The following is a 113,713-nucleotide window of genomic DNA, read 5'->3' as shown; positions in this document are numbered from 1 at the left end:
CCTCATCTGGTTGGCCTGGTTGTTGCGAGCTCAACGAGACCTTGATGCATTCAGACATTTGTGAGGAGCAGAATCACTGCTGCTGCCCCGTGATTGTGGCCTCAAATTGTGGCTCCCTGTGTGATTAAACGGATGATGACAAAGGCATTTCATTTTAGCTCAGTGGGTCAGATACAGTGGCTGGGGGATCAGAGTCCTATCTGTGATGAGCAGAGTTGATAACACCAGTGGGAGCCTCAGTCTTGTCGTAATGACAGATCCTCCTGTGACATGTTCACTGTCGCACAAAGAAAGGTACAAGTAAGCCAGAGAGAAAGAGATTGTAACAGTATCAGGGGCTTAATCTAAAGGGCTTAAAATCTCAAATTCACTGTGACATCTCAAACCATTTGCAGTCCAATCATTACACTTTTACTGACACGCAATGATGATCACAGCAGTTTTAATATTTAACTTTCTTACAATCAAAATGTACATAAAAATATAAAACAAACTAATCATGAACACAGCATTTACACGTTTCTATTATTCTATTCTCATATTAGTTACATTAAATCAATTTTTTTTTTTTACACAAATAGAAAACAATGAAATTAATATGAAATACGTATGTGTCACAAAATATATTTTTCTTTTACAAAGTGTCTTGGTTGATTTGTTCCGGCTGTGTTCCGGCTCTGTCAGAGTTTCAAACGCTCTGCTTGTTGAGCTGCGTGGTTGCTTCAGTCCTGAAACATGGTCCAGTCTAATCTCTGACGTGCACTAGAGGTCACATCAAACGTCAGCATCTGGAGCAGCTACAAGCGTGTTCTCCTGTTCACAAGATCACAATGATTAACAAAGCTTGAAGCAATGAGATATATTTTATTTCAAGCTGGTTTATGTCATATGCAGAATTTTAACACAAAATAAAAACCAGAATAAACAATGTGTGAGACTGACTAAAATCATGCTACATAATTTACAGAAAGGTCCATATACGCTGTGAATTGCCACTCACACTGCAGCTACGAAGTTGGCAAATTAAAGTAAAAACATACATAAATTTCAAGACTTCATGGCCCTCATGTGCAGAACTTCTACAGCTCTGCATGCCAAAATGAGATCCAGCCAGTCCTATTAAATGCAGAGCGACTGACAGTGTTTTGAGACACTTAATGCGGCCTGTTTATCCTTTTCTCCCCCCTGACACATTCAGTCTGAGCTTACTGTCATTCTGGACTCACCGTGTATGTGGGGTTTTTGAAAGACACAAAACTGTCATCCCCAATGGGTTCAAACTGCTGGAAAAAAAGGAGAAATTAAATGCTTCAATAACTGAGTATATGTACAGACACACACACACACACACACACACACACACACACACACACTCAAAGAGCTTACTGGCTTCACATCATCTTCTACAACACTAGTCTGACACTAAATCATGTCAGACCTTTACTTGCAATTTTTCAAACATTCAGAGCACGTAATTATTGTTTTTAGATATTGAGCTGTAATCACTGTAACATTTTGACACGTGTCTCCATGGCTACCTGTGCGCTCGAAGCAGCTGGCTGAGCAGCAGAGATGTCACCATCTTCTCTGTCTGAGCCGTATGCTGGGTTCTCAAAAGCCTCCTAAAATGGCCACAAGGTAGAAAAACAGCTTAAAGGGACATTAAACTTGTTGATGATCATCACACAACAAAACAAATAAATCGCTCTGTGGTTCGGTCAATAACACCTGAAGAGCTGCATGTGAGTCATTTTACATCTACTCTCAGATGACTAATGACAAAGACAATAAGATTCATTATGTAATAACGTTTTTCATTCTCTGCGTTGTCTTCAATGTGGTATGATATTTAGAATTAATCCATTCAGTGAACATGAAAAACATTTGGTGTCGCATTAAGTTGGTGATTAATGTGGCACTGACCTCGTTGGCAGTGGCAGGTTTGGTTACACTTCTTGTGGGCTCGTCCACTTGCAAAGGATTATTAATGTACACCTGAGGAAGGAAATACAGGATCACAAGACTGAGCTGATGAGAATATATCAAAACATAACAGTTCTATAGAAGCCAGGTGCTGCATTGGATAGATAGCATATAATCCAAATCTGTTAGCATGTAGCATGTCATATACACAGCAGAATCAAAGACTTCTGTTTACTGACCTTGTTTGGTCCATCAGGAGCAGAGGTGGCGGTCTCCATGCTTGTGGCAGCAGGTTGTTCTCCAGCTTCATATGCTGGGTTCTCAAAACTCTTTCCCTTCGCGTCCACCATGGACACAGATATAGAGGGAACCTGACATGAGACAACAAGTAGACAGAACAAGTCAATAACTATAATAGCTCTTTGTGAGTTAGTCATTGGCAGTCACTGACAGGTTGGACATTAAACATTGCTTCTGTCATGAATAGGGATGCCCCCCTGAAACCTGGTTCTGAACTGGAACCAGTTCTAAATTATTAAGAACCCGGGGTAAGAGTGCTGCCTCTCGCAATCATAACATCAAGATTTCAGATTTGTTTCCAGATAGATATTATTCAGTTTATATGGTGACTTTGCTGTTGAAAACGTTGCTGTTGCTCTAGAAACAATATTTTGTGATCTTTAAAATATAAACAAATTCTAATCCTGAATTTATTTTCTTTTTCTTTAGGAAAAGAACCAATAAGTGCATCGATAAAGTCCTAATGATACCCATCCCTCGTCACGAATGGCTGTTGTTTTGCTACTGACCGCTTCAGAGTTCAGCCTTGTTTCACTGCCCTCTGTTTTCAATGCATTTGGAGACGAACCGTTTCTGAAAACCATCAAGACACACATATGATTCACCTGTAACATACAACATACTAACATACCCTGACAGTCACAGAAAACCTATAATATCATAATTCCATTCTAGCTTCCATTACAGTAAAACAATCTCATTTGCTTTCATTTTTGTCTTGTTTTGTAGTAGATGATGTAGAGATGTCATTTAGGAAAATAAACATTTCTGACAGCAATAACCATCTATTGTATCTTTTCTCTTCTGGCTCCATCTCACCGGAAGCTTGGCAGGTTGGGCATGGACGGCATTGAGGGCATTGAGGGCATGGCTGGCATACTGGGCATGCTGGGCATGCTGGGCAAGTTGTTCCGTAGCCTCTCCAGCAGGTCGGACTTCTTCCTGGCAGCATAGACCAGGGCAACCAGCAGAGCCACAATCACTACTGTCACCCCGATCGCTATTCCAACTGAGATGGAGGGACGTGGACAGAGGAGGCAAAAAGCAGCTTATTAATAATAATAAGATAAAGGTTAATGGTTACAAGTGACTTTGAATCTTGTGATGTTAGAATTGTGGCTGAAAAATTAAATATACTTGAGGATGCAACCACGTCGTATATGTTTATCTGGCAGTATTCTCCATCCCACTCTGGAGGACATCTATGAAACAAACAGAGTAACATTTCAAAACACTGCACTCATTTACACCTCTTGGTAACTGAGTAATGTGTTTGTCTGTGCATCAGTAATTCCTGGTTGTAAAGACTAAAAACAATCTTACTTGCAGAGAGCCTTGTTGTCATCAAAGTAGCAGATGCCTCCATTTTGACACTGACATGGTGGAGGCATGGTAGGCGGCGGATCAAACCCTGAAATAATTTATATGACCAACAATCATAACATTGAAAGGAACTTTTACTGGCCCATGGCAGAACAATTTATATCATTGGGACGGAAATAGGGATGTAATATAATTTTAGGTATACTACAGATTTATGACTACAACTACAACTTTCTCTCTACACTTTCCCAGCTAAGAATAACCTCCCTCCTGAGCCAAACATACTAAATGACAAAACATCTATTTATTCATCTTTTTGCTCCATGTTACTTCCTACTCTGCATTTATTGAATCTACTGAATCTCTGCCCTCACTGACGTCTATAGTATCAGTGTGAATTTATTGTTGTGTTGCACGCCAAGATCATTCAAAAAGACAAGAGAACCTGATGTAAGTCGTATTAATATTGCTGTAATTAAGGTCAGAGATCATTTCTTTAATTCATTTTTCTTACCGGCATCACATTCAGTGTTACTGCCGGGGATGAAGCTGGTGCCCTCGGGGCAGGCGCATGTGTAACCTCCTGGCCGGAGCAAACACAGGTGGCTGCAGGTTCCCTTACACGGATTCTTCACTGCAGACACAAGGAAAGGTGTTCTGATTCTTCCATTTCAACAAGTTAGAGTGCACGATTCACATATTTTACTGTTTGAAGCTGTCAACTTAGACTGGAGATGTGTTTCTTTTGGTTTGATATCAATGCTGCAAGCAGGACTTTACTTTCTTTATCACACTGTGATGACTTTTCTGTTCATCATGGTTGACTTCCTACAGTTATTTCATTTTTGCAGATAACTGCTGACTCCAGACACATGAAAACCAGAATACTTTCTGTGCATCGAAGTACTAGATATCCATAATGTCGAATGGAGTACTAATGTCATATATTAGTCAACAATAAAATAGCAGTTAAAAGAGACAATTATTTATCTACAAATAAAAGATAAAGATAAAAATTGAAGATAAAATTATTCTATTATGGTGATATATGCCCATTATGCTATGTGCGTAATGCAGTACAGTATGTGTTAATGTGTTTGTGTGAATATGTACTGTGGATGAGAGTGCAGCTTACTGCCTATGGAGTTGTATCTCTGCTGCTGGTACACAGAGACCTGAGTCAGCCAGGGCCCGGCAGTCAGGAGCTTGGTCTTGGCTCCGCGGCCAAACTTGTCCTGCCGGAACACCTCGCCTTTCTCCTGAGTACTCCAATAAACGTGATCCTCGAACACACTGACGCTGAAGGGGTTTCTCACGTCTAGGAAAGGTGCAACAGAATGTGAACAATTTAACTGAGCCCCAATGATGGAAATGATGAAAACTAAGATCACATATGAACATATTTTCCTCTCGATAAAATATGTCCACAATAAATTAATTTACAGTCTCACATTTATCATCTCATCTCAGGCCTCTTTGACGACTGTTCCCTCCTAATCCTCACCTATGTACACGGCAGTTCTACGGTCCTCTCCTGAAGGCAGAACAGACTCTATGCGGCTTTCCTTGGAATCAGACCAGTAGATTCTGTCACCATTGGTGAAGTCGACTGACAGCCCAGTGGGCCAACCCAGGCCATCAGCCGCTAGGACCTTCCTCTCCTGACCGTCCAGCCAAGAACACTCGATCTTGGCTGCTTCCCCACGGTCTGCCCAGTACAACATCCTGCAGAAACATAGCAGAGGTTAGAGTTCTGGGCTCTCAGATGTGGTGGTTTAAAGTGCCCTCCTTTTTGGTTTTCCATGACAGCTACATTCTCTGTCATTCCTTTTATTTAATTTCCACGGGAGGAGAAAAATACAAAAAGGTCTGCCTTATATTACCAAGGGAAACACAATCCTACTAGCAAATGACGTCCAACATATTAAACCAGGTGTAAAAACTATATTAACTGCATTCCCTTATTTAATGCAATCTGTAAGATAGTTCCTTAAAGTCTGTCTCACCCCAGTCGTGGGTTGACGGCCACAGCAGACGGGTGGCCCAGCTCAGTCTTTACAAGGTGCTTCCTGTAGCGTCCATCCAACATGGCCACCTCTATCCTCTTCAACCTGGAGTCCGCCCAGTAAAGGTTCCTACAAGCAGAAGAATTACAAAACTATTCTCAAAATATGCTACAACACAGGCAAACTTTCTATCAAGAAGCTGTATATTTATTCCTGAAAGTTAGATTCTTCTCTCAAACAGAGCCCACTCAGTACAAGTGCTTTCCTGACTTCACTGATACATTTTACTGATTTGATTGTAGAGGTTTTTTGCATCACACTCATGTTGATAGAAAAAAAGGAGTTTCAGAAATGTCTGAGCATACTCACCTGCCCACCCAGTCCACAGCGATGCCGTCTGGTCTGGTGATGTATTTGATGCCGAGGTCAACAGCAGCACCGATGTTGTTACTGCCATCATCCACTGAAGGTATGTATGCTCTCTTAATGGCACCTGGTACAGAGTCCTTACCAGCTACAGTGAAGTACACCATACCTGACAGAACACCAGGACATCATCAAACAAGTTCCTCTGATATTACTGTATTTTGTGTGGAACCAGCTGTCTTCTGTCAGTCTTGCAGTATCTAGTATTAATCTGTGTGTGACCTACTGTATCCGGTGTTGTTATGGTCCCAGTCGTAGTCCAGAGCCATAATGTGCTCTTCTTCTTTGAGGAAGTCGTGGTAGGCCTCTGTCTGCAGGTTGAACCTCCGGATACGAATGTTCTCCGGTAGAAGCAGCAGGGGAGTCATACCTGAAGGAGACATTTACACACAATACTATGTGTTTTTGGCATTCTTATAACCACAGAGACTGATAACTGATGAGAAAACAGTATGTTCAGTCTTTCTGTTCAGAGACAGGAGAATGAAAAGAGGCACAATATCCAACCAGATTTACCATCAAATAAGAGAGATAAGTTTTATCTGACCCCCCTTCTTTCTCTTAAATATATCGAAGTGAAGTCAAAAAAATTAATTTCAGGAAGCAAGTCAACTTGATCTGTATTGTTTTACTAAGTAAAATCTGTGTATGTTGGTCTTAAAGAAGTTCTCACCTTGAGCCTCGCACATGTTGCCGTTGCCCACTTTCCGGTAGCCGGGGGCACACTCACAGTCGTAGCCGCCCTTGGTGTTCTTACAGACCTGAGGACAGGTGTCGTACACCTCACACTCATCGATGTCTGGAAGAGTGAGAAGACATTGTGAGAAAGGAGAGAGGAGTACACATCTGTTCATGTTTTCTGGAATGATATTTTATTAATGTTGATTTTGTTTCTTTGAGTGAGTATGAGTGAAAGGAAAGGAGGATTTCTCTCAGAGTTTGTGTGTGTGTGTGTGTGTGTGTACCCAGGCAGGTGTAGGTGCTGTCTGGGTCCACTCTGTATCCAGGTCTGCAGGAGCAGATGAAGCCAGTGCCGTTCAGGTTGGTGCACTCGTGCTGGCATAGCTTCTCTTCACAGTTGCGATCGTGGCCAAAATCTGGAGCCATACAACACAGAGCACGTTCTCTCACACATTTAAAACCACTTTTGTCTCTAATTTAAGACCTGCTTACTTTTGATAAAATCAAACAATGGCTTTGTAGTTCAGGTATTAATCCAGGTATTTGGTCACAATGATTCCCTGCACCTTTATGACTATATGTAACTATAATGAAGTTTTCCAATACTGAACCAAAACATCTTAAATCTCTGCTTAAAACTTTTGAAGACGCAGTTGTCTGTAACTTTGAAATATTAGGGGATAACTGTAAGTGCACATTTTTGTCATCAAAAAGGATTCAAAGTGTTGTTTTTCGAGCAATATTTGATATCTGACTTTAAACAGACATTAAAAGAAGATATTGACAGCAAGTGAATGAGTGTTTTGTTGTCATGCTACTCACTGCAGCCTAATTCGTCAGTGCGGTCCCCACAGTTGTCATTGTGGTCGCACACATACGGCAGGGCCACACAGAGTCCGTTGGTGCATTTAAACTCTTCCAGTGTGCAGGGGGGCAGCGTGGGCTCGTGGCCTGAGAAGGACACAGTCACCATGACTCATCAACACAAGTACGCAGGGAAAGTTGAGTGGGTATACAACCCGTCTGTGGAAAGATGTCCACCTCCGCTAGTCTAAAATTGAATTCAGAGCTTTCTCTACAGTGTCGCTCTTCACTCCCCAACTGTCTAAATACCACAAAAGATGAAACAAATGTGTGGAAATGAGTGGACTGCCCACACTGTAGATTAAAAAAACCCAAGCATTCCACATAGTCAAGAACTCAAATGTGTACTTAAACTGTAGCATGACTACATACTATTTCTCCTACATCACTCATTCGATTGAAGGCTTCTAGACAGCTTCCCCTCTGTTTGTCTTCACAGTCTCCTCCCTGACAACAAATGGATTTAGATGAGCTAGCCAATGTCCACCAACTATTTAATCCCCTCTCAAAATAATTTGCTCTGATTGATGTTTAAGCTGATTGTGTAACAATTCCATAAAACAGACTATTTCCTTATCCCTTGTATGTTTCAGGCTTTGTCTCCTGTGCAGACACACTGTCATTCTGGGATTTCCCATTTTACTGGCCTTACAGAGGAAAGGTTGAGGCATTACTGTTGTTCAGACTAATCCTTGGCGATCCCAGAAACTGATGATTAGTGGTACATTTGCTGAAGCTGAACTTATTAGAAATCTGGTTATGGTTATATTTAAAAAGAAGGGGAAAAAAAGCACAACATTTTTTTTATCTAAAAAAACAACTGTATTGCATTGTACACAAAACCTAATTTATTGTATGTAGAGGCAGATTGCATCTATACACAGTATGTTTATCTCTGCATGTGTGTGCATATTTGCATTTCTGCTTCTTTTCTACCTCTATACTTCACTTAAACGTCTCTTATTTGTGTTTGCAGTGTTAGCTAGTTTTGATGTCATAGTAACAATCTGACCTGTATATAAATATTTAGTTGTCCTGTAAATTGTGCTTATTTGTTTAGCTTGATATCTTTGTTTAGCTGTATGTCAGTATCTGTACATCTGTCCTCTGCACTGTCTTTAAGTTTATTGGTGTCATCTGCAACACCAGCTGTAACTTTCTGAAACATCTGAAGTCTTCTGAAACAGTAAAACAGTGCTTCAAAATGCTTTCAATAAATTTGACTTCTGTCACACTTCAGGAGGATTTAAGAGGAGTGAGGATTAGCACATAGCACCTGTTATACAATGTGTAAGGAGAAATGTTTCCTGATGAACTATCCTGATTGTGGTGATTGTGTGTGAGTCATACAGAGTTCTTCCTTCTCGTCACTGCCGTCTCCACAGTCGTCCTTCTGGTTGCACAGCAGGCCAGAGTAGATGCAGTAGCCGTTTGCACAGCGGAACCTGGACGGCATCTCACAGGTGATGTTCACTGCCCAAACACACACAAATCTCAGTTTCAACCTCTTTCAGTATAAATGATTAAAAACACACATCTACTTTTAATCATGTTAGCTTATCAAGTCTGTAACTGTCTTCTCAGTATTTCATAATCTGTTTGTATTCACCTGTCTGAGATGTATGAGACAAATCACTAAAATGAAAATCCTCTAAATATTTTCTCAATGCTTAGGTTCAATAGTTATGAATAGGGTTGTAATTGTAATGTGCTTTTGTTTGACTTTGCCATATACAATAAACAAAGTGTTTCTCACAGCATAAACTGAGCTGTTCGTCAGAGCGGTCCCCGCAGTCATCAACACCATCACACACCCAGCCCTGGCTCACGCACAGATGGTTCCCACACTGGAACTGGCTCTGAGGGCACCAACGGCCTCCTGGGTAACGAGTGGCTGTCGGCGTGGGGAAAATAGTTAATCACTGATGTCAACAGTTTTACTTTAACAAGATCTGTTGATTATCTCTTTTCATCATTTTGCAGCTCCGTCACTCTTCACTCTCCTTCAGGGACAAACAGTCACACCCAATAGCTGCCCAGTACAACCGCAGTCTGCTGTTAAACACTGAACAGGCTCCACTGGAGTAGTTAGAGAAACACTTTCGTCTGGTTTCTGGCACTCACAGGGTGCACAAAGCAACCATACCAACAGACGGGCTTTAAAAGTCCACAGTGTTTTTTGGGGACAGTAAAGAGATGGCAGGAAACGAAGGGGAGAAAAGAAATGGGAATGACATGCAACAACGGTCCCTTGCCAGACTTGAATTGGGAAGATTGCTGTTGATGGTGGACAGCTTAAACCGTAGACCACCAGAGCACCCCATAAGTCCACAGTCTAACTGCACCATATCTAGACCAAATGTTTGAATGACAAAACAAAAGCAGCTGTTTAAGATTTAATCCAAACTGTCAGTTGTAAACGTCCATAACATCTTGTAAAGCTACTCTGTGGTTCAATTATCATACTATAGTACACTGCGGTTGTGTGCATACACAGTTTTACAATTTTACAGGCAATTAAATTAAAAAAAAAAGTGGTTTAGATAACTGGGTTAAACTGTTTAAAACATGCTTCTAGTCTGCTTCTCTAACTGCTAGGGCTGTTTGTCCTCCTGTAGCGCACTTGAGCGTTTTAATACCTTTTAAGACTTTACACTTGAATAATTTAAAACTAGGGGCATGCAGATACCTTATATACGCACACTCACAAACAAAAACAAAATACAAGTGCATTAAAGTGCTGTAGGGGCCAGGCAGTTTGCCATTGGTTTTCATGTAGTTTACTTACGACAGCTGGTCTCATCTGAGAGGTCCTGACAATCAGGCCGGCCATCACACTGCAGAACAGCGGGGACACAGTGACCCGAGTCACATTGGAAAGAACCTGGACGACACGTCTGCAACTCTGAAAGAGAGCAAGGATGGTAACACGTGTGTGTTGTTTACGACAGACAATGTTTCAAGGTTGTGAGTTTGTGTGCAGCGCCTGCTCACCACAGTCCCTTTCATCTGAGTTGTCTCCACAGTCGTTGTCATGGTCACACACCCAGTTTCCAGGGATGCACTGTGCGCTGTCACATCGAAACTCACTTTCAGAGCAAGGCCTTGGCTCTATGGACCACAATCACAATAAGAGAGAGACACATATATTTAGTAGGAAAACAGAATGAGGTCTTGCTGCTCACACGCACCCAACACAAGTTCAAATTATACAAAGAGGCAGTTTTAAATCTTAAATTTAAATCTACAGTGTTTTTTTCAGTGAGTAAGAAGGAGTAAAATGGAACATTAAGGAATATTATAGCAATAAATGTTTTTTGCAACTTAAAGATTGAAAAGAAAAATTAAATGTTACTTGGTGGACACATGACTCTTCCTGGTTTGTGAAGGACTGAGCTGAAAAATAATGACATATATAATCATGACACTCACGGCAGTTCCTTTCATCCGAGCCGTCACCACAGTCGTTGGTGCCATCACACTGCCAGCGGATGGGGACACAGCGGTGGTTGTCACATCGGAAATCTCCCAGAGGATCACAGGTCACCTCCTCTGTTGGAGGTCAAAGTCAGAAATGGACAGATAAACAGACGATTCAACATGTGGTCAATGAGCAAAACAAAAGAGTTCACATATAACTTGCTGTGCATTCTGCAAAGCGGTATGTTCAGTGTGTATTTTCTGTTTTCTGTTTCCAACAATACGGTGCAGAGCTCCAGTAGAAAAATCTACATCCCTGTTCATCCTGAAGAAACTTTTTTAAGCATCATGAAAGACATATACAGTACTACACAGTATTTGATTGTCAAATTTGGTCCTCAGACCTGATTTTTCCCAACTAGTGCAGCCCTGCCTTCACATAATATCACATCTGCTGACACACAAGCACTGACCGCAGCCTTGCTCGTCGCTGTTGTCGATGCAGTCATTGGTGCCGTCACAGCGTGCCCACTGAGGAATACAGCGGTAGTTTGTTTTGCAGGAGAACTCAGTGTCCTCATCACACTTGTAGTCTGGACCCACTGGACAGAGAAAGAGAGACATGAGACATGGGGAAGAGGATGAAAGAGGAAAAGATACATCAGTCTGTGCCACTTAAATTTAGAAAAACCCAAACTCAGACTCTTCTTGGGACATAGCTGAGTCTACATGGATTATATATCATTGGAAAACATCAAATCATCAATTACAGCAGTGCCTTTCTTTTGTGTGCTCATCACAGACACACGTATAACGGAAATCAGGGGTGTCACAGGTTTAATTCCTTCCACAGCCACTGAACAAGACATCCCACCTGTCTCCTGCCTCAGCAGCGTTGATAAGATCATCAGTTTAAGTAGTGTAATGTATAATTTTCTTGTTTCTTCCGGACTTTGATTCACTCAAACTGTCATCTCATAATGACCCACTTACTACAGGTTTCATACGGCTCATCAGATCCATCCCCACAGTCGTCCTGGGCGTCACACACGTAGCTCAATGGCAGACAGCGCCCGTTGGCACACTGGAACTGTCCCGGTCGGCAGGTCCTCTGGGAACAAGTCTCTGCATCCTCGTCGCTGCCGTCTGAACAGTCACTTACTCCGTCACAGTGCCAGGACACAGGGATGCACTTCTTGTTTTTACACTGGAACTGGTTTTCCTGGCATCGGTGGTCACCTACAGGGACAAACTGCAGCTTGAATAATGTTTGAAAATGGTCCAAACTGAACCTGCCTGAAGTCTGAAGTGTGGGGGCTTCTCCTGAGGTTAAGCCTGGCCAAGGCCTAAAGTACTTTATGAGCCAAATCCAAACAAAATTGAAATAAAAAAAAAACTATCTGGCCAGACCTAAAAATAAACTTCAATTCTGCAACTTTAATTTTCTACACTGTCACAGTTAATTGAAGTAACTATTTAAATCGTCATACTGCAGAGAGCCGCATCCTCGTCTGAACTGTCAGGGCAGTCCGGGTGGCCGTCGCAGATGAAGCCGGGATAGGTACAGTTGCCATCTTGACACTGGAACTGGCCAGCAGGGCAATAACGGGGCGGGCAGGTCTGAGGTTCATCTGAGCCATCACCGCAATCCGACTGGCCGTCACACTTCCACCATATCGGAACACACCTAAAGACAAGAGTAAGCACAAACAGGTTTGGTTGTTGCACCATAAACTGCAATAAACAGCAGGAGAAAATTAGTAGCCTGCAAAATGATTGCATAGCTAGCTTTTGAAATATTGGAAATGTTTATCTGAAATGCCACGTATGTATTTTGTTTCTTTTTTAACAGTTTATCCATAGATTCACAGGCTTATATTGACAATTTCCCAATGTATGAAGCTTTGAAAAAAATCCCAACGGTTTATTTTAGACCTGGATAGAGTTTACTGTGAAAGAACAGTGAGACTGGCTGGATGACTGGACTTGTGAAGACTGTGAAATGGGAACCCAAGGGATTTTATATCTGACTGACTTCTCATTGTCCCCACAGCGGAACTGGGTGCTGGAGCAGTCAGCAACACACTGGATCTTGAAGCCCACAGCGAGGCCGATGAAGTGATCTGGACACTGGCAGGAGGCTTGCTGCCCACCAGGGCCAATCAGACACAAGTGACTGCAGGTCAGGTGATAGGAGGAGCAGGGGTTTTCACCTGGGAAATACGTTATTGGTCAATATTATAAGTCCATATTGAGACAATAAGAATATAAGAATCTACAGGTCAAATGTGCGTACTGCGAGGTTGCCTGTAGGGGTGGTAGACGTGAATGTCATAGGGACGATGTGTGTTGTTGCCCATGACTGTGCGCTGTTCGCCAGTGTACTTGTGGGCCTTCTCCACTGTGTGTGTGTTCCAGTCCGTCCAGTAGACCCAGTCCTCAAACAGGGAAACAGCAAAGACATGGGGAAGTGTACCAGCAATGGCCCGGTGTCGGTTCTGGCCGTCCATGTCTGCAAAGCTGAAGGTTGATACAGCGGAGGAGGGTTAATACACGTTGTAGGCATTTCACTGGTACTATTATACAGAAAAACTTTCAGAGCCCCATTGAGGAGTACTTGATGGCAACTCATGTCCGGATCTCTAAACTCACTCCAGAAAGTTAAGATGGGAATCAGCAAAGAAGATCTTGTTGGTGGTATAGTCTATGGTCAGAGCATTGGGCCACTCCAGCTTGGTTGTGATAATAGCACTGACATTTCTTCCGTCCATGCCGGCTCTGCCGATATATGCTGTGTCACCCCAGTCGGTCCAGTACAGCCATCTGGGGAAAAAAAGAGGACAGGAAGGAAGAAACCAGGAGGGATGGGAAAAATCCAAACAAAAGATTAAAGAATCAATTGTAATCTTCAGCAAGTAGCAAACAGCTAGTAATACCTAATATTGTATGTATGTATGTAATGTAATGTAATAATTTCTGGACAGATTTTATAACCTTTCCTATTCTGGACCAGTGTAGACAGCACAGGATTACATAGCCTATGTAAAAATCTATTATTAGGTATTTCCATTGCAGCTGCTACAAACTCTTACAGGGGAGAAATTATATTAAACATCAACTGTAAACATCTGATGAAGGGCTTCTGTGTGTGTGTGTGTGTGTGTGTGTGTGTGTGTGTGTGTCAGTACCCATATTTAGGGTTAACAGCCACAGCACGAGGTCGGCTGATAATATAAGTTGCATTTCCATCTGTGAACTCTCCTGACAGCAGCCTCTTCTGGTAGCGCCCATCCAGCTCCATCACATGAACGGAGCCGTAATAACCGTCCACCCAGTACAACTTCCTGCAGCAGACACAAAACGTTTTCACCGACATCCCTGCAGCCACGTTTTGGTAGGCCAGATTGATTCAATACTCACAATAATAAACATTAGATATTAGTTAAAGGAGCCAGGCTCTTCTGCAAATTCAAAATTGGGTTTCACGCAAAAAGTATCTATGTATTGGGCTGCTATTTGTTTAATAAACTATGAATTAATTAATTATTTACCAAAATTTACCAAATTTAACAAAGACAGCTTTAATAATTCTTCACACACCTGCCCACCCAGTCCAGTGCCAGGCCTTCAGCTCCTCTTACATCATCATCCGCCAGCATCTCCCTGTCAGTCCCATCAAAACGCATCCTCTCAATCTTTCCTGCCCCTGCGTCCAGCCAGTACAGCCTCTTCTCATAGTCGTCAAAATCTAACGCCATCACATTGGACAGCCCCTGCAGGACTATACTCAAATGGGACCCGTCAGTGGTCAAATTGCGGATATAGTAGCGATTACTGTACAACAGGTAGGGGGCGACACCACTGTTCTGACGACAGGTGCGTCCATCCGCTTCACGGATATACCCCGGTGCACATTTGCAGTGGTACGAGCCGACAGTGTTCTTGCAGATCTGGCTGCAGACGGCGGGTGTGCTGAAACACTCATTGAGGTCCTCGCAGGCTTTGCCACCTGGCATGAGTCGGTAGCCGGGGTGGCAGGAGCAGTAGTAACCGGTGAGGGTGTCGGTGCAGAGCTGGGCACACTTGTGGACTGAAGGGTTGCGGCACTCATTGACTCCTAAAGAGAACGAGGAAAGAAGACGGAGAAAAGACACGAAAACAAGGTGACATATGAGATCTTAATTCAAAAATATCCCACCTGATCATGTGAGAGAGATGCCGTTCTTCCACTAGACTCACATCAATATTGTCACATAATCTCATATTTCTGTATTTCTCACCGCAGCCTTTTTCGTCGCTGTTGTCTTGGCAGTCCTTCTGTCCGTTGCACACCTTATTGATGTCGATGCACTCGCCTGACTTGCACATGTACTGCTGTGGAGCACAGGTGGGCTGGGGCGTGATGCACAAGCTGTCCGCCTCATCTGAGCCATCCATACAGTCGCTCTCTCCGTCACAGGTGAAGGAGGCGGGGATGCAGGCTCCGTTACTACAGGTGAACTGGTTGCTGGTGCATGTGTCATAGGTGCAGCCTAACTCATCACTGCCATCCCCGCAGTCATTCACACGGTCACAGCTGGGGAGGAGAAGTAATTCATTAGACTCTATTCAGTGACAAGAGGATGAAGTTTCCAGACACACTTCCTACTCACTGGTAGGGGAGGATGATGCAAAGCCCGTTGGAACAGGCAAACTCATTCATGTGGCAGGTGCGGTTGGGGCAGTTCTGGAGCTCATCAGCTGCATTGGCGCAGTCTTTGTCCCCATCACACACAAAGCTTAACGGCACACAGCGCGGGTGGCCAGGATACCAGGTTGGACACGTGAACTGGTTGGAACTGCAGGTACGTTGGCCTGCAGGGGACAGAGAGAGGATGAGAAGGGTCTACCTGGGATGGATAAACTATATGAGGAGGTAGAATTCAGACATGGGATAGAGCTGAGAAAGCCTCTAGCCTCTAAAACATCACATAAAATAAACAGATTACCAGTATTACCCTCACTCGGTGTAATAAATAAATGTCTGAGTGCCATCTCACCACACTGCAGTTCAGGAGCCTCATCACTGCTGTCCCAGCAGTCATTGTTGCCATCACAGACCATTGACTGGGGGATGCAGTTTCCATTGGTACAAGTGAACTGGCTGGGACTGCATGTTCTTATCTGATCCTCTGCACAGGAAGAAAGAAAGAGAAATCATTTACCACTGGCAAAAACAGCAGCAAAAACCGTCCTTTAAAATGTGGCTATTATTATTATCTATACGGACACATTTTGGCTGTGATTTATAAGCAAAAATGAAAAAGACAAATTGTGGGTTACTGCCTAGAAAAGGTGTCATCCCAATGTAATAGCTTGACTCACCAAACTCATACCAGAAACATAAAAGTAACAAAGACATTGAATGTACTCTCTGAATCTAAGTTGCACCAAAATCCAAAATGTAGATGCAGAGAACTCACCACAGGAGGGAGGTTCATCCGTCCCATCATTGCAGTCTTGGATGGAGTCACACACCCAAGAGTCAGGGATACATTTTCCTCCATCACAGCGGAACTGGTCCGGAGAGCATGTACGACCCGCTGTAGCACAGTAACACAAATCCACAATTGCACAGACTCAGACATAAATGTATGTAGAGTTCTACTGAATCTACTCAGCAGGTAAAACATGAACTTTACCAGTATGTCTCCCTTCCTCTCTCTCTCTTTCTTATACAAATCCTGAGTGTTCAACTTACCGCAGAAGAGAGGATTCTCGTCGCTGTTGTCTCCACAGTTGTTATAGCCATCACAGAGGTTTTCAGGGTAGATGCAGATGTTGGTGCGGTCACACTTGACCTGGCCCGCAGGACACGTCCTGTCAGCTGGAGAGCGATGAGGAGGGCAAAGATCAAAACATCAACCACAGGATCAATGTCCCACCATAATCCATCCATAAGTCAATGAATCAATCCGTGATCAGCCTAATCATCACTCACGGCAGTTGATTTCATCAGAGGTGGCGTTGTCTCTGCAGTCATTGTGGCCGTCACAGACGAAGGCCGCGCTGATGCAGCGTCCGTTGGCGCATGTGAACTCTGTAGCAGGGTTACACGTGGGGAAGGGGCAACCTCGCTCGTCACTGTTGTCACCACAGTTGTCTGTGTAGTCACAAGTGTAGCTGAGCAGCACACAGCGGCCATTGTCACAGGTGAAGTCCATGGCTGAGCAGGTGTGGAAGGCTGGGCAGGAGGAACGACAGAGCACTGATTAATTTGCCATGATATCTATGTTTTAGGCTTTCTTTTTCAAATTACTATTTTACCAATGTTACAAACCACATGATATCTATGTTTTAGGCTTTCTTTTTCAAATTACTATTTTACCAATGTTACAAACCACAGCAGTCAATGTGTCTTTCCCAAGTTGGCATTGCGTAGCCCATTTTATAACTAATGGGTTAAAATGCCCAAAAAAATGTTTATGTACATTTTTAACATTTATAACATCTTTTGTGCTTGGTTTGCTTCTATCTGTCCACTCAAAATGGTAACCATCCACTGTTTAAAGTCAGATTGAACCTAATCTCTCACCACACACTCTCTCCAGCTCATCCGAGTTATCCTGGCAGTCGTTGTAGCCGTCACACTTCCAGCGCGCTGAGATGCAGTTACCATTGAGACAGGTGAACTGCTCCGGCTGACAGCGTTTCCCTGTGTCTTGGATACAGTCTTTGCCGTTGTTAGCCAGGTACCACTTCCCCTGATGAGGACACTGGCACTCTGGGCCCAATGGACCTGCAGGAGAGATTATGGGACGTGAAGGGATTTAAGACTGGAGAGGAACTGAAGACTGAACACAGAGATTATCTGTCTTTTTAATTAGTGGTACTGTGTGTCTCTTTGTGTTGTTCAGGATGTTCAGAACTTTTTCTACTTGCTCTAAAGTCTTAGTGAGGAACTTCAAGTTAACCACTCACATGAAAAAGAAAACACTTTATCCTTATTGTGTCTATCATGGTTAAAGCTTCAAGACATTCTTATGTAAGATTTTATTTTTAAGTATTGGATGAACCAAAAAGGATGAATTAAATGCACAAAATAACTGTCCCTTGAACATCAGCAAATTAGGTCATCTGTCTGTCAAGTTGTTTCACAATTTAGATTTCTGAGGCAAGGTCACCTGTATAATCACTGTCTTTTTCAGTTGGTTGCTGCGTAACTTGAATGGAGTATTAAAAGGCATTGAGTGCCTTGTTTAGTAGCTCTTACCGGGAACACAGACATTACTGCAGCCTCCGTTGAACTGCTGACAGGAGCTGGAGCAGCTCTCCTGCTTAGATGCGGCATAAACATGTATGTCGTTTGGCCGGTACTGCAGGTCCTGGACCAGCACTGCAAAGCCAGATCCGTCATCCTTCCCAGCCCTAAAGACGGCTCTCTCAGTCCAGTCGGTCCAGAAGATGTCCTGTTGAAAGACAGTCATGGCGTACGGGTACTGGACCCCCTGCACGATCACTTGTCGGTTCTCACCATTCAGAGTGGCCCGCTCAATCTTATCCCTATGAGAAGCAAGAGGGGAGGGAGTGGAGGAGTTGTCAAAAACATGTGAGCAGTATGGGATGTGCTGCAATACAGTATACACAAAACTGAACATACAACGAGGCATCAGCCCAGTAGAGCATCCTTTCCTCGTAATCCAGAGAAAGGCCATTGGGCGTTGTCAGACTGCTGTTGATGATGGCGATCTGGTAGTTTCCACCCAGTGTGGCCCTCTCAATCTTAGCTGGACTTCCCCAGTCAGTCCAGTACAGGTAACTTGGCAGAGAAAGCAGAGTGAGAAGGGAGGAGAGGAGCTCATGGATATACTTTGATGATTGACTACAGCAATCATTACATCTATGTCCAATCTGTAGACAATTGGAAGTAATATGTGCTTTTACCCATAGCAGGGGTCAACAATGATGCCTCTGGGGCGGTTTGCACGGGCAATGATTGAGCGGTTCAGCCCGTCCACGCCCATGGACTGGACATTGCGGCTATAGTAGTCAGTGAAGTAGAGACGCTTGTTGACCCAATCATACGCCAATCCCTCTGGGTCATCCAAATCTGAGCAGTGTAACAGAGAGGAGAGGATATTGAATAAAGAGAGACAAGAACAACGATAACATCTTGAGGGAAATGAGAAAATGAAACAGGGTGAGAGAGGAGAGTGAGAATAAAACAGGAAGATAAATATTACAATATTACCAAGGGAACACAGTTACAACTAATACTAAACTCACTTGTAGCTATAATGACAGGTGGACTGCTGATGGATGTCGTGGTAATGTAGCCAATTCTGCTCCGACCAATCCCCATATACTGGGTGAAGAAAATTCGCTTCTCCTTGAAGTCATAATCCAAAGCCACCAAGTTGTAGCCCAAGTTCACCGTGGGATAGGGGGTGCTGTGATCCGCAGGGTCTAACCTCAAGCTGTTCAGCGTGTAGTCTGTTGTGAAAACTAAAAACTCATCTAATCCGTAACCACATGTTACTCCATTATTAAGGAGTGACCCATGTGCACAGCCACATTTTGGTTTGTCTTGGCCTGGCATGGCGAAGCAGAGCTGCTGGCAGCGTCCGTTGTCTTCTTGACATGGGTTGAAGCCCACCTGGTTGGCAGACGTAGGCTGGACATGAGCATCAAAGACAGTGACATCCATCAGCCCGTCAAGACTGTCTCGAATTACCTGGTACCATTGAAATAAAATGTTGTGTTATTTAGTGGGATGTAGCACGTTACAAGCAGGATCACTAATTGTCCTCGACTGACTCTTACTGTTTCACAGTTTGTCTCCCTCATTACAAGATTTAACACCAAGGTGATAAAGAAACCAAAAGATGTTCAGTTTACTATCATAAATGACAAATCCTCACATCTGAGAAGATGGCAAAGAAGATTTGAGAAGATGGCATTATAAAATGAAAAGTTGCTGAAATGATTAATCGATTATCAAAATAGTTGCCAATTAATTTTCTACGGATCGACTAACTGTTTCAACTCTACCACCAACCCACCTAGCCTTCACCCATATCATTCCTTACCTATATAAAATGTGATACTTCCTATTATTAACTGCTATTCACAGTGTCATGAGATGACTTTTGTTGTGATTTGGCGCTATATAAATAAAATTGAATTGAATAAATTGAATTGAATTGCTATTGCAGCTGCTAAATTGTATTGCTACTGCTAAATGCTCTTCACTGCCCTCTGTCAGCCATCTGTTTTCTCTATCCCCAAAGGGAGGCTTTCCTTTTTGTCAGATTACTTTCTGATCGGAATGGAAAGCTGCTTTGAAATGAGCCATTATGCCAAGGTCAGATTAGATTGGGCAGATCAGAGGTGAAACAATTAATCAATTGATTAATCGATCGACAAAAAACTTCTCAGATGTGAGGATCATTGTAAACTGAATATCTATACATCTGTTGGTCAGACAAAACATTTTATAGACCAAATGATGAATCGATTAATTGAGAAAATAATCTGCAGATTTATCAATAATGAAAATAATGAATAGTTGCAGCCCTCGTGCAGATGCTGTAAAACTATGACAACACTGTTTCCGACTAACTAAACAATGTTTATGTGCATGCGGTTCTAACAACATAACCACATAAACTGACAAGAGTCACCGTAATATTTTAACCCACATATTTTGTTTCGCCAACAAATTATTTAGTTATTTCAATGGAAGATCATAAAACAGCATCATCATGAAAGCTAAAACTGTGTGTTAAATTTAACCCTCACCTCTGGCTGGTCAGAGTTGGCTGGGTCCTTACTGGCCTGGAAGAGCTTTCCAAGCTTTTTATCCACCCACAGCATGTAGTTTCCTAATATAGCCATTCCAGTTGGAGATGGATATCGGCTCCCATATCGGATAATCTGCCTCTGTGTGCCGTCTGTCGCCATTCGGGAGATCATATCAAGAACATCATCTGTCCAGTAGAGGAAATCATTGGTGTAATCAATGGTAAGGCCACGAGGTGACGCTAGGCTTTCTGATGCCAACACAGTGCGGTTGGTGCCATCCAGCAGGGCTCGCTCAATCTTGGGTGTTTGACCACCATCAGCCCAGAAGAGGTAGCGAAGCTTGGGGCTGACAGCCACATCACGGGGCTGGTCCTGGGAGGACTTGAGGAGAATCATTCGGTAGGTGGTGTTGATAGCAAGCACCTCCAGGAAGGTCTCACTCTCAAAGGCATTGGTGAAATATAAGTTACCTAAGAAAGTGAATGGAGAGTTGGAAAAGGCGAGAACGATAACATTACTGCAATGAGAGATACACAGCTATAGTGCTGGACAGGGTAACATAGGGGGTTAGTTCTGAATGAAATGAATACACTTTTTAATTTTTTGATCTTAATGTCTTTGCTCCCGGTAAAGATAATGAATGAATGGCTTCATACCTGCAACCCAGTCTACAGCGAGGCCCTGGATGCCTCCTTTTCCAACACCTGATCTGATGACGTTGCTGTAATACCCTCCATCTGTTTTGGCCCTGAAGATGCCCCTGTATGAGGTGGAGGTGCTGTTGTCAGTCCAGTATACAAAGCCAGATTCGATATGGAGGTCCAACTTGCCCTTAATGGAGTAGGAAGCTGCAAAGGATAAAAAATGCTATATGTAGCAACTGATCATTTGGTATTTATAGCCAACAAATTACAGAAAAAGCTGTACAATATGCACGAACAGGCTCGAACATCATAATTCAGTACAATGAAGCCAACTTACGTCCACCGACAGGTGCCATAGCCTCAGAGTGGTCCGAGCTATTTACGTGGAAGCCACGGATGTATTTGGGCGTGGAGACAATTGCGAAAGATTCATACTGTTCACAGCGGGAGCCATCTTGTGAGGGGTAAAAGCCTGTGGTGCAGGCGCAGGTCTTTTGATTGTCTGGTTTGGGCAGACAGATGTGGGGACAGCCCCCGTTGTTGGAGCTGCAGGCATTGATGGTCCCTGCTGAGTCTGAGGTGGGAGAACAACATTTTAAAAAAAAAAAGGAAAAAAAGGCTGCAATTTTTCTCCTCATGTGAAAAATGTTTAACAACTTCTTAGAACAAATATCTAGTAAGTAATTTTTTCTTTAATATTTCTTTTTCGTTTGCTTGAACAATACTTTTATCTTGCTCCCTGAGATCTTCAGAAGCTTGTCTTCTGTCTTCATCTTGTTCCAAGATCTACACTCAACTTTGGATTGACTTGCTTGAGGGCTAAGGGCAGCAAACTTTTTATGTTTTTTGGGGGGATTTTCAGCCTTATTTAGGTAACGATAGTGGAGAGATGACAGGAAGTGAGGCAGAACATTGAGTGGTCAGCGCCTTAATCCCTAAGCCATAGGGCTTTTAAATCACTTTTAAAAAACTTTTTACGATTTTAACTTCATTTTGTCTTATTGTAATGCATATTGTAACTGTGTTTTAGTAAACCTATATAAATAGAGGATATATTACCATTATCTGATCATCAGTATGCTGTACTCTGAATATTCAGGAAAAAAATGTGTGACTTGTTACTATGCAGTATTGTGCACAGTTGCAATTCATAGAGCATTCGAAGGTATTAATCCGTCTATTTACCACAACTTTATGAACTTGTTTTATCTTATAATTGATGAATAATACACACACAGGGAGGTGAAATCACAAGAGATAATTCTTCTCCCAATCTTCAAAAATGGCAGATTATTTACTTATTTTGATGAAAAAGAACTGTGAGGACTGTAATGGCAAGAGGCCTTATCAACACAAAAGGTGCTCAATCCTGCTGTGTGCTGTCCTTGGGGAGGACACTAAACTCCTACTTGCTCAGTGACTGGCAGTAATTACCTGCTGCATAATAGACAGTCTGGATGAAAACACCAAAGAGCCCAAGGACAGACACCTCTGAATTCAATTATAAAGCAGCGCATCCACGTACTGTCTCTGGCATGCACTTTGAGGGCTCGCAGGCCAGACATGCCGCTTCTCATCACCACCATATTGGCACCGGTGTCCTTGTCCACCCTCTCAATGACCTCATAGTCCAGGTCGGTGTAGTAGAGGTGGTTCTGGTAGATCGTCAGCCCCCATGGATGGGACAGGCCGCTCACCACCCTCACCCTGCTTACTCCATCCATGGTGCCACTCTCGATCTGGACAAACAAGGAAGGAGAGAAAAGAGGAAGAGGTTACTGATAGTATAAGGACCTTGATGAAGATGAAACAACAAGCAAAAGATTAGCGCATTAGAGGTGACATAACAAATAATTTTGAAAATTTGTTTGGTCTGAACACACCAGATTATGGGGGGGGGGGGGGGGGGGGGATTACTTGTTGTATAGTATGGCATTGATAAGTATTAAAAGGATAACACGTGTTTCAGTATGAAATTTACATAAAAGTTCAACTAAAGCAGGAAAAAAAACTCTCAAAAAAAACTTTCAACTCTGTTGAAACGTACAGCAACAGACTGCATTTTTGTTCTTAGTCTATGTGTTGAGCATGTGTACCGTACATACCACCCCTGAGCCCGACACACCCCAGTACAGTTTCCTGGTAGAGATGTCAGCTGCAATGAATCCTATGTTAGCCAAGTTGCCTGTGTAGAGGTTTGTGAGGTTTCCTCCGTCCATGTTGGCGCTGCCAACCTTTGGAGGAACTCCACTGTCTGACCCCTTGTCTGTCCAAAACAATGTCCTGCGAAGGGAAAGTGTAAATGTGAGAAACAACTGCAGATGGTCAGTCAAAAAGGAATCTGTCATCATGCTGTACGTATCAAAGGTTTAAGATTGAGCTGGTAAAGCTTGGTAAAACAACATTCAGAATATACATAGAGAAAGTGATTATTTTTACCTAGTGTGCAAAAATGCTAAGATGCAGGCATAAATGTCTGGTTTTGAGATATTTATATCACAAGAAACATGATTGAGATGGAAATGTTGCTGTTGGAGAAATAAATTATGTGATGGTCTTTCAAACAATTAGACCACTTTGTCTTTGTCAGCCTGCTATTGTCTGCTCAATGAATGCTGTCTAATTAATGAGCTCCTGGTCTATTGGTTCTGTCTTGTGTGCCAGCAAATACGTACGTATGAATTAACAAGTGTTGTTCTCGCCGTCAGAAACACATGGTACTACACAAGTATGGACGAGCATTTAAATGTGTTTGGCCATTTTACCCACAGAAACTGACACTTGATTTGCTCCTATCATTCTTTTTCTCCTGTCACTAAATCTAAGAAACAGATCCTTTACCCTCTGGCTGGATCCAGGACTATTCCAATGGGCTCTCCTGCTCCCTCTGGTTTACCAGTGGAGGTGATGAGGGTTTTCCTATAGTGCTGGTTTCCATCCACACGAATAACCTAAGTCAAGTGTACAATTATGTTTATTTACTTGCACAATGATGCAAAGTAAAAACAGAAAAACAAAACAGAAAAAATGTGGTTAGGATGAAAAACACTCATGGTAAAACCACAGAAGTCAGATTTGATGGTTTTACGTGTATAATCTAGTAATTTTGTCTAACCTTGTCATCTGAGGCAAGTTTTGGTAATGTTGGGCACTATTTCCCATTGTATTGTCAGTAATCAACACTCATCATATTTTTGTCTCAAAAGGTGCTTACCTCTATGGCTTTAACAGTGGGATTGGTGTAATACATCATTCGGCTTATCCAATCAAAAGCCAGACCAGACGGAGAGCCCATGAAAGCAGCTGGAGCAAACTCAGACCTGTTGGTGCCGCTGGTTTTCACTTGCCATATAGAACCCTGATATAAGAGCAAAATCAGAGACCATGCTCCAAAATGAGCCTTTTAAAAACTGTACATACTCAAGTAATGCATAAAAAGAGCCAAAAAACATAAGTGCAAATCGGTAATTAATCATACATTTTCATTGCATGCTTTGGAAATAATCAACTCAATCAAGGCATTCTGCAAAGCCTAACCTTTTCTTCTCTTCTACAGGGATACTATTCAAGTATAACATGGGATATGATTTACACAACCACCTATAATATCATATTTTAATCAAAAGCTGCATCACAGTAAATTCACTATATATCATAAATAAGGTTCAATTTAAGACCTCCACTCACAGTGCTCTGCACCCAATAGACAAGCTGCTCCTGGTCATCGAAGTCAATGTCCCGCCCCTGGCTGATGCCCGACACAGGGGGCATTGCATTGTTGGAAGGGTCAGCAGGGTCAAGAGGAATGCCAAAAATCACTGAATCTCTCACCACCATCAAGAAGGGAGCCTCATCTGGAACAGAATAGAAGTACACATGATGAGAGGAACAACAATACTCACACAAAGAGAATATACATTTTAGACGAAACACTACAAATCAATCAGAACTAGGAAATTAATATTCATCCATATGGTATATATACGTGGCAAGATTTCAACATGGTTTATCTTTATTGGTGCAGAGAGCAAAGTAAAAAACTTACCTTTGATACAGGTGCGTTTATCAGCAGCCAGCTTCCAGCCAGACTGACAGTGGCAGGTGTAGTACCTGGGTCTCAGGCCTGACAGCAGGCACAGCTGAGTGCACAGGTGTTCTCTGCATGGGTTGATGGCTAAATACAAAACCACAGTGTCAACTTCAATCAGACTTAATATGACACTTGACATACTAGTCCAACATGAAATCCAATTTGTCATACTAAAATGATCATTTGGCGCAGCCATTGTGGTGGAGTTTTTACATGCACTACATTTCTCAGAGTTTGTCGCGCTTGTTGTGTTATATTCATTATTTTTGGATTTCCTGTTGATTAAGTTTACTTTGGTACCAGTTCTATGACTCCTACTGCTGTTTATGCTAATTACCCCAGTTCTTTGGTTTGTTCCAAATTCTTGTTGCAGCTTCTGATTTTTGTTAGACAATTTGCATTCCTTTAAGACACTAACATGTGGTTAGCATAACTTTAGGAGCATGCACTCAAGAAAATACAGTACACAGTCTGCCCAAAACAGCTCTCGAAGGCTCAATTTTTACTCACTGCTCACAGATAAGACATGCTTTTATCTAGCTACTCTGCATCAACACACAACATTTTGATACACTTCATAAAACTACAAGTATGCAGGTAAGATTTGCTGTTTAAATGGAAGTTACCTGTGGGCTGTTTGATGGGATGGTCCATAACGATGCCCATGGGCTGGTAGACGTTATTCATCAAAATGGTTATGTTGCCACCATGGAACTTGTTCGTCCTCATGACCTTGCTGGTGTAGCGCTCAGACCAGTAGATGTTGTCCTCGAAGATGGTCATACCGTGTGGGTGCTGGAGAACCTGGTGTGAGGTGGACACGCACAGAGGTGATTATACTTTTTATACTTATATTCTAGCTCAGATGTCCATTTCAGTACCACGCTGATTTATGTTGATAGGTTTACACCCATTCATATGTGGGTACTCCCCCCTATCTTACCATGAGTCACTGCCAAAAGAAGGTAGTGTTATACTTCAATTTTCCCTCATTTGTGTCGCATTTTGATAAACAGTGATAATAATCTCTGACATGAAAAAGACTTTTGACACATCCTTAAAAATAACTGACTTGATTTTGAATCATCTTGTTGCATTGAAGTATGAAACTAAACTGTCTTTTCTCAAATAACTGAATAAAACTAAACCTACCATGTCACTTGCCATGACCTGATGGCGGTTATTGCCATCATAGTCACAGTAGTCAATATATTTGAGGTAGGCATCAGCAAAGTAGACCCTGCGCGTGGTGTAGTCCAGAGCCAGGCCGTTGGGCCAGTAGAGCTTAGTGCTGACAATGACTCGTCTCATAACTCCATCCATGTCAGCCCGCTCGATCCTTGGGTTCTGACCCCAGTCTGACCAGAACATCAGGTTGGTGCTGGGAGGAATGACCATGTGTTAAGGCGCTTTGATAAAATGTTTATTATGTCTTGTGCCTTGCAGTTTAGGGGCTCAAAGGTGTTGAAAGATCTTATAAAGAATTATGGCCCCAAAAATAAAATAAAAAAGACAATGATATAATATCAAATTAAAGAACATCAGTTTCTCTACTTACTAGTTACGAGGGTCTAAAACCAGTCCGCGGGGACTGGTAACATTCTTGGTGAGGAGGACTTTCCGAAAGCGACCATCCAGAGTGGAGACCTCAATGTTCTCCATGACGGAGTCGGTCCAATAAAGGTTTCGACCCACCCAGTCCACAGCTATACTCTCTGGTACCATCAGACCGGAGGAGAACACCTAGAACAACAGGGACACACTAAACTATACTGCACAGTTTGATTTAGTTGATGATGGTTTTTGTGTTCCTGGACAGCAGGTATGTTCACAGAAATGTTGTGATGTTGTGAATGTCTGTGCTATCATTTGTCTTACTTCCCGCCTGTCGGTGCCGTTCTGGTAGGCACTCCATATCTTCTTCTGCGAGGCATCAGCCCAGTACATTCTGGAAGTTATGCGATCAAAGTCTACAGTCACGATGCTTGAACCACTGATCACTGGACGCATCTGGGGTGGTCTCATGTTGATCCGGTTGGCGATGATCTGGCTGCGCTTGGCAACCAGAAGTACAGCTGCAAGTGGGTCTAAGGGCAAAAAGATATCTTGTTTCCTACATCTTATCTTAACTGTGTGTACCTTTGTGTATATGGGTCCATGATGAAGAATTTCACACGTAAATACCATTTACAAACTATACAATACAAACTGTGCAAATTAATAAATTTCTGCTTTGATTACATGTACTGTGTAACTTTGTTAGTATCTTACTATGTCATACTTTAAGTTCCTGTAAATGCTGCATTTAGGAGTTTTTCTGATCCAAGTAATTAATTGACAAACTTACAGACTTACATTAGTTCAGCATTGTTCAATTGCAGCTTTATTTGTTATGTAATGTTTGTTGCTTACCAGTAGCTTTGCAGGTGCGTCCATCGGGCTCTAGGAGGTAACCACCTGAACAGTAGCACCTGAAGCTTCCTCTCTCGTTGTAGCACTGCTGGCTGCAGAAACCTGCTATCAGACACTCGTTTATGTCCTCACAGGTCTTGGAGTCGTTGAGGAGCTGAAATCCTGGTGGACAGGTGCACTGAGCCCCAAATGGTCCTTGGATACATCCATTACTGCAGCCCCCGTTGTTCAGTGCACAGTCATCTTGGTCTTCATGAAATCAAATGACAGTGAGTTGGTATTGTTCATTTATTAGGCATCATGGTGTATTTGTTGTTGACTTTTGCTTTGATTTTGATTTCTGGTGTCCATTTTGTTTGTTTTTATTCTACATTAAATGATGCTACGTTTGAGTTAATGTCCTACAGTCTTTTATATTTTTTTTTTATATTTTAATAATATATATATATATTTTAAGTTTTTACGTTGTTGTATTACTTTTTGATTATTCATGTCACTCTTTAAATCATATACAACATAATTTCAATTTATTACATTTTTTAGGAATAAATTAAAACTCACTGCAGATAGGTGACTCATCTGCTCCATTGGGGCAATCCCGCTGGCCATTGCACACCTTGTCCAGGTCAATGCACACCTGGTCGGTGGGACACTGCCACTGTCCGGAGGGACACCTAAATGGAGGGGTGGGGCAGTTCTGTTCGTCACTCATGTCCCGGCAGTCGTTGTCGCCGTCACACAACCAGCCTCTCGGGATGCACAACTTGTTGGTACACTGGAAATAGTTGGGTCTGCAGGTTATAGGCGGGCAGGAGTTGTGTTCGTCAGATCCGTCCTCACAGTCTGGATGGCCGTCACACTCCCACTCGTCTGGTATGCAGAAACCGTCGGTCTGGCACTGGAACTCGTCATTGTGGCAGAGGCCTGGACCTTGAGTGGCTGGAGGAGCAACAAATATTTAAAAATGACTTCTAACAATGAAACTGCAGCTTTCTCTCAGAAACTACAGCAACTCACCAACAGAAAACTGAAACACCGAACATCAAGACAGAGGTGTAATGTGTATTAATTAGCATTTTCATTGATTCATGTCAATAATAATTTTCTACCTGATTGAAAAATATCAACAATAAAGCTGACAGAATTTCAAATGGCGCAAGCAGTCATTATTTATTATCTATAGTGTCAGTCAGCGGTGGTAGCTTACGACAGTCTCGTTCATCAGAATGGTCCCTGCAGTCAAACACTCCATCACACCGATACCTCGAACTGACACACTGGTCCCCACTGGCACAGGCAAACTCATAGGAAGAACAGGCAAACTCTTAAGGTGGAAAGGAGAAAAATAAGAGGGAAAAGATAAGTAAACAGAAAAATTTAATTTATCTCCATGCAACTGCAAAAAAGAACAAAAATGAATCTATATGGCTGAATGAGGAGGTGGTCTGTCTTTCATAAATAATCAACACAGCAAAGACTGATGTTATAGTGATTCCTACCACAGTCTTTCTCATCAGAGCCATCCAGGCAGTCCTGGTCTCCATCACACACGTAGGAGTTGTAAATGCAACGGTGGTCGGGACACAGGAAGTACGAAGGAGGGCATGTGGTGATGGTTGAATCTGTCAATCACAGGTACATCTCATTTATCAGAATTTGGTTACTTTTCATTTACAAGATAATATTTGTTTGCACACATTGAGTGAGGTGACTGTGCTGAAAATGGCCAGTCCCTGTATACTTACTGCAGTTGTGTTCATCAGAGCCATCACCGCAGTCATTGTCACCGTCACACAACCATATTGTAGAGATACACTTGTTGTTGTCACAGGTAAAGTAGCCAGCAGCGCAGGTGGTAGGGAGACGAGTGGGACAATTTATTTCATCAGAACCGTCGCCGCAGTCGTCCATGCCATCACAGCGCCAACTGGACATGATGCAGTGCTTGTTGTTGCAGGTGAACGCTCGTGGAGAGCAGGTCGCCCCTGGTAAAGATATATGAGGCAGGCGGTTGGATTAATACAATCATTTGCTCAATGATTTCCTTCCACTACTCCTCAAACACACACGTTTTCCTCTACATTCACCTGTGTCAGTGCAGTTTGCCTCATCAGTCTTGTCTATGCAATCAGCGATTCCATCACAGCGGTAGGAGTTGGGCCTGCAGCGTCCTTCATCACACTCGAAGGCGTAGTCGCCACAGCTGTTATCAGGCGGGGGAACAGAATCGTCCTTGATGCAGTCCCTCTGATTGGCCTGAAGTTTCATGCCATACGGACAGCCGCACACTCGACTGAAGGAGGGAGTCGGGAAACAGAAGTGGCTGCAGCGCCCGTTGGGTACCATATTGCACCGGCTGGTGAACGCTGACAGGAGGATGATGAAGAAGCAGTCAGTGGGTTTCTGGATTATTTTATCTGGCTGACTCACTGCTCACCTATCGCCCTGGCCCTGCAGTCAATTATCTAAACTGTCAGAATTTTACTTTACTTGGCAGCATCAGTTACTGTAGGACGGGAGTGTTAAACCATTTGCCTCCCTGTGTGTAAACTTACTGCTGTGAAGGTCAGCAGTGTAGGCCTTGACATTCATGATGCCGGTGACTCCTTGTCGGATCATTATGTTTCCTCCTCCATCCCTTTTCCTCATCTCGAATATTGCTCTGGTCCTTGTATCGGACACATACAGGTAGTCTACAAGAAATAGATAGTTCAGCATTCTTAAAAAAAGACCAGTAAAAAAAAAAATCCACATTCACAAAATATAATTACATTACAATTACATTATAATTATTACAGTAATTTTAGAACAGGCACAGTAAATGGCTTTTATGAGCAAAAATAAGTAGTGTGCAACTGTGTTGGATGCGTTTGCTAAATGCTATAATAAATAAGGCAGTATTACATTCATTTAAGTAACCCTCTGTTTTAGTCTGAATGCAAATATTATAGTTTGGGAATTGGGTTTGAGTTTTATTGTGTCAAAGTTGAAGATAAACCTGAATAATTTCATATACAATTTGAATAATATTGTGCATGGTGTACTAGATTAAGTGGGAGAAGAAACCCACCTGAATAAATTGTTAGAGAGTAGGGTGAGGTGATCTGGCCAATATTGGTAAACGTCTGTCTGTCATATCCTTCAATGCCAATGTGACCAATCTGGTCCAATTGGGAATCCACCCAGTATAGCCTGTCCATCCTGTCAAAGACCCATCACAAGGAATTAACCAGTGAGTATGAAGGAATACTGTTCACTGAAATCACATCATAAACCTGTAATCCTGTCACTGTGCTTACACATAGTCAACAGCGAGTCCATACGGCCATCCCAGTGTTGTGTTGACCAGAGGAACAGCATTGCTGCCATCAGTGAAGCCTTTCATTATGACTGCTGGGCGGTACCAGTCAGACCAAAACAAGTAACTGTGGATCAACATTTGAATAGACACACAAGAGGAGAGATCTGTTCAGTGTCATAATGTAACCATGGAGCCTGAATGTATTCAGTTATGGCTGTTACTGACATTAATTGGACTATTTAAATGAAATAAAATATCAGTAGACCAGTATTTTTTGTTCAGAAGTGGAGTAATGCAGTAGATTACAGTAAAAAACACCCATGTTCAAAGTGATACTGAAAATACTGATATTTAAGTGCAAAGGTTGTAAACCAGTAAACCGTCAAATGTGCTGTAATGTGTTTAATTCCCTTGCTGTCTCTGCAACCTGAAATGTCCTCAGAGCAAACCAATTTCTCTCCAGTATTTAAATCTGATATATTTGAGCGCTTACCCAGCACTGGGATGCACTGCAATTCCTTTTGGGTTCCTCAATCCCGTCACAATGTCTCGTCTGGACTTGTCTGTGACTCTGAAGGCAACCACCGACTTGTAGGTGGATGTGGTCCAAAACAAGACTTTGGAGGTCCAGTCATAAGCCATGGCGTCAATTGTTCCCACTCTGTAGCCTGTCAAAATCTGTTGGACTGAGAATGTATAAAGAAAATCAATACAGTGAGGTGTGACACACAGGATTAAGAATATAACCTTGAAAGACAAAATCTAATACTATGATTATATCCCATGGGTAACAAATTAACTTATAAATTCATTTTTCACAACTGAAACAAATGTTTTTAAGCGTGATCTCACTTTGTGCCCTTGTATCGGTGCTTTATAACACAAATGTAATAAAAACTCACCTGTGCCATTGAGGTTCGATTTATACACGAGGCCTCTGGACCTGTCGTTGTAGAAAAGGGCTTCCTCGTTGCCGTCAAACTCCACAGCAGAGCCAGAGAAAGACGTCCCGAGCCCCGTGAGGGGCAGGGTGATGTCCTCCTGGAGGGATAAGTTCAGTGGAATTCCCCGCACCCCCAGAGAGGTGGCCAACAACAAGAAGTCCTTCACCTCTGTTGAGTGAGTGCTGGTGGTTACTAGCAGGTACACATATTGTCTAAACAATTTAATCCTAAATGTCACCATGTTTTACCGTCTGTTGTAAGAAATTGAGATTGAGACGGCCAAAGTCATCATAGCATCACCTTGATTAACGAAGTGTTTTAAATACATACCTTTGATTGACATTGATTAAATTAAATTAAATAGATAATTAAAAAGATGTACATCCGACAGCAGAACACAGAAAATATTGTGCACTGAGTAACAGACTTAACATCAGGTCATTTTGCCCTCAATCAAGAGAAACTCACTAAAGCAGGTTCGACGGTCAGGCTGCAGGTCATAACCATGGCGACACTTGCAGCGGAAGCCCAGACCATCATTGTCGGAGCGGTGGCTCAGTACACAAATGTGCTGACAGCCACCGTTGTGTCTGCCGCAAGGGTTCATCACTGTAGGACATGACAGATGTGGTCATTTGTTTTTCATATTGGTGTAGTTATAAATGTATAAACAAAACGAGTGTATCTGGTGTTAAACGGAAGGAGAGAGTGGGTTGCACTACACAACATTCGGTTAAGTAGGAATTAATTCTATGCCAGCAGCAGCAACACTGGGACATCTCTGATCACTGAACTCAATCTGACTCTTACACGTTGGGAGCGTGTCTCCTTACCAACAGGTTGCAGGACAGGGTGTGACACTACAACATGGCCCGGACGCTTAGCGGTACGATAGAGGAGTGCTGGGTTGCTGCCGTTGAAGCGGTTGGTTCTCACCACACCCATCTTGGTCCAGTCAGTGAAGAATACGTGGTTTTCAAACACAGCAATTCCAAACGGATGTGGAGCCTGGGTTCCACCATTGAGGACTATTTTCCTGGGAAACAACAACACCTCAGAATGGCCATCAAGGAGAGCACAACATGGATGCGTCAATGTTTCCCTTTTTAGCTTTAAGTTACTATCCAGTTTAGGAGAAATCTTAAATGGCTGACAACATTTTCAGTGCAACCTTTACCTGTCCAAGCCACTGTAGGTGACAGTCTCCACCGTGTCAAAGTGGCTGTCAGACCAGTAGACCCTCTGGGTGACAATATCCAGGGTAATTCCTGTTGGAGTGCCAAGTCTACTCTTCACCAGCTCTACTCGATTACTGCCATCCATGAAGGCACGTTCGAGCTTCATCTGCTCACTGGCAATGCCCATGTCTGTGAAGAACATGTAGCTGCAAACAAACAAAAAATAAAGACTTAACAAGGTGCTATATAAGCTACATGATGGCAGGTCAAGTGGATGTAAAAACTCTTGGTGTAATAGAATTATAGAGTTCTTTAACAGGATCAGATGCTATCAACATGCAGCCCATGTAACGATTGCTGACATGGTTTGCCACATGCGTGTCACTGTCAGCAACAGCTTAAGAAGCAGCTTTGAAAGACTAAGGCATTTAAACCCACCCCACTGTAGGGTCCAGGACGAGGCCATGAGGAGTCTGCAGGTTTTCAGCCACCAGTGTGACCCGATTCCCTCCATCAAAGTCGCACATGTCGATGCGCTCCACCATGGCCTCTAAGACATAGAGTTTGAAGTTGACCCAGTCCACAGCGAGGTTCTGGACATTGTGGACTGCAGCAGTCAGAACCTCCTTCATGTTACCCCCGTTGTAGTTGACAGAGTATACCTGGGAAAAGAATGAAAGGGTTTGGGGATAAATAGGTTTTTCTGCCCAACTCAACTTCTGCTTTAGTGCCCTTGATAAAAGCATGTAAGCCACAGCTGCTCCAGTACAGCATCCCAAAGGCCAACAGAAATGATTGCTGCTGAACTAAAGTGGTGCAGATACAGAAGTGCTGTGTGTTTTGCAATCATGTAAAGAAGTTATGAAGGAGGTGAGGAGAATCACAAATCAGAATCAGAATACTGTATTCATAAATTTCACTACACAATGATGATCCAGACTGACCTTTTTGGTATATGTATCACTCCAGAAGACTGTGTCGCTGTGCCAGTGGTACGCCACCCCTACAGCGTAACCTTTGCCCTGGGACAGCACCAGAGTTCTGACAAAGCGCCCGTGTATATCAGCTATCATCACATCACCCCCGTCAGTGAAAATGAGCTGCGGCAACCCAGCTGGAAAACACAAATACCAGACCTCAGCAGTGAATGTATTTCAAAAAGTTATAGTTACATTGGATATTTATTAAAATTATACAAAAAATATATACATATTTCAGAAAAAACATCTGTGTCATTGTAAAGAAAACATGAACGTTTAGTAAATGTTCTGTTGAAAAACTTTTATATTACTAAATATTGGCTCTTGTCCAGATTTTGAATCATGATCTCTCCTTATGACACACCAGAGATTGCATAGTCACTTTAAAGTCTCCTTAACTTGATCTTTGATACACCCCAAAGATTATGTAGCAGCAGATACATGTATAAAGCCACTCTGTGATGTGTGACTCCATGTACCTGACACATTGGCTTTGCAGACATGACCCTGCTCCAAGAAGTACCCATCAGCACAGCTACAGTGGTGTGTCCCAGGACGATCTTCACAAAGCTGGTCACAGATCCCCCAGATCTGACAGTCATTATAGTCTGAGCAATAGAACAAACAGTGATTTAGGCATTAGGATGAGGATCTATACCAGTAATTTGAAACCAGAGTGCTGTTAAATTAAGCCAGTAATTTTTCAAAGCTGACTCTTGTTAAAAGCTAAATCAAAACAAGCTGAAGTTTAAGACTAAAGGTCAGGGATACTTTAAAAGCTGAAATCCTGTTATGCATCTCTGTTACCCTGGAAGTAATCATGACCACAGATCCTGCAACAATGTTGGGAGATCTCAGAAAGGAACCAACTCCATCCCTCACCTTATTCTTACTAAGTGCTGTTTTGTTGAATAGTCACTTGGTAGAGCAGGCGTCCCATGCACAAAGGCTGAGTCCTTACCGCAGCAGCCCAGATTCAATTCCAGCATGTCATTCCCTCTCTATCTCCCACCTTTCCTGTCTCTCTCATCTGTCACTATACATTAAAGGAAAATGTCCAAAAAACAAACAAATATAATATATGGCACTCACCTACACAGGAACGGCTGTCATTGGCTACAATGAAACCATCAGGGCAGGTACAAGCACCTCCCTCAGGAGATGGGTGGCAGAGGAACTCGCAGCTCAAGGTGGAGCACTGCTCCAGGCCTGTGAGTAAAAATCATATGAATCATGGTCAACTCTAGGTTAGAGTTTAAGGTTTTTAGTTTGGATCCTCATCATCTACACTGCTTTGTCTGCCAGAGCATCATTATCAGTATCATGACCAGCATCATAGCAATCATCAACTGAGTCTGGAGGCCACTAGTGTTCGCCCTTGGAAAATTGCCTGAAACAAGTAAATCTTCAACCAGGTATGTGCAAAGGCAGTGATAAGGAATGCAAAGGCTATGATCATATCACAGTCTCAACTGCTGACTTCTGAGAAACAGTTATGAGCAACTAAACTTACAGCCCTATGAAAGTGCTGCAAGTGTGCGCATGACCAGACTTCTCTCACTTAGGCAACATGTGATTCAGTTCATTTGAATTCAATTCAGTGTGTTTTGTTTGATCAGACTATTTTCACTGTAGAATATTTCAGGTATACATAGCAACATTCTTGCAAGTTTTCTGTAGTTAATGTGGGACTTGTATGTGTAGATTTCTCAAACACATGTGAAGAATTTCCATCCCTTACTTACTGCATGTTTGCTGTGCTGTGGAGTTGGTCTCATCTGCTCCTCCAGGGCAGTCAGGTTTGCCGTCACACACTTTGCCCACTGGTATACATAGTGTCGAGCTAGGGCATCCCCACTCACCAGGGTAACAGCCTCGAGAGTTACTGTCTAAAAATCATAGCCACACGTGCGATTATATTATGAATTAGAAATATTTCCACACACTATTTTTAGTGATGCAAAAAAACTGTTTTCTATTTTGATGATGTGTCAGAATATGAACTTTAACTTTTACACAGTGGATTCCTAAACTCTACAGTATCCACTAAAACAAAAACTTGCCCTATGAAATCTATCCAAGGTACCCATGTTTTCTCACCACATCCTCTCTCATCACTGTAGTCCCCACAGTCGTTGAACTGGTCACAGACCCAGTGCTGAGGAATACAACGGCCACTGGAACATGTGAACTGACTGCCGCTGCAGCTCTGAAACACTAGAAAATAAATAGTTGGAACTCACATTTACTCTGGTTTCCACCAAACCCTTTTTTTTTGACTGATTATTTGTAACTATACAACATATGGGCATACAAACAGTAATGTCAATCAAGTTGGCCATAAAAATCACTCTTCTTAACAATAAATACAATACTGTATTAGATAAGCCTGTTTTGGAACGCAACAAATGCATATGCAAATTTTCCAATAGCTGAAATGTATGATAAATGATTTTGGATATCTTGTGGGACAGATATCTTACTTTAATTTTACAATTATTACATGATTTGAAAACGTTATTGTAGCTTCAAAATACAATATTTAGATGCTGTATACCATTGGACATTGCATCAAACTGTTGAATAACCTTAAAATAAGAAAACAATGCTGAATTTTGGTTTAGTGGGATTGTAATTCTTCCCTTTGTGTTTGAATAACAGGTTGGGTCTTGTAACAAGATAACGCTGTCAAAATGTTGAAATTATGAGACAAAACAGCTCCATGGTCATTAGAGATGCACTCCTGTTAAAACTCTGTCTTACCACAGCCTTGCTCATCACTGTTATCCCCACAGTCATCCCAGTGGTCACACACGAAGGAATGTGGAATACAGTAGCCATTTGCACACTGATACTGGTGGATGGGACAGTGCTTTGTCGCTGAAAATAAAACACCGTAAATTTAGAAACTGTAGTGAAGTAGAGGCCCACTTGAAGTGAAACTACCTCTAACCAAAGTAACTCTATATGCGACCTAAACTGAAGCAACAGTAGAATACGTTTCAATTTCTGGGTCACCAAAATCATGAGGAAGCTAGTGTTTAAACTTGTTGTATAATTCTGTCACCGGAAACAAGAAAACCCGGAACAATAGCTACAAAGATAAAATGATAATATTGTGAGAAAAAAAATGAAAATGCATTAGAGGAAAGAATTGAACAAATACATACATATGATATGGCTTCCAACGTCAGTTTGTGCCCCTCATAGGCATTGACGATTATGCTAACGTTGGCTAGCTAACGATATATTCAACTTAACTTACCATCAAAGATAAATAGACGCCAAATTTAGTAAAATCCCCTAAAATCGTTTAACAACACTTTCGGCTGTTTTGAAGACATTTCCAGATTCTTGAACTACTTTTCTATCCAGCTGGAATGAAAAATATTTAGTCTGCTGCTCAATAACGAAGATGTTTTTAATCACCTTTTCTTTGACTTAGCTAGCTAAAACAAAACAAAGATGGCGACCGGAAGTGACATTCTCCCTGCTACAGTGTACAACACAAGAAAAATATGATTGTTTTGTCATCTCGTCAAATCTAATAGAAAATAAGATACATAATAATAATAATAATAATGATAATAATATAATTATTATTATCATTATTATAAGATAACATTGTTGAATATAAACAAGTCACCTCCAGAGAACAATGTTTTGGTATTTGGCTGTGGTCCAAATGTGTATTAGATCAACTTTATCAATACTCATAGGTCCATGATCAACATGGTCGTTTATTTTTCAGCAGACAGAATTTTTCATCCTAGTATCCATCTCTACACCACGAGAGCTATGAACTCCTTTTAATGTAAACAATTAACTTTTATTTGGTCTGAGCGCATGTGCTGTAGACCTATAAACTGAAGTTCAGGTACAGAAGTACCGGCTCTATTCCTACTATATCATCCTAAGCAACTATTTACTTTGGAGGAAACATAATGCTGCCCAGGTTTTTTTTCTCTCAGTGTTACAGAATAGAACACCCATATTAAGTATATGCAAAACCCTCACTGCCAATATAACACTGGGGTTTTCTGTGCGTTTTATCTACTCACTACAGTTGAATTCATCTGAGCCATCTCTGCAGTCCTGTAGCCCATTGCAGTGCTGAGAGTTGTTGTAACAGGCCCCATTGGCACATGTCTTCTGAGTGCAACTTGGATAGTCTGCAAAAAACACAAGCTTATTCTGTTGACTATCAATTTTCTCCCCAATAATGCAAATACACTATCTCTATCAATTCAATTATTAGAGATTATAAGGGTACACAAAATATCTGACAGTATACATTAGTGTTGTAAACTGATATCTAAGTGCAGTGTGTTCATTGTAGATGTAAAAGTCTTACTGCAGTTGTTTTCATCAGAGTTGTCCACGCAGTCCTTTACACGGTCACATCTGTATTTACTGGGGATACACTGGCCCTCCTGGCAGGTGAACTGGTCTGGGTTGCAGGTCTGTGCACCTGAACCAAGAGCATGTGAATGGGTTTTATTTCAAAATGCTAGGTGGCAGGGAAATTAGACTAGTAATTTTGAATGTAAAATTAATTTTGCGACATATTAATTGATATTATCATAGATCCTCTTTGTTTGTCCAGAATACATTTTCTTCTAACCAACTAAAAAGAAAATATCTCATGAAGTTTGGGACAATTGTTTTCTTATATCAAGTATGTTCATGTTCACATAAGAGAAATTCTTATTGTGGCGTGAAGTTAATTTACATGTTTACATTACAAGTTTCATTTGGACTCCACGCATTTTCCTATTGCAAGGCTTAAGTTTTATACTGAAATGATATGGCCACCTAGTGGTTTTAATCTGCATTACTGCACACAAGCAGGCCGCTTTTCGTCCTCTGTGTGTTCCCTATACTTCTGAATGCACTTCACAGCACTACTTGTTCATAGACCACACAAGCTGTGTCAATATGTCAACATCTACGGCATATAACTTCAGTCTTTCATTCGTAAACAATCACTCTGCATACCACAGGTTCTTTGTTCATCTGAGCCATCGATGCAGTCTTCCTCCCCATCGCAGACAAATCCCAAAGAGATGCATTCGCCGCTTGTTACACACTTAAATTCCTGCGAGGTGCATGATGGAGGTGCTGTCACAAAGAACAAAACAATTGAAGAGTTTACTCATATTAAATAGTTTCATGTTTCTGTACAACTCTTCTCTTGGTTGCTTTTTTGCTGCAAACCTTTTGTCTGTGTGGTGAATTTATAAAATCACTGGAAACACTGGGTTTTTATAATGGTTTGGTTTGGTACCATCTGTGTTTCCAGTGATTGGTTATAATACTCACGACAGTTCAGCTCATCCGAGTCATCTGCGCAGTCTTTAGTTCCATCACACCTCCAAGCTATGTTGATGCACTGTCCGCTAGTGCACTGAAACTCCTCACTGCCACAACTTCCTGCAGAGACAGTAGGATAGATTTAAAACATTGTTCATCTTATGGGCATGGTGTGTGCTTAGTTTTACTTGAAGAGGCAATTTACACATTTAATGGTGTTTAAAATACACTTAGTGATAGTTGCATTTTTAAATGTCAGACGTCCACGTTTCCTAAATTAAAAGTATTTGATTGTTTCCTTGACAAATGAGTTACCATATTTATGACAGCTGCAGCAGCCACACTCTGTGTGCAGCATTTGAACCTTAAATCATGTGATTCGGCCCTTAAAGGATAGTTAATTCTTCACCATGAATGAACATCTTATGACCTTGGAGTATACAGCCCATGAATCAGCACAGAGATGTGCACTTTGTATTGCTTGTGCATTCATAACTTTTCAGTATTTTGTACAATTTAGCATTGAATTAACTACAATAACAAATTGTAGGGTTGTCAATCTATGACTACTGAAAACCTTGCATAGGCATGAATTTAGGATTTACTTTGAAATGCTAATATACTTTGGAGGTACATTTTTTTCCTTTTATTCTTTTCACAATATTTCAATTTCACATGTTAAGTGCACATTTTAAAAATCGATTGCCTTAAGTTTTAATGATTTCAAAACTGCTAAAATTGTCAAAAATCGCATGATATTTAATGCATGTAATAATTTGTTCAAAGTGGGTGCCAAACTACTCAAATCTCATTTAAGCATGGATCTCACATTTTTGTGCAAAAATTACAGTAATTGTGAACGATGAAAAACCTTCAAACTCAATATTTTGGTGAAAATGTCACTGTGATGATGCAGAAATCCAAAAGTCCTACTACTGACCTATTATTCCTCTTTCAGCTTTAACATATTGGTGAGTATAAAATGTATTGTTGTAAAATCAAGAATATACGCATACCTTGAGCAAGTTGAATTCCTTGGGACAGCAGTAGAAATGATAGAAGATGAAGACCGTTAAGGCCCATAATTTAATTCTGGTGTTAGTCTGACAAAGTGTGTATGCTCATGCTAAATCTGACTCTGTTAACCTGAATGTGCCTGTGGAAGATGCTGCCTTTGGGATTGAGATGTATAACCTGGAGAAACCAGCAGACCAATAATGTGACATGGAGTAATGCAGCTTTTTATGGCTTACTCCTTTACATAAACTTCATCTAAGATTAACTTTTACCTGTTGGCACGTTGTCTACATCAGCAAGAAAAAGTAACTGCTCATTTTTGTGTAACACTGCGGCAGGAAATTAACACTGTCTGTGGCTAGGTTAATAAAGACTATATACCTGAGAATAGATGTGCACATTTTTATTTCTACACCCATTTATAAAATACCAACACACTACAGCACAAGTGACATGCTTTATTTACTTAGTAACCCAAAGAAAAACACACTGTGGCTGAGAGTCTATTTTCAGGTCTAATTCAAATGTGATTTTCACCAGCTTTTCATCAGTTCTAACATTCTATAAACAATAATTTAAATCTGAATGTTTTATAGTTGTAAGCCTGGTATAGACACACAGGTAGATGCAGTGTAGCAAATGGCAAAGATATGGTACGATAGGTGTATATGACACCTGTTTAATGAATTGCAAACAAATACAATATCCCTGCAATAAATATCATTGATAGAACCTTTATAATCGCATACAGGGAAGTGGTTGTGTACAATAGCAGTGCTTTAGTATTGGGTTGTATTATGCCGACACTACTTTTATTCTGTATTTATTTATTTATTTCAGGTAAATGTGACATTGACATTTTTTTGTCCACTCACACAGGTATCTTTATAATTACTTATTTATATTTGTGCAGATGGATATTTGAGATTTTAATATGAATTCCATCTTGTTTGAGCAGAATGATAAAAAACAATCATTAACTTAAAGGTGCTGTGTGCAACATAAATATCAAATCATTGCCACATTATTGAAATACTATCACATTCACAGTTAACTAATCATTGGCAGCTTCTACTGGTTTCTTTATTGCATTTTACAATGTGTGACCTTGTCACAGTAAATCTGCTAAATTAGTTTATAGCACAAAGGAATATCATTTTGTGGCAAAAACAAGAAGTGGTCGCTGTTCTTCCTGAATATCTCGTGGCAAATGCTGCAGGAGTGACAGGCGTGTTGAAGATGATCGGCTCCTTAAAACCATGTATTCCCAGTCACTGATACACCTGCTGTGCATGTAGTCACTGTTTCTCTGTTGTTGCATGTTATGGAGAAAAGACATTTGTTACAATGCTTTTAAAACTGACACCCACTCATATTTCATGAGTGGGAATGTCTATTTCGTTAAAGCATTTTTCCTTTCTGTTACTTTTCGTTACGTTATTGAAAGGAAGGTTAATTTGGAGAAAAACACGTTAAAGCTTAAACTTAAACTTAAACTTAAATCCTGTGGACACACAAACCATAATGCATTGCATTGTATGTTGACCCTGTCTTCATCACAACTGTTTTGAAAGTTGTTTGTGTAAGTAAAAGTTGGGCGCCCTCCAATGGTAGAACTAAAACACACTGTGGTTGGGTAGACAGCAGGGTACACTGCAACCACCTCCACACAGATGGTGTGGCGGGGTAAAATATTTGACTTGACAGAAGAAGTTAATAATAACATAATATATTGATATAAATAGGTATATTTAAACCTTTCATCATTGCATTTGCATTAATACATGTCATGTGTGCAAATCCAATACTGTACATCCAGGATGTCAGGGTTGAAATGTTTTGATCATTACTGTAACATAACGGTCAGTTAAAGCACAAGAAAGAACCAGCAAACTGACCTGCCTTCTCGGTTATTATATTCCTTCGTGAAAGAATCCACGACAAGTCATAAGTAGTGGAAGGTTCTTTATTTTGAAATAGGGTTTAATGTATTTAAACCTTTTTTAATGTTGAAATGAATTAAATGTCATATGATACAGTACAACAAGAGCTAAAATATTTCTGAATGTTGTTTTATTTTCTTCTTGTTGAGTGACAGCTTGGTATCAATCAGACATGAAAGTGGTTAAAAATAAACAAAATATACTCTCAGTTATACAAAATAGAACATCAAACAATTTCAGTGTAGTAAACATTTTACACAAATTACAATGAAATATATAGAGGGACTAACATGCTATGATTTGGAGGAATAACTCATTAAATTCTATTAGAACAAGAAGAAACTCGTCTCATTCACAAAACAAAATGAGTTAAACATAAAACTCATCATGAATCTAAAAGATTCAACATTCAAAACTATCACTTGTAAATTCATAGACGAGTGATACAAGAGATGGAATGTATATTTCTGGTTTAATGCCACTAAACAATTTGATATTCTTAAGTAAGTAATATTTTAATTGATTGACAATAAAAATATTGAGAAACTTTTGAAAAGACCTACAGTGTAACTCATATCCCAAACTTTCTCAAAGATCAGTGAAGATAAGACAGCTTATAATAGTAATATTCATTACTGCACTTTTCTTCAGCCATTGCACAAGACCTGAGCAACTATTATGCTTCTGTTCAAACAACTCTTACCATAATGGCATATTAATGGTGTACAGTTATTTGGGTGAAAAACAGAAGCGAAACATGAACAAGTTTTTGATCTGGGTAAATGTCACTGTAGGATAAACCTTTGTGGCTCCGCATTAATTGAACCGTCTTCCATCGTCGTTCATGTAGTAAGGGTTGCTATGTCCTTGGCTTGAGGCATATGGGTTGATCTGAGGTCGATTCTGGGGATAGGGGTTGTTCTGGGGTCGAGCCTGAGCATAGATGCTGCTCTGGGGTCGAGCCTGGGCATATGGGGTCATGTCATCTTGGTGGTCGTAGAACCGCTACAATAAAAAGAGAATTTCTTTATGACAGAATGGCAAAATGTCTCCGATTTACTTTTCTCTTACCCAGCTGAATATTTTCATTTCTTTTCTGCTCAGCATTCTACTTACACTTCTTGAAGTTACCCATACCACCCTCCCATGTTGTACATCAAACACACACAGAGGAATACTCACAGAGTTCCTCCCCGCAGGGACCAGGTTTTGCCGGCTGTTGCTCGGAATCATCTCCAGGTTGGTCCTTCTGTCCCAGCTGCTGGTGGGTGTGGCCCGAGGGATCCTAGGCACGCCAGCATTGGCAAACGCTGCCAGGCCATTGCCTGACCCATTAAACGAGGCTGCCTGGCTGTTGGCTAAGCTGCTGTTAATCAATGGAGCCTTGGCAGGAGGGTGGCTGACGTAAGGCTTCCCAGTGTCTGCATTTTTGTTCTTATTGGAGCTCTTCTTTGAGGACCTGAAAAGAGAAAACAAAAGTATATATTACAATATCTGTATTATTGTCTTCATTACATTTTTAAATGGATTTCTCTTTGATTCAAAATATTTGCAAAATGTGTTTGTGGCCAAAATAATTAAAAGTAGATTAAAAACACCAGGCTACCTTGTCACAATAAAACAGGCTCATAATTAATGTGCCTGGTTGCATAAAGGTTAACTTGTAGAGAGAGAGGGAAACATGGCAAAGACATGGCAGATGAAATAATGAATGATTGGAAGTGGGTGAATGAAAAGATAGAAACTCACTTGCGTGCCACTATCGGCAGTAGAATGACTGTGATGAGTAGCAGTACCCCAACCACAGAGCTGACGACTACCAGCGCCAGCTGCCACGCTAACAACACACAATGACAAGGACATCAATGACAAGACTACACTATGGCATGACTTTAATAACAACTTTCCGATGATACTTGTATTTAAAGTGTATCACAATAAAATCAAACCAAAGTCATAATAATGAACTCCGCCGATTTTATTCATCAAAATCTGTTAACAGGTCTTGTGAAGAAAACTTGCAACTATAAAGCTTTTTGTGTCTTCGTGGAGTGGCGCAAAATCTGATAAATTGCCTCAAGTGATGTCATTGAGTCAGCATTTCTGCTCAAAAACATACATAAATATAATAAATAAATATAAGCATACACTGATGGACATCCTGTCGTAAAGTTCAACTTTATCAAATTGACAAGCCCAAATAAAATCTTAAATAGTATCTTAAACCATATTTTCCTTGTCATGCACTGATATTAATGTGTTGAAATTAATATGATTTGAATATGAACATGATTTAGGGAGATAATGTCACAGCATTGGAGGGGATGGCTACATTTATATGAATTGATAGCTTAAGTTGTTTACCATTCCACATAAAGTAGCATAACGGAGTGTGTGTTTCTTATGTTTATTTTTAAAAAAGATTGTCATGTAATTCAACATTTTGTTGTTGTTATTGTCTTCACTATCAAACACATACTGTATACTCACATTCATCGCAGTTCAAACCAGAATAACCAAATGGACAACTGAAAGACAAGAAGAATGGTTCATTTTACACTTTTGTTTATACATAAGCTCTCTACAAACACAGGTCATATTTACAACGGCTCACAGCTTTTCCCTCCTTGCTATGATTTGCATGAAATGTTTTTGAAATTAAATCATTAGATAGATGCTAATTGTTAGATTTTCAGGATATGCCATGACATTTAAGTACTTACTCGACACAGTCAGTACCGTTAGTCATTTTGCCACTGGGACAAGCTGCAAAAGTAGAAAAAGTTGAGGTAGTTTGTAGTTTAGATAAAGAAAGGTACGGTTATTATATAACGCACACACACACACACACACACACACACACATACATACACACACTCCCACTCCTTAAATGCTCTTACCAATACACATTCTGCTACTGAAGTCCGTCTTAATGTAGTGTTCCTTACAGGTACAGATATAAACTCCATCTTTTGATGAGCATGTTGTAGTCTTCTCATCACAGGGGTTCTTTTTACACAGGTCTCCCTCTTTACATGAAGGAAATGAAATAAGATAGTTTCAGTACACCTAACTCAAATAAGTATAGTGGTACAAAATATGCATAAAACTACAGAATAACTACATGATATGGACTGTGGACTGAAATGTACAGTATGATGATAGCAGCTGAGAAATACCATTATCAGTTTTACTCATTGGCTGAATGACACTCTTCACACTGTACAAAGATCACTACATGTGCAATGACAGAGGGCCTATAAATACATGTGCAATCAGATTTTAATATCACGGCTTTGGCACTATTTCAAAATGCTACACGCGGCCAGTTGTTCATCTTACCCAGTACCCTATCTAATGAGAGGATTTGCACAACAATAGACAGCTATGCTAATAATTTAGCAAACACTATGTTAAATAATAATAGGCCACTATCATTATCCAAATGGTATGGCCAATTCCATAGTGTGCATGTGTATTATGCCGATACTAGCCAAAAACACAAGACTGGATATAAGATGTTATCAGCTAATGACAAATATATCCTAAAATGTCACGTAAATAAGTGTAATATTCTTACCTTTGTAAACTGCTTTTTCCAGTGGACAGCCTTTACATGTGGCACTTTGAATCTGTTCAATAACGCCCGTTGTGTTGATGTCAGTATTTGGTTTGAAGATGATGTCGACAGTTGCATTGACCCCAGTCTCTGACCTTGACCACCCCTTGCTGTTTGTAATGGGCCTATATAGGCAAAAATCACACTTACTGATTACTGATTATATTCTGCAATTATTAAGTGCAATATATTGTAAGTGCACTGTAGGAAGTATGCTTCTAGATGGATAGACAGTCAGGTGGTAAACATTGTCACTCTGTGACTTACTGTAGTTTCAGCACTGTAGATCCAGAGTAACCAACAGATGATTCAAAAGTAGTTGAGAGCTGTGATTTGGAAAAAATACCATTTTGTTTAGGCCATCATCTGAATGCACTGCCCCTTTGGATCGATTTGACTCCTAGGATTATTTTGCTTTGATAGACATTGTGTATCAACATAGAACATTCATTACACAAATCAGATTTAATACCTAAGTATAGTACAGATGAGTTAGATGAACTATCACTGTTGTGATCAAACATTAAAGGTTGTTAATTCCTACATGATAGGATGGATGTAGTTTTTGTTGCACAAGATATTCCACAACAGCCACAGTTAGCTATTGGTTTGAAGATCTACTGAAAAATTAAATCCAGCAAAATAGCAAAGTACTAGTAAAGCAGACGAGGGATATTAAAAATACATACAAGCAATGGGTATGCATTACCTGCCTGTATTCCAAGACTAGCATTTAAAAAAATGAACAAAGAAAAAAAACGCCATATAAAAATAGGAGAGAACTGGTTGCTTACCTGAGTAATAATATATTTCTCTGCTTTTTGAAATTCTGGTGATGTCTTGACACTCATCATGGCATTGTATGTTAATCCAGGCAGGTCTAGTTGTCCAGGGAAAACTCTAGCTAAAATAAGAAAATATCATCTCAGGAATGTTGTGTATACACTCAAGTCATAACCATTTGTTTAAAAGAATAGTTAAACAATTTGGGAAATATACTTGTTCGATTTCTTGCTGAGAGTTAGATGAGTCGTATGATCTTCTCATCTAACTCTCGGTATATGTGTGAATATTGCCCAAACTATTGAACTGTATCTGTAAATATTTCATGAAATTACTAATGTGGCGCTGGTCTTCTAAAGGTGCCTATAATTTTGACTGACCTGATACTACCAGATGTCAATGAAACTAGCTAATTACAAATAATCAACTACAGTATCCCTAGATAATACTAGTCCTGTGTAACCAGGTCCCCCTACATACCACAGATACATACAGGCCTACACTTTGCTATTATGACTAGTGTTGATTGAATTGTTTTCTCATGGTACGCAAACAAATACTCACCATTCTCACAAATTTTGCTGACGTTATTAAAGAAATCACCAGCCAAACACAAGCATACAAAGTCTTGATTGGCACGAGGCTCACAGGTGCTTCCATCGCCACATGGGTCTTGATCACAAGGGTCTTTAAAGTCAGAAAAAGAACACACACACAACAATGTAAGCGTTTACAGCATTATGTGAGCACCTAAAAACAATGACATCTTGGAAACAGGAAATCACAGTTTTGGACACAGGTGGAATTACCTGTTGGAGCAGGTGTCTTAGTAGACTGAAGTGTTGTTGGTGTTGGAGCAGGCGTTGTAGACTGAAGTGTTGTTGGTGTTGGAGCAGGTGTCTCAGTAGACTGAAGTGTTGTTGGTGTTGGAGCAGGTGTTGTAGTAGACTGAAGTGTTGTTGGGGTTGTAGTAGGTGTCGTAGTAGACTGAAGTGTTGTTGGGGTTGTAGTAGGTGTCGTTGTAGTAGACTGAAGTGTTGTTGGGGTTGTAGTAGGTGTCGTAGTAGACTGAAGTGTTGTTGGGGTTGTAGCAGGTGTCGTTGTAGTAGACTGAAGTGTTGTTGGGGTTGTAGTAGGTGTCGTAGTAGACTGAAGTGTTGTTGGTGTTGTAGTAGGTGTTGTCGTAGACTGAAGTGTTGTTGGTGTTGTAGTAGGTGTTGTCGTAGACTGAAGTGTTGTTGGTGTTGTAGTAGGTGTCGTAGTAGACTGAAGTGTTGTAGTAGGTGTTGTTGTAGTAGACTGAAGTGTTGTTGGGGTTGTAGTAGGTGTTGTAGTAGACTGAAGTGTTGTTGGGGTTGTAGTAGGTGTTGTAGTAGACTGAAGTGTTGTAGTAGGTGTTGTTGTAGTAGACTGAAGTGTTGTTGGGGTTGTAGTAGGTGTTGTAGTAGACTGAAGTGTTGTAGTAGGTGTCGTAGTGGACTGAAGTGTTGTTGGGGTTGTAGTAGGTGTCGTAGTAGACTGAAGTGTTGTTGGGGTTGTAGTAGGTGTCGTTGTAGTAGACTGAAGTGTTGTTGGGGTTGTAGTAGGTGTCGTTGTAGTAGACTGAAGTGTTGTTGGGGTTGTAGTAGGTGTCGTAGTAGACTGAAGTGTTGTTGGGGTTGTAGTAGGTGTCGTAGTAGTAGACTGAAGTGTTGTTGGGGTTGTAGTAGGTGTCGTAGTAGACTGAAGTGTTGTTGGGGTTGTAGTAGGTGTCGTTGTAGTAGACTGAAGTGTTGTTGGGGTTGTAGTAGGTGTCGTAGTAGACTGAAGTGTTGTTGGGGTTGTAGTAGGTGTCGTAGTAGACTGAAGTGTTGTTGGGGTTGTAGCAGGTGTCGTAGTAGACTGAAGTGTTGTTGGGGTTGTAGTAGGTGTCGTTGGATTATTCTGATCTGTTAAAACTGGTTAAAACAGTACAATCCAGCAGTTAGTAAATGATAACCTGCCAATTGGCAACAGCTAACTTTGAAATGCCAACAGTTTAGAAAACAAGAAAAATCAACTCTATTTAACAGATTTCCCCCACATCTGGCAAGATAATCTATGAGATGGCATGGGTTACAGGAGGAAAAGATAATGATTTATCAGTTGTAAAAGTCTCCATGAAATTATCAACAAAAAGCCAATGCCACTCAGCATATCACGATCAAATGATATACTGTATGATATAGAGCTTTATGATACAGCAGCATGAATTATGGGTTTATAGGCAGTGCTTTTCCTTTACCCAAAGTTGATGATATGTTTAATTGTATAGCAGCCTCAAAGCGTAGAGTTGACTCTAAATCACATCCAAACTAAAGATCAAAGTTTCTTTGAGCAATTTGTCACATTTATATTGAGGATGTAAAATGCCTTAATGAGAACAAAACAAAACAAAAACATAAAGTGAAATACAATACACATTGTTATATGCATTTCCTTTTTATGTATGCAAATTGGATAGAAAACAAGGGCCAATTAAGGTCTTTCACGCTAAAGATAACAGGTCCTACATCTGCCCCATAAAGCTCACTCAAAGCTCATTTAGGCTTCAAGAAAGTACTGAAGGGTCTAAGGGGAACAAAGAGACTTCCTTAATTGGAGTAGACTTCCAAAGGAAGGTAGAGTAACAACAGGGTCATAAGGTAAGGTTGTCACAGATTGTCTGCACGAACACAGTAGTCAAATATTTACATTTGATTGTGTGTGCACCAAACCAATCCTGAGGTTAAAAAATGGTTGTTAGGCCAAGCTTGAAGCAACTACGCAAATTGTGCCTTCATTTTAAACTATTGATTGATAGGTGAAAAACAGGCGACAATGATGCCTAGGTTTCTTCTTGTGCATCAACAGAAAAATACATTGGGAACTAATTCCAATTACTGTGACTGAGGGAGACAGATGATCATGGCAGCCAAGAGACGTTTATCCTGCCAGCTCTCAGTCTTACATCATTGGTAGCTTTCTATTTCCCACTTACAAGGGTATCGCTGGATCATAAGCCATACAATGCTATAAATAAAAGCACCCGTAAATCTACTTCTATTTGACAAAAAACCTAAAACCTTTAATCTATAAAAATTGACAGAGTTTCTGAAGAATTACAAGACAGGAATATTTCCCTCAATTATATAGTTTACCTGATAATTGAACTTGTGATCATTTATCAGAGACAACAACTACCAAAGATGTTTAGGATTTAAAGTTAATATAAATAATCAGGCGACTCACCAATACAGGCTGCAACTAGCCAAAAGACAGAGAGGAGTTTGAATTCTCGAGCCATTGTAAAAGTACTTAAGGACGAAACTTCACCACAAGAAAGAAAGCCAGTGAGGGCTACAAGCGGACGAGGCTTTAGCGCCCTAAAACATTGGATGATAAGGGCTCAGGTGTCTTCCACTGGCAGTTTTAATCATTAGCCACTCCTCAAAGGGTGCCACCCGAGTGCTAAAGTACACTTCCTGCCCAGAAAAGAAGACTCAAGCCCACTTTCCATGTCTCCAATGTCTCCATGCCATTTATCTGTTTATCAGTCTTCCATGGCATAGATCTGTCTCTGTCAGTTTGTTTGTTTTTGTTAATGTCTTGAATGTGTGTCACAGATCTAAAACCTATACTATATCAAATTCCTGAGTCATCGAACCCCTGGTAAAATGCCACATTGGTAAAATAACATCCTCATTATAAACCCAACTGTGCTCCAGTGATGATGTTTTTTTGCAGGCCAACATGATGAGTCAAACCTGTTCATTGGCTGGGCCCGGCCCTCGAGAGAGGTTTTGGACATATGTTGTGTTCAATATGTTGTGCTACATGAGACAATGTCGGCAAATCAATAGTCTTACATTAAATGTGATCATTAACATTCATTAAAGGTAATGCTAGGCTAATTGTGAAAAAGCGGAGGTAAGGTCACATTCCTCCAACATCACCAACACTCAAAGCTTCCCATACGGTGCATTAGATCATTTGAAAACTCAAAAAGCTGCAATTTAAATGAATTAATCAATAAAGTACATTTCTATTGTTTTTCTTTAATTGTCTCTCTGCTTATAGGTGTATAAATAACATAAGAAATGTCTGGTTTAAAATTCTTTACATGAGCTCTGCACACATTGATCTTCTCCTGAGATTTCACATAGTTTTCAGCACTAAAATAGTTTTTAATTATCGTTGTTCAGAGTTCTGGCTTATTCTAAATCTCATAACTCCTATTATAGCAATGGTTGGACCAAACGTATTAACACAAAATTTCATAGCCATATATTGAACCTGTTCACATCCCTCCAACCTTATTACTTGTACTCTGAAAGGAATAGCCCCAAACTTCTTGTGGACAGCAACAGAGTCCTAAAATGGTTGATTTCTGCTTTAAAGCAGTGACGTCAGCAGAGCTTACTGACAGAGATTATTATCATCATCGTACAATAACAAACTCATCACACAATCGAAGTCACGCACGTTTCCTTGCGGAACTTCAATCTCCATAACTGGAAATGTGTAAAACAGAATTCAAAGATTTGTACGACAAGATAAAATACTACCACAGTATAATGTCACACAATGTATGTATTTTTGCTTTGATATTCATTCAACACTGTTGGTCGCAATAATGACAAACTTCGGCTCCTTTCTAGAGTAAATAGCACAATTTCTTATGTATGTCTCAGACTTCATAAGTTACTTATAGGGGCCATAATGAACAAGAGGGACAAAGATTACATTCCTTGCCTGTCATTTTATGAATTTATGGCACTTCCACCAGTCGTCATTCAACCCTGAGACAACTTTGTCCAACATGATTTCTTCACAGGCCTAAATAAAACATGACCACACAACACCACAGAAGAAGTAATGTCAATGACGACAGATGCAATTACTAACAAACGTCTAAAAATGTCGCTTCAGAAAGCGATTAAACCCACTTAGAGCGGCGTTATCAGAAACTAGGTGCTCAGTAAAACGGGGTGGGACGAGGGGTAATGTGACCTTTGATCCAAAGACATCATAAGCTGTGAGATAATATGATCTTGGTGTAAACAGCTAAAAAATAAGAGGCTGATAGGACTGAAAGGTGAAAGTTGGAACATTTGGAATATCAAAGAAGTGTTTTAAACCATCACCTTAAGTCTGAAGTCAGATTTCAAAATTCTTTAAAAGGTTTAATGAGAACTGAGCAATCATCCCATCCAAGTTGACTTTGATCCCTTCTGCTTATCTGAATGAACACATGCCTACACTCTTAGGCCACTTCAACGTCATCATAGGTGTCAGTGGAAAAGGGCTTTAAAGATAAAGAATTTAACCAAAGGTGAAGCACCGGTTTCCATGGATGCTGTTTAACTGAGGCCAAAATAACAAATGGGTTAAATAGATGAATAGAAACACGTGTTTAATCAATAACAATTCCAACAATAATATTAATATCTTTTCTGTGTTTTAAGCTTCCATGTGTAACACTAATAACACGATGTCTCTTAATACATTAACTAGCACATGACAACAACTATATCTAAGTTATTTAGGTTTTTGGTGCTGTTAAAGGTTTGTTTATCATTAGTTGTGTTTGTGAACACAAGAGTAAAAATAGGCCAAACACATCAATTATTATAAGTTGAGAAAAACACTATACTTATTTTTAATCTGTATGTCAAACTCTTACATATGTGAAAATATAAAAAGTACATAAATACATGAATTGTGAAAATTGTGAAGAGTTTGACTGATTGCGCCTTTATGAAACATTAGATTATATAATGCCTAATGATAGTCTTTACTGTTCACCCAACAATCAACAAAACCACATCAATGGTATTCAATGCTTTGTTGAGTTAAGACCTAATTTCCAACAAATCCTATTGCTTCACTGAACAAAAAGGATTTAACTATTCATTTTTTTCCTCACTTGTGTGTCTGGAGTTGAAATTAGAATTTCTATAACAACAACGTTCTATTAAATATACATAATCAGGTAATAGTGGGGATAAATATGTATAGACATCTTTCACTGATGGCATTCGAACATTCGAACTAAAATTAAGGATGGCTGAATTTCCTTTAGCTGCTTCAGTTTCTTTAATTTAAACGACACATTGTGAAAACTCTCAAGCTGCTGACTGCTCGCTCAGCAACTAAATCAAAAAGTAAACTTCCCCAAAAGTTAATTTTTAATTTTTAGCTCTAGGGTTCAGTTCATGATCACATTTTTTCTTTTACTTTATGTGATCACCTCAAAGTTTGTTTCGGTGCAGGTAAATGCTTCATTTTCTGCAAATGAAGACCTCTACAGAGTTTCCCAGCTACATTTTTCACCAGCAGTTTTTTTTCATGTTGCCATGACGAGTGTCAACATAGGTGCGAGCACAGAGCAATAACTGCCTCTGTGTCCTCTTGACAGCTGCAAGTCCAAAGTCACTTACAGTTATGGCCATCCTTAACCCCACCCAACCTGCTGTTCCGGGCAATGACGATTGTGATTAAAGTTAGAACATGATGTTCATGAGGGAGAGGGAGGAAGACTGATACCAGCTTAGCAAAAGGTGGCAGTCATTCACCTGAAGACCCACGAAGGCATCCAAAATCTGTTATATATCAAAATGGGTGACACACAAAATGAAGTAAAAGTCCTGTATTGGCATCAAAATATACTTAAAGTTCCAAAAGTAAAAGTACTCATTATGCAGAATGGCACATTTCAGAATAATGCATGTTATATATTGGATTATGTATTGTGTCCATCAATTTAATGTTGCAGGGGATCAATAAAGTGTTATCTTAATCTATAATATTACATTTTCATTTGTCATTTTTTGTTGATTACATTTTGTATTACTCATCAGAACATGCAAGGCAAACAGTAACTACGGTTATCAAATAAATGTAGGGGAGTAAAAAGTACAACATTTGCCTGAAATATAGTGGAGTAGCACTATAAAGTAGCAGAAAATGGAATCCCACAAGTTCCTCAAAATTGCATTTAGTGAATGTGCTTGGTTACTTTCCACCTCTGATTTAGTGCCTTTTTTACCCACTTCAATGTGTATTTACAACAATAACTAATAATTCTGACAACAAAAGGAAAAAAAGACTGGTTTGGGAAACGTCGTGGTCTCAGGCTGTTTCCAACTCATCTGGATAAGTAATGTTAGGGCTCCAGCGCTCAGCCCTAACATTACTTATCCAGATGAGTTATTTATATTGAGATAAATAGAGCAAGTAACGAGAGAGCAAAGTCTACTGATACTGGTACGTGTATTCAAACAAGTACAAATGGTTGAAGCTGTTGATCTATTCCATACAAAAGATGAACTCGAGAACAGTGCAACACTCTGTGGTGTCTGCGAAACAAAGGTTTTTCACAGCCATCAAGGTCAGACGGTGTGAAAACAAAAGAATCTTGTTGACAGCTGAGCACCTATGAGACACAGCATGCTAAACATTTCAAGGAACTGGTATCATGTCAATGTGACAGCTCCATCTTCTGGCAGCAGGGCCTCATGTCTAAATGATGCCTTAAAAACATATTACCCCTGAGAGGATCACCCAGCCGGCGCACCGATATGAGACTTTACTGTAGAGAGTCTTGTAATGGTACCTTTATTGCCATTTGTTATCTTAAATGATCCTACTGACCTTATGTGTTTTGTATTCTCATCATATTTCATCAACTTTTTGTTTTATGTTCAATGTGCTGCTGCCATCTTGGCCAGGACAAAGATATTTTAATATGATGCCCATTCCTCGTTCATTAAAGTTCCATTCAACAAGTATTGCCCAACATTGGAAACATTTTTTCTGGGTAATACAACAGACCTAAGATGATTGAGTAAATTGACAAGATACAGTACCTGGCATCATATTTAAGTATTGGGGAATCAGTGATTTTCTGTACTTTTTTAGAGACAAAAATCCCACACCATATACTTTTTTGTAACAAAAAGTTTTTATTGGCTTCTCTAATCCGTTCATCATCTCAATAACAGGTACAGCCTGGGAAATCATATCACAAGGGGTCTAGAACGAATAAGACAAAGGAATGGGGAGGCTTCTGCTACAAAATTTGGTATTGAGGTGACAGTCAGAAAAAAAGCCATACAAAAATGTCTTTATCATGCATACTGGAGAAAAAACTCAAAAAAAATTGAGAACACACATTTTTAGTGTTTTTGTACATTTTTGTAAACAATATCCTTCTAGAGATCATATCAAAACACATTATGGCAAGTAACAAAAATAAGGGATATAACATGAGAAAAATGAATGTTCTATGAGGCATCTAGAATGCAACACTGCTTGGCGTGGATGTTTTTACAGAAAAAAAAAAAAAAAAAAAAACATTTGCATTTTGACGAGTCACTTGCTCTATAATTGTAAACACAGGCAGTGTTAAATGATTATACAATATGTTGAACCTATACTACAAATATTTTCACTACATACATGAAACGCGTGTCCCTGCTTTCTTACGCTTTAGTGATATGAGGTATATTTAGGTCAATCTTATTGTCTTTTTTTTCTCCATCTCTCACCCACTATTTTTTCTCTCCTTTAAAAGCATAGTGTGTGTTTGGAGTGAGGTGGCTGGTCAGTCAGTCTTTGTTCCCTGTGATCTGAGCAGCTTCAAAGTCTCTCGGCTGTGGAGCTCACAGACGTAGGAAAAGGAAAGGGGGTGGAGGGGGGGGGGGGGGGTTCGGCTCATACGAAATCAACTAAATTAAATATCAACCCTGGCTGCCGGGATAGAATGGCTTTAGCCATGGAAGACAAAGAAGGCCATTGTTTATTCTTGCGAGTGCAGGGCTGCACTGGGGAGAGGAGGGGAGGTGGGTGTAACTTAACTTTTCTGTTTCTGAACTGTATTATTGAAGCAGTTTCTTGCAATTACGGTGGGGGGTTTAAAAAAAATCGTAAAAAAAGTAGAGGGAAAGGGATCTAGGTCCGGTGATTACTTGCCGAAAAATATCTGCTACGGAGTTCTGTTGTGGCTAGTGGAGAATAAATAAAAGGGTTTGGGTATGCGTCCAACATACCCAGGGGGTAAAAGGGTTCCAGCATGTCAGCCCATCTCTCAAAACACTTAAATACAAAGAGGTACTCTCAAAATATTGTATAACAAAATTATGGCAAATCATCTTTTTACAACATCACCCGACAAACCGAAAAAAAATCCCCCCTCCCCCTCTCGTCTACCCTTGAGAAACAGCAACAAAATACATTTAGATGCCCATGGTCATGCCTAGTCAACCCCTATCAAACCTCATTAAACAATAATCCAGCCCTCCTTTACCTCCCACTCACCCACCCACCCACCCACCATCCCTCCCTCCCAACCCCCGTTCACAGTTTTCTTCCTCTTAAAATAATATTAATAACCATTAGCATAATAATTATCACATATGTAAATTGAATGGGTTGTTGTTGTTTCCAATGATGATTTGTTTTAAAAAAGTGCTTGTTTGATTCCACTGACACAAAAAGGAACAGCAAGGAGTGGAGTAGAAAAGTGGTGACTTGTTTAAAAAAAAAGAAAGAAAAAGAAATCACTTCAGCAACAGCATGATGAAAAGATCACGGGTTGATGTTCATTGCATTTTCAGACAGCTGTAACAAGCAATGGGTCGAATTTTGTCTAAGCTGCGTCTTTTCTACTGGCCACTGGTGGACACAACCAGAGGAGTGCATGGTTAGACAGGCGTCATCAACCGACAAAAACAACAGTCAGTTATGTTCAAACATCCTCTTCGCGTCAGAACATGTTGTGTGCGCACCATGGGCTGAACTCGACTACAATTTATACTACCTCGTGTACACATGTGGCTCTCAAAAGAAATGTGGATGTCTTCACATTGACACAACAGTACCATAATCTCAACAACGCTACATGCAGTAGAAACCAAACATGATCATGTATTGTAATTTGTTGTTCTGACGAGTTAAAAATAAAATAAAAACACAAAAACAAAAGCTTTGTAGTCTCAAAGTACACCTGTAAAAACTGTGCTAATTGCATCTCATAATACAAAGTCTTATTACACAATTTTGCCTATTTTCCTGAGTTAATACGTTTCTTGTAACAGACAATATATACTTTTTTGCCATTTGAATTCTGGGCCTTTCCCTGCCACAAATGTTATTATTATTGAAATTATCAACATTATTCATTATTACTTTACAATGGTATGATGATTGGTAAAACACAAGGGTTCAGGAAAAGAAAAAAATAAAATCAAGCAAGTTTATAGCTACCCTCTAAATGTTTTAAATTACATTTAAATCTACGGTACGTTCATATCAAAATCACTACTCTTAAACAAAAATTGAGCGACTAAATACATAATAAAAATGAGAATATTTAAAAAATTGCATTTGAGGCCATGGAAGACCCTCCCTGGTCGTTTTTGTATTAACATTTAATGGCAGTGTTTAAAAAACAAAACTTTGCTACAAGAACAAAATTAGGATGGGTATGGGGACCGTATGGACAGCATCAGAACAGCCCCCTACTGGATTCACCTCGTTTGACCCTTATCTGAAACTTTGGCTTGTCTGGGTTTTTGATCCTGTACTCACTGGCTCACTGACGTCAGCTAACAAACTGGTATACCCTGAGAATTCTGACACTGGAGTCCGTATTCGGTGGTCGACCTCTGCCCCAGGATCACTGCCATAGCCCAGAGGGGTCCGCCGCCCTGACTTGAACTGGGAGCCAAAGGCCTGGGCGAAGTTCTCGATCTGATACGTGGTTTCTTTAGGGGGGTTCAGTGGGGACAGATCTGGGTAGCTGGAGCCGTTGGTGGGTGCAGCGCTCCCTCCAGGCTTGGGCTGCTGCCCCTTGGAGCCCTCCGCCGAGGCAGTCAGGTCCTGGGGAGGTAGGTTGAAGGTGCCGGGGGAGTGCTGCTTCTCCAACTGCTCGGTCAGCTCCTGAGATGGAGTCAGCTGCTGGTGGCTTGTAGGTTCCAAGCTGAGGTGGTAACCTGCCTGGGAGGGGGAGCCGACGAGCATGCCATAGTGGGACTTGGAAGAGGACGAAGAGGAGGTTGATGAAGGGGCGACGATGGGCAATGGGGAGGAGACAGCAGGCGGGTAGCCACAATCCAGTGGGGATGTGGCGTATACATGTTTGTCGGAGAACATGGGCCCCGTGGGACTGGAGCTGCTGGACAGGAGTGGGAAAGGCCCAGTTGGGCCAAGGCTGGGGAAGGGTCCACTATGGCTGGTGCGCTCCAGGGCCTGCAGGAGGAACTTTGAGTACTCGCTCATCACTGCTGTCTTGTCACCACCGTTGGGAGAGTCATCCTCCAGCTCAGGGGTAACAGGGGCTGCCGGCTGGAGGTCTACGTGGTGTGGGTGGTCAGACAGGTCGAAAGTCACGTCATGGTGGTGTGTCCCCTCTGGCTTATGGCTATAATGGTCCAGCAGGCTTTGCAGTACCTCATCTGGAATGCCGGACTTGTCGTGCTTGAGCTCCAAAGGCGACGAGTCCAGCATAGCCAGAGTGGGCTCGGGCCCCAGGGAGCCCTGGATTACACTACTGCCCTGGGGTGCCATGTGCAGTGAGCCGGCTCCATAGTCATTGTTAACTGCGTGGAGGTAGCGCCGCTTTTTCACAAACTGCATTGCATCATCGTAGTTGCTGCTGGTAGTGGGCCCCTGCTTGTTGCCCCCGGCTCCATGGAGTAGACCCATGTTATCAAGGCCAGAACTCTCCACATGATCCATGGAGCCAGGCTTCTGGTCCAACCGTTTTTGTCCGTCAATGCCATCTTCCAGAGAGAGGAGGCCCTTGTCCAAGCCCTTTCGGCCAGCTTTTTTAAAGACCAATTTAGGAGTACGTCCCTGCATGGCGGGGCCCGAGCCCGAGGGGTGCTCCATGCCGAAGTCCTGTAGGCCCATCCCCCCAGAGGACGAGGCTGCTGATGCAGAGGCATTCTTCTTCCTCTTGCGCTCTCCGCCCTCACCGTTTTTGGACTTGGCCCTCTTGCGTCCGGAGGTGGTAGAGTTTCCCTGAGTGAGTGAATAGCTGCCATGGCCTAGCTCCGCTTCGCTGAGCTCCAGCATGCTTGGGTCCAGGCCCTTCTTTATGGCTTCTCCACAAGTCCGTTTGTGCTTCAGTAACCGGTCTGTTCTTGAGAAAAACTAATAGTGGACAGAGGAGGAAAAGAGAGAAATATTTGCTTAGTTTCAACTGGATTTTTTAAATTTTTAATAAAATATTTAATTTTAATATTTTAATAATTTTAATTCATGAGAGATCATTATATTCCCTGATCTTCTGACACAACTAATCTCATTAAGACAGGGCTTTATGAAAGGGATTTAAGTTTGTGGAAAATACAGAAAGACAACATTTGGAATTGACCACATGCTAATGATATTAATACATGTCACTTTTACACACTATTCAAGAAATTATCATTTAAAAAGCATTAAAAGTATTTATAAAGTCAACTTGCAAAATACACGGAATTAAAAGGCAAAACAGTGGTAAGCCACTTAGCAAACAGACTACATGTATCCTACTTGTTGGCAGGTATCGCAGCGGTATGGCTTCTCGCCACTGTGTGTCCTTTTGTGTCGCTCCATATGGTACTTCTGGATAAAACGCATGTTACACTGGTCACAGCTAAAAGGCTTCTCTCCTGCAAAAGACAGGGTGACAGTGTTAGGGCTTGCGTCAAACCAGCAACGTTTATATAAACAAATGAAAGGAAATATTCCAAAACACTTCAGTATCCAAGTGCAGAAACTCACCACTGTGGATCTTCTCGTGCCGCTGGAGCAGGTACTTCTGAATGAAGCTCATGTTACACTGGCTGCACCGGAAAGGCCTCTCACCTGTGCGATCAAGAGTACAACCAATCCGCTCACCACATTAATTAACGCCCAGCCTGTCTCATAACTGTTTTTACTATGTGGTCACAATGAACCTGTGGCGTTTATCAAACACCTGGTCCATGAATACACCTCAAAATAAGACCTATGAGACTCGCAACACTAACAATATATTAATATTTATTGAAGAAACTGTCTACTGCATTGTGTTTTTAGAACAGCACATGGTCCCTATACAGAAAAAAACACTTTATACAAGAAAGCCTTGTTTCCTATGTCTAAATTGTGATATACCCATATTGAGTATAGTAGACTGCAGAAATCTTTTGTCAGATACAGTTACACTTTGAAGAAATAAGGACAAAACTAGGGAAATTAGTCAAAATAAACTCAGGTTATAATTTTCTTTAAATCATTTATGAGCTCAAGTTCAAAGAGCCTAGTGAAGAATTCCCAGCACAGAGAATGACTCAGACGTCCAGAAACACATGAGTAATCATTGAGTCATCCCAGGCTTGAGCGATTGTCTGGTTTCAAATAGGGCCCCAAGCACTCATGGTGAAGGCAGAAGTAAGTCCTATGAGTAGAGGGTGGCGAAAAGTGCAGTTAATTTAATGTCTGAGGTTGATTTTGTTCAGAGAGTCCAATGTTCATTAATTGTTTTTTTGTTTCCCGTGTCAAACCTTGGTTAACGTAGCATTACACCCGATTCCATGCAAATTGATCTGGGTTTGTATATTTAATCAAAATGACAACAGGGATCTTCCACAGGCATATTCTTCTAACAATTTTGATTTGTCAGCTATATTATAGTCTTACACAAACTTCTCTTGTGTAGCAGAGAGAACAGACACTGCCTCCTATAGCTGTATCTGTTCTGCTTTTTACTTAACATGTCCTGTGTGCATCTTACATCAATTAACATCAGCAAGAGATCTAATCGGCAATGTGAACAATGGTGCATTTGGTGCTTAAAACATATTTTAACTTAGACATAATTTAAATGTACCAAGTCTAGGAAAATACTGAGAGTATAAGGAAAAAGTAAAGCACTGACAAGCAGCGAAAGTCTCTCACCTGTGTGTATGAGCACATGTCTGCGCAAGTGGTAGGAGCTGCGGAAGGCAGCATTACAGTGCTCACAGATATGTGGTTTTGAGCTGGGGGACAGGCAGGCTCCATCTGCATCCAACATCATGGCCTACAAGGAGAAAACCACGAGTACAAATGGTGCAAGAGTACAAGTAAAACACCTTTAACTTTTCCACTTCACGTTAGCGCAGCTCAAACTCATTTAAGGGCTAAAAGCGTTGAAGGCGTAAGACCATTCTTTTCATGTGCAGATATTTTTCAGCCAAACAACACCACCACACACCACTTTTCTGAGGAAAACAGATAAGTGACTAACCTTCGCAGCATCGTTGCGTTTCCTTCGGGCTTTGCCTCCCTGGCCGTCCCCATTGCTCCTACGCCCTCTTCTACCTGAAGACTCTTTTGGCTCTTTGCCCGGTCTTCCTGGCATCTGAGGTCAAACAATAAGGTAAATATACCACAGTCTATAAATGGCAAAATGGGGCAGCAATTGCTACTGCAGGGCAAACAAAGGTCAATTAATAAAAGCCTGTACTTTACAATTCCTGCTTAAGCAGTGAGGGGGAAACTGGCAAATGAATATGTCAAGTTCAGCTAAATATTAACAATATATCATTTGAAACAATATTTAGTACCACAACCCCTTCTCACCGGCTCTCCGAGGGAGCGAACGTTGCTGAGGCTGAGGTCATGCAGAAGCATGTTCTGGTGATTTTGGTGGTGGTTGCCGAAAGACATGTCCGGCATGTCAGTACCACTCTTCCCCGCGCCCACTCCAGCACAGTTCACCCCTACTCCTCCACCCCCGCCATAGAGGGGCATACGGTAATCCAGCTCGCTTAGCCGCTCCTGCTTAATGCCCATGCTGTGGAGGAAGCCCCCTGTGTTTGCAGCAGTGGTGCCATGGTGTTCTGGGGGCGAGTCGCGTTCTTTCTTCAGGATCATCTCCTGGGGAATCTCGCCCATGACGGACTGGGAGGCCAGCCGTGTAAAGCTGGTGACAGGTGGCAGGTGGCTGAACATCAGCATACCTGGTGCAAAATTGGGGTCCATGCCACCGTTACGCAAAAACTCATTGCCTAATTTGTCTTGGATAATACTCATGGTGCTGGTTTTGCTTTGTGCAGGGACGAAGGAGGGCAATAAATCTAAAGAGGAATGCAGGAGAAGAATATCCTACAAGAGAAGGCAGATAAAAAAAAAGTCATGTTAAGTATTGACAATTTCAGACATGAATAAGCATACAATAACTGTCACATGTCTTTACTATAATATCTCATCTCTTTTAAGTCTGGCCAGTTGAGTAACTTTAGTCTCTGCTACATAGCCTTCACAGTGTGTACTATAATGTTCTCTGAATTTCCTCCGTCGCCCATTAATTACTTAATTGGATTTATTTGGCTGTACGGAAGCACTGAGTACAGTAACTGGAAACCTTAATGAATACTTTGCACAAATACATTTAATTTACACTGAGAAAGGAGAGAGAAGACTTTTGGCACAGCTTACTTAACGTGTCAAAGCTTAAACACTATCACAATCAGTGTGTTAAAAATGAGGTAAGCCATCTGAGCTTGAAGGTGAAATTTTCTAGATTAGTCTAAAACATCCATCAAATGTAAGACTAACTAAAAGAAAGTTTTAATAGAAGATAAATTAATGCAGTCAGTCTGCCTACGTATTGGTATAATAAAAAAAATTGCGCTCATTAAAAATACGGGTTTCAGCACTGAAATTCTGTTCGATTTAAGGAAGAAAAAAAGATCAAAAGTTCCCTCTGAAATATCTAATCCACATCTTGTATTGTTCTACGTGCGACATTTAGCACCACATGTGACTTGGACTGTATCCAAATTAAAATCTGTGCAATAGCTAGATAGATTTTAGATAAACATCCCTATTGTTTTCGCACATTTGATACATGCCGCACACCACCATTTGCCATATTTGGCTAACAAGCCAACATGAATGGAAAAGCTGGGGGCATTGGTTGCAATATTGGCAAATTAATCGGTTCACTACACTTGCCTAAAACAAACGATATTTGGGTCAAATCAAGATAGACATTTCAGTCATTTTAGGTAGGCTCAGGCGGGTGACTAAGCGGTACGTGTATTGAAACGAGCACAGAAGAATGAGTGGAGTGCGAATTTATTGTTTAGTCTAGCCCAGTCGACCATTTGGCTACGCGACACTGAATTCAACAGAAAGCGGATGAGCTTTTGTGATGCATAATAGTTAGCCAGCTAGTTAGCATAGTTAGCTAGCTGGCTAGTCACAATGAGACACAATCAAAGCATCTTTACGTCCTCAATCACAACAATCGGCTAAGACGTCCTACAAACAATAACCAGTCATTCAAATAAAGTCACATTAACAATCAAAGTTTTGTGGTCCGAAATAAGCAGCATTTGTAGTCATTTCTAATTTGATCCGTTATGACCAATGTAACGTAACGTTACCTAGTGTTGCTATCACGCTAGCTAACGCTAAAACAGGACCCATGATTTGATGCTATTATCGCATACGTAGCCTATTTAAAAGGCTAATATAAGGGGGAAGCATCCTAGAAGAAAGTAGCACGAATTAATAAGAGAAGAAACTCAATAACAGTCGATAAAGTGAAATTAACGGCAAGTTTGCTTTAAAGTAAGGTCAGCGGCACAAATTGCTCATTCTCCAATTCCCAAGCTTTGATGACGCTCGTGAAATCAAATCTGTCTGGCTCGGAGCAACGCTGGCGCTCTATTTATTGTTAGCTAACTTTAGCTGTAATTACAACCGCATAATGCTTACCAGTACATTTAGCTAGCGAAACATTCCTCGGCGATTGCAGTACATGTGGACTTAAGATCCAATGACCGAACTAAATAAAGCTGTACGCTTTAAGGCAGCTGTGTTTATAACAATCAAGCTGCCATGAGCTAGCTAGTTAGCTGCTAGCTGCCCCGACTGAAAACCCGCATTACGGCCCATGCAACAGAAACAATGATGCTGGGTCTCAGTGCATCTCCCGTTTGCGCCGAGCGAGACAATTCCGTCGCTTAAATCTCGACAAAGCCAAAGCATTCGCCACGAATAAAAGTCCATTTAGTTTCCCACTCACCTACACATGACCGCAGTTGGTTTCAAACGTGCCTATATTCTCTCCGTATTCGCCGCTTTGGGGTTTTATTGCCAAAACATTGTTCTCCGGCGGTCGCTGCTTTCTTCCATCTTGTCTTGGCGCGGGGAATTATGGGTGTAGCGGACGGGTCGTGAGAGGAGACAGGCGAAGGCTGCTGAGGGTTTAGAAAGCCTCACTGGACAACACAAGTAGCCCCGTGCTCTATAGTAATGTAAACACAGCGGGCACATTAACATGAACACACACTGTAATGTAGAGAGACATGGCGTCATGCAACTCTTTGTCTTTGCATGTAATTCAGGACACAAGGAAATATACATTTACATTTCTCTTTATCTTCTGCTCAAACTCCCTCCTCATAATGCACTTTTACATACATTTAATCATGCTAAATTGTAATATACACTGTATTATATCAGTCCAACTGTTGAACTGTTATGTATAATATCCTTTAGCGACATACAAGGTACTTGTTGTGTGTTATATTACTTACCTGTAAAGTGTGTATTTTAAGAGCTATTTTAGTGTCCTTGTTTACTTTTTTCCAGTTTTTCTGGTTTTGCACATTGTGAGTTGGTGTTATGGTGTGTTGGACTGTGATTTTCAGTTGTCTCTTGACAGGGTGTGTGTTTGAACCACCAGGAAGAATAGCCTCTGTTTTGATGATCCTATACAGGGATCCTGATAGATAAAATGAAATGCAAAATACAATTCCATTGCCTCAAATTGTACCTTCGTTCTCAAATTGTAAGACTGTGTCATTCAGGGACTAAGTAAACTGTGGTGATGATTTAGGCTGTATTTTACATTTATGATTTCATGATGTATGCTGTTTTTCCATGTTTTTTGTCCCTCTATTCATGCACTTTAGTCAAAGCAGCAGCATGATCACCTACAATATAGCCTAATGCAATCCATTGGAGGCTTGCACAGATATGTTTCACATGCACAAAATTGGGGATACATCGATCCGACTTTTATCTCCAGATATATCAACTCAGGGTTTGCTGTTTACTGATCTGATACCAGTGCTCTCTTTTGCCATATTTAAAATCTTTATACCTCACCGTGTGGAACCTCATTAGGATACTTTTTATCAGCTCAGGTAACATGAGGCCAGGGATTGTGGCCCTAAAATGTGAGTCAGTGGCCTGCCATGACTGAATGGTTGTGGAAACACTGACTTTTCTGATGATATGGATGAAAAAACTGTACGCATGTGGACCGGTAATATCTGGCAGTTGCCTTATGAACTTAATTAGGTCAGTATCGGTGCCAGTACAGATCCGAGTAATCAGTCAGTATCCCTACACAAAAATACAGCGCTGGATTACCAACTGGGCGACACAGACAGCCCCCCTGGAGCTCCAGACCATGAGGGGCCCCAAAAGCCCCAGCCTCACTGCGAATTGATTTTAGCTAATTTGATTCATTACAAATTTGCTCCACTGTGGTCTTTATCAATTAAGGTGGGTCCTGCATGACCTTATGTTGTGTCTCTACATTGTAGAAGGTTCTTGTGTCAAACCGAGTTTTAAGACATATTTTTGTTTATATTCCTAAATACAAAGTGAGGGTGTAGTGAGTCTGTGTTCACAGGACTTTGTAATGTTGTTCCTTAGATTGAATAGCAAATATTCTGTTGATGAGGTGTGATGGATTCACTATGATGAGAGTGTCCTTTCCTTTAAAATGTTGAGGCACTACATTTGTGGCTTGGTAGAACTGGTTATTTTGATTGTTTACATAATAATCCTTGAGAGCTTTTCTTTTTCCACTGATGCATTTTCATTTGATATTTAATATCAGCAGGTATTAGAAAAAAATCAAGACACTGTTTGGGTCTGCAGTTCAAGTAGCACACTTAACTTGTTTTTCTGTTAAGAGTCAAGAACCAACAACAACAACAACAACACTCTTAGTGCAAAACATCTCTTTAATCACCAACTGAATAAACTGAATAAATACATCTGGTTCGCATGATGAACTTGTAATTGACAGTTATCAAGTTAATGACTTACATTCATGAGTTCGTAATATTTTGCTGAGTGATAAAGTGATAATTTGATGAACAATAACAGTTCAATGTGACTGTGGCACATTACATTTGAGTTCACTCATCGGATCACGCCCCTGTTGTCTGAATTATGTCACAGATACAAATGTGCAGACTCGTCATGTACAGTACTGTATCTGTTTGGTGAATCATAACACATTTCTGATAAAAAATGAAAAACCTCTTCAATTTGATGCACCCATTACTGTACGAAGGTTAAAAATAGCAGATAGCTGAATAGCCACTCTGTTCCTTTGTGGTCCACAGTTCATACAAAAATCACCATCATCATTATGTGCAAATCCCCAAAACTCTGCCAGTAAAAACGTTTTTCCATTTTGTTTTCATTGCCATACAACTAATTATGTGGAACGCTTCATTTCCTGCTGGTCTGGGACAAAGTCCAACTAGATGCTTCCCTCTTTCTGTACTCCCTATCAGCCTCGTGTGCCTTTATTTTCAGTTAATTAAAATAGTGAGGTACGTGGGCTGGTTTCGAAGTGTGAGATGATGAAGCAACCGCAGAGGAAATCACAACGTTGCAAAATTCTCAATGCATTCCAGCTTGATATGCCTTTTGGGACTAGTGCCATTACCTGCTTTCACAGAGGTATGATACAATCTTACACCTGGTCTGTTGAAGAAAATACACAGAACAGATATTTGATCACATCACTGCGCTCATTAGAGAGCTACTCAGGCCTGGAGGGACACAGCAATGATTCCATGTTCCAGTTGTGTAAATAGCTTTTAATAACAAATAGCAAACATATTAATTTAATAATATTCCAATTGGGGTTTGGTGTGAAACGAGCTTATAGGCTTTGGTAACCTATTCCATTATATTCCTATAATATTCCAATGAACATATGTAGTTTTGTTGAGACATTTCTTCACCATCTACATAGACTGTATAGACAATACTATATATATACATAGACTGTATATGTCTTTATATACAGTCTATGATCTGAAACAGTTACTTCAAATAGAGTATTCCATAGTGTATAATGTGGTTCATGTCTACACTTATTGGCATTATGTCAGGTTCACTTCCACTGCAGTAACACTAGGGGGAACCAAATAGCCGCCAATCACCACAACTACTTCGTTTAACCAATGTTATAGTTCAGTGTTTTCCTCCAGGTAGAGATAAGTAGACAACATGAAACACACTTTAAAGTAACGTATAAAGAAAATAAGAAGAAAGACTTTGAATGCTGCCCACGGTTGATTTCACTATTACATTGTTTTCTCGCTCTGGTGCTTTTACCTGATTGGGTACAGGCCAGAAAAAAGAAAAAAATAATCATTTCCCTCTCTATAACCCCACATCAGCCCCCCCTTGAAAGAGAGATTTGCCACCCGTGCTGCAGTTCGTCCACACTCTTTAATTTGAAGTCACTCCTACCAGAGCGTGTTACCTCAGGCAGCAGTGCCCACTGTATCCGGCTATTCACATGCACAGGTTTATTGAATGGCAACATCTCAGTGGATCCACCAAGGACATACCCTTTGAATATCGCTTTTGTTTTAATTGTACTTTTGAATGTATTTTTTTCCCTTTTTTTCTCCTTCCATGGATGAGACCTGAACAATAAGTTGGCACTTGTGCGGGAGACTTCTTTGCGTAAAGGACCGAGTCTGAATCATGTATTGCGCAGAATCTCTGCTCACTTAGGATTAATTTACAGGAGAGAGGCGCATCTCCATCTCACAGGATGCGAGTCGCGCGTTGAATGGTACTGTATGGTTTTGGGCAGGGGGGTACCAAACTTGCGTAAAGAGCCCGGTTCTTCACAAGTAGGCTACTGATCGCTTGTCACAAGTAGGTGATCGATACAATGTCAGCCATAAGGAGGAAATTTGGGGAGGACTACCAGGTGGTAAATACCAACCAGGGCATTACTTTTTCCGCACCAGTGAAGAGGAAGAGGCAGCGGTTTGTGGAGAAGAACGGCCGCTGCAATGTCCAGCACGGTAACCTTGGCGGGGAGACCAGCCGATACATCTCCGACCTCTTCACCACGCTGGTGGATCTCAAGTGGCGCTGGAACCTACTCATCTTCATCCTCACTTACACAGTTGCATGGCTGGTCATGGCTTCTATGTGGTGGGTTATCGCCTACATCCGCGGCGACCTGAGCCACGGCGGCCACGACTCGTCCTACACCCCGTGCGTCGCCAACGTGTACAACTTTCCCTCCGCGTTCCTGTTTTTCATCGAGACGGAGGCGACCATCGGCTACGGCTACCGCTACATCACGGAGAAGTGCCCGGAGGGTATCATCCTCTTCCTCTTCCAGTCGCTGCTGGGGTCCATCGTGGACGCCTTCCTCATCGGCTGCATGTTCATCAAGATGTCGCAGCCGAAGAAGCGCGCGGAGACGCTGATGTTCAGCCAGGACGCGGTCATTTCGCAGCGGGACGGGAAGTTGTGCCTCATGTTCCGAGTGGGGAACCTGCGGAACAGCCACATGGTGTCCGCGCAGATCAGGTGCAAAGTCATCAAGGTAGGCTACAGGTTACACAGTTGAGGTGCGCAATGTATCCAAAAATCACTACAAAAGCAGGCACGCTTTGGCGCAGTGAGCATGTGCCTCTTGCTCCATCTCAACTCTTGAAATGCCATTATCAAAGCTGAGACTAATTGACAGTCACTTCATTTGTTTTGAAATTGCTCATTATGTTTTATGAGTGCTTTCCAAGTCATGCATTGAATTTCCATTCATCTCCAGAATTGATTGCGTTCCCTGAGGGTCTCTATGATTTGCAGAGGCTATGGTTTTAACATGAGGCTCCAACATAAGATGTATTTTAATGAGTGGCCATTTACATTTACCCCCTGCAGGAACTCCTTCGGTGCTGGGTTTGTCCTGAGCAGCACTGCTCTCCTCCCCTCTTCATTTCTGAGAGTGTGTTGCCTCGGGGTTGGGGTCATCACATACTGTCCCCCCTCAGTCAGCAGAAAGGCAGTCAATGGGGCATATATCGAAGTTCAGCCTCTGCTTCAACTGTCCCTACATGAGATGAATGGGCCCCTGGGGGACAGTAGGTGGGAGACTACACTGATTGACTAAAAGATCCATTACACCAATTCCTATACTTAGTGGGCCACAATGTGGGAAAGACTAAGGTCACTCTTGCCTAAAGACAAAATGCCACTAATCTGAAGCATAGAGAGCTGATAGTATACCTTTGTATTAAGTGTATGCTGGTTGCTGAAAAAAACCTTGAGGGTGAAAAGAGCAGAGGCAGCCGCTGGCTATGATAAAAGAGAAGAGGAAATCATTTACCACTTCACAACGACCAATATCAGGGCAGCACTTTGGTTTAATTATTTTCTACCATGTCTAAAATTTGTGCTGAAAAAGCCACGTCCATGCGCCACAATTTATCACATATACTTTGATCAGAGGCAAATTTATTTTGACAGTTGTGTTTTTTACGTACAAGCCCTGCATTTCCTCATTGTAGCAGACATGACTTGTATGTGAAATCTACTTTTCTCCAGTCCAAACATCAGCAGATATCTAAAGGACAGCGGTGCTTTGTTGTGACAGGGAGAGTTAGTTGTTGTCTCTGCGGAGTAGCATGATGATCTCAAGTGACAGTTTACTTTCTGAACCTCGAGGGAGAGTCACCCGAAAGCTCCCAGTATGTTAACAGCACCATTAGTGCATTCATATGGTTATACTTAATGCTTTGTGCTGTACTCAGATTTGATCCGGGCTCATAATATCATTTAAAATAATGTTTTCTGTTCAGTCACTTTTCATTTGTAAGTAAAAAAAGAACAAGAAATGGTATATCCATTACTCAATTTAACACATTAAAAGCCATGACTTAATAACTCATTATTGCTAATGTTTCAGCTTCCTCTAGAATGAGATTTTTTTTTCTTTTTATAATGATTTACTCTTTAATTAATAGCCAAGAAGGCAAAGAAAAAAATGGCGTTAATAGCAATTAATCAACACAGCATCATGGAGGCACAAACGCTATATCATCAACCTTTCTCCCCCTGCAGAGGCCAGTAGTTGATAGTTTAACATTCAGTAATAGTTGTCTGTGGCGCAGACTGCTTTCAACCGTTATTTCAAACAGAATGAAAGCAGTAGGATATTCACCCATGGGGCATGCTGTCACATTTGACCTTGGTCAGATTTGTCTGCACAATGAAGTGTGCCAATATTACAGACTTACTTTTTATGGCACCTGGAGCCACTACAGATGTATTATTAAAGAAGGCTTGTTGGGATAATTTAGATTTGATACCTTAAGGCCCGGTGGAAGAGTGTAAAACTAGTAGTTTGAACAGTTCTGATTCACAACATTCAAAGAAGAACAAGCTGCAACAACTGCTGCAGCACTGTAGCAGAGTAGAGGACCAGTACTTCGGCTGCACTGTACCTTACTGCCTTTACCTCTAAGTACTTCTTTTTTTTTAAGTAAATGAACCCGCCTGAGTGTAATATAATTACTGCAAAACAAACTAGGGAAACATTTGTTGTTTGAAGTGTTCTCACCCCACTCTGATTTTCAAGTTAAACAGTCCCTGGCTTTGTTTCAAAGATCAGTTGATTAGATTTATGTGACGATCCTGATCTGGGATTCCTGCCTGTAAATGATGATCTATTTAAATGACAATTAAATCCTCTCTAAGCCACAGCTATTCATCTGTTGGTAGAAGGTCAGACACACAGGACTTTTCCTAATTATCTGCTAAAAAGCATCACGTTCATGTGCCATCAATCATGCCCTGAGGACAAACAGTAAACAATTGAAACATGCCTTTTTTAGTTCACTTTTATGCAGTTTTGTGCAGTTCCATGGATTTTCTTGGACAGTGGGATAAAACAGATTTAGTGATTTGCCTTATTTTAAGATCAAGCCTCTATTTTCTTTGGTAGGAGTGCTGCTGAATACATGTAGTATTCTAAGGTGTCAGACGGAGGGGTATTGTCGAGTAAATTGACTCTGCGTCACCCCGTAGTACTATACCTCCACTGTGGAAATAATGCCTTGGCTTGTGTTCAGGTAACACACAGCTCAAGGTCACTGTGAGATGGGCTGCCCACAAAGCTGACTGAGACATGCTGCAGTAAATCCTAATGATAGAGCTGTGTCAACGCACTCTGACATGGCAACTGCAATCAATTGCCAGGGATAATCAGGGATAGACATGGGTTGTAAATTCATATGGGACCTGGATACTCTGGATTTTAGAGTATCCAAAATTAAAGTTTGTCATATTCTTGACCAGCACTCATGTTATTTATAGTGCAATGTAATCATATGCTGGAATGCATCTATAGTTAAACATGTTTGTTTGCTTAAAATAGATGGTAGGTATGTAATAAGCAGCTTAAATAAGCACATTAGCAGAATTTTAAGCTGTTAATTATTATTATTATTATTATTATTCGTTATTCAACGGTTCTTGCAAAAATGCACCTTGGGAGTTGTAATTCTACCTCGGACTTCTCTTATGCAGGCTTATTAAGCTAACTTTTCAAGACCCAGATATTTTCTAACACAGTTGATAATCTTTTGTAAGATTATCTATGGGAAAAATGAAATGGACCCAAATGGCTCCTCCCACCTCGCAGCTCTTTAAAGTGAGTTCAAGAGGTCGACAGTGTATGGGAGTTTTTGGTTCATTACAATAAGACTTTTTGGAGAGCAAGAACCTTCCCTCAGGAATTGATACCTGCTAGGAAATATTTTGTTAAAAACACATTAAAGGCACTTACTGACAAAATTGACGTAGATGTAGCCACAATCAAACAAACAGAATGTGAGTTATATTTCATTAGATACTATTTTTATTGCAGTGAGACACACATCTTGTGTCAGAGGTCACTGAGTTGCCAGAGCCTACACTTTTGTCACAAACTGGAAAAAACAATTCTTGGCAGGGCCGTGCCTGTCTCTATATCCATAATGCATATTAACATAAAAAGATAACTGTCCTTGAACCTCCATTAATATTAATGCAGACTACATTAATAAATCAATAAAATGCAGTGGTGCACTCACCCCTGCAGCCCTGGCAAAATATGATTTTAAAATAAGGAATATGTTTGTATCTGGTTTGCCAGCAGTGCATGGATGGAAACACACACACTAGCAAGAAAGAAAAGTGCTCAGACAAGAGAGAAAGAAGCAGTAAACAGCAGCAATGTGACAAACAGGACAGAACAAAAAGACGGAGTGACAGCTGGGTGGTGCTCGTCAATGTCAACAGAAGCCCGTCTCAGTAGGTTGGTCCACAGCCGGAGATAAGTGATAAGGGCTAGTGTAGTGGCAGATAGACAGGCATGGATGCAAGCCTCTAGCTAGACAGGCAGGGAGACATGTCAGCGTGACTCGCCACATCTGCCGCTGTCTAACTCCGAAGGACAAGCAGAAAGAGGGGGAGAAAGAGAGGAGAAGAGACAAAACGAAAGACAGTTGAATAAGCTTTAATGGTACTGCCGAGAGATTGGGAATGGCAGCTCAAATGTGACGTCCGTGTGAGCTTTTGATTTGATGTCCAGGCCAAAGCTCAAAGGATCCAGCTGGACACGCAAACACACAGGAACTAATATGCACGCAAACACACACACACACACACAGATTTCTAACTTTCACTGTTTGTGTTTCTCTGCATCTCTTTCACATACATGCCCGCACACACACACACACACACACACACACACACACACACACTGTCACTGAGGAGGAAGTGTGTCACCAGGGATAGGGCCTGCTTTTCACTCAGCCTGAATCTCAGGTGGCTTGGTAAATTAAGCCCTCTATATCAGGTCCTCTTCAGAAAGGCCATTAATTTCCCCCTTGTGGCACTGACTGTTTAGTGGCAGTAAGAAAACACACGAGGCTTTCACCTTGTTAAAACCATTCAGTGTCAAGCAGGTTGCTCCTTCTTTCGTAGAGGTATAATTTTGTTGCAACACGATGGCGCTAGTCAATGGAGCTGTGAGCAGTATCTGAAAAATACCCGCTTCACTTTCATGACTAGAATGGCTTAAATATGACTTCCCAGGAAATTGGTTTCCAATCTCACTGACTCGTATGAACATTGCTGACAAATGGGACACCTGCCTGCAGTATCCCAATGACAATTTTCATTTTTAAATGACTGGATGAAATAAATAAATGAATATATTAACATGACAGGCATTTTGAAATGATTTCATGTGCTCCTCCCACTTATAGGAGATGGAGGAAGCTTTTCCAGAAGCAGAGATCAATAAAGAAAAATCAATCACTAAAGTATTACACTTGTATTTAAATGCTATGAAATCCTGAGTTTTTGCCTAAGCATTAATTAGCAAATTTATTCATAATACAAATATTTCAGATATGAACGTAAGACATAATAAACAATGCTGAATGCTGAAAAACGTTATTTGAATGTGCATTTAAAGGGACTGTTTGACAATTTGGGTTTTAGGTGTATTTACTTGAAGTCAGATGAAAAGATTGATTCCACTCTCATATCTACCTGTTAAATATAAGGCTACACCTAGCTGCCGGTTAACTTAGCTTAGCATAAAGACAGGGAACAGCTAGCCGGGCAAAATATTTTTTTGTATGTATTAAACAACATACAACGTGTTATTTAGTGAGCTTTAGAGGTGTTGGTAGGTAGATTTTGTTACCTTTGGACAAAGCCAGGCTTGCTGTTTCCCCGTTTCCAGTCTTTATGCTAAGCTAAGCTAACCGCCTGGCTATAGCTTCCTATTTATTGCACAGACAGAGTGGTATCGATCTTCTCGTCTAACTATCAGCAAGTATGCCAACAAGTATATTTCCCAAAGGGTCAAACTATTTTTTCAACTTTAAGCAGGGATTCAGACTGAAAACAGCCCTGCTTTAAAACAAGGCAGGGGGCTGCATTGGTGGGGGCTTGTTGTTTAAGGTACAGGTGAGACCAGGTCCAGGTGGAGTAAACAGGTTAATGCGGGTAAAAGCTTATCAGACACCAAAGCACTGCACAAAGGTTTGTAACACTCACAGACAGGATTTTACATCTGCAGAAAGTTATCTCGACGTCAACTATTTTATCGTTTGTCACAAAAGGTAAACAGGAGAAATACAGCGTTCATGTTAAAAAGTCTACCAGGAATGTGTGCTTGCATGTATGAGCAAAGGTTTAGTCAAATTCAACCAATTACAAGATTATACCATGCAGACTGGTAGATTAAAAGAGGCAGGTGGTGTGGCTTTTTTACTGCTTTTCTTCTCTTCATTTTCATTTTTCTCCCCAGGCGTCCACACTTTTCAACATTGTTCTGTTATGTAAAACATCTGCCTTTCTTGCTTTCAGAGCATTTCACTCTGATCTGACTTCAGTAGACATGCGACATAGGCTCCCTGTCTGCATATTCCGGGAGCGCCCATCACTGATACAGCATGATGGGTGACACTTTCCCTCACCAAGGCGAGCCAGGGATCTGTGGGCACAGACGTCTTCCTGTGAAATGTCACACCCTTCTGTCCTCATCATCACTGTGAATACAAATGACAGCCTGTTTGCCATCTGTGAACCAAGTGGCTCCTCACTCAAAGGGCCAGGGAGACCACTCTGCATACAAGTTAACATGAGGCGACAGAAAGAACTATATGAATTGAGCTATAGCAGAATATAACATAGTTTAGGTAATACATTTTCTGCTTTTTACTCACTCGTGTTGATAGTGGAATTCATATGGGTTTTTTCCTTTGGCCCTCTGGGTGAAACAAACACCTTTTCCTTTGTAAGTCATTCACTGTTGACATATCAACTGGAGTAAGAGCCTTGCAATTGACAGGAAAAGAGGTTTATAAGCTCACAGAGAGCCATCTCCCAAATTTCCTTCATTCATTTTTAATTTAAGAGTACTTTATTTGATTTAGCTTGGTTTCCCAAGAGCAAGCACTAGTGTCTTCTCCTTAATCTAATGATACTTGTCTTAGAAGTACCCTAATATGCTGGCAATGACTGTGAAAGATTACCACAAAGTGTCTCAAACTATAAGTGTTACCACTGCTCATGTTGTCTGACAGAGATGTGGGAGACGACTGTTTTTTACACCTGTATTCTCACCTCTACCCAGCATGTCTGCCAGTAAGTGCATACAGAACAACATCAAGGTCCTAAGGACATCTTTTTAGTGTTGTTGCCTCTCCTGGGTGTATTGTTCCGCTATTGCCCTATCACTACATGCCAAAATAATTTTCTTTTTCTATCAAAATCCATCCATTTCTCTGCCAAAAGTGTCAAGATGTTTTTGTTGACTCATCCAGCTCTCAGAGGCAAATAAATATTCCATCCAATGAAATGTCATAGATTTTTGGGGAGATTCAGACAAAGTGTGCAGATCTGTCAAACAAACTAGCACTAAAGCAGCAGGTCACAGGTGTGCATTTAGGTGCCATCATTTTGCAGCAACATCAGTATGAAGCCTGAGACTGAGGACAAAAACATGCGCCCCAAAATTAACTCCCTCCCCACTTTTAACTCCCACACTAACATCCTATGTCATGTGGAACCACGTCAAATCACAGAAGAAAATTGCCCTCTCAAAGCTATTTCATGGGACCCTTAACACTGCTTCAGTGACATGCCCATCAGGGTTACACATGCAAAAAATACATGCGCACATGCGTATACAGTAGTTGGAAGGGGCTTTGGATGAAAATTGTTCACTAAAGGGGCACATATCATCCAACAGAGATAATATAAAATATGTCCTGGCTGGTGAAGTGGCCACGTAGCCTGCACAGCCTCCCTCAGGGTCATAAAACCTTTTTGCACAAAAACAAAGAAGAACATCTGCTTTGCCTAACAGACTGTTTCATAAAGGTGGATTTCGTTACCTCTGGACAGAGCCAGGCTAGCTGTTTCCCCGTTTCCAGTCTTTATGCTAAGCTATGCTAATTGGCGGCTGGCTGTTGCGTCTTATCCAGTATGAGCGTGGTATCGATCTTATCTAATTCTATGCAAGAAAGTGAACAACCGTATTTCCCAAAATGTTCCCATTTATTTTACCATCTATCTTGATTGATGTGGTTTCATTTTCATTTTTTCGTTCCAAAATCCAAATAGAAAATGAAAGTGCCCAATACTGATAATAATATAACATTCATAGTTTTCGAGTGAGGTGAAAACAAATTACGTTGCTGAAATTGGTTGGACACTAGAATTCAAGATGAAAACTTTTTGTTTTGAAACTGCGCCACTTGAAAATACCTACTGGAAATTTCAGAGGGTAATAGGGTAATTTAAACCACATACATTTAGACATTTAAAGTTAGATAATTCAGTGCTTCAGTGCTATTTAAATTCAACATTAAGCAGTCAGCAGTGGTTACATTTCACAATTAGGTATTCAGTTCATCAAAGTTGAAAGAATCAAAAAATTATCTGAATTGTCCCTTGTAAGTAAAATGTAATATGTCCTAATCATTTGTGTTTCCAGTCTCGGCAGACCCCAGAGGGCGAGTTCCTGCCCCTGGACCAGTGTGAGCTGGATGTGGGTTTTGGGACGGGAGCGGACCAGCTCTTCTTGGTGTCGCCGCTAACCATCTGCCACGAGATCAACACCAAGAGCCCGTTCTTTGATCTGTCGCAGCGCTCACTCATGAATGAGCAGTTTGAGATTGTTGTCATCCTAGAGGGCATTGTGGAGACCACTGGTTAGAGCAAATTATTATATATGTTTTTGAATATATATACAGTGGTTAACAAATTTATTAGAACACAAATATTTTAGAGATCTGTCAAAAACTTGTTTCAAACTAAAAATTGTATTGTTATTTAGTAGGCAAATAACAAACTGGAACAACTAAATAGTCCTTATTCATATATATTAACCAAAAATCTTAATATTTTGTATGACCTCCTTTGGCCCTGATAGCAGCTTGCATTCTTGCAACCATAAAACAAAATTTTCTGTTCAGGAATGCAAGTAAATAACTGTAATTTGGCATCTCAATTAAAAAATAACAATGTGCTTTACTATTTTTTTCTGCTTTTTTGTAAAACAGTAAATTTGAAAATTCATGGATAACAACAATAGTTATATTTTAGCATTGAATATATCATTTTGATTAAAGAGCTTGGCTTGCACATACTGGTGGATTAACCATTACAGAAACATCAAATATTTTGGTAATCAGCAATACTGTTCATTTAGGGCAGCGGTGGCAAACACCTTACACTGGGTGGTGGTCTAATAAATTTGTTAAGCACTGTATATATATATATTTTAGAGTAAGCTTTCCTTTCCCATATCATTTGTTTCATCATCGTTTAGCCTGTGGCATTTCTCAGTAATATAGAATAAAATATTTAACAGAATGTTTAATTTCATGGTCTTTAATTATTCAATAGTGCAAGCTCTTCTCCGTCTCTGTCGTATATATTTTTTCATAACTCTGTCTGTATTTTCCCTGAAGCAATTTTATACTATTAATTTCTGTTCTCTGTCTGGCTGTCTATCAATTTTTATTTAACAGCCCACTTTCTACTATTTTTTTCTCAATGTTAGTGTTTTTTAGTCATCTCCTTTTTGTCTGTTTCTTGTCTTTATTGGAAATATTTCTCTACAGGCATGACATGCCAGGCAAGGACATCTTACACCGAAGATGAAGTCTTGTGGGGCCATCGTTTCCTCCCCGTCATGTCACTGGAGGAGGGCTTCTTCAGAGTCGACTACTCCCAGTTCCACAACACCTTTGAGGTCCCTACGCCTCCCTACAGTGTCAAAGAGCAGGAGGAGAAGTCCTCGTTGACGTCCCCCAACCCTCTGCCTGTTGCACACACCCCCTCCTCCCCTTTGCTGGGTAACGGTGGCCGTGGAGGCCGCAGAGAAAGGCTCCTGTCAGCTGACTATGCAGACCACGTAGAGGACCAAGCCTCCAGGCTGCCCAGCAAACTCCAGCGCATGAGCTCCACCAGGGAGGAGCACCTCTGGAGGGGGCTGAAGACGGGACCAGCCTTACCAGGGGGGAAGGCCTCCAGCACTGGAGACCTTCCGCTTAGCATTCAGAGGCTGAGGTCCAGCTCCATCCCGGCTGCAATGCAAGGACAGCCGGAGGAGCAGGTACAGCTGTTGTCCTTAGATGGAGATGCCGAGGAGGGTGAGCTGGAGAAACACAGACTGCCACCAGCCATTAGCACCATCGCTGCTCCAACCCCAACACCAGTCCATTTCCCATTGGTAGGGAGTCGGCCAGAGGACAACCTGCCCCCGAAACTGCGCAGAATGAATGCTGACCGCTGACTTCTGCAGACTGCCTTTAGGACTAAAAACATTTTGAAAACTGAATCAGGGTTGACGGGCATTGCATATAAATAAAGACTACTGTGATATAATTTTATTTTTTTTCTGCAGATTTTGTCCAGTATTTTACGTTTACTTACGGGCTCTCTACTAAGTTGTCCATTGCCACAAATAGAAGGACAACACCAATAAGCCATCCATCCGCTCATACTGTGACTCATTTTTGATAGATCACCATCTGTGCCCCCCACTGACTTCAAACACTTCTGCCCTTGTGCTTGTTCCTTTCACTTCTGTTCGAGTTGCATCAAGACTACATTATTTCAAACAACCACACTTTTCTTCATTCAATCAAGCACCAAAGTGGCAGTCATGAATAAGACTCACCTGCATGGACCGTTCGCTAAACTCATCCCCCGAATATCTATAGACAAATCATAACTTAGCAACTGTAACAAGGCTCAAGATTTCTACTTCTCCACATGCCTCATGCTGTGTATATGGGGCTGTAGTAAGCACGACATGAGATGTGGGACTGACTTGACAATGCAGTATTTTGCTGAAAGACTGATGGAAAAGCAGTGCAGTGGTGGGTTAGGAAGTTCAGTCTTTACCTGTTGCGGAGACTTCTGTGGAGGACATGATCATTATTGTACCTCTGGGATCCCTCTTTTCTATGTCCCGAAAGAAACGCATGGCACAACGCCATGTAAATTGTGGGAGAAACTACAGGTTGCTTATTTCCATGGTGTTAAATGAGCAAGCTACTCGCATTCCCACCATGATGAACGAGAAGTGGGGGAGGCCAAGGAGCACGTGAGTAACTACAGTATGTGTAGTTGCAGGTTATGTTTTTGAAAAAAAGTCTGGTTCATGACTAGCACATCCACTGTGCAGTATATCCGCACTGTGTTAAAGTTAATCCTGGAAGCTATCGGAGTGTAGGCTAATGTTAGCGGCTCTGTCCTACTCTTTATTTGATTTGAAAAAGTTTACACTCCAGCGCCCCCAGGCAGCCTTACCCGAGATGGTGTTACGTTTGCCAAACACTTTGGTTAGTCCTCATCCTAAAAGCCAATTTTCTTGTAATACTAAAAGTGAAAACATGCTAAGCTAAGTAGCCAAACAGGGTACATGGATCATCAACTGGTAAGGATGCTTCTTTTTACTAGGGACCCGTTAGCTTTAGCCTCACTGTTTTAGCACAATATCGTATGTATCCATCAAGAGCATATTTAAGACCCTTTTACATCTTTTTAAAAAGAGGCAGCTGGAAACATTAAACAAAGCAACCAGACAGAGTTATCAGCCAACTCACGGAGCAAACGTTAGCTTAATTAGCTAGCTAACGTACTGCTGGCAAAGTCAATGTTTGCCAACTAGAAATGAGAAACTTGCTTTTGTCTACCTCTGTGTGAAATCAAGCAAATGAAAAGAAAATAACTAAGAAATCTCAGCGATAAATCTGCCACTGTTATTATTATTGTAAACTGCATATACTACATACGAAACTTGACAGGCGTAGCAACTTAACTGAGGGGGACAGGGCTTAGCGAACGGTCAATCACCCTGAAGTGGGTAAAAAAAAAACCTGTACACAAGTCAGGTTGATACACTATATTTGTTTATCACTTGTACTGAATATTTGTTTATTTGAATGCTCACTTGAGTTGTATGTTTACTACTGTACAATTTTAACTATTTTTACCTCTTGGCGCAGTGTTTGCATTGGCCCGTTGTACGCATGGGTGACAAAATGTAATCACAGTTAAATTTTGGACTACAGACCTTCTTTCATCATGAACCGATTTATTAAAATGTAAAACAAATATCTGGGAATGCAGGGATGCTGACATCAGGGGACACATGTATTATTGCTAAAGGTAAAGATAAAACTTCATATTGCAACTGCTAAATAATAAATTATTTGAAATCACAAGAGTGTCTGTGAGAACATTTTTCTTTTTCTATATAGAAATGCTGCATCACCTTTTCTTTGGGACTCCAGTCGAGTATTTGCTGACTCTGCTCAACACCCTAGGGTATTTCAGCCAAGTGAAAATGCCTCAGCAGCTCATGTTTCGCCTGCTGTGATGGTTAAACCAACATTCATCAAAAAGTAAAGCCTTAAATGTGAATGTGAGATGTTTCTTTATTGAAGCAGATTTCAGGAGGGCAGGAGTTCTCCAGACAAAACCCTCTGGTGGCATTCACACCCCGGCTGGTAGGTTAAAGTACTTCACTTCTTCCTCTGCTCACTTGAAATCAAAGCTCTTAACCTTCTCCTCGGGCTGCAGCTTCAGCTAATTAGTTTAGTTGTCCTGAAGCCAACAGAAGTCATGCAGTTCACCAGCCTGGTCAGACTGATTGTGGCTATCAAGATGGAAGTGCTCTAGAGGAGGGCGATTTTCCAGACATTACACATCTGAGGATGTCCAGAGCTAATTAGTCATACTGCAAATAATAGCACAAAACAGAAATTTGATTATGTAACTCGTTGACAGTACAAAATGACCTCTGCCCAGCTTAGGATAAAATTAACTCAGATAAATGATGGAGGGAAGAATAAATCACAGACCATTCTTCACGCAGACATTATACTGTATAATGATGGATTCAACTGTAGGAAAATCTGTTTTGCTCGGTCCTCTGTCATTAAAACGTGCTTGGGAAATGGATTAGTCTAATTTTCACTTCAACTACACTTAAACTTGGTGATACGAAGGTCATTACATCTATATGAAAGGATAAAAACATGGTACGTTTGTAAGTCTGGACAAATTTCATGTCTAAATCACGCTATAAACTTTTCAAGAAGTGGATGAGATCGGAGTACTTTCAGTTTATGCTACTGTACATCTAGTCCATTACTTTAGTTTCACAGCTACAATTCTACTTGATTTTCAGATTAATGGTCTACAAATGATCCATTTATAAAATATGATACGTTATTATAGAATGACCCAAAAGTATATAAAGCAGTTTAAAGCTCCACCTCAACCAGCTACAACATTAAAGTACTGTTTACATGTTAATGCATCAATAATAATGGTCCAATGATATTATATTATAACACTGAAAGGGCTCATTCTGCCTAACAATTAGTTCCTTTTGATACACTAAGTACATTTTGCTGATAATACTTCTGTACTTAAGTACTTAAGTAAAAAAAAAAAGTATTATTTAGTATTTTTAGTGTGGTATCACTACTTCTACTTAGGAAAACCATCTGAAAACGTCTTTCATCATTGATTGTCCGCAAGTAAAAGTATTCATTATGGAGCAGAATGGCCATTGTCATTGCCATATTCTTATATATTATTCTATATATTATATTATTTTATATTATTATTATCATTAGAACATGTAAGCACCATTTTAAGGTTGTAGGAGGAGTTTTTTCTTATTCTTTATATACTATTGGGTAGTTTAATCTTTAACAATGCACCATATTTTATACGTTTTGTATATAAAATCATAATCTGCAAAGTAACTAGTAGCTACAGCTGTCTTGAACTGTAGTGCAGATCCAAATAAGCTTTATGTCATACTGAAAATGTTACGAAGTACAAAAACCAGCTGCCTCTCATTAAGTCACCTGGGTGTATTACCACAGCACTGACTGCACTGTATGAAGTCCATCAGAAACATCAATATCAAAGCTGGTCTGATGTTGATATTGTTGAATTATTTGTTATTTTTCTACCCTTAAAAGAGAATTATTCACATATTCTAACAGTCCAAAACCATTAATAGTCAGTGTGATCTCTGTTCACCATTAAAAGTCACTTTCTCCAGTTGCTAGGCTTCTTCACGTTCACAACAGTCCGAGTCATGTCACGTATATTCTAAAGTTGCATTTATATGCCACCGTAGAGGCAGATGTACGTGCAGAGCGTGACTCTGTATGTTTTATCTTTGTGCATAGGGAAACACAGCGAGACGCTCTCAGGAGGAGCTCAGCGATCAGATCACACATCCACATTGACCAGATGCTCATCCATAGTCAATGAGCACAAAAAAACTGTCGCTTCTCAAAAGCACAGCGCCATTAGCTCGGGTGAATTGAGAGCTCATCTGTGTAGTGAGGATTCAGCGCCGTTGTATTTTGACCTCTTGACATGGATACAGTCGTTTACAGGTACCAGCAGCTGTGAATGAATCTGTATCTACGAGCTTATACCACTTTGAAAGTGCAACGTAGAGTTCCTCCCTCACTGGAAATGCACACCTCTTGTTCACACATATCAGCAAAATTAGTCTTCAAAACAGACACAGATATATCACAGGGTGCAAAACTTTAACACAAATCTTTTAATTAGATTAGTACAACAGAAAATGTCCAAATGGTCGTGAGAGAACTTACCAGACTTTTAAAGTTTCCCTTTTGATCACCATGAGAGATCGAGGCGGGCATCATTTACTCGTGGTGTCAACTGTGTTGTGCCCACAGGCTTGCTCTGGGCAGCCTAGGTAAATAGTGCTTAGCTCTCCCCTGCAGAATCACAATTGCTTTTCTTTACTTTGCTTTCTCCATGAGTCACCATATATCAGTTCAAATGCTCTTTATTTCTGTGGTGTCCTTGCACCTGAAGTTCCAGACTGGGGGAGTGTAACAGTATGTTTTGGTAAACTCTAAAAATGAAAGCATTCTTCACTTGAACAATGGTTATTTCAAAATGCATTTTTCTCAGCCTTGTCAACCTTCACTGGAAAAACTGCATACACTAAAAGCAATTAAATCTCTGAGGCCCTTTTTTTTACACCCCCACTTACATTGTCAGCATTATTGTGACATGAACTATTATTTACAAAATAAAATCTTTTCAAAACAATGTTTGAGATAAGAATAAAAAAAAAGAATAAAGTTTGTAGCAGTTTGTTTGTCTGAGAGAAGGATTAATTAGATGTCGTTTAATTAATTTCAGTCTCTCACTTTACACCTAAATCTAGTTCTGAATCATACCACATGATGAGACCTGAAAAATGCTAAAATAAACTTTTTTGAATTAGTTAATTACATGTACAATCACTTTATTACACTATTGATCCTGGTCCCATTTTACAGTATTGCAACAGAAGTGATGAGGCAGAGGTGTGTGTCAGGATATAACGGGGTGTTACCTAAGTTTTTTCTCGATAACATTAAAGTGACTCATAGCATTGTTTTTGGTGAAAAATCTCTAAAAACTGATTGTGCACTACCTGCCCAGCACCAAATGGCCGACAGACAAAGTTAGCGACCAGCTGATGAACATAATGGAGCATTATGGAGCATATTTCTCTCAGGAGTTAGTGGAGACCAAAAATAGAGCTACAAGAAGAGTAAATATTGGCGTGACATTCAGCAGGTCGCCACAAACACGACACCAAGTGAATGCTAATGTTGCTCCGTATCTGCTGGATGTGTAAATAGGGAACTGTTTGCTAACAAGTTTGCTATATCAACTTTGTAAAGGGGATAACATGTCAGAGTCGTGTCAACAGTTTGTCTCCGCTGGCCAACAAAATAAGTTAATGCTGGTTTGAATATTCATTATGAAATAAGCAACTATCAAAGATAAAGTTTTTTGGGGAGAAAATCACCGTCATGTATTATTTATTAAAAGTCCAAAACTCAGATAATCTGCTTCATCAGGACTGTGTGGGTGTGGTTTGATCAGACTTTGATTGACAGTGTGTTGCTAAATCTTGATCAGACAAAATATTTAGTAGCTGAAAGCAGAAAATGTTTTTTTCATGGAATAAATAACTTAAATCATTAATGGGCTGTCAAAACAGCCATTATTCATTTATTTGTGTATTTATGTATGTATTTTTGTGGGCTATTGACTAAGTGATTTATGAACTAATCATTGCAGCATTAGATTAGTCGATCATGGATATTTGTGCCTCCTCAGATAATTATTGTGGACTGTAGAGACAAAGAGTCAAATGTCTTGAAAAGGTGTAGCTCGTTCTTTCACAATTATCTAACCAGCAGGGGAGGGTGTGTATCCTCTTATCGAGGCAGGTCATGTTTCCTGGGACGACCCTGATTGAAATCTGCCTGGAGTGAGAGCTCAACATGTGCCAGCCTTATTACTGGCCCTGTCACTCCATTACAGAGTGACAGAATCTCATTACGTGCCCATTCTTGGCATCCTAATTGGGTTTTCCCCACCAAGACTTTTTCAAACCCTCTGAATTACAATCCTACCACTGTGAATACAAAATCACTCAGCACAAATTAGCAAATATGCACCTCGGGAGTGGCTGCTGCTGCTTTGAATGAGTAATTGTCTTCGCGGGGGCTTTCTTTCCCGTAAATGGAAGGCATCCTTTTTTTAGTGACTTTAGTGAAGAGTTAGCGAAGCAGACAGAATCATTTATGGTCAAACCGCTACATGACTGAAAATTTATGAGCATGTTCGTGTCTCTTGTGAAAAGCGTGCTTGTCTAATAAATATTTGATTGATACTTTAATAAGTGAGAGGCACTGCTTGGGGAAGACATTCCTGCTGTCTACGAATAACACTTGACAAAAAAGATGACCTAAATATTTGAGGTTAAATGCTGTGCCTGAGAGCCATATTATCACAGGCTTCAGTGAAGCAAAGATGAAAGAAAGAGCAACCATTTTTGATTCATTTTTCAGTGACAAACTTAAGAATATGGTTACAAAACAGGTGACCTCTGTCTCCTTTTGAAGCTGTAAACTCTCATTTATTTCAAGCTATTGTTCTTCATTCATTCAATTGAAATTGCACTATTTTCTGTCACTTTCCCACACACCACTTCTGCTACAAGCCTCGATTCAGGTGAGACCTTCAGTGAGCAACAAAGCCATAATTTTTTCTGCCTTTGCTATGTGGAGAAAAAAAAGGACTTGACAACCTCGGCCAACTAGAACTAAAACCTTTGATCTTCCAAAAGGCCTTGCATTGCTCGCACATTTTGTCTTTGTCATATTAATTCATCTTCCCTCTTATGGATTACCTAAGTAACACATTCAGTAAATACCATGTGGGATAATTTAGTAATCTTCAAAGAGAGGCTCCAGCACCAAGACTCGTTCATGTCCCAGGAAATTTACATATTTTCAGAACATTTACATATTTTCTGGGACACGACGATGTCTCGGCTCCTTTTCTTGATTTCCATCATCCTCAAAACTTTTAGATAGGAAGGCTTTGTCTAGATGCAGGAGATGTCGGCTGATCATTGTTTGGTTCAATTGGAAGGCTAAAAGTGAAGAGACATATTATAAGACTAGCACACAAACATCTGCAAATGACACGCATCCAAACACTGAAAATACTGCTGGTTGCTTTTCAAACTTCTGACTCAAACTTTCAGTCTCCCTCAGATGTATCAACCCACAGCATGTTGGTACCAAATTCAATTGGCTTTAATATACTCTACCCGATCAGCTTTGTTCAGGTGTATCCTATCAAATTAAATTGCTTCCAACTCAAACACATCTGATTAGCTGAGCTCACAGACTTATTCAGCACAGTGCTGTGACAGCTGATTGAGAGGTGGATGTTTCATGCACACTAAATTTGATAAATAATTCAAACTTTTATCACACCCAGATGCTAGGAAGCAATTCTCAGCAGAGCCGAGATGAAACAATGTCGGCTGCAAGTGAAGTGCTTCTCCAAGGAAGGGAATGCATATATGTTTTGATCTACAGCGCTGCATATTTGGTTTGAGGGTAGATTCCATTCCATTCATTTTAGCTAACTATTTTAACAATTTATCCATTACTTTTAGCTATTTCAACCAGTGGGCTGTCAAAACATTCATAAAGTTTTTACTGGCCGTCTGTCTGGCCCTGCCTGTCTCTTTACCGGCAGATGGTGGCCCCGCTCTGTGTGCCTGTGATCGTGAGAGCCTGCTGACCCCCCCCCCATTTCAACCATCTATCCACTGCTTTTAGCTAACTATTTCAACCATTCATTACTTTTAGCTAACTAGTTCAACCATTTATCCATTACTTTTGGCTTGTTAAGTATCTCAACCTTACATTAAGCTAACTATTTGCTTAACTTATTTTTAGTTTCAACTTCTCTGCTGGCTTACTAATTAAAATAAGTTTTAACACACTCTTAAATGCAACATTGTCCAGGTGTTATAGCTGACTCAATGTGGACGTATTTTTTAATCAAATTGTAAAATTCTATGCTATCACATTAGTTGGGCTACTCAATATTTACATCTATCCTCTGCAGAACAAGTACCCCTGTTGGAGAATCACTGATATAGGTAATAGTTTATATGTGAAGGAAGATGGAAGTTAAGAAAACCAAAAAAAGTGGAATTTAGGTCAATATCAAAGGATTTTTGGACACACTGCTCGTCATGACTACAAGCGTTTGACTGCCAAACTGGAAACTCTGAACAGATTTGTTATCAGTGCAGCAGAATAATGACCAATAAAATGCAGTCTCGCACATTCGCCAGTTTCAAGAAAAAAGCAGCAGCTGAGCAAACAAGCTCTCCAATCTGGCAAACACACAAATGTTGAGTGCACATGTCCCAGACTGGCCACAATGCCAGTCTGTCTTCTGGGAAAATGAAGCAGAGCTAGCCAGGACGAAAGTTGTGCAGAAGCTGCATCTGTGCCCTGAACCTTCTTTCTTATCCAACTCCTGCCAGATTTACAGCCTCTGGGTGAAGTTAATCACTGCTTGGTTGGGGACAAATTGGTACGGCCTTTCCTGGTCTTACTTGACAAAGCAGATTATTCGCTTGCCAGGGTAATAGTTGGTAGCACAGCAGTGACATTGCAAAGCCAGCCAGTTGTGTTGTGCACACATTTATTAATTAAAAAAATATGAATTTGCTCATTTATTTGGCCATCAGTTTGGTGTGAAGGTTTTTGTGACATCAAGCAGGTATGAAAAGGGACACAATTTTATGCTTGAAATACTATTGCTCCTTTCAGTAAAAAGAAATTAAAAAAGAACATGTGTGTGTGCTCTTCTTTGGAGTTTTACTTAATGACTCTCTCTCACACAGCAATGGCAGTGACATCTGTAGTTTATTACACCGGCTCCAGTATCCCAATCAATTGGGAGTAGTTCCAATCAATTACCTCTACATTATTTACCCAGCAAGTCCCTACGGGATTCACTCAGAAAACAGTAATTACTGTATCTGTCGTCCACTCCCTGCCGCTCTGGCAGGGAAACCGATAATGCTAATGCTAATGCTAATACTATGACATGATTCCGACTTGGCGCATACAATTTATTATTTGTTACTCACTCTGTCCGGATGTGGAGTTTCATCTTGAAAATGGAGTAAATGCCTTCTTTTCATTAAAGAATAAACATGAATAAATCACGCACACAGGACATTTCAATCATAAGCAACATTTATTTTCAGGACATATTTTGTAAATTTTGAATTTGAAATGATGAAATGTAATTCTTAATTCTGAGCCTGCTCTCTGCTTCATGTTGCTCACATAATCCTCCTGTACACTGACCATCTGTGACTAGACTGCCAGCAGCAGGGAGGGGACATGCTAAAGCAGCTAATGCAGTGACAAGACTTGTACTTGAGGGAATACCATTAGTCCCCTGTTAGAGAGGGAGATGGCCATCTGTGGATATTATTTTAATGTGTCCTGTCCTCTGGCGTTAAGAAACATAATGCGAGAGAATCACTTGTGAGCACAATATCCAGACACCTTTTTTTAAGGTTTGGCATTATTTTATGTTTCACTCATTATTTTGATCACATTTTATTTTTATAAAAAAAAACAAAGCAGAGCAGCGTGACCTCTTTTAAGAGAAGAAGCTAACGGAGTAGTTTTTGGTAAATATATTTAAAACAAGCAGCACATTAATCACAAAGCCTGACAGCAAATAAAAGCTATAAAGCACAAAATATGGGTGGAACAGCTACAACGTGGGCCCTTGTGTTCACCCTATAGCTGCTGTTGAGGTCAAGTGAAGTCTTTTACCCTTAAAACTTAAAAGAGTCCTCAGGGAGGGTTCGGTGACCTTTTGTGACAATGTCTAATGCCATGTGGGGGTAAAGTGGGTCAAGTGATCTGCTCACACCAGGATTTATTGAAAATCTTTTCCATTTCTGAGTCTTGTGTCAATGTTACTGCAGCACATCATGTCATGGTAATTATCAGCTGAGGAGGAGAGTGGCTTACATGTCAAAATGCCCTTGAGAAAAAAAAAAAGCTGCATGCACACTATGTGAGTTAATAACAAGACAATATGGCAGCTGAGATTTTGTTTGGATAAAAAGAAATCTTTTTCATGCTACATGCTTTTCCAGAGAGTGGTTCTTTACCATCTGGCTCTATTGAACTATGAGGTAATTGTTTCAAAGAGGCAGGTTTGTGTAATTAGGGTGAGCAGAAAATGCAAGACCATGACCTACAGCACATATTCAAGGTACAACTTACAAGAGTAAGTCTGTGAATTGAATCAGCCATCTTTCATAACCACTTCCATCATGAGAGGCATTAAAGTAAACTTGAGTTCAGTGTTGTGCAGCTTGTTTAAAATATGTTTTACCAGACAGAAAAGGTTACTGCTCTGCTTTAGAGTGAAATTCTACTTAACATTCAAACATTTTCGTGTATTTCACAGATCGGCTTCTAATTAGCTACAATGAGGCTCTTGCTCATTGCCTGCGGACAGATTTGCAGATGTTAGCAGCTCATAGATTTGCGCTTTTACAGCCAAGTGCAAGAGCACACATGCATGGTATGCAAATATGCATCTCTGGCTATTCTAATGAACATATTTACAGATGAAAACAGCAACACCAGAAATAAAAAATGCATTGTTGTCTAATTATATAATTTAATTTGGTTGAGCCAGCACATGCACAGAAATGGAACCAGAATTATTATTATATTTTACTGGCTAATAAGATACATACAGATATACTGTATCTTGGGCATTAACACACACCAGACTGAGCAAGTGCTGAATATTTAGTTAGGAATAACACTGAGTGCATTTTCCTTTAACAGACTGGCTCCAGTTTTGGGGCGGAGACATTGCACCTCCCTCTCTCTCTCTCATCAGTATTCACAATGAGTCTCTTGTCCTGAAATGCACTTGATAAGACTTGCCACGCTCTAATTTACCACAGAGGGGAAACAGGCGGATGAAATTGCTCCTCAGAATATCATTCCCATGACGAATCAATATTCCACTGAAAAGTTGCTTTTTTTTTTCAGAGGGTGACCTTTTGAACTATTACCAACAAAAAGCTGTGATGTTAAAATCTATTTGGTTAAAGCTATTGCATAGGAAACAAGCACTTAATTACTTCAGGCCTCTTCAGTTTAGATGATCTTTAGTAAGTGCTGAATTCAGGAAATGCTGGGAAATGTCTCTGGTTTTATGGGTTGCTTTGTTTCTTCCATTACTATCGGCTGCTGGTGAATTTATATGAAGTGTGAAACATGAATTCAAGTTGAATTAGCAACAATAGCTAGGCCCGGCAGGCCTGTCAAGCTTTTGGTTTCTGAATATGCTGAAGTCATGTGCCGAAGAAAGAACAATACTATTTAAAGAGTTTGGAAGGTGGTGTCATCTTTTTCACCTTCCTAAAACCAAAAACAAGAGCTAAAGTGTAAGGAATTACTTTAGCAATGTGTTCTCTAACATCAGCTGCAATTGTTAGCATGCCCGGTTAACTAGCTTACTATTTACAACATTACCAGCACACCAGCACATCCATTGTGTAGTATTTCCTCACCGTGTGGAAGCCGGCCCTGCTAACGTTAGCAGCTCTGTCCTGCTCTTTAACTGGATTTGGGAAAGTTTCCAACTCCAGCAACTCCAGCCAAACTTGTCACCTACGATGGAGTTATGTTTGCCAAACACATCAGTAAGTCCTCGTATCCTAAAATCCTTTTCTCTGGTAATGTTACCGTGTAACATACTTTTTATTGTGTCTTCTTGTCTTCTACATGGATCATCTGAGGTTGCTGGGTTTTAGGACATGTAGCTTTGGCCTCAGTCTTTTAGCATGAATCATGTATGTAGCCATCAAGTGCATATTTAAGACCCCTTTTCTAAGAAGGGGTTTTAAAATGAGTCAGGGAAACATTGAAAAGTCAGCCAGAGACAGTGTTTTAAAGATGGAGAGGGAATGAAAGATTCCCTTTTAACCCCTTTAGATCACATCCCCAGTCATATTGTGCACCTATCTAACAATATATGCCAAACGCGCACAAGCCCACTTGTCAACGTTCAAATCAAACATTATCACTTATCCTGCCTGTTTCACTTGGAAATATGTCACAATACCAAGGTTAGACACTCTCAAAATGCCATTTCATCTCGACTTTAAAGCAACCTCATGGAGCTAACATTAGCTTTATTAGCTAGCAGGCTGTAGCTGATAAAATCTGCCAGTAGTCATTTCAGCTGGCAAAATCAACACTTTACTACTTTCGTCAGCCTCTGTATGAAGTCATGGGTTAAGTGTTTTAAAAATGACTTATTACTAATGCGTCAATAAAAAATAATGAAAATAGTGCCTTTCCCCAGCAACATACTGGATTCATTGCACTTTTTAAGACAACCCTTAGCCCTGCTTTTCTGTGGTAAAACTCCTGACAGAACCCGTGTATACACAAATAAATAAAATAAGCCTGCAGCTCAGCACCTTTTGCACCCTGAGAAGTAAATGAAAATGTTGTTTCACTGTGAGTGCAAGTTGTATAATGAGCTGTACAATGAGAGTAGGGAAAAACATGTTTTGTTCCTTTTCAGACTGTGAATATAAAGTGAGCATTATTGGCCCGTGTTCTCACCTTATGTTCCAGGGCATCGCTCACAACGCAGGCAGGTAATTCCTCACGTCAAGGGGTCCTTCAGAGTGTCAGTAATATCTGTGGCAGCTGAGACCCAGGATGTTCGCTGACTGACTTCTTCCTGTGGTGTCATCACTTGTGATTGGCAAGTATGTCATCAACGTTATGACAAGTACGTCAGATACAAGTCAGTGACTCTCACACACACACATACGTCTTTTTTTGGCTGACTTCAGCAAATACGTGACCGCATTTCACCTTTAAGGGATGAATCTCATTACAGCTGTCGACACATTGATGCCCTCGGTGACAGACATGTAACTGTCCAGCTCAGCTGTCAGAGCCATGGCATTTTCTTTTTAATCAACGCTTCCTATTTTTTCAGGATCAGTAGTCACATATTCTTGAGCAAAACCACCTCCCTGTGATGATCTTTGTAAAGAGCCTCAAGTTTAAAATAGAAAAATGGAAATAAGGCGATATTGACACTTAAACGCTTCACTGACAGTGGGGGATCTGTGTTTACATTGAGGTTAACATGATTGAACTAACTATGCTGCTCTGCATCCTTTACCATCGGGCTGTTGAAACAGTGTGTGGAGGCAGGTTACATTCATTTTCATTAACAGCAGACAAATTGTGTTTGGGAGGGACTTAATCAGATTGTGTGTTCTGTGGAGGTCTGTGGTTTCTTATACAACCTTGAGCTCCATCAATTGGGGGAATTTTTAGATTTGATTACTTGATTGATTTGATTACTCTGTGATTTAATCAACAGTAACTACTAAGAAAGTGTACACTTGCTCAGCTGGTCGAGACTGTCTTCAATTTGGGCGGCTAATAGATAATGAACATTTGCTCTACAGTCTGCATAAGCTACATGTTTACATACTTCAATCATGTATTTATGACTGTTACCTTTGTATAATTCATCTTGACTCTTGAATGCACAGTCGCTTGCGTTGAACTTCAGTTTAATAATTGATTAAACTAAGAATCAAATATACACTATATTGCCAAAAGTATTGGCCATGGAAACCCATTCCATGAAGCTCTCTACGCACTGATCTTGAGCTAATCTGAAGGCCACATGAAGTTTGGAGGTCTGTAGCGATTGACTCTGCAGAAAGTTGGCGACCTCTGCGCACTATGCGCCTCAGCATCCGCTGACCCCACTCCGTCATTTTACGTGGCCTACCACTTCGTGGCTGAGTTGCTGTCGTTCCCAATCGCTTCCACTTTGTTATAATACCACTGACAGTTGACTGTGGAATATTTAGGAGCGAGGAAATTTCACGACTGGACTTGTCTCTTCTTACTGTAAAAGTGTGTATGAGCTCACATATCCCTATACTTGTGAGGCTCTCTGCCTGATCTGTGCCTAAAACTACTTCTAATAATGACCAAACCATTGTCGACATACAGTATATTTGTATGTGCATTCCTGTTCTTGTTTTATGTCTCGCTCTATTTCTCTATCGAGATTAAGATCTCTTTTGAAAGACAGACCTGAGCAGACCAGGGAAACGTGTACAGAATGAAGACACACATTACAACAAAGTTCAGTTAACAAAGTAAGTTAAAAGTTTAACGGTGGTTGAGATGTTTAAGTTATAAAATTCTACCTATGGGATCACCAAAGTGATTACATTTCATCCTGAGGGGGAACACGAATGTCTGACCCAAATTTCATGGCAACCCATCCAGTAATTGTGGAGACATTTTACTCAAAACCACAAATGTCAAGCTTGTGGAGGCGCTAGAGGAAAAGTCAGTAGGATTTATCTTCTGGGCACCATGAATGTCTGTACGCAATTTCAAGGCAATTCATCCAATAGCTTTTGAGATACTTCAGTCTGGACCAAAGTGGTGGACCAATAGACTGACAAACATTGCCACCCTTAGAGCCATCCTGCTGGCAGTCTGTTAATTTAGAGGCGTTCAGTTCATGAACGAATTGAACGAGTTGAAAGCACCATTGTCAGCTCAGCTGTGATATGCAGTATGCTACTTGTTGTCTAAAAGCTTATTGAAAGACCTCAAAAGCCACAGAAACAATCATGATGGGGTAACTCTGTTGCAAATAGTTGGTTTCTGAGCTATTAGCCTTATAAATGTCAGAACAGAACCAACACTGAAGTCAGTTACAGTGCGTGTTGTACAAGGATGTAATTACCACTTTTTCAGTAGAAATGCAAACACAACAGTATCAGTATGAGTATGAGGTCACTATCAGTTAAACCACATGTGATTTTAAGTGGGCAAAGAGCATTAATAATACAACTGTCTTTTTAGAAATGTCTATTTTTTTTTTTTAGACAGCCATTTTTATGGAGAGCACAGTAACCAATTTTATCATAAAGTGTGAAGTTGATTGATATAAATGTATATAAATGAAAAAAAATAGCACCTTTACTTTGAAAAACTTCTTGAATATAGACTATTTCATTGGTACAACAGAACCATGTAAAAGGTCAGTCACAAGTTGAAGTAAAATATGAACAGACTCTGAGATCAGTCTGAAACAACTTTTCACAAGAAAGGGAAAGTCCCACCCAAAGGTACTGATCTTTAAGGTCAAACAGGGTCAAACAATCACACACACATTGTTGATCATTAACCACAATACTTAAGGGTTTTGTACTTTATGGACTGGGGGAATTCATTCCTTTTCTTGTGGACAGTATTTAGCCCGTCTGTGCATCAGGAGCACCTGCTTTTTGTTTCATTATTGCCAATGTCCAAGAATTTTTTTCATGCATGCAAGTTATGCAGCGTCATAGATTTAGAAACGTAACATTCATTAACCCGAGTAATGTCCTTTTGTATTTGTATTGTGTACAGACACTGACTCACCTCATCAGTATCTTCATTTTGCTTTCCCCAGGTGTCCTTGCTGTCTCATTTCAAAAACAACATTTTCTAAATAAAAACAACAGTGTGCGGATTGTCTGGGGACATTTTGCCTGCAGCAAAATTTGTGCCTCAGCTGACCTTCTAGAGGTGCTCACATTGCATATCTCTGCTCTTTGTTTCAAGGTAAAAGTCCCTGGTTCAGCTAAACGAGAGAAAGGTCATGATTCTTCCCCCAAGGCCTGAAGACAGTTGGTGATTTCGGTCCACTATTCATTCCCAGAGCCTCATCCCAATATGCTGCGGCATGCTAATATCTTAATCGCTATACTGGTGAGCACACAGACCTTGTGACATCCTTGAGAAAAGCAGCTTGGAAAGACAGGAAAGATAAGATACCAAGAGGCTAAAAGAGAAAAAGGCAGAAAGTAATTTTAAAAGACTGTATTTCATTTCAAGGCTGTACTATGTCACAGCAATGCTTTGAGGTAAATGCCAACGTCAGCAGGCTAATATGTTCACAATGACAAAACTAACATGTTAGTGTTTAGAAGGTATCATGTTTACCATCTTAGCTTAGTGTGTTTGAATGCTAACATTTGCTAATTAGCACTACACACAAAGTACAGGTGAGGCTGATGGGAATGTAATAAGTTTTGCAAATGTTTGGTCATAAATCAAAGTATTGGACAATTATTATTACAATTCATCCTGAGGGGGACATGAAAGTCGGTACCTAATTTCATGGCAATCCGTCCCATAGCTGATGCTTGAGGAAAAGTCAGGGAATCACCAATGTCAGTAGGATTCATTGTCTGGGGACCATGAACGTCATCTCATTTCATGGAAATCCATCCAATGGTCTTGAGATATTTCAGTGTGGATCTAAGTGGTGGACCAACATATGCTGTTAGCCCGGCTAAAAATGGGGTAATTTCAAGCTTGTACTAATGTATTGGACTAATCGATCGCTAGTAGTAACGTGATTTACGGATGATGCTGAACCTTAAAGCAGGAGACTAAGAGGAAGAAGAAGAAAGACATGACTAAGACCACAACAACACAAGCACAGCACATTTACATGTAGCATGTGAATATGTAAATGTTCAAACACACAGTTCTTACGCTCTGCTCCTCCCCCCTCCCCTTGGGGGTCTGAAACTGGACTGCAGGCCACACATGAGACTCGAGATATATATATATATATATATATATATATAAAAAAATCATTTGGAGGCTCTTGCGCTTAGTACAAGAGATGTTGTTTAAAAATGCATAAGCCATTAAAGGAAAACATGTTCTTTTGTACCTCCAGCCTTGAGAAAGCAAACGTATTTTGCTGCGAGGTTGTAGCCAGCAGCACCGCTCTGGCTCTGTAGGAGATAAGAGACGATTACTCAAGTGAATCAATGGCTACAGCAGAATTTCAGCTGACACTGGTTTTGTCTCATTCTATCAAGAAAATGTATTTGTAAGGCCATGGTTGGGTTTCTGCAAGGTGGTAAAGTGAAAAACTGTTGTCTGGGCCAATGAGAGGGGACAAAGCTTCTGATTGATAATGTGAGCAACTGGAACTGCAACGGGTTCTGTGGATAGATTGGTCCAACATTGTAACTGACTTGTAACTGCAAAGACTCCTTACAATGAGATATAATAATAATAATAATAATAATAATAATAATAATAATAATAATAATAAGCATTAGAAAGAGTATTATACAACAACCACTCTGTCTCTCGTGTTATGTCACCACCAGGCTGTTAAACTGGTGATCGGTAGATACACACATTTAAGTGTTGGCTCAACCAGAACACACAAAGCCTCACTTTGCTTCTCTTTTACCTTTTGTGGTATCTAGCCATGCTGATAGTTTTGGGTTTATTTGCTCCGGTTTTGGGATTTCTGCATCCACCCCAATACAAATCGATTTGTATGGACTGTAGTTTTTCTGACCGACTTTCTCACAGTATTGAAAATGACATTTTATAAAATTCAACATCCTGTTTGATTCTGGCCTTTGTTGCTTGTCTTCTCGCTCTCTCTTATAGACAATATTTTAAAAACTGAGCTCATGGGTCTAAATCCCCAGCGCAACCCAAAGTTTTGATTATTAGAGGATAAACAAATAAAGTTATTTGAATTGAATTAAAAACCACAATGTGTAACTTGTCTTTAACTACAGAATGCAAACTCCTCCTCATGTCCCTAAAATCCCCAAATTCTCAAAACCAACACTGAGAACGGGACCTCGTGGATCCTTACTGGTATCTATGGCTCTGCTCTCTCCTGCTGCCTGTCTGTATGTCAACAACCAAATAACAGTAAAAATGGAAAACAAACCCATAATTTTCCATGACTGTGAGCATCACAAATGAAAGTCTACCACTAGGAGTAAGTCAGAAAAAATGTTCTGTGAATGGCTTAATTTGGATGAACTGATCCTTTAAGCTCAAGTACTTAAGTTGGAAAATGGAAATAGTCATGTAAAGTACCTCAAAGTTATACTTAAGTACAGTACTTGAGTAAATGTAATGTTAATTTCCACCACTGGCCTTCAGGCACAGTCACACCATGAGGGTTTCAGGCAGTTTACTTACATTTAGGAGCTCCATTAGTTCAGAAGTCGACCCCAAAATGTTTCATGGGTAGATTAATGTTGACATCCGATACCCTGCAGTTACTCATGCAACACAAATGAAAATTAAGTGCAAAGAGCGGTTTCAACTGATGCAAATGTTCAGCCATTTCTTCGTCTGATATTAACTAGTACTAACTACACTGAGGAGGTAAATTATAAAAGAGGGCAGTTAAATGTTCTGAGCTGAAGCGGAATAAGATTTGTTTTGACACCACCAGCTTCCTGTTCACTACAGGGAAACCACACATTCTCTAGCCAACAGATTTTGAGTATGTTAGGCTCAGAAGACAGAATATGGGTGAAGTATCACTTTGAATTCGATCCTGCTGTTTTGTTCAGATGATGACAGTTGGAGACTTGTCCCAGATGCATCCTTCAGTGGTTAATCAAACAAAGGAATCAAGGCCCGTGTTTTCCAGGACATGAATGATCTGAGGGCTTAGCAGTGCTACTCACACACACACACCATGAGCCTTAATACAACAAGCTTGCATGTGTTTATGTACAGCCAAGGTAAACAAACTGAGATGCCTTTGTGCATATGGATCTACGAGTATTCATCCACACACAGAAATGTGCACTCATGCAAAACACATCCATGCACACAAGTTTTCCTCTCAGGGGTTAGCGCTTGTCAAGCACTGCTCATTCATGCACACAGAACACACAGTTTTCTCCGAGGCACAGCGTGCATGCATCAACTGTAACTCCAAACACATACACGGCACATAGATGCACACCTGGTCTCATGCCCCTCCTGGTTGCCTCCGTTACGAGTAATGAATGAAACATGAACGCTACATTGTTAATTTCTCTGACTAAGACATAGCTCCTTCCTCCGTTTGTCCTCACACAGGGAATGCAGAAATCCTCCCGTCTCAATTTGCATGTTACATTATTGACAGTCATGCTGGGTCTGAGAGGTAAAATGACTAAGTGGAGGTGAAGAAGTAGGGCTCAAGCTGACATTCGCACCTGAATGTCTCATTACTGAAGTTTGGACAAAGGAGGGGAAGGAGGTGGAGGGAGGGGGGAGAAAAAAGTGGAAGGGATATGTATCTGAATGCCCCTTTCATCTGCACACACATGCACACACTGCTTGTTAATAATGCAGCAGGTGCACAGTGTGCCTTACATACTGATCACAGAGGACTTCTAACATATACAGCATTGTTAACATTGAATAGATGAACACCCCTCACACACACGTTTGAATTTTTACACTCGTCATTGACATAATCTATTAGCTCATAACCCCAAAACTCAGCCTAACTAACTTAATCCTAAAACCAAGTCTAAACCCTTAAACAGCCTCTGAAGAAGTGATTGTCCTCACTCTCGATGTCTAAAATTTAAATTGGTCCGTACAAAGATAGGAATACAAGAGAACATGCACACACACACTGAAACACACACATACATACCAATACTCTTTTATCCATCAGCCAGTGGTTCCTCCATCTTTGCTTGTCATGCATGTCACAACTGTTCAGCATTAGTCTTCACGGATGTCGAAGTCCTAATCCATGAATCGGTTGTTGAATAATTGATTTACTGCATATTTATATTCATACATAATAAACTGTGCTATAATTTACAGGTCTGCTGTATGCGGCTTCCAGATTTACAACTAGCCAGGAAAGAAAAAACCCATTTGAAACTGGAAATTATCGTACGACTTTTCTTAACAATTTGACTCAGGGCCATGTGAGACTGTACTCACAAGAAAAATGACAGTATTTATTCAGATTCCTAAAACATTTGGATTTTTAGTCTCATTTAGTTTGAGGCACTTTGAAGGCATTGCACAAGTTAAAAAGGTCATTCCATGCCAATCTTTAAGACAAGCGGGTCATGCATAACATTGTTATGCATGACCCGCTCGTCTTAAAGACCCAACCCCGCAATCGAGTGGAGCGACGGAGGAAAACGTCGAGCTCATCCAGGTTTCTTGTTTAGTGGCCACCAAAGCAATCAGGCATGTTGTGGTGCTCTTAGTAGCCGGTACAGCCGTAAGTCTCAGTGGTAATTAAATCCCCCAGAACTAAAACAAATCATTTTACCAGCACTACCTGTGCCGTGACAATAAAAAAGTCCCAATAAAAGTAATGCAATTTCTGCCATTGTAATCATCCATTCCTTGAGAGAGTACCAGGCAATATGCTGTGGCAGAGAGGTTGAACAGTGGGAGGATCTGCTCTTGTTTGGCAATGAAAGAGCAAAGCAATGTCTTTTCAGCGCTGTGTAAAACTCGAGTCAGCGCATCCCCGATGCTGACCTGGGACCCTCCATCGGGGGAGCTGTTGTGTTGAATCCCCACAGCAATTATCCAGGCCTCCAATCGTAGTTACACTTATGAGCAGAGGGAGAGGGAGCTCATTCACATGAAAATACAGTACGAGCTGAAGCAAACACACACATGCAGAGAGGAAATTACACACACACACACAAAAAGAACTGTAACTACATGAATAAATAGCCTAATTACATCCTGAAAGCAAGTGACAACAACTGCACGAGCTGGCCTTGGAAACCTCAAAACACACAGGCAATAATATGGATCTCATATGATGGGATTACAATAGGCATGGGATGAATGAACGCACGCATGCACACAGCTAATTTTCTCTTATTCCCCTACTTGTCGACATGCAATTAGATAAGCGAGTGTTCGACAAGGCACTTGGCACCCACACGCTTCCATTTCAGAGCTGCTTTCGTAACTGTGAAGCTCAACTCTACCGGCCCACTTTGACCGAACTCTATCAAACAGAGACCCTCATCCCTCTCCAGCACAGGGAGTCACATCCCGCCCGCCTACTCAAAACCATTCTCTCATTTCCCCCGCTGTCACACAATGCCTAACCCTAATGGATACAGCCCCCCCACCTTTCCATTAAATATGATTTGCTCGCACTCAGCTAAACCACATTCTGTTATGGAGCAGTTGAAAATTGCTTTGAAAATCTAATCTACTCTTTTTTTCTGTAATGGCTGTAAAAAGTCAGTATTAGAGAGTTTAGCAGTTTGGTGACTTTGATTAGATTCTCATTCCTAAATGTCATCACTGAAAACATGTTCTTTAATAATGTTTTGGAAATTAAAGCGGTTCATTTAGCCGAGCAATCCAGGAGAAGAACAGGCTAATCATTTGATAATTGAATATGAGAACTTGTCTCTCTAATGTGAACAGTTTTGTAGGGAAAACAAGTGAAGGCTGTGACCTAAGTATAAGTTCAAAATGTTCATCAACATTTAACCAGAAACCAGGTAAAAGACCACCCTCGCCTCAACAATGGACTCTAAGAGTCTCTAAATTGAAACAATAAAAAACATCTTACTTTGTCAAACAGTCAAAAGCAGCAGTCCAAATAGAAGTAGTCTAGAATCCACAGGTTAACAGGAACGGGGCAGGTAAAGGTAGCCAGGTGCAGATTTGGGTTCAGGTTTAAGAGGCTAGAAAGCAAAGGCATGATGCAATATTGATGATCTGGCCAGGAGCAGATGGAGATGGGCTGGTATAAATACTGTAGGTGGTAATTGGAGAATGAGGAACAGGTGAGCAGGTGGATGAACGAGTCAGATGACTGAGACCGGTGGGAAAGTCTGAGGGCATCTGGTGGATGGATGGAGAATGGCAAGTTTGGAGACTTCCTAAGAAATGCATGGGCCTGGGGGAAGTGTGAAATGGCTGGAGACCGGGACAGACGGGCAGACTGAGTAAAATAAAAACAACTGTGGCAGATGTTATCATCTTGTCATCTGGCATTGCAGAAGAAGAGAGCGCCACGAGATGATGTAATTGAAAGAGTGCTAGTCGATCCCTTTTAGACATTAGTTCTCCAGTATGTGCAGGGGGGTCGTTTGGCTGATTTATTTTTTGTTTGCTTTTTGTAATTATACAACAACTTGTAAACCGTTTATGTTTTTCTCTTTACTTAGAACCTGCCTCCACACAGGAGTTTAATCAACCAATCAGCTTTCTTGACACGTAGGTCTGCACAATGCCTTGTTGCCATACTTGGAGTTGTGCGCGTTAGTTCGTCTATGACACTCTGCGATCTATGGTTCCCCATAATATCCTTCTTTGCGTAGGTTTGCATGCATTAATGGAGAAGAAAAATTCCAGCTTCAGGCTGATAAAACCCTTTTTTGATAAGCTTAACCACTGAATGATCCATCTGGGGATCTAAAATAGGGCTGTTCACATTTTTGGAGATGTGTTTTCACAGTAAAGCATTGTTATTAAGTCTGGGTGGTCACAAGTTTAATCCCTGCACCACCCATGTGTCTTGTGCTCTCTCTTCGCTTCGGATAAGTCAGCATGAACTGAACCCTTTTGAAGGTTTGATTCCCTCTGCAGCCAACCCTGCTAAAGGTGGATGCACTGTACTGTGGGACACAATGAAATGTGCTCCTCAGAGGCACCAGCTGCATATTTGTTCATTAAGTCCATTGCACTTGTGGTTTTGATGCTGGCAGTAGCAGTTGGATGTGTGGAAGGGCACCTTGAGGGTCGATGGTGGGCCGCTGCCCTTCGAGAGGATGACAGAGTCATTTGTCAAACGGAAGAGGCCCTGAATTTACTGCACCCGCTGACTTATCCGCATGTTTAACCCCCTGTGCTCCTAACACACACAAACACGCACACACACCACCTGCCCCTGCAATGTACACAATGGGCTCTGGATCTGATGGAATTACAGTGAGAGAGCGAGGTAGAGGGAGACAGGGAGAGAGAGTTTATTTAATTAGGGGGAGACAGGAAGAGGACTGAGTGACATCATTTCAATGTCGCCTCTCACCCCTCCCCTGAAACAGTTCACTGTCAAGAGCTCCATCTGGTAGACACACACATGCATTCATGTCCACACACACACATACCGCCATTCAGTATCCACACGGACACACAGACCTACACGTACGCTGCATGCTCTCTCACTGAGTCGGTAGTTCAGACAAAAAAAACGCTCCTCCTTTTCACACATCCGGGCTATTAATCAGCTCCTTCATTGCCACCATATGGCCCTGACATTCTGCCCGTGTCACTGTTCATGCGGGGGTCCATGAAGTCAGCACCGCCCGCCCTGTCTCACGTCACACACACGTCAGATACTGCACCATATGAAGCCACTGCCTGTGTTAATCAATGTAATGTTTTTTTTGGGGGGGGATATTTCCCTGTCAGTCTCTCCTTTGGTGATAAGAATATATTTAAAAGAGTCTGTGAACACACCAAGCTGGGCTTCGTCATTTTGACATGAACCACACACACAAAGCTCATATAGGTTGTGTTCAATCAACCACCTACCACGTCATCAGTAAGAGATATTTCACAAAATACACAATTCCAAGACAGATATGTATTATCAATTAAACAAAACAACATCAGAATATTGTTAATGATAACGTTTCTAAAAATAGACCAAGTAATATTGAAATAATAAGATGTTAAGTTATGTACCATTTTGAACAGCTTAACAGTGTGACTAACACCAGCTGTGTGGAGCCCATAGTTATCTGTCACCTGAGCTCTAACTAGCCTGCTTTAGCCACCTGTAGGTCCATATGGAGTTCTGTGATAGTGAAAGAGCAGAATTCAATTCATCAGTAATTCAACCACAACTAGAACTATATGAACTACATGTGACACTTTGTTTTTGGAAACAGCACTTTAATACACTCACTGTATTTTAATACATTCTGATTTGTTAAATTCAAATTGTGAATACTGGATTATTATCTGTGTAATATGCAGATTATCTCAATCTGTACCGGACTACTAGCTTCATCAGTCACTAGTTACGATTTCATTAAAATTAAAATGTATAAATGTTATAACATTTCTAGTAAAACAAGACTCTGAGTCTACAGCCACACTAGCAGCTCTGTGAGGTTGTACTTAGGCACAGCCGAGCTTTGAGCTAAATGCTAACATCAGTATGCTAACATGCTCACAATGACAATGTTAACATGTTGGGTGGATTCAGCAAAAGTGGGGCACTACTACAACAAATGTTTTTTACACGACTGTTCATTGGTTCCATTAAGTCAAGTGGCATAACAAGGCATTATTTAAATGTCCCACTTTTGCTGAACCCACCTTTGTTGTTTAGCAGGTATAATGTTTGTCCAGCATCTTAGTTTAGCGTGTTAGCATGCTAAAATTTGCACAAAGTATAGTTGAGGCTGATGTGGAATGTGGTGGGAGATGAAAAGTCAGTGGATCAACAAAGTCAGTAGGCTAGCCCCCTACCATGAATGTCTGTACACAATTTCATGGCAGTTCATTCAGTAGTCGTTGAGATATGTCAGTCTGACCAAAGTGATCGACCGACAGAGCAATCCGTAGAGCCACGCTGCTAGCATGGCTAAAAGCATAGGTTTACCAGGCTTTTTACTAGGCTACCAGGGGACACATGCATGGTTCTGTGCCTCTGTCCTCTCTCTCTCTTTCAGCAAGCTGAAAAAACAAGCCAATCCCTTTAAAACTCCAACCATCGTCCCACTGAGTCCGCAGAGCTACTGTAGTACCTGCACCGAGTCCCAGAAGTGTAGGGTAAACGTGCATGAATTTTTAAACAGTGTGTTGTGTGAATGTGGGAGCCTTTCTCTATCTAAGTGCAGTAAATGTATGTTTCGTGTATGAGTGTGTCTGAATGTGTAACTGTGTATGTTGTAGGTGCAGTATACAGTATGTTCAGTTGTGTTAGTGTTAAGTATGCTTGCCTGACCGAGTGTGTGTGTGCATGTGTGTGTGCATCTCAGCATGGAGAGGATAGAAGGAGTCTCAGTGGAGAACCACACAGGAGGTGAAGTGTTCAGTGAAGTGTGTTTTTGGAGTGTGTGTGTGTGTGTGTGTGTGTGTGATGTGTACTATGGGAGGACTGAACCTCCCATGGCTGGATCAGTGGCTAACCACAGGGGATGAGGTGTCCATGAGAGCTGTCAGTGAAATCCAGCATGACTGCATTTTACGCATGAGCAGGTGACATTTAATGGATTGGCTCTGTGTACACAGATGGGAAATATGACATATTTCTTAAAGAGAGATACTGTTATTGTGAAAATGAATAAAATCTCCCCTAAAGGCATGTTTGATCTGCTGCTTGAGGACAGACTGAGACTGGAATACAACAAAGTGTAAGTTAAAAAGAAATCTTTAGCCAAGTGTGTCCTTGAAGTCCTTGAAGATTATTTGTTTGTATCAGGTAAAGGGGGAAGAAAGCTAAACTGCCAGAGATTAAGATTCAGGCTAGATTTTAGGCTAGGCTATGGGGGAAAAAAAGAGGAAAAGGAGAGTAACTTTACTCAGTTACAATTATTGAAAGACCTGAAAGGATATCAGACATTTTGGGAACATGAGAAGATCGAGACTACTCTGATATTTGTCCGTTAGATATAAAGCTGGAGCCAGTAGCCAGTTATCTTAGTTTAAAGGCTGCACACGGGGAAACAGCTAGCCTGGCTCTATTCAAAGGCTAGCTAATTAACATGCTATATTTTGTTTGTTTAATCTGTACAAAAAACAAAGTGCAAAAATGGTTATTTTCCATTTCAAGGGGGGTTATGCGTGGGACAATTTCCTGAAGTCTTGTTGTCACCGTAATGTTGCCAGGGGACTCCAGGAACCCTGACGAAGAAGTAGTCCGGCACAGAAGCCCACGTAAAACTGTTAATTGGTGTTATTATGCTTCAGTTTCTTTCTCATTTAACTGCAAGAAAGCGAAGATGCGTATTTTCCTTTAATGAAAAGGCAACTTAATAACATGTTTACTGGGGACTACAGAAGGGCCATAATGGAGCCTCAGAGTAATTGGAAGTTAAATATGTCAGATAAAAGTGTAGGTAGGTACAGGGTACGGCTACAAGGGCTTGCTCCTAATTTGATGTTGAAATATGTATGGCTTTATGCACAGCAACTGCAACATCAAAGCTCCCCTTTGAATGTCCAATTTGTTTTGCACTAATTGAGGTCTTGCAAATCAGGCTCTTTCTGATGAAGAGAAAAAAAATCTTTTTCAATTTAACAATTTCAAGGTTCAGCTTGAGAGGCACGAGGGAACTTTTGACTTTGGAATTTGCGATACAGAAAATAAATTCACCAAATTGATAAATGAGGTTACACTTGTGCAGCAATAGTAGGTGAATGTGAGTTTGAGTGCATGTGTGTATGTGTGCACATGCAGGCGTGGACTTGTGATAATGATAAATTGCACAACTGTGGTTTTACCACAAGGCTGACAGCTTATTTTAAGCCTTCCATCCCATCCATCAAGATAACCCTCAAAACAAGCAAACAGATTGGGCTTCTTTTCGGTGCATGAAAACGCTGCCGTGGCATTGCAGCATGACCTCTGGGTCATGCTGAGATGGATCGGGGGCACACAACAAATGCATCCAGCCAGCAGAAGCAGAAATCATCAGGGAGGCTGTAAAACAGCAGGGAAATGGTTTTGTTCATAACCCCTTGTCAGGAAGGGTCGCAGTGAGTATTTTACAAACATGTCAAAGCGTATGGGTGCCATTATGGGAAACACACGCTAACGGGTGGAAATGGAGAGATCATGGTGATTTTTTTTACCCGTAATAAACTCCCTTGATAGCAAATGCTTGTAATAGACTGCACTGAGGTGAGACGTGAAAAAAAATGCAGCTATAGTGAGCACCACAGAGAATCCCCTCTGCTGCTGCTGAAATTGAGTTTCTCATGGAAAATTGCTGATGTTGTATCATGTTTATTACATCACTGCGATATATAAAACAACAGAGGACCCTACCAAAACAAATCTTCCTGAACATTTGCAGATATTAAGGAGAAAGCAAATAATGAAAAATCTAAATCCTCTTCTGGACATTTCACCTTTATACGTTCCACTTAAACACACATATCGGCATTACAAACAACATTTGGCACAGACATGAAAGGCAAGATGTTGTGCTGCTGACAGAAAATTACACTCCTGTGTAAAATTGGAGTACAGTGGAGGAAATAAACAGAAGGTTTGGGGCTGAGAGGAAGAGATGGCTCTTTGATGTCATGAAATTAAAGTTTGTGTTGTCTGTGGCCGAGAAAACACTTCACTGTCTCCCTGCTCTGCAGATATGTGAAGACGACAGGTATTCATTTTTACTTTAGAAAGAGTGTCTCTGCACATGTGCAGGCTGCGCAGTGATGTGTCATCTTTTGTGTAGAATATATAAATCCTTTGTGACAGTGCATGCTACGTGTGTGCACTGAGTTCATTACTTCCTCGGGGCCCGGGGAGGGGGGGGTTAGCCGGTCAGTTAGCACAGAAGCTAGCGTTTCCATCAGTGCTACACACACTGACACACAACATTAATCACAATTACACAGTCACCATCATTTTTAATAGCGCTGCAATCCTGTCATCTGGATGGCAACAGAAGCCTGCTATTAAATTGTGATATTTTTCACGTTTATAGCCTGTGACACCGCAAATACATTTTACAAATGGGAAAAGCCTGTTAAGGGAAACCATTTGAGACCATTAGAGAGCAGTTTTTAGCTCTAAATCAGATTAATCAAGCTTGGCAACAGCGAACAACACATGCGCCAATCGACAAAGGTCCAGTGTCTCAAGGGACAGAGAAGAGTGCGACAAAGAGCATGTATAGCTTCTTTCAAGCAAATAAAACCAAGTTCCTTTGTTAAATATTCAGTGGGGAAACCTATCAAGGCCGCATCACACACATTCCTTCTGTGCTTTGAGGTTTATACAACAGCACCTCTGACGTCAAATTGCAGATGCCGGTTGATATATATATCTTGGCAGATAGGTGCAAAATAGCCTTTCCACTGCTGGTGATTGTTCAAGATTTAAAAGAGATGGAGAGCAGGATGGATTGGGAGAGAGGGGAGGAAAGGAGGCTGACATATTGAGGGAAAGAGAGAGAGAGAATGAAAGAAAAGATAGACATGAAGGGAGTAAATGGAGGGGGAAGAGGAGATGGAGGGAAAATGAGAGGGAGAAACAGGGAAACAGAAAAACTGTTTTGAAAGTGACACAGAGCTGCAAAACACCTGCAGTGACGCTGAAACCCAGCTGGGAATATACTGATTTATAAATATTTTGAATATTGTTTGATACATGTGCAAGTACTTATGCAGCATGTGTGTGTATGTATGAGTGTGTGTATGTATGAGTATGTGCGTGTACTTGTGTGTGTGTGTGCGTGTGTGTGTGCAGTAAGCGTTACAGGCAAAGGTAAACACAACTATAAAAGCAATTTCACAGCATCTGCGTAGGAGAATGAGTTTGTATAAAACCACAGGAGGCACATATACTGTAGAAATAGATGTAACAGTGATAACAACATAGAACCTAATCAGATACTACAGAAAATACTTACAAAATACAAAACAGATGACTGGAGCCCAACTCCCCCGCCTCACTCTAACAAACACACACTTACACACACACTGCGACAGCTTTATTACACACACCACTCAATATCCTCTTGTTACACTGTGTGTCCCGGCTGAACTGACCTTACAGTGTCCTTGATGAAATATATCAAGCCCTCATCAAACCCTCAGCTGCTGATTGGTTTTAGAGAGGTTCAGAGGAATTGTTTTTGAAGGGTTTCAATTCAAATGAGACATGCACTATTTGTGTTTTGTGAAAAGTGTGGAATCAAGGTCGGAGGCTGTTGGCTAGGAACACTTCCTCCTCGCCAAGAAATAGTCTCAACCAGCCGAGACTCCAGGAAGTCACTGCGCTTGGCCAACAAGTACATAACCCCCATAAAACAGTGAATTGTCATTATTACACTTCGGTTTCTGTACAGATTAAACAAACATGATATAACTTGTCAGTTAGTGAGCTTTGGAAGTGCTGCTCGGCCACTTTTGTTACCTTTGGACAGACGAGCTGAAGAAAAGCTAACCGGCTGTGGGCTGTAGCTGCATATTTATTAAAATGATCACCCAAAATCCTGAAGGTTAGCAGGACTGACGTAACATAAATTTCAGAGAATATGCTAAAAAATCCAAAATGTAGACATTTTTGTATGTGGAACAATTACATAAGAAATTGCAAGAAATGTGATAAATAATCCACTACTGCAACAGCGACGCAGGAGAAAGGTGGAGATAAAGATGGGCTCAGAAGGAGAGGCTGAATGACGATGAAAACTGCAGGATGAAATGGACACAAAAGAGAGAAAATAGGCAGAGGGAGGGAAAGTGAACGCTATTACAAACACTAAAATACAGAAAGTTCTATATAAAATTGCTATCATTTTGTCATCTTTAGACATTTAGTTCTTTCTACACAGTTTGCTCAGATTATTGCTATCAGTCAGTGAGAAGTGGGTGACGCTCACAATGGTGGAAGTGTCATTTTGAGGCAAATCCGTTCATGCAAAAAGCAGGAGAGGGGTATTATATAGCTTGAGAGACACAGCGCCCTCGCAGAACTAATTCAGTTTCCTCTGCCACAGAGAAGGTCACTCCATATCAAACAGTGGACAACTCCATTTAGCTGTGCCAAAGAATCCGATGGGCTTAGCAAGGATTAGACGGTAAGCACAAAAAAAGGCTCACTGGCTGTAATAAGTACAGACAGAACAGGGTCCCATCATCATACAGAAATAATGGTTCAATTACAAAGCTGTCTCCTCCTGCTAAAATCCCTAAGACACATATAGCAAAAAGCAAGTTTCAGTCTGCTTTCAGAGATCTGCAAAGCACAGTGACGCCAACGATGACTCTGTTGTCTCTAACGACACTCAGAAGACTCACAATACTTTAACTGAGGCTCTTGATTCTGATCATAGTGATTTACTGAAGAGGTTTTAAGATGATGTTATTTAACAGCGACCCTGGCTAATGGAGTCGGTACAGTCACAGGATTGTATTCTGAGAGCAATAAGTAGAGTAAGTGTCAGAAAATACGTCATTTACTGGTTAGTGCTACACACAAGGTACAGCTGAGGCTGATGGAAATGTCATTTATTTTTCAGGTATTTGGTCATAACCCAACGTATTAGACAAACTGAAATGTTTGACCAGTAATATTTTCTGCAGGAGTCCACATTATACACATTTCTTACCAACCAGTATACATGTCATGTCATGTTTACAAGCCTTTCTGCAGTAACTATTTTATTTTGCTGGAGCACTCCTTTATCACAGCTTTTTCATTACAGTTTCAAGGATAAAGAAATACGTGTTCACATCTATCGGCAGGGTGCTCTACAGCTTTGACCCCGGGATTCCTCTCTAATGGGCGTTTCTTAATTTATTGTACTGTTGCTCCCAATGTCAGTTTCTCTGAATAAGCGCCTTCTAAATCCTAAAACATTCAGCTCTCTGTGCTGGTGGGCTGTCAAAGTTTAGTGCTTTCTAGCCTCTGTGAACGTAATTGTGTTACTTTGCATTCAAATTACAATATTAAAACAAATATAGTGTTTCAGCAGTGGTTCACAACATTTTTTTGTCTGACATACCCATACATCGCTGTCAAGATTCATTGATCCCTCCATGTTCCAAATGTGTTCATTTCCAAATAAAACATTACGTAAAGTGGCTATTGTAACATGTTTTCCTACAATTGAATTGTCAGTGTTTCGGTTGGTTAGGTCAAATTTGCATTACCACCGATCTGAGAGGCAGAAGCTAGACATTTCAATTTCTCCATCACTTTTAGCTAACTATTTCAAGTGTTGCTAACTAATTTTATACTATTCTTCTTCCTCTGTATGTTTTTTGGCCGTCAGCATTCACGCGCATTTTCAGCAGGAAATGCAATTTTCTAGTTTCCTCCTCAACACAAATGTATGGATGAAATCATAATACTCTACAATCTTTCCACGTACCCCCTCGGAACTGCAGAGATACCCCTTGAAGTACAAGTACCCCTGGTTTGGGAATCATTGTGTTATAGGGTGCACTGTTCTCAACACAAAAGACTGAATTTATGCATTTAACTTTAAATATTTTTAGCTTCTGAGTCAGTTTGTGTTTGTTTACCCACAAGGATGCTGCGTAGGTGTTTCACTTCTATCATCTCGAAAGGTCCATCGGTGTGTTGATCTGTCCAATAGTTTGTTGTAATGTTTAGTACACACACAACCCACAATAGAAGAAACAAATAAGCCCAGATATTAATGTGAAATAAGTGAGTTAGTGAGTTTTACAGCAGCTGCAATAACTCAAAAGTGGAACACATATGCAAAACATATTGGCAAGAAGAATGGATTCAAAATCCAAACTTCCCACATCATCATCTGAGACATATCTGAGTGGAGCTTAAACAAATCCCTCCATGTGTTGAGATTAAAATTTGGGTTTCTCCCAAAATCACTCAGGTAGGGAATTTTTGGCATTAGATTATCGAGCAGCTCCACTGCCACAATAACATTCAGTCTACATCACCGTCAGGAGGAGGAGGTCTGCTACCTGGATAATCAGAAAGACAAGGTCAAGTAAATGTCACTTTGTATTAATTGAAACCAAAGACATCGTGCTCCTCTTGTTTTCTGGGAGGGTAGTTATGCCAGAGCCCCAGCTGTGTTGCCTGAAACCCCTCTGGGTGACTTGACGGTCAGCGCTCGGCCTAAATGATTCTCTCTTTCCTTCCAGCAGATGGATTGAACAGCAAGAAGATGATAAACAGGCTGAAATGATGGATGAGAGATGGAAGAAGATCTTTCAATCAATCTGTCATCCGTAGTTCCCATCTTATCCGCAGGAAACAGGGATGATGTCATGGTCAATACAGGCAGGCTTTTGTCACTGCGTGTGTGTGTGTGTGTGTGTGTGTGTGTGTGTGTGTGTGTGTGAGAAGGGGGAGTTTATGCATGCAAGTGGAGTAAGGTATCTGCTTTTGGTGTAGGAATGGGAAGGGTATGAATTTGTTTGTTTTCTCTCTTTGTACAGTTCAGGTGTGTGAGTATGTGTGTGTGTGTGTGTGTGTGTGTGAGTGAGTGTTCGAATGTGTTACTGCTGATGTTAAGTAGGCAAACTGTCACCATCTGCTGCCTGGAAATACCCGCTGACATTACACACCAGACAATATAAATGCTCACTTCAGCAGTGGGCTCAGTGGGAGCAGCTCTCCTAATCCAAAACATGTGTGCTTTGCAAGAGTTTTCTTATTTCTTTTTCCATTTAAATTCCCGTACAAGGAGATCACCTCCTGAAACACTCTCAAGGTGTTCAGACCAAATGTGAAGCGATTTTTTTTTTTGCGCAAGTTGAAATGTTTCAACTTGAGAGAAAATTTTGCGTGAAAATTGGCTGGGGACCACAATGTGGTCATTACCAGCAGATCTGCTGTTGTGGCTGCGTGTGTTATTGCAGTAAACTATTCGGTCGAATAGAAATGTTGGCAACTTTGAGTTAATGGTACAGCTGATTTATTTTGTCACATAAAAGAAAACTATTATCTAGGACTGCCATTGGTAAGATGAGATACCTTGTGAATAAGGCACCAGATTTATGGGACAAAGATCAGAATTAAATGGCCGCCAGAAAGTATTTTACAGTGTTTTACATGTAGCCTCCGTACAGGGATTAAGTGGCGTGTCCCTTTAAGGCCATAACGGTCAAATACAAAGATATAAAAACAATATTTGTCTTGTTTAAAACTTTCAGAAAGTAAAGCTGATGTGAATCACACCTGATTGATCTGTGCATATTCTGAAGTGCTCGTGTTGTGCAGCTCAGAGAGTTAATCCCGCTGTAGCTTTTATGCAGTCCTGGAGAAGTTGGCGAGTTCATCTCAGCAGCAGGAATCCAAAGCCGGAGCGCTGCTGGGAGGGAAGCCAGAGAGCAGCATTGATTAGCAACATTATCACCTTTATTCCTACTGATTCTCCTCAGTGCACACACACACACACATACAGGAACACACAAGCATCCAAGGTTACTGCAGGTTTGTTTCGGTTCAATATCGGCTGCTGCACTCAGAGCGAACAATTACATTTTCAAGGCCTTGGATTTCCCACATAAAAAGAGGAGTTTTTTTTTTCCTCTTTCCAAGCAAGCCAAACACTATTGCCTTGTGAGTTATGAGAATGTGAAGGACTCACTTGTCCTCAACACGGCCGGGTTCATCTCTGCTGCTCCAGCTAATAAACATGTTATCTTACAGTGAAAGAAGGCTCGTAAAAAAAAAAAAAGCAGGACGCACGTGAATATTGTAGATGAGAATTGATTTGCTCTCTCTGGGGCAATCGATTCTCCTATCATGTCTCATTTGGACATGGCCTTTATGAAATATTTTTCTTTTGTTATCCTGCTGTTTTCATGATGTTTTCTACTCTGCAATTATGACAACATTACATCTTGACGCACAAAAGGTAAACACACAAAAAAATTACACTGCTCAAGTTCTGAAATCAGCACAAGCAGCTCACAAGAGAATAGGTTGGAAATGACAGTTTTGGCAAAGTTGAAGAAATGCTGAGGCAAAATTCAAGAAAAAACTAACCTAGAATGAAATGTGGTAAACACACAGGGTGTTTCATGTTGTAATTGTGTCCAATACATTGGTAACATTTGTTTTCTTGCCGAGAGTTGGATGAGAATATTGATACCACTCTCATGTCTGTACGGTGAATATGAAGCTACAGTCGGCAGCTGGTTAGCTTAGCTCAGCATAGAGGCTGGAAACAGGGGGAAACAGCTAGCCTGGCTCTGTCCAAAGCTAGCAAAATCCACGACCAGCTCACTAAATGTTTAATCTGTACAAAAAAGTGTAAAAAAGAAGTTGTGGTGGAGTAGAGATTCCAGGAAGTTATTGCACCACGCCAAGAAATAGTCCGGCACATGGCACTTGTTGTTTTAACGCTTTCAGTTTTGCACGGATTAAAATATAAAGTGAGCTTTAGAGGTTCTGGACTTTGTTACCTTCGGACAGCTGGTTAGCTTAGCTTACTTCCCAAAATGCCAAACTAATCCAATCTGTCTTTTAACACTGAAAGTGGTTTTAAATTTAGTGAAACTAATTGACAATAATGTACATGAGACACTTTAAATGCAGCCTATAACTTCTTCAGACTAATATTGAAAGCAGAGGAAGACAGTATGTACTGTTGCACTGGTCAAGTTGTATGAGTAGAACTTACGTATTTGTGCCACTTTTGCAGAATGGCGAATGAGAACCTTTTCTTTTTTTATATATACTTCATTAAATATTGCTTAAGCATGAGTTCAGGCAGAGTTTAGGAGGTCTTCAGGCTCATGCTGAGACATAATTTGGGGCCTGATCAAAGCTCTGGGCTGTTTTCTCTTCCAAAGCTGCCCACTCAGCTCCATCGTCTCATATCCAGCACATTATTACTCAAGCTAATCTTGTATTAGCGGCTTCATTGTTTGCCTGCATGTCAGCCGCATTGTGTGCTGCCGTGGCACCTGAGCCAGGAGGCAGAGCGATGCAGGCGATTAATGCTCGCAGGACAGAGTAGATCATAAATAAACAAGTAAACGCCCATTTGCTGTTGGAGGACGCAGCGGCTGCTTCCTGCCATCTGTTGTGGAAACAACGTTGCTGCTGCATGTTTGTTGGCATCAGCTTGACAGGAGGATCTGTAGGGAAGAGACGCAGAGCGGGTTTATGTTTTAATAAGTGTGTCGTTTATGTGATACACACATATCTGTGTGTGTTTACAGTATGCCGGTGACCCTGAGCGTGTGATGCACAGATGTGCTGCATCCCAGCCAAGCAGGTGTTGTTTAAAACAGCTATTGCAATGCATGAGTCAGGCAGAACATAATGGATATTCATGAAGGTTTTTGACACAATGTTCGACAAAACTGTCCTCTGCCCACAAAAAACAATTTGAAGGAGCTCCTTTGGTTTGTTTTTGTTTGTTTTAAATGTTTCATTTTCCACTCATCACTTATTGATTATGTATGGCCCAAAAGGCTGCACAGATGTATAAGGAAAGAGTGTAAAGGTTGGACAGACAACACCCCCTGGTGGTGAAACATAAAATGACTGTCACTATTACCTATAACCTGCTGTGATGCATTAGTTTGCAAAGTAACTTTACCAGAAGACTTCAGGAGGTCTTCAGAAAAATTAGAAATAAGATAACCTTTTTCTT

The 113,713-nt window shown here is 40.8% G+C and overlaps 4 protein-coding genes across 4 annotated transcripts; 1 reads left to right on the top strand and 3 right to left on the bottom strand.

Annotated features, from left to right (window-relative positions):
• Positions 1-774: 774 nt before the first annotated feature.
• lrp2b (low density lipoprotein receptor-related protein 2b) lies at positions 775-40,671 on the bottom strand. Its single transcript, XM_070927717.1, has 81 exons — positions 40,605-40,671; positions 39,598-39,708; positions 39,274-39,396; positions 38,630-38,746; positions 38,337-38,447; positions 37,039-37,155; positions 36,376-36,492; positions 36,021-36,164; positions 35,368-35,484; positions 34,755-34,883; positions 34,240-34,409; positions 33,734-33,957; positions 33,295-33,501; positions 32,951-33,153; positions 32,586-32,726; positions 32,076-32,285; positions 31,667-31,859; positions 31,172-31,297; positions 30,943-31,073; positions 30,428-30,565; positions 29,960-30,238; positions 29,618-29,857; positions 29,372-29,494; positions 29,080-29,196; positions 28,434-28,811; positions 27,873-28,121; positions 27,339-27,547; positions 27,019-27,203; positions 26,613-26,841; positions 26,087-26,264; positions 25,416-25,544; positions 25,058-25,224; positions 24,585-24,728; positions 24,212-24,321; positions 23,476-23,653; positions 22,896-23,109; positions 21,708-21,944; positions 21,383-21,574; positions 20,724-21,196; positions 19,209-19,656; positions 18,867-19,032; positions 18,583-18,741; positions 18,196-18,485; positions 17,518-17,721; positions 16,924-17,166; positions 16,684-16,809; positions 16,406-16,525; positions 15,983-16,114; positions 15,596-15,797; positions 15,224-15,519; positions 14,544-15,060; positions 14,132-14,287; positions 13,596-13,766; positions 13,240-13,463; positions 12,979-13,156; positions 12,434-12,630; positions 11,937-12,182; positions 11,417-11,545; positions 10,956-11,075; positions 10,518-10,634; positions 10,312-10,428; positions 9,280-9,417; positions 8,874-8,996; positions 7,482-7,610; positions 6,944-7,075; positions 6,652-6,777; positions 6,205-6,348; positions 5,922-6,087; positions 5,553-5,681; positions 5,051-5,271; positions 4,682-4,864; positions 4,061-4,180; positions 3,547-3,634; positions 3,361-3,425; positions 3,043-3,232; positions 2,733-2,796; positions 2,163-2,294; positions 1,924-1,995; positions 1,539-1,622; positions 1,227-1,283; positions 775-813 (listed from the first exon to the last, which is right to left on the bottom strand). Exons 1-81 carry the CDS (start codon positions 40,669-40,671, stop codon positions 775-777), a joined length of 13,887 nt encoding a protein of 4,628 aa, XP_070783818.1.
• Positions 40,672-43,364: 2,693 nt separating this feature from the next.
• Positions 43,365-50,254, bottom strand: muc13b (mucin 13b, cell surface associated). Its single transcript, XM_070927465.1, has 12 exons — positions 50,200-50,254; positions 47,884-48,831; positions 47,515-47,637; positions 46,962-47,071; positions 46,435-46,493; positions 46,129-46,292; positions 45,449-45,577; positions 45,272-45,314; positions 45,039-45,076; positions 44,298-44,385; positions 43,731-44,007; positions 43,365-43,553 (listed from the first exon to the last, which is right to left on the bottom strand). The coding sequence occupies exons 1-12, from the start codon at positions 50,252-50,254 to the stop codon at positions 43,365-43,367; spliced, it is 2,223 nt and encodes a 740-aa protein (XP_070783566.1).
• Positions 50,255-57,495: 7,241 nt separating this feature from the next.
• znf281b (zinc finger protein 281b) lies at positions 57,496-61,998 on the bottom strand. The gene is made up of 6 exons (XM_070927629.1): positions 61,567-61,998; positions 61,211-61,324; positions 60,880-61,003; positions 59,722-59,805; positions 59,491-59,609; positions 57,496-59,106 (listed from the first exon to the last, which is right to left on the bottom strand). The coding sequence occupies exons 1-6, from the start codon at positions 61,996-61,998 to the stop codon at positions 57,496-57,498; spliced, it is 2,484 nt and encodes an 827-aa protein (XP_070783730.1).
• A 5,923-nt stretch (positions 61,999-67,921) lies between these two features.
• Positions 67,922-78,352, top strand: LOC139303783 (G protein-activated inward rectifier potassium channel 1-like). The gene is made up of 3 exons (XM_070927628.1): positions 67,922-68,590; positions 76,547-76,763; positions 77,679-78,352. The coding sequence occupies exons 1-3, from the start codon at positions 67,922-67,924 to the stop codon at positions 78,350-78,352; spliced, it is 1,560 nt and encodes a 519-aa protein (XP_070783729.1).
• The last annotated feature ends 35,361 nt before the right edge of the window (positions 78,353-113,713 follow it).

This window comes from Enoplosus armatus, chromosome 20 (assembly GCF_043641665.1).
Source record: "Enoplosus armatus isolate fEnoArm2 chromosome 20, fEnoArm2.hap1, whole genome shotgun sequence".
In the NCBI taxonomy this organism is placed as follows: domain Eukaryota; kingdom Metazoa; phylum Chordata; class Actinopteri; order Centrarchiformes; family Enoplosidae; genus Enoplosus; species Enoplosus armatus.
Note: the sequence above shows the minus strand (reverse complement) of the source record. Positions and strands in the feature narration are given on the sequence as shown.

Bases quoted from the DNA above. Each gene is read 5' to 3' on its own strand.
- lrp2b (XM_070927717.1), bottom strand. From the start codon at position 40,671: ATGGGCCTTAACGGTCTTCATCTTCTATCATTTCTACTGCTGTCCCAA. The intron at 29,495-29,617 runs GTAAGTATACAG...TGTGATTGACAG, and splicing joins CTCTGATGAACACAACTGCA to ATTCAACCATCACCACATGC. The intron at 3,635-4,060 runs GTAAGAAAAATG...AAATTATTTCAG, and splicing joins TAACACTGAATGTGATGCCG to GGTTTGATCCGCCGCCTACC.
- znf281b (XM_070927629.1), bottom strand. From the start codon at position 61,998: ATGAGTATTATCCAAGACAAATTAGGCAATGAGTTTTTGCGTAACGGT. The intron at 61,325-61,566 runs GTTCGCTCCCTC...GTTTGACCTCAG, and splicing joins ATGACCTCAGCCTCAGCAAC to ATGCCAGGAAGACCGGGCAA. The intron at 59,806-60,879 runs GTGAGAGACTTT...TTGATCGCACAG, and splicing joins ACATGTGCTCATACACACAG to GTGAGAGGCCTTTCCGGTGC.
- muc13b (XM_070927465.1), bottom strand. From the start codon at position 50,254: ATGGCTCGAGAATTCAAACTCCTCTCTGTCTTTTGGCTAGTTGCAGCC. The intron at 45,077-45,271 runs GTAAGTACTTAA...CTTGTCTTTCAG, and splicing joins AACGGTACTGACTGTGTCGA to TTGTCCATTTGGTTATTCTG. The intron at 44,386-45,038 runs GTGAGTATACAG...GTGTGTTGTTAG, and splicing joins TGGTTTGAACTGCGATGAAT to CGTGGCAGCTGGCGCTGGTA.
- LOC139303783 (XM_070927628.1), top strand. From the start codon at position 67,922: ATGTCAGCCATAAGGAGGAAATTTGGGGAGGACTACCAGGTGGTAAAT. The intron at 68,591-76,546 runs GTAGGCTACAGG...TTGTGTTTCCAG, and splicing joins TCAGGTGCAAAGTCATCAAG to TCTCGGCAGACCCCAGAGGG. The intron at 76,764-77,678 runs GTTAGAGCAAAT...ATTTCTCTACAG, and splicing joins GGGCATTGTGGAGACCACTG to GCATGACATGCCAGGCAAGG.